Source organism: Onychostruthus taczanowskii, unplaced genomic scaffold (assembly GCF_017590055.1).
Source record: "Onychostruthus taczanowskii isolate IOZ18803 unplaced genomic scaffold, ASM1759005v1 scaffold13, whole genome shotgun sequence".
Taxonomy (NCBI): Eukaryota; Metazoa; Chordata; class Aves; order Passeriformes; family Passeridae; genus Onychostruthus; species Onychostruthus taczanowskii.
The window spans coordinates 10,748,232-10,889,685 of NW_024498462.1; the positions used below are offsets into that span (position 1 = coordinate 10,748,232).

The following is a 141,454-nucleotide window of genomic DNA, read 5'->3' on the forward strand; positions in this document are numbered from 1 at the left end:
AGGTTTTTATCCAGTCAGGTTTTTATACAGTCAAGTTTTTAGGCAGACAGGTTTTTATCCAGTCAGGTTTTTTATCCAGTCAGGGTTTTAGTCACCACCTTTTGCCTCTCTCCCAAAGCTGTGCCAGTTTGTAGCCACATCAATACCCCAAAACTGCCAAGAGCCCCAAAAAGCATCACTCCAACCTCCTCTGGGGCTGGGTGATGGCTCCACCTGCTAAGTCTTGGGAATTTCACCCTCTCCCCTCCCTCTTCTCTCCTCCCTCCATGGAATGTGCTCATGTGAGTTATGGTCTCCCTAAATTTTCCTTAAGGACAAAGAAATTAAAGAAATTAATCCCAATTTCTACTCTCTTCTTTCCTGAGAAGGGGAAAAAAAGCCACAAAGGGGGAAAGAAGGGATTAATTAGTTGCAAAATAAAAGATCTTTGTTTTCTCTACAAAGCAAGCCACGTTTTGTAACCTTTTTCATTAAATCCCTCAAGATGATTGCTGTTGTTATTCAGTTATGAACAGACACCTCCAGGCAGCCCTCCCCTGCCTCATCAGAGGCCACTCTGCTGGTGACAGTGGCAGATGTCAGACCCACACCATGTCCTGCCCCTCTCAGTGCTCTTCTCACTGTCACAGAGCCAACCAGAAATGTCCACACTAGGGAGAAAATTGTCCCCACATTGTCCCCACAGCCAGTGGCCCATTAGGATGGGGCACATTGCCCTCTAAACCCCAGCTCAGGCTCATGGAATCATTTAAGCTGGAATCTGAGATAATGAAGTCCAACCATTCCCTCAGCCAGCCCTGCCCCATGTCCCCAAGTGCCATATGCGCAGCTGTGCCATGCCTGACTAACTTTGTTCATGGAAAAACCAGGGGGAATGAAGGCCAGCCCAGCCCTGCCCCATGTCCCCAAGTGCCACATGCGCAGCTGTGCCATGTCTGACTAACTTTGTTCATGGAAAAAACCAGGGGGAATGAAGGCCAGCCCAGCCCTGTAACAGGGATAATGCCCAATGCTTCCAGAGAATTTGGAGTTTCACCTGCAGAAATCAAAATTAGGGTTTGGAAGGAAATAAAAATGACTGGTTTTAGTCCAGTTATATTTTTTTCTGACTGGTAATTCTTCCTTCCTTTCACAAAAGGAACACAAATGTGTTACCTGTTCATAATCCAGCTTTGGAAAGTTCTGTTTGTTCCTTCCTCCAATCAAATCAGAATTCCCAATCAGACCAACCATAAATTCATCCTTTTTGATCAATCTCCACTCTCAGTCCAGAGCACAGGCCTGGTGCCAACTCCAACCTCATTTAAGCTCCTTCAGCTCCTTCTCCAAGGAAAGTGATGGTGAAAGGGTGTCACAGAAAGATCTTAATTCCCTTTTCCCAGGATAAAATTGGGAAAAGATAAACCCAAGCTGTGGCAAGACCCAACCTTGCTCATCCATTATTATTCTGGTGTAGATTAGGCCTGACCCAAACCACCACGGAGCTCTTGCCCTGCCTGGGGAGGCTTTCAGTGCAAAATTATTTCCCACAACTGGATGTGAAGAAAGAAAAAATCCACTTTTCTCTCCATTTGTCCCATTTGCCTTCCCCAGCCCTGTGGATGTTCCTGGGGAGGGAATGTGCCCTATGCAGGAGGGGCCATCAGGCCTTCCCCTGCTTCATCCAGGCCCATCTAAAGCCTGGTGATGGTTTTAGCCCAGATTTAATACAAAGCACAGCAATAAAACAATTTTTCCCTAATAAATAAAACCTATAATAACCACAGTCCTGCTGCAGAGATTAAATACATAAAATTAAATTAAATTAAATGCTGCTGCTGGTGAGTAAATACATGCCAAGACACTTGGTCCTACTCAATATAAATAAAACTTTATATAATATAAATATTGAGCCCTACTCAATATAAATAAAACAAGTTCCCGAGTCACAAAAATGCTTGTCAAGGCAGGTTTCTCTTTGACACAACTGCTGAAGATGACACATTTCCTTGTCTGCAAGCATTCTCCAAGGAGAAAACTTCAGGCAATGAAAATAGTTTGGCATTTCACCAAGTATTTAAAATATTTAACAATGACCTTGAGAATTAGACAAGGATCCAGTTAAAGCCCTGGTTTAAGGGGAAGAAAAGGACAAAAATATGTTTCCTTGCAGAATGTGGTCCTGATGTGTGTTTACTGCAGAGCTTATCTCAGCTATGCTCTGGACACAATGAAAATGAGCTTAAAAACAAGGGAAAAGGAAACAAGTTTAACTCCTTGTCTTAGGACTACCCTGTGACCCAGGGAATTAATTGAATTTCCAGAATACCTGATCACTTCCTTCCAAACAGTCAAAGAGTCTCTCAGAGCAAGGAGAGGGACTAAATCTTATGTTGATATAGAAATGGGAATTTTTTACTCATGGAAAGGATCTTTGTGGCTCATTGCTGGCCCAGCAAATGAGCCATGGCTCTGCCTTGGGCAGGAGCACTCCAGGCAATCCCAAGGGAATATTCCAAAGGCATCAGCTGTACTTTGTGGATGAGGGCAGATCATGTGGAAGAGCCCAAGGATCAGACCAGAGCTCTCTGGTGAGTGCATTTCTCTGCCATTTATTATTTCCAAACAAAAGTACAACTTCAGCCCATTTTAAGGCTGTGTGACCCAGGGAATTAATTGAATTTCCAGAATACCTGATCACTTCCTTCCAAACAGTCAAAGAGTCTCTCACAGCAAGGAGAGGGACTAAATCTTATGCTGATAATAGAAATGGGAATTTTTTATTCATGGAAAGGATCTTTGTGGCTCATTGCTGGCCCAGCAAATGAGCCATGGCTCTGCCTTGGGCAGGAGCACTCCAGGCAATCCCAAGGGAATATTCCAAAGGCATCAGCTGTACTTTGTGGATGAGGGCAGATCATGTGGAAGAGCCCAAGGATCAGACCAGAGCTCTCTGGTGAGTGCATTTCTCTGCCATTTATTATTTCCAAACAAAAGTACAACTTCAGCCCATTTTAAGGCTGATTTTGCACAAGGAGTGGAACTGAAGAGGTGTGTGCTGACCTGGGTGCTGCTGGGCTGTGTTGTCTTGGCACAACTGTGTCATGGCACAACTGCTCCTTTCCTGTTTTATCAACCTGAAAAACAGCCCCTGGAGCACCAGGTGTTTCTGCTGCCTGGGTTTTGTGGTCCAACAGACAGGAAAAGGGGTTTTTGGTGGGGAGATCCCATTAGTCCTCACACACCTGCGTGTCTCTTTGTACCACGTGTGTGCCCCTTTTGTGCTGAGAAGCTGGGTCACCTCTTCTTCCCATACTAGGGGGTCCTACCAGATTTCCTTGTGTTTCTTAGCAGGTGCATCCCTGGAGGGAGAGCCCCCAGAACACTCCCAGGAGGTGAAGCTGTGCTTGGTTAGACTCCAAAGAAATGGAGATGGAAATGGGGAGTTTCCACAACTCCAAGGTGGAAAGCCCAGAACAGGGAGAGAGGATGGATGTGATGGCCCTGGGTATTCTGTTCTTTAATCTCTGCTACTATTTCAATGCATTATTAACTGACAATTCCTCACTTCTTTCCCAGAAATGCAGGAATTAGAAAGGAAAACAGAACCATTTTGTTTTGCCAGCACATGAACGTTTGCTTCAGTCTCTGCATTTAGGTTTGGCTTTTCACATTGAGAGGATTTTCCTCAGCTCCCAATCACTCTGTGGTGCTCTTCCCATAAATTAATGGATTTAAGAAATTCCCAAAAGCTCCCAGACTTCCAGCCACAAAGAAAGATAAACCAAATAATTTAAGTTATATTATAATTGCCACAAAATGCCCTTTGTGTATTTAGAAGATGTGTGGCACTTGGAGACACTGTTTAGTGGTGGCTTTGGCAGTGCTGGGTTAAAGACAGAAATTAAAGTATTAATTAAAGAAACCCCTAAACCAAACAATATCTTTTTTATTATCTTGTACCTCTTTGGAGGCTGTAGGAAACCACGTCATGGATCAACACTCCAAGTATTATTCAAACAAAGATCAAAACAAGCACTCCAGAGCTAAAGAGCACATCCAAAGTTATGCAAACAAGCCCAAGAAAGTCCAGCCATGCCAGCAGCCCTTCCAGGGGGCTGTTCTTCAGCTGAGAAGGGTTTGGAGCAACCTGGGTCAAAAGAAGGTAGAAAAGGAAAAGGATTGGCAGAACTTAACCAAGATCTGAAACTGTGCGAGATCCACCCAACCTCCCGGCAGGATTCCTCACCATCACCAACAAGGCCAGGTTGGACAGTGCTTGGAGCAACTTGGGATAGTGGAAGGTGTCCCTGCCCATGGCCAGGGGTGGAACAAGATGAGCTTCAAGTTCCCTTCCAACCCAAACCATTCTGTGATTACATGATTCTTAATTTCCTTTAATTTCTGTAAAATAGATGCATGCCCTGCATTTATTTTCACCCATATGTGCATTATTTTTTAGCTCATTGGGTGTGTTAATGGTTACTGTTGTCAATAACAGGGTTTCCAAACAATTTCTGGATGACTTTGTGAACTGGCTGCCAGCTGGACAGAACATGGAGCTGAGCTCCAACTTTCTAGTAAATGTGTGTCAAAGAAAACGAGATTTCTTAACGGACATGGAAAGTTTTTCTAAGGTTTTCATTGATTTTCCCCCTCTATCCTCAATTTTGGCATTTGACATGGATCCACCTGGACTTGCTGATGGGTGGCAGGACATGGAGGGCCACAAGAATGTGCTCAAGACGAATCCCACCTCAGGCATTGCTCAGCAAAGGAGAAGCGACACAAAGACTGCACAGAGCAGGAAAACAGAGCTTATCTTGGTTGTTAAAGCCACACATTTATCACCAGGAGAAAATCAGAAATTCCCTGCTCCAGGGGCATGGGGAGGAGCTGGTGCTCTCCCTGCAGCTGGCAAAGCTGGCCGGTCCAACGTGCCAAACACGTCCCCCTCGTGCTGGGAGATAAAGCTCACGTTGAGGGAGCACAAACAACAAGGAACAGCCGCACGAGGCTCCGTTAATCACTTCCATGTGCCCATTATTAGCTGGGAAGGCTGAAAGGGAGGGAGAGATCAAGCAGAACTAGACTGATTCAGACTTTTCAGCAGCAGCAGCACTATGGATCTTTATTAAATCCGGAGTGCGCGAGCTGGGCTGGCACCTGCTCTGCTGCCGCAGGCGGGATGAGCATCCATGTGCCAGAGGAGGAGCCCTGGAGTACATCCATGGGGAGACACCTGCAGCTACCCAAAATCTGAGAGCTCTCTGCCCCCTGAGGGTTGTTCCTGGTCCCAGCCATGTTGCTGTGTTCTGGCACGGCTCCACCACATCCGTCATTCCTACAGGGACCCAACACCAGGACAACAACAACTGACTGGGAACAGCTCAGTGAGGCCAGAGCACCCCATTGGTGGTTGTCAGTGCAGCTCTGCCCTGAACAGTGACGTGCAAGCACCAGGCAATGCTCCCTTCAAGCTATTCCAGCAATTTATCCCTTAGGACAAATGTATCAGCCGAAAACCACCAGCGCTTGCTGCAGCTGTGGGGCCGGCTCTGGGAAGTGCTTTATGGCTCTGCCCAAATATTTGGGTTTCTTCTCTCTCCATGCTTCCATCAGGTTGCTAATTACCCTGTGAAAAATAGGAATTCCTCCTTTAAGGAGATAAATGAACCCACCCTGAGCAGCTGCAGGGAATCAAACATGGCAAAGACACCCAGGGCTCAGAGGCAGCTGCCCAATGTTCCTGCTTCCCACCAAGGTCTTTCCTCAAGTGAGGCAGAAGAAAAGGCAAATGAAGGTCTAAAGCAATTAGACCTTCATTTGCTGTTTCCTGATCTCATTTAACACAGGCTTGGCACAGTCCAGCTTGTCTGAGGGATTTAGGTGAGCTCCTCACCTTGCACCTTCTCTGCTGGGAAGTGATTGGTTCCCATGTTTCAGGTAAAAATCACCTGTGGCAGCATGGCACATGTGAGGTTATGGAATCATGGAATGGTTTGGATGTGGAGTGACCTGAAAGATTTTTCATTACAAACCCCCTGCCATGGGCAGGAACACCTTCCACTAGCCCAGGTTGCTCCAAGCCCTGTCCAGCCTGGCCTTGGACACTTCCAGGGATCCAGGGGCAGCCACAGCTTCTCTGTGCCAAGGTCTCTCCATCCACAAAGCCAAGAACTTCTTCCCAATATCCCACTTAAATCTCACTTTCTCCATCCTAAAGCCATTTCCCCCATGTCCTGTGCCTCCAGGGAAAGTCCCTCTCCAGCTCTCCTGGAGCCCCTTCAGGCCCAGTAAGGAAGGTTGTTCATAATTCATTTGTTTAGGGGGAGGTAAATCTGTGAGACCAAGATACACATTTGCATTAGAGAAGCCTCCAAGCTAGAATTGCAGGAATAGTTAAAGAGTTGCACAATCACATTGTATGAAAAGCAGGAGAACACATTTGCAGTGACCCTCAGGAGACAGAGTTTGGCAAAGCACTCAGTGCTCTTGGTGAAATAAAACATGCCCTGCAAGCCTTTTTTACTGATGATATCAAGTGTAATATTCAATGGTCTTCAGAGGCTGAAAGCTGTTCTGCTGCTTTTGGATTAAAATGAATTGATTTGACTTTAAATGAACAGCAGATGACTTGTGGGAATGTTTATTTCCATATATTCAGCTTTAGACTATTTGTTGCTCTTTTAAAGTGTTAGAGCTGAAGGCAGCATTCCCTGGAGCTCCAGGTAGTCAACAAAACCCATCATAACTGACACCCAGCTTGGCCAATACATGGCAGCACCACTCCAGTCCCCAAAATTTAAAAGTGCAGGCTTGAAAATAAGCAAATGCTCAATTTCTGCCAAGGGCTGGGTGTGAGTGAGCACGTGCTGGAATGTTTTGCTGACTCTGAGCCCAAGTGCTGCTCTGGCAGAGGACAGCTATTTATAGCACAGGTGAGTCCCACCCCCAGCTGATCCAGCACTTCCCAAAATCCTGGCAGAGCTGGGAGCTGCCAAGAGCAGCAGGAGCTCCTCAGGCTGGGATGAGGGAGCCTGGGCTGTGTCCTGCTCCTCCACACCCTGCTGCAGGTCCCCAGGGCTGGAAGAGACCTTCCAGAGCATTTCGTTCCAGCTCCCTGCTGTGGGCAGGGAAACTTCAACCAGACCAGGTTGATTTAAACCCCTAATCCAGGTCCCCAGGGCTGGAAGAGACCTTCCAGAGCATTTCGTTCCAGCTCCCTGCTGTGGGCAGGGAAACTTCAACCAGACCAGGTTGATTTAAACCCCTAATCCAGGTCCCCAGGGCTGGAAGAGACCTTCCAGAGCATTTCGTTCCAGCTCCCTGCTGTGGGCAGGGAAACTTCAACCAGACCAGGTTGATTTAAACCCCTGATCCATGGCTTGGGTTTTCACTGGAGCAAGGTCAGGGAAGGGCTGTCCCCCACCATTCCATCACTCCTGCCTCAGTCATTCCCAAATTTCCCTGCCAGAGCCCCTCTCAGGCTGCTCTGAATCTCATCCCAGCAGCATCAGGCTTAGGGATGCTCCTGTGGTGCCACAGCTACACCTGGCTCCAGTCCTTCCTTTGCCAAACTCCTGCCTGACCATGTCCAAGGACTGAAATAACCCAGCAGAACCCCTGGCAGCTCTGCAGGGAGGGTTTTACTCTCCTTCCACTGCCTGTTGTGCAAGGTGGAGCTTCTACACTTGCAGGGATGAGTAAGTGACATCTCCCACTGCCCCTGGCCCCAGAGAGCAGGAATTTACTGAGCATCCACATGGCATTGTGGGCCCATTCCAACATTCACAGAATCACTGAGGTTGGAAAAGCCCTCCAGGATCACCGAGGCCAAGCTGTGCCCAATCCCCACCTTGTTACAGCCCAGAGCACTGAGTGCCACATCCAGGACTTCCTTGGACACTAGGGACAGGGACTCCAAACCTCCCTGGGCAGCGCCTTCCAATTCCTGATCACCTTGTCCATTGAGAAATTCCTTCTGAAGTCCAACCTGAATCTCCCCTTTTTCTCAGGCAACAGCAATTGATGGAAATTAAGGCAGGTAGCACTCCTGATCACCTTTTCCATTGAGAAATTCCTTCTGATGTCCAACCTGAATCTCCCCTTTTTCTCAGGCAACAGCAATTCATGGAAATTAAGGCAGGTAGCACCTCTTGTCTCCCCTGTGTCCTGCTCATCCACAGGCTCCAGGCTGCTCCTGGCAGCTCTGAGACACCTGGACACCCCACCAGTAATCCAGGAAAGCCACCAAGGGCTATTTATCATCCCAAAGGAGGCACCTGTGGGCTGTAGGTGGGTGATGACACTGCTGGTTGAGGACAGCAGCACAGCCTGTTCTCTCTCCGGCCATTCCGTGCCTCCCTGCACGGTTTGTGCTCCCTGCCCTCAGCACAGGCTGGAAAAGCAGCCAGAGGAAAGGCAGGAAGAGCTCCTGCTCTCCATGGCAACACCCAACAAACTCTGGGAGCTGGGGAGGCTGCCAGAGCTCTGTGGGCTCCAACGGTTTGCAGGACGTGACTTGGGCTCCTGGGTGAGTTCCAGGGGTGCTCACAGCTTGTCCTGCCTCTGCAGGGACACCTGGGCTGGACAGAGTCCCTCAGAGTGGGAACAGAACAGCCTCCCCTGCTTCGTTACCATCAGTTAATTAGCACAGGATGAGCTGCCTCAGCTCCAGCCGTGGCACTGCCAGGGGACACAGGAACACCTGGCAGGGCCAGGACCTCATCATGGCACTGGGAATATCGGCAGTGTTTATTTCTAACACAAGGCTGTTTGCAAATGCAAACATGCAAATGAACACAAATCTCCCAGGAGCCAGATCATCCAGTCCACCTGTGAATCCAAAACTGCCAATTTGCTACTAAACCACGTCCCAAAGCGACACACCCACACATTTTTTGAACTCTTCCATGGATGGTAACTCCCTGGTCAACATATTCCAATGGTCAACCTATTCCAATTCCAATATTCCAATGCCTGAACACCCTTTCCATGAAGAACTTTCCCAAATATCCAAATTAAATCTTCCCTGATGCAACTTGAGGCCATTCCCTCTCCTCCTGTCCCTGTTCCCTGGGACCAGACCCCGACCCCCCTGGCTGTTGCCTCCTGTCAGGAGCTGTGCAGAGCCACAATGTCCCCCCTGAGCCTCCTTTGCTCCAGGCTGAGCCCCTTCCCCACTCCCTCAGCCCCTCCTGGTGCTCCAGCCCCTTCCCCAGCTCCATTCCCTTCCCTGGACTCGCTCCAGCCCCTCAGTGTCTTCCTCATGAGCAGCCCTGACACTGCTGTGAGCCTGTAAAAATGTGTTCAATTACCTGCCTTCCACTAATATAAAAAGCCAGGAAAAAAGCTCCTGGAGAAGTCTAAGTTTACCTGAAAATCAAGCCAAACAGGTTTTTCTCCCTTTTTCTGTGTGCTGCTGTCACAAAACGAGTTTGAATGCGGAGGTATCAAGTTCGCAGCAGTTTAAATGTTAAACGTGGACTGGAAAAGCAGAGCTTTCTAAAAGCTTTCATTGAGCCTTGTTCTCCCCTGCGCCGTCTCCCCTCTTGTGGCACAGGAGGCCTTCCACAAGTGCTCCATTCATGGGGACCCTGGCCACCAGAGCCCCTAAAATTGTTGGGCCAGCCCCAGTGGCTCGACCTCATTAAAGGGTTTGTGTTTGGGGACGTGCTGTGGGTGCTTTCATCTCCCAGACTCTGCTTGGGTTATTTTTACCCATCAGGTCAGAGGGCTGAGCCTTTGCCCGGCCACTTCTCCATGCCCTGGGTGTTTGTGGAGCTCAGCCCAGAGCCAGAGCAGCCTCAGTGCTCAATATAGCTCCTGAACCCTTCCAGATTAAGGAAAACTCACCCAAATAAACAAACCCAAAGGGGTATGGGCTGAGGGAAAGCCTGGGGACAAAGGGCAGCCACCAGCCCATCTGCTCCTGGTCGTGCCATGGGGAGCTCTGGTGGGCAGAGATTTTGCTGTATTTGTGTTCCATGGCTCATTCTGTAGGGTTTTTGATCTCATTTGTACTGGTTTGTGTAGGATTCCCCTCTGATTCTTCCCCAGGAAATTATCCCTGGGAGAAAACAGAGCAGAAAATTCCTTTCTCCATTCTCAATTTCCAACCTCCCTTCAGAAAACAGGGACACAGGCATTGTCCCCTGTGCTTCTGCCAGGCTGAAGGCAGCTCTGCCTGGAGCTGGGAATTACATCCCACTCCCTCAGAGGCTCCTTTTCCCAGCTCTGCTCCCTGAAGATGCTTTTCCCTGGATTCTGGCCCTGAGGCTATACCAGCTTGGTGCCAGATTTTTTTTTTTTTTTTTTTTTTTTTTTTTTTTTTGCCTGTGGATCTCTGGAACTGAGACAAGCCACGTGCCAGGAACACAGGTTGAGGTTTTCCAGGTGAGGAGTTGGGCTCAACCAGGCTGCTCCCAATGCTTCCCTGGGGCTACAGGGATCCTGAACGTGCTCTTTGTTTTTAATGTGTTCAGATGTCTCCAGGAGTGACACAAACAGTCACTGAAATCAACAGGGAGAGCTGGGACCCACATCTCAAACCTCTTTTTCTCTGCACTCTAAAGGTCACTGATAACAGCTCCCAAATTTCATTCAAAATGTCATTTTCTCAACTTGACCCAAGAATCTGCACTGATGTCACTTGAGGAACCCTTTGACACCTGGCAAGTTATAAAAAGCTCTGAACTGGAGAAACTTTCTTTACAAAGACTTAGCAAGGTTTTCAAGCTCTGTTTCTCATCCTGTGAACCCAAATAGAGTGGCAGCTTGTGGAGAAAACTATATGAAGAAAATATAGAGAAAATACACAGAAAATACATTTTCTGGTGCAAAAATCCAGCAGACAACTGAAACTGTGGCATTTCTGAGCTTTGGAGGGCTCTGTTTGCAGCCTAAATCAATTCTACTGCTCTCTCAGATGCCAGGTAGGACACAAATTATAAATGGCACTGTGTGAACCATTGTCATTGGTAGAAGCAACTTCTACAAGCCAAGAAAATGGCCCCAAATCCTGATTTGTGTCAAGGCAGCTCTGTAATACACAATTATTTTTTATAAAATCTTTCTCATCCTTTTCCAAGGGGGTCCTACCACACCTGAGCTCTTGCCCAGGCTGTGCAAATCCAATAATCGAGGCTCAAACCCCAATTTTTCAGTGTAAGGTGTGTGGGGAACTGTTGGTTTGAGTCCCAAACAGTACAAAGTGTTGCCAGTTGTCCTTACCCAGTGTGGCCAATCCATGGATGTGGGTGTGGATAAAGTGACACCATCCCCTGGAAAGGACAAGAGACACGCAGCAAACCAGGGAGCCTTTGGGAGTTATCCCAAACTTTTGGAAAAAAATGCCCACCTGCCAATGACAAGCTTCAAGCTGTGGTTGTGACAGCTCCAGGATGTGCTCCTTGTGCAAAGCTTTCCCTCAGAATAGAACAAAATTAATCCCAAGGAATAGTCAGATGTCTCACAAGAGAAAATACACACTTTTACAGTCAGGTTTCCCCCTTGTTTTCTCTAATCCAACCCAGAAATCTCCAAGGAAATAAATTTCTCGAAGCAAACATTTCAGAAAAAATAACATAAAATGCCCATCAGTTTTTCCAGGATCACCTGGCATTTTCCACAGCTTCTATTAAGATTTCTGCAAGTCTTTTTCTGGGGGTTGAGTGTGTAAAATGCTGCTTGTACCTGTTCCCCTCAGAGTAAATTTGGTCCAAACAGTAAATTGGGATTCCCTGCTGGATCCCTGGGTGGAGGAGAGGCCTTGTGGGATACCTGGCTACCCGCTGCACGTGGGATGACAAACCCAGCAATGACGTCTGGATTGGGAAAAAGAAAACATCAGGGAATGTCAGAGAGCAGCAGCTGGTAAATCCATACGTAGGAAAACAAACAGGGCCAAGCTTTGATTGTCCAAGTTCACAGCAGAGGTTACTTTACCTTGGCAGAGCCACATCCTCGACTTTCGGCTCGGAATTCCTTCGGCAGAGCTAAGCAAAACCATGTGTTCTCCTGGAACCAGGGGAAAGTTTAACTCCAGAGCTGGGCAAAGGCAGGGCTGGAGAAAAGGAGGCTCAGGGGGGACCTTGTGGCTCTGCACAGCTCCCTGACAGGAGGGGACAGCCAGGGGAGGCTCTGCTCCCAGGGAACAGGGACAGGAGGAGAGGAAACGGCCTCAGGCTGGGCCAGGGTGGGCTCAGGTGGGACAGCAGCAGGAATTTCTCCATGGAAAGGGTTGGGAAACATTGGAAGGGAGGTTTGGAGTCCCCATCCCTGGAGGTGTCCAAGGAACTCCTGAAGGTGTTACTCAGTGCTCTGGGCTGGTGACAAGTGGAGGCACAGGTTGGATTCCATGGCCTTGGAGGGCTTTCCCAACCTCAGTGATTCTGGGAGTTTGTGAGAGGCTCAGTAGGATTTTGGACAATGGCAGGAGGGATGTTTTGGGAAAGCTAAAGAAAACAGAAAGAGGGGAAAGAATGTTTGCAGAAGAGGTGTAACAATGACTTGACAGAGAAGGGAGAGGCTCTGGCAACTCCTGCTGGTCAGAAGAATGTGGCATCAAAGCCGTGTTTAGGGAGGATCTGCTCCTTTACCAAGTGCTCCAAGGGACCCCGCTCAGGGAAGCTGGCAGTGGTGAACTCTCTGACCAGGGACCTGCCATGTGTCCGTGCTATTTAAAGATGTGTCAGGGTTAGGATAAATATAGGACCTGCTCGCAATGGTCCGGAAAGTCATCTTGAGCTCTCATGGGAACACTGATTGTGAGCTACAGCTGAGTGCAGCCACTGCCAGAGCTCCCAAGGGAAAACCTCTCTGTGCCACTGTGGAAAACTGTGGGAAAGCACGGGCTGAGGCTGGAGATGGAGCTGTAGCTGGAGCTTGAGCGGTTGCTGGCCCAGCACCCAGGAACGCCTCAAGCACTGGTCCCAGTTCCTGGCACCTCTCCCAGGGGACACAACACTGGGACAAAGGCCACTCATGGTCCTTTTGCTGGAGATGGGGTGACCACCACAAGGACCTGGACATATTCCAGGCTGTTTTTTTCTGTCTCCCTGAATTCCTCTGGTGCTTCCCTTTGGGTGTGCTGGTTTGTGCTTCCTGTCCTGGATCCCAGAGCAGCCAGAGCTGGGTGCCCCCAGGCATGGAGTGGGAGCTGCTGGAAGGTGCTGCCTTGACTGGGAGCTCATTGGATTCCATCCCTGTGAGGAAACTCCATCTGCAGCTCCTGGGGGGCTCCTGGGCTGGGATCTGCCTTCAGCTCTGCCCTCAGCACTGACAGGACTCAGCACATCCTGGCGGTCTCCACATCCCATCCTGCTCCAAACCCACCTTGAGTCCAACTGGGGACCAGCCATGGCCTCTTGGAGCCCACCAGGCACTTCCCTGACCTTCCCAACCCTCCCCAGGACAGGCAGGCCCAGGGTGGAGAAGTCTGGAATTGGGCCATTTGGCTTTTTGGCTGCATGAGGTCAATCCAAGCCCCTTCCAACAGATCCAGAGTAGCTCCATCAAAGCCTCAGCAAACCTTTGGCCATGGCTGTGTCACTGTCCAGCTGGAAACAGGGACAATCCTCCCAGATTTCTTCTTGCTGAGCAGATCTGTGTCTGTGACAGGGCAGGGATGGGAAAGGGATGGATGGAAGGATCCTCAAGCCCAGAGGACACACTCCAGGGCAGCAGGTCCCATGGAAGTTGGGCTGCAGGTGCTGCTATAAACAAGAAATCATTCTATTATCTCCCATTCCACAGCCAGTTTGGCTTGGGGAGTCCAGCATGATTAATAATTCATGAAATTGCATTGCCAGAAACCAGAAACCAGCAGGAAAGACTTCAATCAGACTCTGTAAAGCTAGAGGGGTTGATTTGCTTCAGTCTATTCACTTCATTCGACACAACCACTATTACATGTTGAGTAAAATCCTTGTTTTAGGTAAATCTTTTCCCAGAGGAAAAGCAAGACAGTGAAGGAGGGAAGACAGGAACCCAGGAGAAAATCCTGTATTGGCTCCAAGTCACAGGAGGTGCAGTTGTCCTTCCCTGGTCACTTAGTGGTGATAAAATGGGAAGCCCATGAATTATGAGAGAGGGTCTCACATTTCATGGAGAGCTGTTCCCCAGAGTAGGGATGTGTGGGAAATAGGAATAAGGATCTTTTTCACTGTTCTTCACCAGAAAGCACTCTGGGAAGGATTCAGCTGTGGGCTGGACAGTCGGCTGATGGTTGCCTTGTGCATTGGTTGGGGTGATGCCTTTTTGGGGCTACCCAAAAGCAGAGGGCAGACAAAATTAAGAGAATAAAAAGCAGTTATATTTATTGAAGGGCCTTCAGGGACATTTCAGGCAGACAAAGTCCCTGAGGGGCTACACCCAAAAATGGATGATGGGTCACAGCTTTTCACACTTTTACAAGTTTGGTCCATGTGCATTTTGGGGGTTAATCTTCCAGTTACAGCTTCAGTTAATGAAGTCATTTACCCCAAGTTTGCTCCCCACAATTAACTTTTGTTTCCATCTCTTGGAGCCTGAGGCAGTGAGGTGTCCTTGACTGCCAGCCTGGAGAGGAATTGTTGTGTCTGCCCAAAATGGGAGGACAGTAGCTAACACTCTATATGGAGTTTAGAGTAATACACTAAAGAATTGCAGGATTACAAATACATGAAAAATATAAAAGCTAAAAACCTGAGGCACCATGGGAGACCTGTGGACACCACAGGAACAGAGATCTGACTGGATAAAGGGACACAAAAACAACACCACCACAGTGGCAGGCAGCCAGTGAGTTTCAGTTAAATTGGGTTAAGTTTGGTTACGTTTGGTTAAGTTTAGGGCATAAAAAGACTCAGTTTGTTTCAAAAAATTATCTTCTTTGGAGCAACCAGGAGGTCTGTGTGTCTTTGCTCCCCATTGCTACAGGGGTGTGACAGGGCAGCCACTCCTTCCCCAGGCTTGGAAGGACATCAGGAGGAAAGGTAAAAGGACAAAAATAGAGGCATTGCCCTGTTGGGGTTGCTTTCCTCTTTAAAGCAAAGCTCTGGTAACAAAGGGAAAGGTTATACAAGGAATTCCATCCTTATCTAGGGAGCTCCTGGACAGGGAGGCCTTTCCCTGGCATGGAGAAGCTCTTCTTCCCTCAGGAGTCAAAATATTTTTAGCAAAGCAGCTTTTATTTGGTTTATCTCCTGGATTTCTTTGGTTGGTGCTCCATTTCCAACGTGGAGGTCCTGAAGAAATACACATCTCCTGTCAGGAGCTCCTGTGGGACACAAGTCAGCCTGGGCAGGAATTTTGGGTCATGAACTACAAGCTTTGGGATGAATCTGAACTTCAGGCTGGACTTCCAGTGGATGCCAAGTGTTTATTACAGGCTGGAGAAGGGAGGGTTGGGAGGAAGAAGGTCAGGTCCTGCTGTACCAGGGTTGGGGGGTGTGAGGACTCCCTGATGGGCACTTTGGAGGCATTTTGGGGCCATTCCCAAGGAAATGCATATCTGTATCTTTCAGGGATATGGAGCAAACCCAGAGCAGACAGCCTTGACTGCTTTGCCAAAAGCTTAATTGCAATTAGTGAGGCTGAGGGGAGGCCAAAGTCCCAGCAACAACTGGAGAGTGGGAGTGAAGCAGTGGTGGCATAACACAAATAAACCTGCTTGGATTTGCATAACACTGGGAGTTTGTGCACCAGCAAAGCTCAGGCTGGGCAAGATTAGCTCTGCTAATGAGCTTTGCTAATCCAAGTCCTACAAGTGAGGCACAATTTGGGCATTTGACCCCAGCTGGGCCCAATCACACAGCTCCCTATGAGCCCTGGGCTGCACACTGCGTCATTTTTGGGGTTAAGAGACAGAATCCCAGACTGGTTTGGGTGGGAAGGACCTGAAAGCTCCTTCAGTCCCAACCCTTGCCATCAGCAGGGACACCTGCCACTGTCCCAGGTTGCTCCAGCCTGGCCTTGGACACTGCCAGGGATGGAGCAGCCACAGCTTCTCTGAGCAATCTGTGCCAGGGCCTCCCCACCTCCCTCCTTCACAAGGATTCTTCAATCTGTGGCTCAAACTTAAAGACATTATTAACACAACAGCAATGCTGTGCTCGCTGAGGACTGACAATCCCCCAGGCCTGTGCTGAAGGATTTCTCTCCATGACATACACACCATGGTTTTGTCTGGTTTTCCATTATTCAGCCCTTGTGGCTTTTACCACTTCCCTTGGGAGCCTCCAGCGAAGCCCAATCTCTGCATTGTTCCAAACATTTCCTGATATTCAGCTGCTTCTTCCTTCTATTCATGCCCAGCAGAATTGTGCTCCTGCCTGGCTGTGCCCTCGATTGTTTGGGGTGCTCCCAGCCCTCTTAAACTGGGAGTTTTTGCTGTCAGAACAGAGGATAAATTCCCAAATTTCTCTTGTCCTTGGGATTTGCTGAAATTTAACCTCCCTCTGTATTTCTGCCTAGGAACAGCAGCCAGCCCTGGGCATGTCCTCTGTTGGTGTCTTCTCCCTTCATTTCTGCCCTGTGGTAGCTCTTCCCACCAGTCTGGTGCTCCACATTTGCCAGGGGTTTTTTGGGTTTTTTTGGTTGTTTTTTGTGAAAAACCCCCCTCATTTTCCTCTAGGAAAACAGCAGCACTTGCTGATGTCATGTTCCAGGCAGAGCCATCCTACAGCATCAGCCCAGGGGAGCTGTGGGGGATGAAATGTGGATATGGGACCTCCTGCTGTCACTGACAGCTTGGCTTGGGAGGGACCCCAAGGATCACCCAGCTCAACCCCTGTGCCACGGGCAGCACCACCTTCCAATCCACTGTCCCTGCCTAAAACCCTGGCTCCACCATATCTGGAATAGGAGCAGTCACCAGGATTCAGAAAAAAACCCAACAAACCAAGTCCACTTCTCCCAGTTTTCATTAAAACCCCACTCTGCAGGAGGGGAAGAACAAGGGAAGTGTTTTGGTGTCCCTTTGGGCACCGTCAGGCAGGAGTGATGTCACAGCCTGGGAATCAGGCTCTGGCCAGCTGGAGCAGGCAGGCTCTGCTGGAAAACACCTGCTCCCTTTGCCAGGGATAAGATTTCGGAGTAGCTGGATCCTCCTGTCAAAACAACAGTGTCCATTCCCACCGGGATCTGTCCCAGCAGAGCTGGGGAAAAGGAGCCAACAAACCCAGATCCCACAGAAAACACAGACGTGGGGAGTTTCTGAACTCATTCTACAGAAGAGAATAACCAGGAATTTCTTTCCTGGATGTGATTTCTGCAGGGAAACACCATGGGCTTGATGTGGTCGCGCTTGAAAATTGCTCTATGTTATGGAAAAGATGAAGAATGAGAGGGAAGTCTGCAAAATGAATCCCTTCTCCATCAACAAGAGGAATTAAAGGCTCTGAAACTACTTAGAGAGCCTTGGAAGAGCCAGATGAAATTCCTGCAGGACATGGAAAGCAAAGGAGCAATCAGTGCTGGAGACAGGGAGAGGACTCCATCTGCAGAGATGACTTTCCTGGCTTATTTGGGATAAAATAAAAACAAAGGCTGAGGACAATATGGGAGGTTTGGAGGGATATTCAAGTCCAGCCCTTGGTGCCACCAGAGGCTTCGATTTACCTGACCCAGCAAACAGCACAAATTTTTATTTTACCTTTTCCCCAATTTCAGCAGCTCATGATCCTGCCTTTGCTTAAGTGCATTAAATACAGAAAGGTCTAAACATTTGGAGAAGAAATATCCTGGCATCTATTGGCAAAAAGTTCTGTTGGATAGGAAAGTAATGGAACGTTAAGTGCTGGTAAATAAACAAACCGAGATTTTTAAATGAGGCCTTTTTAAAATTGCAAGGGGACAGCTTCAAATGAGCACTTCCCTTTTGTTTTTCTTCTCTTCCATCTCTCTACAGCACTTAAAATTATTTAAAAATTCTTCTAAATGCTTATTAAAAAAAAACCCCAAAATTGAAAAGATGATGCTTTGTGCTTCCATTTGATTCCAAAGAGATTTTTGGTTGCTGTGTTATAAAACTTTTCAAAAAAGGTTTCAAATGGAAGCCGTAATAAACCATGGAACATTAGGAATTCTGCAGCGTTAATGAGTTAGAGAATCACAGAATCTTGGAGTGGTTTGGGCTGGAGGGAGCTTAAATCTCACCCAGTCCCACCCGTGCCATGGGAAGGGATGCCTTCCACTATCCCAGGTTGCTCCAAGCCCTGTCCAACCTGGTTCTGTTCAGGAATTTCCTTTAAAATATTTTCCACCACCAACCTTGGTTTCTGTAAAGTGATGGTCTTTTCTCTTTTCCCCCAGAAAAATGCCACTATTACTGATCTTTTCCTTTAGTTTTCCCAGAAAAACCCTCAATGAAACACCCTGTTCAAACACAATTAAACCTGTTGGTTTAATCACCCCAATAATGATCCTTTGGGGTCACCCAGACACTTAACATTATTCTGCAGGAGTTGTGGTCCTAAAGCTGATGCTTTGAAAGCATGAGACCTTTAGAAGCTGTGCCACAGGATGATAGAACGAGACAGGATATCATGAATGCATTGCAGACAGGCAAAAATTTCCAAATACAACAATTTGAGGCACAAAGTTGATGTTTTGGGTTCATGGGGGTACTCCCTTCCCCAGGCAGAGTTCCTAAACCACTCAGATACCACCAAGCCACCCCTGGATGTTCCATTTGTGCCACAGCAGCCTGTTCATGGATTCTGTGGATGCAAGGCTCCATGGAAGCCTCAGGATGAACCAAAGCCATGCAATATTTAAGGCCCAAATGACAAACGAGTTCTGCTGGGGCAGGAAAGAGCAGGAAGGGAAGGAGCAATAAAGGAACAAAATTAATGCCCTGGTCACATACATTCCAGTGGCCTTCAAATGCCAGCTGGATTTGGGTTCTGCTCTTTGGCTCCTGGGAGGGCTCCTAAGTGCCTTGAAGTAGGAAAATTGGCACAAGAAAGCCTCAATTGACTGAAAATACTCAGCAGGTTTGACAGCAGAATAATTAAGTGTTAATCACCGGGAAATGCAATATGCTCCTTTTCCAGGCAAAATTATCCCATAAATTCAGGTGTTCCTGGCTGGCTGAAATCAATGGGAATTGCACATCCCAGTCCCAAAGCCACTCCAGCACTGACACAACCAGAGACAGCCCAGAAGTGTCATTTCCATGGGGTTTCTGTGCACGGGCAGCAAATTCTGCAAAGTGAGGGGGGGGGGTAAAACTTCTGCTTCCAAACATTGTGCCTTCTCAGCAGCCACACTTTACAATAAGATAACAGCCCAGTTTCCCTTGTTTTCCAAAATAACTCCAGATTATTGATGTCCTGCCAATGTTTTAACAAGGAAGGTTCACTAAATCCCACCCTGTCCCAAGTCTAGGACGAACACCATGGGATCAGGGTGGGGACACCAAACGGGTTGTGCAGAGATGAAGAGCCCAGGAGTCTGTTCCTTGTTTTTCCATTTTAAAGCAAACACTCTTCTGTAACTGGAACCAAGAAGAGAGGCAGCCTCCTCCTTTCTTCATGTTTGGCAAATAAACCTCTCTTAAGGGCACTGTGTTGGAAATGTTTGTACTTTATTTATTTAAATAAAAATACACAGAGTGGGTTGATAGCCCAACATTTGGCCTATTTAGGAGGAGAGGGATAAAGGCATCCATGGATTACTTTGAATGCCTTAGAGGGCAGCAGGAATATATTGCTCTGGGGATGTTTTCTTTCTCATCAATACCAAAAATGTTATGTTCCACAGGGAGAAAATTGGAATTTTCGTGTTTTTATGTGATCTCTACAGGTTAGAGAACACCATTATGGCTCAACCTCCAGATTGCACTTTTCCAGCTTCTAGTTCTGGTTGTAGCAGAAAAAAATGCTCCTTATAAAAGAAAAAAAAAAATCCTAAACCAAGTGGTGACTGAATAACCTGCTCACTACAACTTCTGGATTTAATGGCAACCACGGATGGATACAAAGCTGGAATCACTACGGTAGTTTAGAAGGATGAACTTCACAAAGGGCATAAATCCCATTCCCAATCTCCTGTAACATTTTAAAGAGTTGTTCTCCCAGGCCTTCAAGTTCCCAACAGCTGAAGACTTTTTGTCAGGAGAGTTCAATTAAACCAATAACTCCGGAGAGAAAGCAAACATCCCAGCCAGGCACAGCTGCCTGGGTCCGTTCCAGCAGCAGCAAAGTTGGCACAATCACCACATTCTGCCTAAATTCTCTAAGAGGCACAGAAGTTTTGGGTTAAGATTTATGCTGCATTTAATCTTTAAGGGTCCATCACTCTCCTCTCTAATGGGTTTGCCCAGCCCGGGTAGTTTTGAAGCTCAGACTCAAGATGTTAATCTGAGAAAAGGTTTCAGTGAGTTTATCCTAATCTGTGTCAGAGCATCCAGCTCCCGATATCCTTCTTTCCCTAAAAAAAGCTTTCGAATGCTGGTCAATGGGTGCTCTCACTCTCGCATGTGAATGGGTGTCAAAAGCAGCCGCACTTCCCAAGGGATCAGCATTTCCATGCAGCCGCCTGAAAATGCCCACCAGCCACGAAACTGGGTTTCTGTGTAAATTTACTGGTGATACTGGCGGGTTTTCCATCCTGAGCCTTCTGCCACCCCACACTCAGGGACAGCGATGCCTTTGGCCACGCCGCCACCATTCCCCCCCATTTTCCTGCCTCTATTTTTACTAAACAAATAAAAATGGACCTTTGCCCATCGGGAGCAGGAAACATCTGCACCGCCACCCTTCTCGCTCCGAATCCACGCTCCTGTTTTTGCGTTTCGTCGAAGCCGGGGGCTCGCAGAGGCTGAGGCTGAGCAGCCCGGAGCTGCTGGGCTGTTACATGAGATATTCAGGAAGTTATTTGCATGGAGGGATAAAAGCCTGTGGCAGCAGCCGGCTGCGCTGCACAGGCGACTCAGCCACGGTGGCCACCAGCCCAAGGAATTACATCCACCGCAGCTTCACAATGAGTTGTTTACTGGCCTTGGCTGCCTGTGGGAAGAGCCAAGGAGAGCGGAGGAAGAGGAGAGACAAACACAATGCGAGCGAGACGCGTTAGGGGGGAGGCTGGGCTTTAGCAGCAGCCCCGGCATTTCAGCCCTATGGAGGCAGAGAGGGCTGAAAAGGGAATAAAATGAACCATCCGCCGCCTTGCTGCTGCTGCCAGAAGAGCCTCGTCCCTACCTGAAGGGCTGATAGCGAAGGTAAGCGGGGGAAAGAAGCAGTTTTTGGGCAGATTCACCGCGCGGCTCTCGGGGGCAGCTGCCAGGCAGACGCAGCCACGCTTCTCTGAGTATTTGTAATTATGGCCCTGGAGAAGGAAAGCTGACCGGCTTTCCAGCAGGAGCCCAGCGATTCGGGGCAAGGCTCTGTTCCAGTCAGCTCCTCTGAGAAGATTTAAAACAAAACAACAACCCCCAGCCTAACAAACAGCGCCTTTCTAAATCTGCCCAGGGAAATGTTTGCTATTTTATTTCCACGGCCAACTTTGCTCTGCAGCTTCCTAATCTTACCCAGTGCTCTCCCCATTCCCAGCTCCCCCCTCCGCTCCTCACTTTATTTTTTTTAATTGGAAGGCAAAACAATTACGGCCGCGGGAAGGAAAATCCGAGCTTTGAGGAGCTTTTCCCTGCTCGTTCCCATCGGGCACGCTCTCCCAGGCCGGGTCCCCCGGCTAATTGCTCAGGAAATCCGCGCTGCTCATTGTCGGGCTGTCCTTAAGCTGCTAATTCCGAACTGGGAGAGGCTCTGGAAGGGAATCCATGGATAGAGCCCCGCGAGAGGGACCCAGCGGAGAGCCGGGGCGGGGCGGGCTCCGGCGCTAATAACACATCCCTGCCCAATGGAAAGCGTTTCCTATGGAGACCCCCAGGAGTTCCCCCTGCCCACAGCCCCTGCCCAGACATTGGGCCCATTCTTGCGTCCCGTTTTGCCAAGACACGATGGCAGCAGCGCTCGGCAGCCCCGATCCCGCTCGGAACAAAGGCCGGGCAGCTGCCACCCGGCGCGGAGTTTGAGGATGAGCGGCTGAACTTGCACAAAGTGGGATTTCCGCGTGGGAATAACGCGGCTCGTGTGCCAGGGACACAAAGGACTGTCAGGGAGGGATCCCGAGGAAGCCCCGAGCCGTGGGAATGGTGGCGGTGCCGGTAAGTTCCCCCCGTTCCCGAAAAAAAGCGGCCGGATTCCACGGCAGCTCCGGGTGGGGGTCTGGCGGCTCGGGTGGATGTGGGGGATGAATCCCGCCGGGTTTCACTGGAGATCCGCGGTGTTTTCCCTGCGCTGGCGACTCCCCTTCCTCCTGCTCCAGCCCTGCCATGGCTGCTTAAAGGCAGAAAGATGAGCTCCGAGTTTTGGGAAAGTAATTCCCGTGCGAGTTACTCCTGCAGATTGCATGGAAATGGTTCTGACTCCCAGCGGAATTCTCCATTGCCATCGAGATTCTCGTTGTGGCACTGCAGGTGACAAGTTTAGGACTTTTCTGCCCTGTTGTTTGTTGTGTGTTTGTGAAAAGGATCCCTTGGTTACAGCTTCCTTTTGTACTTGAAGTCAGTGTCATAAAGACACTTTAGGCTTGTAATGGGTTGGATAGAAATGTGGCATTCACCTTCGTTTAATGGAGGGCTGGTTCCCACAAACTATATAAAAAAATTAGGAATTAAGTTATAAATATTATACTGAAAACTTTAGAAATTTGATTTTTTGCTTCAGCCTCCATTCATTACTAAAATCTACTCCCTTAAAGCTGCAAAATTCAATGAGAAAAATTCAAATACAGCTCTAAAAAAACCAGGGTGTCTGAAGTAAAATGAACGATGAACAACATCATGTAAAGATACTGCTGTTTGGAAGAGAGAGGATTTAACACAATATAAGCACATGGAAGAAAAATTTGCAGGAAAAGTTTGGAGGTTTTAATGACATTCCCAAATCATTGTTTGAGAGGAGACAATTGTGTGTGGTTTTTGTATTGCTGCCCTATAGGAACAGAACAGCCAAATCCAGAGGATGGGAAGTGCAAAGTTCACAGCTCGGTGATAAGGACATTCCCCCCTTGTAGTACTTTTCCATCTTCTTGCCCTTAGGAGCATTCCCTAAAAACAAAATAGGCAGGAAACCCTGGTACTTTGGGGGGCTCAAAGCCTCTGCATTTTAAAAGAAAGCCCTGAAACACAGAGGAGGCTGAACAAACATTTCACTGGAATCCTTTGAGGCTAAAAATAAGAATCCTCCTCAACTGATAAAAATCAATGTCTTCCAAATTCCAGGGTCAAGAGCTCAGCTCCACACAGACAAACACAAGAAATGCCCCAGTTCTGCACTCAGCTTCATTTAGGGCATTGCAATGAGGCACAAAACTGCAAAGCTGCACCTGGGCTTGCTGAGGAGGAGGGATGGAAACATTCCCTGGGCAGGGAGAGGATGCTCTCCCAGCTGGAAGATGGATCAGTCCTGCAGCAGTGACCTCATGGCTGGAGCACAGGAGCAGGAATTAAAGCAGTTTTATCCAGAGCTTGGGCCAGATCCTGGGGACAGGGTGCCCTGTTGGAGGGGACGTGGCAAAGCAATTTGGGATTCTGTCATTGTGGCACTTGGAGCCATCTGGGTGGACGCCGCGTCCATGATCCATCCGTGCCGCTGCCCCTCGCCCTGCTTACAGCACATTTGGGATTTGGGGCTCTGTTTCCCCATGGCTGGGCTGTGTGGCTGCAGAGGTGCTCCAGGATCCCGAAGGAGCCGGCAGGGAGCCGTCCCCGCGGGCTGGGCAGGGTGGGGATGGCTCCTGGAGCACTCAGCCACCCTCAGTAGGTCTTTCCAGGTCAAGCCTGCGTGCAGAGCCTCACTCTGCTCCTCCACACGTTGCTCCTCCTCCGTAAATAAGGATCCGATTTAGTCCTGGGGAAGGGGAGCCACCACTTTGCACAGAAGGGAAATTCTCTCCCTGAAAAGAGGAGCTCTTTATTCCCAGAGCAGACAGTGGCTCTGCAAGGCTTCCTCCTGCACCAGCTCCCAGTGCAGCCCCATAAAGGGGGTAAAGATCCACCCTGCTCCGGAGCCAGACCAGCCTGAGCTGACCCTGGCTGCAGGAAAATTTGATGGATTATTTGTAATGTGTTTGGTAGGTAGGAAAAGGAAGATCTCTTTATCTTGGCAAGTAAAATTAAGGAACATTCATCAGTCCCTGAGCCCCGAGACAAAGGTGTGTTCTGGCAGCAGAGCAGATCCTTTCTCTGGTCAAAACATGAGCTCATCAGGCTGAGAGACCCTGTGATGCTGCAAAGACACATTCACAACAGACCTCTTCTTTTCCTCTCATAATATTCCCATTTTCCTTTCTTGAACCTGCAGACAACTCACCCTCTTCCTCCCCAGCATGTTTTACAGATGGATATAACCATATTTAGCAGGAAAAGCAGCATCCAGCCCTTGCACGATGCCAAAATGTCATTGCCTTGCCCTCATCTTATAGTTAGAAATGTGATTTCTAAGAAGTTTCACTGCAGAAGCTTTGCTGGCCAGCTGAGATTGGATATTTCTGCATTGTGGAGTAACTTCTTAGTTATTTTACCACTTTACAGAAAAAGCCAGGTTGGACAAGGCTTGGAGGTGGAAGGTGCTCATGGCAGGGATTGAACAGGATGGCCTTTAAGTTCCCTTCCAACCCAAACCTTCCTGGGATTCTACAATCCTCAAAATTTCCCCTTTTTTCCCTCAGGATAAAGCAATTTAAGAGAATAAAGCCCTGTTATATCAACCCCCTGCAGTAAATAAATGCAGGGCACAGATCCCTCAAGGTCCCAAACACGGATTTTGTCCAGACCCATGGACAGACTGGCCCAGCACCCAAAGGGATCCAGCCAGCCCCTCCAGCCAGGCCACCTTGCCAGGGTGAAATTGATGTTTGTGCTGCTGTGCTGGCACCTTCTTGGTGCAAGGCAAGGCAAAAAAAAAGCCCATAATTTCTGGACAATGGGAGGAGAAAGTTCAGCTCTCCCATTTCAGCAAAGGGAGCGAAGAGGATCCAGCCCAAGGGGATGAGGATGGGGTAACAGGAGGGCTCCACGTGGCTCAGAGGAGCTGAGGAAAGGCAACAAGGAGCCAAAAAGCCAAGGAATGGCCGAGGAACCACTGGAAATTGTGTCAGGGAAAGCGAAGAAAGGCAGCTTGTTGGGCAGGCTGCTGACTGGGAACCTTTTGGAACTGTGAGCAAATAAACCCAGGCCTGTTGTTGGAGTCCCCAGTGGCTTAGGGAAACAGGAGTCCCTTATTTTTTATGGGGTTTTTTTCCTTTTTTTTTTTTTTTTTTTTCTTAGCCACACTTTGTAATGAACCAGAGCTACATCAGGGACACGGCAACCTCTACCGCAAACATTATTCCTGGGTGAAAACAACCTGGTCAGACAGGGTAACTTTGCTTTTCAGCACTTCATCAGCTTTTCTTTGCATCTAAATCTTCTCTATTGAAGCCAGCACTGCCATTATCCAGCAATCCCTGGGGCTCCAAACAAGCAGCATTCCAGCACCAAAGGCCGGGCAAAAAGCCGCTCTTACAAGTGTTAAATAATGCAAACTTCGCCGAGAAGTTTGGGGTGAATCCCATCGTTTCCTGGCTGCGGCCCAGCCCCTCTGGGGGCTGCTGGGGATGGGGAAAGGCAGAGCACGCCAAGGGTTAAAGGGTGATGTAAATGGAGAGAGACATTCTCAGTGCAAACAAAAGGAGAGTCATGCCCCGAGGATCAGTGGCTGAATATGGGGTAAGGCAGTTCGCGAATCTCTTCTGAAGGAAACATTTTAATTAGCTCAATCCAAAACAGATACAGCCCAGAGAAGGCACCACGAGCAGGAAATGCTTTGTAAGTCTCAGAGGACAGTGAGGAGACAACGGCGGTGCTGAGCAATTAAAACAGAGAAAAAAAAAAAAAAAGGGAAGAGAAAAGGAGAGCGCCTTTAGGGTTCGGGCTGAGAGGCTCAGGTTTCCTTCCCTGCTCCATCCTGGAGAAGAATTAAGTGGGGGTCCTGCTGCATTCGTGCACAAGAGAAAGGGGCTGCTGAGCTCGGAGGGGTGTGAGGGTCCCCAGGAGCCAAGGCCAGCTCGGAGCAGGGACAGCAGCTCCCGGTGGCTTCCACCCCATCCCTGCGCTCACTCCCGGCTCTGAGACAGGCGATGCCTCCCCAGGCGACCCCACGTTTCGGGTTTTTCTCTGAAAAACCAGCTGCTGAAACCTGACTGAAGCGATCCGCTCCCAAACCCAGCTTCACACAGGTACGGGAGGGGATGCGGCAGCCGCAGCAAGGGCTGGGGACTCTCAGGTCCGGTGACACTGGGCACAATAAGTGTCAAAGCCATGAATAAGAGCCTTCCTGCCCTGTTTTTTAGGCTAATCACCCGCAAACGTCCCCATTCCCCAGGCAAGAATGGCCCTTTGAAGCTCCACAAACCTCCATGGACTTCAAAGTCCCACTTGTGTCTGCTCTTTCCCCACTGTTCTCCAGTACATCACTTAGGATTAGGAAATGAAAGAGATTAAAGCGTTTCTCCTTCCCAGCGCTTCGGATCGTCAATGGAGCTTTGTTTACGGGCAGCTGCTCCGCTTCCCACCCTCTAATCCCGGCCTTCCCTCGCTCCTGCTGCACCGGGGAAGAAAACTGGGAATCTGCCAGGAGCTCCGGGGAGGATGGAGCACTCACAGCACTCAGCGAGCTGAGCCCAACCCCAAAATTGGTGTCCCGAGCTATTTCCCATCCCTACACCTTCCTCTGGAGGAGCCAGATCCAGCATCACCTGCTCCAGCTTTCCATAAACCCACACTGCTGGCGCTGGGAAAGCAGAGGCAGCATCGCTGTGCAGCATCATCTCCTGCCCTGGCAGCCTCCAACAGGGAAAAATCAGCCACCAGATTGCCCCAGACCGGAGGTTTGTCCTTAAAGCTGCTGCCAGTTCACACTCTCAGAGCTCTCCCTGAACAAAACCAACTTTTACTGAAAAAAGAAGGTAGAAGTTAAGTGGAAATTCCACCGCAGGAACTGAGGTGTTCAGTTTTTCAGATAGAAGAAGGTTTTGGTTTTTTAAAAAACATATAACAGTTTGACTTTATCTATTCAAACAATTGCAGTTTAATCTTATTTTATCTATAGTCACCAGTCTAAAAGAACCCAAGTCCTACAGACTTACACAGAATTATCATCTCTTCAAAAATCTGCCAAAACCCCAAACATCTCCACACAAAAAAACTCTTATTTGTACCTTCTGCCTAATTAAAGTGGAACAAAGGAAGGAGATAAATGCCAAGAAGCTGCAGAGCTGAGTTTGTTGTAAAGCTGTAACCCTGGGCTCCGTGGTGGGAGTAAGTTACACATCCCACAGGCGTTGTAGCAAGGGGGTGAGGAGCAGGGAGCTGCAAACCCTGGAGTGAATGGAATTCTTGTCAGGAGAAGGCAGAAATAAAGCTCTTGCTGTGCCCCAGGAAAATCCCGATTTATTTCCATGCCGGGGGCTGAGACCCTATCAAAACACAAGGACTGGTGCCATGACCTGGGAGAAAATCCAGAGAAACCTCCCCAAACCCCACTGTCCTGCAGGTTTTGCCTTCTCTACCTATAAACCTTTGTTTCTCAAGATTTAAGAGATAACCTGAGTACACACCATGACAATCCAGCAGACATCCTTCAGCTCTGGAAGGTTTTCCCATCAGGGCTGTGCCAGACCTCCCAAACCCAGAGTTCAGATGAACACACAGGGTGTCCTTCACGTCCAGACCGATAAAGTTCCACTCATCTGACATCTCACATGACTAAAAGAAAATGTGATGATGCCAAAAATGCCAGCCCCAAACTTCACGCTGGTGTTTTTCTGACCTCAGCTTGCTGCACATGTGGAGAACAGGATCAGTGTGGAGGAGGAAGAATGGGATAATGGAATGACAGGGGCTGGTTTTAAATTTGGTTTTTTTCCCTGCAGTAATTCCTGTTCTAACAAACAGCTCCTCTGGATGGAGCTGCAGTCTGGCAGTTTGGAGGTGTCTTGGGGTGCTGGGAAGAGGAAATACAGGAATTGTAAACAGGATACTCAGGCACCATAGGAAGTAACAACAACTTTTCCTCTCTTTTCAGTCCATGGAGGATGGGATATTTGTACTGTAAAAGAGCAAAGCCTGGAGCTACTCTAGTGAATCTCTCTCTGAATTACAGGGTTTTGTGAGGGATGGCTGCTGGAGGTTTGCTGATACCATCCCTGCTAGGAGAGAGAATATTCTGAATTTTATCACACTAAACAGGGGGTTTATTCCATTACATTCCTCTCCTCCTGGACTGGTCCCCTGTTGAAATATAGGATTTAAAGCTTTGCCCTGCCTGAAATATAAAAAAACCCCCACTACTTTGTCACCCCGTATTTACTAGTTTTTAAAAAATATATTGCTTTATTTTTTCCCAGCAAGGCAACAGCAGTGGTGACTGAGGTGTCCATGAAGAGCATCTCACTGCTTTAATCCATAGTGGAAAGGAAGGAAAGAGAATTTTACACTCGTCCTACAGAATTTAAAGCACATGGCTGGGTTTCAAAGCCACTTGTCAGCTTGTTTAAACACCTCAGGGTTCCATAGGTAAACAAGGCAGGCTGTATTTTAAAGCCCATAAGTTAACTAGACAATTGCTGGCAGGCAATTCCCAGAGATTAGACACTGGAAAAAACGGGATTTGACCTTGGGGCTGTCTGGAGCAGAGCAGGGAGAAAAGAGTCAGCTGATGGAGCATCCTTTTTCCTGTGTGAGGAGTATCTGGGCCAGGCTGCTGGCAGCACTTGGTCAGGAGCAAAGGTGAGAGTTCCAAAGGCACCTTGCAAACCTGGCTCTTGAGGAACTGCCAAAATCCAGGCAGTTTGGCAATCCAATCCAGTGGGAAAGTGGGGTTTCCACTGGGCTCCCGGGCTGAGTGAGGTTCCCAAGGACACACAACCCCTCTGAGATCTCTCCAGCAGGACCCAGAGTGGACCCTGGACCAGGAGAGTGTGGCACACCTGGGGTTCACCCACCCAGGGAGTCACATTCCAGCATGAACACAAACTCCTGATGGAGATAACAGGGAGTGTCTGCACTGGGAGGGAGCTCCAAGCCAAGGACTGAATGCTTGAGGCTGAAGGTTAAGCCAAAGCTCAGCTATTCCTGTTGGAGCTCATGTGAGCTTTCCAATCCAATTTTGTTCTTGTTTAAAGGCATTTGGACTTTCAGGCAAGACCTTTCCTTTTTTCCTTTTACCACAGATCCAGAGAAATTTGATTTTGGTTTTTTAGCTTGTTTCTCAATAAAGCTCATTTAACCATGAATTTTGGAGGAAAAACCTTCTCCACAGGAGAGACCTCCAAGTTCCAGTTCATCTTTTTGGATGTCCAAAGGATGAAGTCATCTGGGAAGGCAGATCTGGGCATCCTCCTTTCTCACTATGCCAGGTGCAAACGTGAGGTGCTGCCTGCTCCCAGGGTCACAGCACCAGATCTTGGGAATCCTGTGGTTCTCCAGGCATTCCCAGGTGAGGAATTTGCCCCTTCCACCCAGCAAAGCCGTGGCTATCCCAGCTTTCCCAACATTTGCCATTTTACCAGCAAGGCTGTCAGCTTGCATGCGAGAACTCCCAGGATGAAAACCTACGGAAAACATCTGATTTTGATCATTTGCATCCCAAATTGCCTCGAAAACATTATTTGTTTTCCATTTTATTTGTTTATATGTTGCCATTGCAACCTTTTAACACAACTCAGTGACAGGTTTGGAGCTGAAACTCCTCTGTCAGGGGTTCACTCTGGAAAGGATCCCACTCTGCACAAGGGTTTTCGCCTCCAAACTACTCCCAGTTGTAGCTCCTAAATTTCTTAGATTACAAGGCGATTCCAAACTAGTCCTTATTTGGTTGGCTGGAGTTTGTAAGGAAAAGGTCTTTCCCTTCATGACCCAACTTTGCTCCCCATTTCCAAGAAGTGCTGAACTCATGATCCAACTCACAAACCCTCCTTGCTCCAGAGGGACTTTCCTCGAGGAGACTTTCCAAGGGATTATTCTCACAGGCGTTACAAATACTTGAAATAGCCAGGAGAGATGATCCAGGGAGTTCAGGAAGCACCTATGTCCAAGTAAAAACATGCTAACTTCACGTGTCTCCAAAGCTTGTTGAGTTGGGACAAAGTGTTATAAGAGCGTAGTCCATGACATTTCCCAAACTTCACATTCCAAACCTCGACAAAGAGTAGGAATGAAAAGCAGCTGTTGGTACAGCTTAGAGAAATTTTTCTTGGGAAAGTTTTACACTTGCAAAAAAATTCCTTTTGGAAGTAATACCCATCTGCAGACATTTTTAAGCAGGGAAAAAAAAAAGGAAACATGGCTTTGGGAAGTGTTTTTGGTAAATATTTCTGAACTACAACAGTTTTCCACTTTGGAAAACATGTGTATGGATGTTCCTATTTTCATTTAGGAAAAAAGGCAAAGCAACTCTTCTTTATCATAGATTTTGGTGGGTTTTTAAAATATTTTTGCATCAAAAAAGGTTGAAAATCCAACCTGCCTTTGTGCACCGAAAAAAAGGCAAAACAGCTCTTCTTTATCATAGATTTTGGATAATATTTTAAAATATTTTTGCATCAAAAAAGGTTGAAAATCCAACCTGCCTTTGTGCACAGTTTAAGCAAACACTACAACTTTCTGCTTTTCTCCTCCTTTACAGGTTTAGGGCAAAATTTCAGATGTTTAATCCTGTTAAATTTCTTTCCAAACATAATGGGCCAATTATATCTCAGATTTTAAAGAAAAACCTTTCCAAGGGGAATGTTTGAATTATCACAGAACTGTTTGTGTTGGAAAGGACCTTAACGCCCTTCTTGTTCCAACCCCTGCCATGGACAGGGACACCTTCCACAGACCTGGCTGCTCAGAACAATCACTTTCCTTCAAACAGGAGGATGAGGGAGGGATGGAAGGAAAGAAAAGACCAGATTCAGTAAATTCCGTCTCCAACTGGGGAAAAAACCCAATAATAATGGAATTTATAAAGACTCGCTTGAAAACTAATTCCTGCTTTTGTTTGCACATCCATTAATTTGGGAATTTCTCTTGCACAGTCACTTTGGTTCAAGACTGATGGCAGTTCTCTCTCACTCTCTCCTTTAGGATGAAAGGATCCATGAGGGAGATGTGGTAGGAAGGAGTCCAGCCGCCTCCTTGGAATGTGTTCCTTCGGGAAGGGACGAGCTCCCTGCCTTATTTTATGGATGTCACTGAAGTAGACTTTGAAGACCTTTGGAAGCCCATCCCAGACTTGGCATGGGAAACCACAGCAACAACCATACCTGCCTGACAGATGATTCCTTCAAGTACAACCTGTACGGAGCCGTGTACAGCGTGGTCTTCATCCTTGGCTTGATCACAAACTGCGCCTCCCTCTTCGTTTTCCTCTTCCGGATGAAGATGCGGAGCGAGACGGCCATTTTCATGACCAACCTGGCGATTTCAGACTTGCTTTTTGTGTTCACTTTGCCCTTCAAGATTTTTTACAACTTCAACAGGCACTGGCCCTTCGGGGACAGCCTGTGCAAGATCTCGGGCACGGCGTTCCTCACCAACATCTACGGGAGCATGTTGTTCCTCACCTGTATCAGCGTGGATCGCTTCCTGGCCATCGTGTATCCCTTCCGCTCCCGCACCATCCGCACCCGGAGGAATTCCGCCATCGTTTGCGCTGGCGTTTGGATCCTGGTCCTCAGCGGCGGAATTTCGGCCTCGCTGTTCTCCACGACCAATGTGTCCAACACCAGCACCACCTGTTTCGAAGGGTTCTCCAAAAGGATCTGGAAAACCTACCTGTCCAAGATCACCATATTTATTGAGGTGGTGGGATTCATCATCCCTCTGCTGCTCAACCTCACATGCTCCTCGCTGGTTCTCCGGACTTTACGGAAGCCGGCCACCCTGTCCCAGATTGGGACGAACAAGGAGAAAGTGCTGAAGATGATCATCGTGCACGTGGCCATTTTTGTTGTGTGCTTTGTCCCCTACAACTCCATCCTGTTCCTGTACGCGCTCGTGCGCTCCCAGGCCATCGCCAACTGCTCCCTGGAGAGGTTTGCCAGGACCATGTATCCCATCACGTTGTGCATCGCCACCCTCAACTGCTGCTTTGACCCCTTCATCTACTACTTCACCTCTGAGTCCTTCCAGAAGTCCTTCAACATCAAAACCCAGATCAAAATGGATTCTCTTTTCAAGACAGAGATGCCGCTCACAAAGACGGCGCTGCCGGCGCCGCAGGATGAGATCAGTGACCAGGCTATCACCAACGGAGGAGATCCCACATCTGAATCCCATTTCTAGGGAGATGTTTACACAGGGAGTCACCCCCCATTAACTCCTGATTAACACCACGTGGCAAAGAGCAGCTCCAGAAAATGGGGGTTCACACGTGGGGTTAATGAAGAAAAGCTGCTGGGGACGACGGATCCTCGCACTGGGATGGTCCCATCATGTTCCACAGGTGAACACAAAGTATGAAAATCCCAATGGATCTCCCTTTGGAGATTATGGATAGGCTACAACACATGCATCAACTCAGGAGGGAACAGAACAGGTTCTTTAACCAGAAGATGCCAACATTTGGCATTTTTCCCCCTCAGCAGTTGACATGGGACCAGTTGGGAAATAGAAAGTTTCATTTTTTTAGAGATTACTGCCAATATTTCTGCCTTCTGCAGGTGCATCCTCATCCTCATATGTTAACTCAGTAACTTCCCACGATATGTATGTTTGCTTACAAAGGCATAATAAAAGCTTGTGGCTTTTCCTTACTCCACTGCCAGAGTGCAGAGCCTGGTTTTCCTAGAGACTGGAATTTATGGAGAGCTTTGAAGTGTAAATAATTTTTTAGCAATTAGGCAAAAGAGTTGCTTGGTGACAGAAAAGATAATAAGAAAAAAAGATAATTATTATTACAGTTTTGAAAGATTAAGTTTCATTTTTATCAGATTAAGCTGTCATTTAATTTATTTGATTACTTTTAATGCCACATCTGGGGAGGAGTAAAGAGCTCATTAATGATCTGTTGCACCTGGGCTTTTATATCCCAGGGGATTAAATGACTATTTCTGGGAAGGGCTGGACTGTAAAGTCAGCTGGAGAAGGGCCTGAAACTCCAGAGTTCTTCCAAGGGCAAAGCTTCTATCCAGAAGCTGAGGCAGCTGAAGCCCAGGAGTGCTGACCCCACTGAAATATGGACAAGTGGTGTCACAGCACCCAATTGAGGGAGGATCTGTGATTGCTTAATGGGTTTTTAGGGCCTCAAGGTAACTCAAAAACCAATTTGCTGCACTCTTTTCTTAGCTGGTTACAGCAATATTGTCTTGTTTTCCAATTAATTTATTACCTTTCTTTTTATAGATTGCAGAAATATATGGAAAATTAATTATTTGTATGTGTTGCATTTTACCACCTGGTTCCTTTCTCCAGCTCTTGGCTCGTGTTTGAAGCTTTACAGCCCTTCCCAGGCTGGTTCATTCTTAAGTGTAAGACACAGAAATGAGGAGAACAATTTCATTTGAAAAAAATATGAAGTTACAACTTGTTAGCTACATTACCATGGCAAAGCTACTTCTAGGGAATTATTGCCAAAAAAAGAGACAAATTATTAATTGAGCAGATGTTTTCCACTCAACTCTATTTTAAGTCTGTCTGATGAAGCCTCATGAGATATCAGAGAAGGACCTCAAATGTGATCATTTAAAGCAACAGAGGTTTAAGTGTGAGAAGAATTCAACTGTAAAATGTTAATGCTTCCAAGGGAATATTTATTTAGCACTGCATTCACTTTGAATAAAGAAGTCAGTGGCTAACCAAGGTTGAGAGACCCCAAAAATGATTCTATTTCAGCCCTAAAATGTCACTTACTGGAGAAAAGCATATGATCAACTCATTATACACAGAGAACATGAGAGCAGCCAAAATATTCTATTTCAGCTCTGAGTTACAGCAACATTTACTGGAAACTTGCACACAGGACTGGCTTGGGAGGCTTTTCTGGAGATTAAATCCACAGACAATTGCACTTTGGAGCAGAAGAATGTGAAAACAGGGAGAGTTAATTGAAAAAAGTTGGTGGAATGAGGTCAGTGTGGCAGGACAAGGGATAGGCTATGGCAGGGAATTTGTCAGCAGCTGGGAAAGGTTCACCTCCAGCCCAGGGGATGAGCTGGGCTTTAGGAAGCAGCAATATTTGCCATTTAACCAGTGCCTTGTCCCTTTTCCTGCCTGTGCCCCTTTTCCTCCTGCATCCAAACTCTCCACAGGGAATTTTAAAATCCATATTTCCTTTGGCTGTTCAGCCCATCTCAAACCTTGCCATGAAATGAGTGCATTTCAGAGAAGTTGTTCCCTTTGGATCAAAAAGGCAAAGAGGGATTTGCCAGGCTTCCCTACAGGCAGGGTTCTCCCTAAGGAGCAAATCCTTCACCCCATGGCAGAGAGGAGGGTTGGGAACCATCAGCAGCTCTGACACACCCCAAACTCTGTGAGAAATGGGGCATCCCATCCCAAACCCTGCCAGGAACTGGACTTAATGAGACACAAGCTGCATTTTTTAGGGATGAGAGAGGGAAGGAAAAAGAGCAAGAAGAATTCATTAACAAACTTAATTTCTAGGGGTGGGAGAGAGAAGGAACGAGAGTGAGAAGGATTCACTAAAAAACTGAGGGTGCATTTAGAACCACAGAACATCCCAAGCTGGAAGTGACCCACAAGGATCATGGAAATCCAACTCCTGGCCCTGCACAGGACAGCCCCAGGAATCTCACCCTGTGCCTAAAAACATCTTCCTCCTTGCAAGGAAATGATTTGGAACATAAGAAAATGCTCTTCTCTGAGGCAAAGCCCTGCTTAATTCAGATTTACAGAGATGAGAAACCTGTTTACACTCAGCTTGCTCTCAGCAGGCAACATCAACTGCCAGCTTGGAAATCTTAATTTAAAGCTGCTGCTTTACACTTGCAAAGCAAGAAGATTCCAGAGGTTGTGGGGTTTGGGAGCTTTGTGGGACAGGGCTGTTCTCATGCCCGGTGGCTGCAGAATCTCTCATTTTCAGAGTCCTGAGATGCCTTCTGCTCTGGGTGTGCTCCACAGGCCTTCCTCTGGTAAAATCCAAGGGAAGAAAGAAAAATCCAGGCTAGAAACCACTGTCTGGGCTTCTGAAGGAAATGGTGGAAGAGAGGAGGGAAAGAACTGCCTGGGACTGGACAAGCTCCAGGCCCCACATCCATGGCCTGCCTGTAATCCCAGCATAATGGGTGTCTTTTTGGGAGCCAAACCAGTGCCAATGCTTACAAATTTCTGTTTGCAGTTTTAAGGGCAAGAGCTGTGGTGGATACTCTCACATAAAATGTAATCCTATCATCCTGTGCCAAAATGTCAACTGAAAAGATCCATTATTTTGTAATTTAAGACCTCATAAATTATATGGAGATCACATAATGACTGACACTCACATCTGCTGGGACAGGTCTTGACTAATCTGTTTTTTTCTAGGTCAGGTACACCGAGTACACACTCCATGGTTTGTGGATAAATAACCAATTATGCATTGAGAGAGAGGAAAAGTCATTTTTCAGATGTCAGCAAAGCCAGGCTGGGAGGAGAGGGTGGCAGAAAAGTGGATTCCCAGCTTTTCTGGCTGAGGGGCAGCTGAGTGTTCCTCCCCCTGACAAAGGGCTGCTGTCAGCAAAGACAACACCACAACTTCTAGTTTAAAAACAAAATCAAATTAATTAAAAGTCACTGCCTTTAGCTGAGGCTGAGACAGGACCCAGAGATCCTAAACAAACATTAATCATGGATTTCCTTGCTCCCAGCCAGCTCCCTGTTCCCGTTCCCCAGTCCTCCCACAACATTCATTCACCAGCTTTGCAACCCATGGCCCAGCTGGAAAAGCTGCAGCTCCAAAAGGCTCCTGGGCCCCCTGCCCAGCCCAAACCCACCCTGGGATTCCCACACCTGTGAAATTCTGTGCCAATCCACAGGGGGAAGCAGGGCTTTGTTCTCCAGTCCCAGGGAAACTCCTCTTGGTGCCACCACAGCCCCTACAATGGGTGAAAGGTGCCAGGTCTTGGGTAAATCTTGTGAAAATCTCCACTGGCTTTACACAATCAGTGCAAACCACCCAGAGCCACATCTGTGAACCACAAGGGCAAAGAGGCAGTACAAATCAGGTATAAAAGTCATGGATTAGCTCTTGGATGAGCCAGAGGGAGGGAAAGTTCTTGTGCTGCACATGCACATCAGCCAGCCAGGCTCTGCTCCTATCCCTGCTCCCTGCATGGATCCAGCCTTGAAATCCCTCTAAAGCTAACCCTGGGAAGTTTTTTCGGTGGTTCTCCCTGAAGTTCTCAGTGGATGAGGGAGGGAGGCTCCACTCCTCACCCAGCAAAAATAAATGGATGAGCCAGAAGGAATTTCCCTGTGCCAGAGAGACACAGCACCTCTGACAGCCTCCTCAGGAGCTGTGGCCCTGCAGAGCTCCCCACAACATTCCATGCCATTCCCAGTGGGATGGTTTGCTGTCCAGGCAGGAAATTGTCCTGTGAAAGTGTCCTTTGGGGCAACCCCAAAGCTTTGCTGTGTCCACAGAGCTCTTGGGGCAGGGTTTGGGGACAGGAACAAAGCAGCCCTCACTTCACTAAGCAGGTTTTGGTGCTCAGCATTAACTGAAGAAAGAGGCAGAGTTGTTCTCCATGGATTAGCAGCCCAAGCCTTGTTTTTGCTGTAATTCCAGGAAAGCTGTAATTTTTATTTCTGAATGTTCCCCCAGGCTGACCCCAGAGCCCAGGCTGGTCTGAGCTGTGTGCACATCCTCTGACACTCCAAGGACCATAAATCACCCCTAGAATCATGGAATTAAGGTTGGAAAGACCTCCAAGATCATCAAGTCCAACCATCAACCTGGCCCTACCATGTTCACCACAAATGTCCCCAAGTGCCACATCCACACATTTTCTGAACACTTCCAGGGATGGACTCTCCACCACTTTGCTGTTTCAATGCTTGACAACCCTTTCTGTGCAAGAATTTTTCCTGATATCCAATCTAAACCTCCCCTGGCACAACTTGGGGCCATTCCCTCTCATCCTGTTGTGACATTTGTACATAACTCCTGCATCTCCCTGAAATTCTGCACCATGGAGATGCCACTTGGAGAAAATCAGGTTTGTGGGAGGTTCAAGCAAGTGAGGAAGATCTACCCAGAACATCTTTGCTTCCCACAAGAGTGCTCAAAGCTCCTTTTCTCTGGGTACAGATTCCAGCCATGGGAATATTCTCCCTTTCCTGTTTGCTGTGTCAGGACCTGCTTGTGTTTAAAGGCTCGTTCTTCCTGGTGTGAAATCCCTGAAGTGTCCAAGGCCAGGCTGGATGGGGCTTGGAGCAACCTGGGATAGTGGCAGGTGTCCCTGCCCATGGTCTTTAAGGCCAATTCCAACCCAAACTGTTCCATGATTTAAGACAGTGATTTTAAGCCCTATAAAATGTTCACATTTCACAACAAAACATGGAGCTGTCCTGTTTTTTCCCCTCTGGAAAACATCACTTCAAACTAACACTTTAACATCACTTAAAACTAACATTTAACACTGCTGGCTGTCCTTGATTTTAATTCTTAAATTTAATTTCCATGCAAAACACCAGGACCTTCACACCCCTAAACCACTAGGACAAGCAAGGAGTGGGGTGGTTTCTTTTTGGGATCACTTGGCATATGTTTTCCAAGAAAACTGTCCAGTTCCTAAGAAAACCCTGGGCTGGCTTTTCCCTGCCTGGGGGATTTGAGCAATGTAAATATTGTATAGAAGTGACCAACGCCCATGTTTTGCACTGTTTGCTCTTTTCTGTATCTCTGTGGATGTGTGTGGATAATGAAAAAGGAAAGTTTTTTTCTGCAAAAACAGAACGTGTGAGTGTTCTCATTTACCCTGACTTACATAAATACATAGTGTTAGCTGGAATAATATTTAAATTTCACTTTCTCTGTAGCCCTCTCAAATCCTGGGTACATCCAGCACACATGGAGATTTTCCTGGAAACCCTCAGCATGGAAACTGGTCTTTCCTTTTACTTGGTTTGTACAAATCCCCCCACTTCTTCCATCATTAACCCAAATCACCTCTGCAGTCATGGAATACTTTCTTGGAACTCATTCCTGAGATCACTTCTAAGACCGCAACACACAGAAAAAAAAAAAAAAAAAAAAAAAAAAACCAAACAAAAAACAAAGCAGTTGCACTGAACCTATTTTAATTTATATTTCACCAATTTCTCATCTTTCCTGCACAGGATGACACACTGTTAGCAGAATAAAATTAACCTTAAAAATATCTTTTGACCACTGGAAGGGCTGTGCTGCTTCCAAAGCTGGCCTTGTGTGTTATCCCTGGAAGTGCCATGGAATAAAAGCCCTCTCAGCACCAGGGAGGGTTGAAATCTCACTCAGGGAGTCTGAGAACCTCATGGATGGCACTGAATTAGCAGCTGATTCCCAAGGGGAGGTGTTATTTTATGTCCTAAATCAATATTAGCTGCATTAGAGAGCTGAGGAGAGTGCTGTGAAAGAGGTGTCTCAGATCTCCTGCTGCACAGATAGAGAGTCTTGGGAGATCATTTACAAATTTTACATAGGTCACACAAAGAAAAAAAAATAACCTGCTTTAGTGGCACTGTGGCACTATTAACATGATGAATTGTGGCTGCTCTGTAACTGCCCATTACACACTGAAAGCTTGGACTAAAGGAAACTCCCCAAAATAATTCCTGGGATAAGCCCAGGCCATAACCCAGCAGGGCCCGGTGTTGACTGTGCAGCTCCAGGGATATTTTATTATTTATAACATGATCAGCACCACTCAGAGCTCCAGGTCACAGTGGAGCTGAGATTTGCTCACACAACTGTGGAGCCATCAGAACCCAAATTTCCAGCAAAGGAGCAAAAAGTCCTCTTAAAACCAGGATTAAGCCTGGCCTGGAACTACCGGACAGGCCCAGGAAGGGATTTGAGACCTCGCCTCATTTTCAGCTTTGGGCAGGAAAAAGGTTCAGGTTTATTAAAGGACAAATTTCAGTCCTAGAGTCCAACAATCACATCCTGGAATACCTGGAGGAGGAATTTTCTCTTTCTGGCTCAGGGATGCTGTTTTCCCCCTGGCACGGGGACAGCTGGAGGCCACAGACAGGGGCCCAGAGGATCCCACTGAAATTCCTGCACTCACCTCCAGATTTTGCATTGCAAATGATTTCATTTGAAAAGCTCCTTCCCTCAGGGTTACTCGGGAGAATAATTTGGCATTTTCCAGCCCCATTCCCACTTGTGAGAGATGACACAGATGATGGAAACATCCTGATCCAAGGGAAAGGAGAATACTGGGGAAATTTGTCATAATTTAGGCATAAAAGTGACTTTTTGGCAGTTCAGATTCCTGTCTTTTTCCATCTATTACCTCATCATTCCAAACTGGCAGAGCAGTGAGGGATCACAGGCAGGATTGAGGATGGGAAGACACCTGTAAAACACTGTTCTGCCACAGCCACTCCTTCCCAAATATTTATCCTCCAATTCCCCCTTTAAACACAACTCCTTCGTTGATACTTTCTAAATCCAGGGCTCACAGGACATCTGCTCTGTTTTTTGAGGAGGGGAGGACAATGACATTGATTTGGGAGGCTGCCTCATTTTCTCCTCTCCGTATTGCCTTGAGCTGTACAACACCTGCTTGGGAGGGCACATTGCCCCCCAGATCTCCGCAAAATAAATTAAAATTAAACAGAATTCTAATTTCCACCACCTCCCCCAGAATTAGGTTTTTTTTTGTATCTTGGATCTATTAACCAGGTTCCTGGGAACAGCTTTATCCCATCCATCCCTGTGCTGGCACAGAGAAGGTGCCCATGGAAGGAGGACAAGGAGAACTTCTAAGCCAATTTTGCAGCCTCACAGAGCTCTTCTCCAGGACAAACACCAGGGAGGTGCTGAAGTTGGACTTTTATTTCCACATTAAGTCCTAAATACAACTCCTGAATATTGAAACTGCCTGGCTGACACCACCAGCCCTTCAAAGCCACCTCATCCTTGGAGACCCGTGGTTTAAATCAGAGTTAAAGGGTGATTCCCATATGATTTTACCCCTTACTCCCATTTTTGTTTCATCAGCTGAACCTGTTTAGGTTTGCACTCCAGCTCTCACAACAGCAGAGTCTTTCCACTAATAGAGCACTGTGCCCTTGGGAAAGAAATGAAAAATACTGCTAAAAACATCCTTTGGTTATTGGGAGCCAGCAGCTGAGGAGGGGCAGTTATCTCTGGATTCCTGGTAGACATAGCAGGGCAGATTGAGGGAATCAGTCACAAGGCAAAAAGGGAAAAAATAATCAGGATAACCCCTGTCCAGCAGTGAGAATAAGTGCCTGAATTCCTGAGAAGTCCTTGACTTGCCACAGCCTTGAGCCAGACTGGGACTGATGTTAAAACTGCAGAGCACTTTGGGTGTTTAGGGATTGAAAAACACACCTGCATTTGTCTGTTCCCAAAACTTCACCAGAAATGCTGTATGGTTTTCCCATCCCTAAGGATGATGGCCTGGAATCACATCCTTGCTGCACCCCAGCCTGTGCTGTGTCCCACACAGTGCTGGAAGAGCCACAAGGGCAGAAAGGGAAGCAGGAAGGAGCCCAGGATAACTCCATGAGCATTTCCAGGAACTAATTCATGGGATTCTAGGAGGAGTAGCTTGTCCTGCGAAGGAGGGTGAGGATTTGGGAGCATGCTTTATGGCCGTGCTGGGTTAATGGTTGGACTCAATCTCAGGTGTCTTTTCCAACCTAAACAATTCCATGATTTGGAAGGATGAAGGCTGAGGGAGAGGAGGGAGGCTGTGTGTCAGAATTAGATCATAAATCTCCCCAAATAACTCACAGACCTGAGTCTTCCACAGGGGTCACCTCCCCTTGCCAAGCTGGCCAGGTGCCCAGCAGCTCACACCTGAACCTGATCCTGCCTCAGCACAGCTCCAGGTTTAATAAATCCAGGATTTCTGGCCAGGGAACAGGGCTGAGCTCACACAGCCCTGTTGTTTCCATTCGGGGCTTGGCTCACACCTGGCCAGCCTCAAGCAGAGCAGCCCCAACATCTGCAGGAGCCCCCAGCCCCAAAACCTCAGGTGCTTTTCAAACACTGCAGCGGGGGTTTGATGACAAACAGGACTTTTTTTTTTTTTCCTTTTTTTAATCAGAAAAAGCTGTGAACGTGTTCTGCAAACAAGTTTTATTGTCTTAAACAGGAGGTTTTATCGTCATCATCTGAGACTGGGGGAGGGAAAAAAAAATCCCAGGCGGTTTGCAAAACCATTCCCCCTCTCCTGTGAGTCACAGGTTTGACCCAGCCTGGTGGGACAGGAGCCATCTGACAACAATGGGAGTCTGGCACTTTGCATCCCAGAGCTCAACGAGCTCACGGGCCCTAAAAATAAACCCTGCTAAGCTGCTGAAGCTGAATTTTCCTACCAAATTTCCTGCTGAGCTGATCCAACCATCGTTTGACCACATGGATAGACCTCCTTGGTTATAGGCAGGGAGGTTTAATTAGGAAGGGAGGAAGCAGGGAATTCCTGTTTGGGTTTTTTTTTTTTTTGGAGGGAAGAACAAATGAGACAAAAAGAATTATGAGCACTGGACATGTGTTCCTGGCATTAGAGTTGCTGCAGAGTAAAGGATGCTGTGAAACCTCTCCTTCCTCCTCAGGGGTCTCTCTCTCCTTCCTTCCCTTCATCCAGCAGAGTTTAAATAAAGAAACATCTGCAGAAACTCCCCAACAGACGAGCCCTAATCAGGGAAAGATAAATCTGAGTATCTGGGATGTGTTTGGAGGTGTGGGATGCCAAGGGGCTTTGTGGGAATTGGGTGCCAAGTCACTTGAGCTGCAGATTAGAGTTGGCAGGGATCCCATGGAGCCTGGCCCCAAGAAATGTGCTGCAGGACAGCCAGCCATGGGAATATCACAGGAAAGGACACACTGAAGTACCACGTCTCAAAAGGGACATCTTGGTACAAGGGGAGTGCTAGGAGTGGATCTAAATTGCAGAGAGATGGAAAAAAATGCTGATTAGGTAGAGAAACCTGTGGTGTGTGGAGTGGGCAAGAGCTGGAATTCCCCTTGAGCTCAGAATCTCATCTCGTGTGTGGGAGCTCTGTGCAACCATCTCTCTGTATTTAGGGAGAATCCAAGAGTTTCCACTCTGACAGGAGCTGTTTGAGAGCTGAGAGCTGCTAAACCCCCAATCCCAGCCAAAGGTGCTCCTGGCTGCTCCCAGGCTGTGGAAGGGGTCTCTGCCCGTGGAACAGGGTGGGCTTTGAGGCCCCCTGAATCCCCTGGGATCCTATAAGGGGAGCACATCCTCTGCCCCATGGGGATGTGCCTAATGCTTCCCTCCAGGGAAGCAGCAGCCTGTGCACTCTCCTGAGTCCTGCAGAGCTCCCTGAGTGCTGCCTCACCCTGAGAGGTGAGAACAGCACCTTTATCTGGTTCCAGAGATCACCCCAGAGCTCTGTCCCTGTCCCAGACAGGAAATCCCAGCCAGCAAACAGGGACTTTGCCAGCAGCAGGATTTTCACACCTCTCCTGGGCTGCTCTTCCCTTTTGCTCTTCTGCTCAGTATTTCAGGGGGGAAATGGATAACACGGGAGATTTAAAGCACTTCCCCATAAAACCAGCTCAGTTTCACAGCTCCAGCAGGAAAATCTCCTCTGCTGAGGCTGAACAGGCACTTGCAGCTGGAGCAGGGGGAGACCAATGGCTTCAACAGGATCTATTTTTCCTGGCTTTGTCTCACTTGACTGCTCCAGAAAGCAGCCCAAGGGCTCTAGGCAAGGAGCAGAGATCAAATTTACTTCCTTTCCTTGCAGGGTTTGAAGTGAAAGATCCTATTCCACAGTGCTCTCTTAGGAAAACATATCAAGCATATTTTTACTCCTTTTTCCACCCCCCACCTTTTTTTTTTTCCTTTTTGCAATAAGCTCTGGATAAAGCCCAGAGCCAGAGCCTGGTGTCTGTCTGGATCAGTGACACGCACTGGATGAGCTGAGCCTGTCCCAGTTTGAAGGATGCATTCCCAGGAAGAATTCAGCTCATTTTTGGGCTCTGGGAGAAGCCTGCAGACACCTCCTGGAGCTGGTGAAAGCTGTGGCTCAGCTTTGTAACACCCTCTAAGCCCCCTAAGGGGGGTTTATCACATCCAGGAAGATTGGGCAGCTCAAGGTCACATCTTGCTCTGCATGGAGCAGCAGAGCCCAGCTGCAGTCTCACACCAGGGAAAAAAAAAAATCCTCCCTCCTTAGTTATTACACTGTTTTTTAAATCATTTTGTTCCTCCCAAACGTCCACCTGCCCAGGTATTTTTGTAACACTGGAGCTCAGCAGCCCAACATTCCACATTGGCTAAAAACAAGTGGGCTCAGAGGCTGCCACTTAATTCCTCAGGGAAAAAAAAAAAAATAAAAAAGCTGGTGGCAAGTGCAGATTTCTGCTCCTGAAAAAGGAAGGAAGCTCCATCCCCACATGAAAATCAAGAATTTAACTAAGGAAACCCAGGATGAATTGAAACACAAAGGGATGCAAATATTTCAGGGGTTGAACTGTGTGTTAGCCAGCAAGCCCCAGTGGTGTTTTGGAGGCCATCCTAAGGAAAAGGCTGTTTATTCCCAGCTCCATAGCGACCAAAAATCACCTCTGTGAGCTCTGCTTGTCCTGCAGCCAGCCTGGGCTCTCCAGCAGGAAATCGGGCAGGAATTTTGATTACAAGTGATCACTGCTGAAGATGTGTATTCAGATAAAAAAGACTTTTCATCCAGTTCCCTTTGTTTCTCGATTCATAGTCAAACTCTAATCCTATGGCAAGTTGGGATTCCCATAGCAACTCTTTTTAAGCAGGAAAAGCTGGCAAAGGGGAAAGGGCATTATTTAAATGCCTGATTACTGACTTCTGCAGCAAAGCTGCTGCCAAACACCCAAGAACAACTTCTTTTTAAGCTTGGGCTAAAAGTAAAAACCCTTCTAAGGTGAAAATCCAATGTGAAAATCCTTCCTTTTGGGAGCTGCAAATTCTTGGTCTGCTCCCACTGCCTGTAGATCCACACATCACTTAGCACTTGTGCTTCCTAATGCAAGAGAAGAAATGGAAACCTTTCTGGTGAAGATGCAGGGCAAGACAGCAAATGATGATTTATTTTCTAGGGAATCTTGCAGAAATACTGTTAATTAATCTTTGCTGCTGTAGTCCCTGATGTTAAAGCAGTTATCTTTTGTAGTCACACTGATGGACAGAGGAAAGGCCAGGGCAGATTGCTGACAAAAACCTGATTTCCCTTTAAATAATCTAGATTTTCTCTGTTAATTGGAGGACTGGAATTTGTACTGCTTGCTTAGAAATACACAGAAAAGAAGAAAACCAACCCACACGGCTGCCCAAATTCATTTGGTTTGAGCACAGCCCAGCAGTGGCCTCAGAGCTGAGCCACAGGACAGATGTGACCCCAGCCCAGCCCCTCCTGAAGCCATCCCCAAATCCAGAGGGATGGAGCAGCCTCGGGGGGTTCTGCTGAGTGGCCCTGAGCTGTCACAAGTGCAGGCTCAGGGCTCCCCCCAGCCCTTCCCCACATTCCAGGTTTCTCCCAAACCATGGAAGTGATCCAGACAATTTTCCTTAAACAACAACAACCCCCAGACACGGAGCTGTACAACCAAAGCAGAACCCCAGAGCCTGCAGATTCCTGCCTTTTGGACACCTGGGGTGCCAAATCCCCCCTGCACCTGCACAGGGGTTCTCAGGGGTTCTCACAGTGGGGACAGTGTTGTTCTTCCCCTCCAAAAACCCAGGGGTGGGAAGGAGGCTGTGAACACCCAGCTGTGCCCTGGGTCACTTTGGGTGGCCTCTGATGCAGCCACAACCTTCAGCCTGCCTGGTCTTGAGATGCCAAACCAGCACTGCCACCTTGGATTTGGTGTTGGAGCTCGAGACAAAAAGCTCTGAAATTATTTCAAAATAGCACAAATTTGATTTCTAGGCACTCTCAGTGTTTCTCTTTGGGCTTTGATGCTCTGGTGCACATTTCAAGAGAGAGCTGAGGTTAAAATGCCTGGTACAGGGCTCAGGGATAACTCAACACACTCCTCCACCTGATGTCCCTGGGATGGCTCAGGAGACACCACAACAAATAGTTCATCAGAAATCTGTGTTTGTGCCCTGGGGACACAGGGATGTCACCCACTCCAGGCAGGGCCTGCTCACAGAGCCCTGGGGCACTTTTAAAGGTATGAGCAGCCCTGGTTCTGCCTTTCCAGCATCCACCTGCCCTGGAAATCCACCTGGATATTGCCTGGCACCTGCTGCTCCCCAAACATCTCCTCAGCCTACCCCGAACATGGTTTTACCAGTTAAATGTGATACCCCACTGGAAAATCAGAGGGTGGGATCAGCTTAGCTGGGCTGAAGGCTTTACCTAATTAAAAAATAAAGGAGACAGTTCAAAGTCCTTCTGTGATCCCAAGGGAATGGAGGATGCAAGGAATAACAGAGAGATGAAAAGAGGATGTGCAGACAACAGGGGAAAGATATGAAGGGTAAAAATAAAGAGATAAATCAAAAGGAAACCTCTAAGAACTAGAGGGAAGGACAGAGCTGGCTAGAAAACAAATATAACAGGGCAGAAGAGGAAGGTGATGTAGGACAGATAGGGAAGAAAAACCCAAAACAAAGCATAAAATGCAAAATAAGTTAAACCAGCGTGAGTCACTTTGCCATAGTCAGCCCATCCACCACAGGCTGAAACTGCCTCTGCCAGGCACCACGCAAAGGGCAGAGGCTGCAGGGCCAGAGTCGCTGACGATGGCACCTCCTACACAGACATTTCTCAGCCCAAAAAGCACCCACACCCCAGCAGCCCATCCTGCTCCCTGCTGCAGAAATGACTGTGCTGGGGTAACGGGGCAGGAATCACAAACACACCAGTGCCTGTGCCAAAACTCAGCAAAGAGCAGCTGCTTTTGGGGGGCTGTGGGGAAGGCAGAAACCTCCCAGCACTGCTTGTCACAGACACAACCCCTAAATAATTGCCAGAGGCAGTGAGAGCCTGGCACAGCTCTCACGAGCAGAACTCTGCTGAACTGCTGCTACTACGAGTTTACAACACCCCTGCTCATGAGACTGATTGAGAGCCCAGACTGCCCAGAGCAGATTGCTGGGGAGGGCAGCTGCTGATTTACTCGAGTTTGAAACTGCTGATTTACTCTCAGCTGCTCTGGAATCGCTCAGGGCCCAGGCAGCATCCCCAGATCCCATTTTCTGCATAATCCTTCTCCTGGAGACTTCCTGGGCCTGCTTGCTGAGCAGCCCCAGAGCTGTCCCAGCTCCAAACTCCTCGGGATCCATCTGGATCTCCTGGATCCACCAGGAGAGCTCTGACAGCCAAGGGTGGGTGAGGGAGCGACTGACACCCCACTCCCACCCAAACTCATCTCCCTGCAGCTCTCTGAGACTCAGCAGCATCCAGGGAGGTGTTTCCAGGGAGAAGGGGCTGCTCCCTCACTCCAGCTCCTGCCAGTTCCCCTCTCCAACGATTTATCCTTGGTTCTGCTCAGAAAAGCTTCAGGAGGTGACAAGTCATAATTCCAGTACTTGGAGATTCTGATTTCCGCCCTCCCACCTCCTGCAGTCTGCAGCTGAGGGGGGCACCACTCCCAGCCCTGGAAAAGCAGGGATTTTTCAGGGATATGTTCTGTGCTTTGCTGCAAACCAAACTCCTGTTCTCCAAAGTGCAGCACGTTTAATTCACAGATGACAGACTGAAATAAGAAATTAACATTAAACCTTAGAAACCAGGACTGTTTGAGACCCCTTTCAGCAATGCCAGAAAGGAGGTTTTGGCGAGTTTCAATCGGTATTTTTTCCCACCAGGGGTCTGGAAGGTGGCCAGGGCTCTGTGGGAGCACTGGGGCTTTGTTTGCCTCAATTCCCAGCAGGCACAAGTGCCTTGTCCCCTGTCCTTCTCCTGCTGCAGGAATTCTGTGTCAATAAACTTCACAGGCTGGGAGGGACTGGGAGCTCTGCCCTCTCTGTCATTAGGACTTGCGTTCATTAATTAACCTTTTCAGGGTGGAAAGTGCTGTGCTGAGACCTGGATTTCAACATCCTGGAGTTTTCAGGATTCTCCCCAAGGCAGGCACAAATCCCTGCTCCCTTTCCCAAAGGACAGCTCTCAAAACCCCACTGAGCTTTCCTTTTTTAAGGCATTTTTTGTAAAAGTCTGACCCCTGAAGGTCCAAAGGATGCTCCTCAATTTTACCCATGTCATGATTTGGGTTCTGAGTACAAGGAGAGCTTTCTCCAGTGATAAATAATTCCATCCACACCATCAGTTCTTCTCTGGGGTTTAGAAAAGCTGGAATATGCTCTTTACAGAGTTTATTTTCCCACTCTTCTCCTGAAAAAAATATTATTTATTCTTAGAAAATCTGGAATAGAAAAACTGAAGAAAAGCTTAGAAAAGCTGAAAAAACTTTACAGAGTTCATTTTCCCACTCTTCTCCTGAAAAAAATATTATTTATTCACACTTAGGTAAAGATGTGCACTCAGGGACAAAAATGTCACTTTTAAGCCTTGAATTTCACAGGTTTTTTGCTTCTCATTTCAGTCACCTTGAAAGGGTAAATCCAAGGTACTCCCAAATTCCTTAATTTGATTGCTTGGCTTTCTGGACTGAAAGCATCATCCCACTCAAGGGAACAGAGTTTTAATTGCTGCATAATTAAAGAAAAGGGCCACTTCTTGTGGGGTTTTTTCCTGTGTGAAGTTCAGTGCATCACAAAAATGTTATATGTATAAAAAAGATGACAGAAATGAAAAAGAAATGTTAAATCAGAAGGAAAGGGGTGCAGAAACTGTGAGACATTTAATGAAGAACACAAATGTAGTTGTAATAAACCACATTTTAGCAAAAAAAGAGATCTGTTATAACAAAACAGTGTCTGCATTAGGGGATGTCCCTTACAGTCCTAAATTATACTTTCAAATGCAGTAACGGCGCGAGAGAAGCAACTTGAAACAAGCCCTCGGTAGCTGCAGGCTATGAAATCCCTATGAAAATGTGCTGAGTGACAGCCTGGGACGTGCTCCGGGTTTAGAGAGCACCAGAGGGCAGCCGTGGAACACAAAAATCTCCTTGGAGCTCACAGGAACCAGGAAAACACAGCAGAGAGAGCTGCCTTCATCCCCTGACAGAAAAAAAAATCAAAACAACAAACCACAACCTGAGGGTATTTTGTAGGAAAAGCATCCACATGAGCCCTGTAAGTAGAGGGAAGATAAGTAAAATAAAATTCATGAGGGCTCTTCAAAACCAGCTCATGCAAAAGCTGCTTATCCAAGGCAGCCTGAGACGCTGCAAATCCTCTGCTATTGATTCACATTTCCCCCTCTCCAGCTGCTTTGAGGGTCCTGCTCCCCTGGGACATCTTCTTTATTCCATACTGACAGATTCCTTTGATGAAAGGTTTGTTATTCCCGTGCCAGGAATGGCTTTTGCCACTGCAGTGCCCTGAGCTGCAGGCAATGTCAGTCACAGCCAGATCTCAGTTATCTGCCAGGGAATCCTGCCCAAATCCCACCGGGATTCAAACAGCCACAGCCCCAGGAGGAAGCTCAGCAGTGTCAGATATAAGGGCACAAATTAATTAAAGGGGGAAAATAAGGGATGGATCGCATTTTTCTAAGGGAAAGGGAGAGATTTACGTACGGGGGAATAAATCCTTGTTTTATCTCTTCCAAGCTACTGCAAGGGAAAGGATTAGAATTAGAGAATCCTGGAATGGTTTGGGATGAAGGGACCTTAAAGCCCATCCAGTCCCACCCCCTGCCATGGCAGGGACACCTTCCCCTATCCCAGGGTGCTCCAAGCCCTGTCCAACCTGGCCTTGGGCATTTCCAGGGATGGGACAGCCACAGCTGCTCTGGGCACCCTGTGCCAGGGCCTTGTTCCCCTCACAGGCAGGAATTCCTTCCCAATATCCCATCCATCCCTGACCTTCTTCAGCTTAGAGCCATTCCCCCTTGTCCTGTCCCTCCATCCTTTGTCCCCAGTCCCTCTCCAGCTCTCCTGGAGCTTTTTCAGGCACTGGAAGGGGCTCTGAGATCTCCCTGGAGTTTCTCTCCTCCAGGCTGGACACACCCAACACCTTCAGCCTGCCAAAGTTTGCTTTCCATTATTCCCACAAAGACCTGGCACAAGCAGTGCTGAGGCACCTGCTGCCATCCCACAGCCAGAGGAAAACGATCCGGGCAAGAAAAGGAACTTCCAAAGCAGCTCCAAGTGAAAACCCCTTCAGCTCATCCTGTACCACCAGCTACTCCCTGGCACAATGTTTGCTGTGGGTTTATTGCCCCAGGCAGCTCTGTTTGTCCAAATAAGCTCTAAAATATCCCTTCATAAAGAAAATTTCCCCCCCCAACAACACTGCTGTACTTTCTCAGGGTGTGGAGCAAACCCTCCCCTCAAATGCCACTGAGAGAATCCACGGGAAGATGGTCAGAACACAAAAAAACACCCAGAGCTACCTTAAATCCAATTATTAACCACTCATATCACACAAACTCCTCTTCTCCTGCTGTCCCCATCTGGTTCTGACCTGAGGATGAGGCTCAGGTGTGGAACAAGCCCCATCTGGGCCCATTTTCCATCCCCCCCTCCCATGAGAAATTGCTCACAGATATCAAATTCTTTCAAATCTGCAATTCAGAGTCACCCCACCGAGACAGCAGAGCCACAATCCCAGAGGCAGAAATTCTGGGAATTAGTGTGAGACCCTAAAAATACAGGTGCTGTTTTTAGTGATTCCCCTCATGAATCCCTTCATCCAGACTGTCCTTGCCCTCAAAGGGAATCCAAATTCCCTTGGTTGTTGTAACAGATTTTTCAAACAATTATAAACAGTTTATGGGCATGAAAAAGCCAAGCTTTTGCTATCTTCATAATTCCACAATAAATCAGGAGCATCCCAGGCAGACACAGCCTGAAAATCATCCCATTTCCCATGGACACTCTGACCTTCAAAGCAGATGCAGCTTTAAAGAAGTGGTTAAAATTACAAAAAAAAAAAAAAAAAAAACTAAACCCAAACCAACACACCAAAAACACCTGTTAAACTGTCAGCCCAAGCAAAGTTATTTCTCCCTTGAGGTTTACAGAACAAAACTCTGTCTCCTCACCACTTTCACACTATTTGGAAAGTTATTTAATTCTAAATTGAAAGCATTGATAATGACATTGGATATTCCAGATAAATTCTGGGAAATTAATTGTGTCATGGACTCTCCTGGGTTGGAAAGCATCCCATTATCTGCACCCATTATCAGCACCCCTCTAAATCTATTTTTAATTGAAGATAAACAAGCAGCTGCAGAGAAGAAGGAAAAAGGGGAAAATGAAGCACTTGCTGAGGGAAGTCTTTACTTAAACCCCCTCAGGTTTGTATTTGCTGCTAAGATAAATTCAGGTTGGATGGAAAAGTGTCAGACCAAAAGTGGTGAAAGTGCTTTGTATCAAAATTTCATCAGGCTCCTTGTTTCAATAAAACATCTTTTCCTCCTCTCAAATCCTCTTAATAACAACTTTTCTTTCCCTACACCTTTTCATCTTGTTTCCATTTCAGCTAGAAAACATTAAAAGTTCATTTAAAACTACTTCAAGCAGAGGGGGGTTTTGTGATTGTTTGGTTGCTTTTGGTATTTTTAGCAATTAACATTTTCTTCTATTTCTTCTCCACCTCCATTTTATTCCCAACTCCACATCCTTAGACTCCTGCATTAAAAACTCAGGACAGAATCCAGATTTTAACAGCACATTTGCAATGTTTTATGTGGATAAATTCCTTCATTTCATTGCTTTTCAGTAGCTGATACCTTCCAGCCTGAGGCAAACAAGGGCTTACAGAAATTTTACTATCTCAAGTGGAACTGAAGCTGATTGTTACAAATAGTCCCATAATGAGGTTAAAAGGTCCATAAATCTTCACAAAGTCAAGTTCCTTCCTGCTCTGAAGGCACATTTTCAGCAAGGGAAAGTCTATTTAGGCAGAGCTTGGAGCTGAAAAATAAACTTAAAACAGCAAGTCAACCCAAGAAGCTAAAAATCATTGTCAGAGAAATTATTTACCCTGGAAATACAATTGTCTGAATTTGGGATGAACTCCAGAGAAGCAAGAAATGGGTGGCAGGGAAGAAGGGAGAGCCACATCATTGCATTATTGGGGGTTTCATGCTTAAAAGGGGGGGAAAAAAAATAGGCTCTGTATTGAAGGAGAAGGGGCCCTGCTTTGACTTTCATGCCAAATGTGCCAGGACAGAGCCTGAAAGGATTTTGGCAGCTCATGGAAAGGGAAATTGAGGAGCTGAAATCTTAAGATATTTTCCTTTTCCCTGGGAACACGTGGGAAGCACCAACACCTTGTCAAGCCCTGCATCCACTCCAAATCCTAAAATTTCCCCCTCTAACACCAGCCTTGGAATCCATTATTTGCTCCAAGCACTTTCTTTGGGAGGCAGCAGCTCCAGGCACCCTCAGGGATTTGGGGGCAGCCTTGGGCTGAGCAGGAGGGTGGCTGATCCCAAAAGAGCAGGAACCTGGGATCCAGGGAAAACCCCAGCCCAGGGAACACCCCCAGCCCTCCCTGAAACCCTCCTGGAGGGGCAGCTCAGCCCCTCAGCAATCCCAGCCAGAGTCCAGCCAGGAATTCCAGAATTAAAGGAAACAGAGCCAGGATTGGAGACAAGGCTACAACAAGATCCCAAAACTTCCCCCAGGAGTCAGGATCAAAACCCAGGCTGGAAATAAATTAAAATGTGCTTCCAAGGGCTCATCCCAGAGGGAAATTACGTGCTGAAAGGTCTGTGCTGGAGGCAGGGTCAGAGCTGAGTGTGCCCAAGGCAAGGAAGGGGACGTGGAGCCGTGAGCAGCTCCAGGAGAGGCTGCTCAGGGCCTTTAAGGGGTGTTGAGGTTGCAAAGGTTTGTATGGAACAGCTGCTGACTATCCCTGTTTGCAGACTGGAGTCTGGGGAGCTCTACAGCTTCCAGAGTTTTCCACAAGAAGAGTCTCTCCCACACAAACTTCCTTCCTTCCAGCAGCCCCCTAAAAATCCTCCCTCCTTTTCCTGCAAACCCATGTCCCATCTGCACAACTGAGGCCTCTTTCTCCTCACCACCACCCTGAGTGCTGATTCCAGGCTGGGAATGTGTCCTGTGGGTCCAGGACTGGTCCTTGACTTCCAGCAGGTCCCAGCTGGGCTCCGCCAAGCCCAGGGCAGGAGGTGCCTGGGGATGGGGCCAGGGACTGAAGTTTGGGAGAGCTCTTGGGATCCATCCCTGCTTCCCTCTCTGGATGGAGCAGAGAACAGATTGAGAACCTGCTGCTGCTCCACTGGGAGGGATTTGGGACTGCTGTGGTCTTCAGGAAGGTTAAAAGACCCTAAAATCCATGAGGACGTTCTGGGGGCTGTGGTCTGGCCCATGGCCTCGGGGAGGGCTCTCATCAGGACAGGCAGCTCCAAAGCAGAGCCAAACCAGCAGTGACAGGGGACAAAGGGACCAAGCCCTACATGAGAAATTAGAATTAAGAAATATCTTAGCCTTTGCTGTTTCTTGGTCCTATCTGTGAAACAGAGCTCAGCCCACAGCCTTTCCGGGCAGGCTGAGCTTGTGAAAGGCCACGAGGTGCTCAGATCATTAATCAGAATCTTTATCTAATGCACAGACACTTCTGTCACAGCTCAGTGGCCCACAGACCGGGGAGCTAATGACAGTTTAGCCACAGCTGCATGAAACCAGAACAGGCTCTGAGCTGCAGAAATGCCCACAAAGCTGCAGAAATGTCCCCACACCTCCTGCTCTGTGTGCTCCTGCAGCTCCTGCTCCGTGCTGAGCACTCTGAGGTTCACAAGGTGCTGCAGCACAGGGATTTGTGGGATTTGGATCCCGTGGGATTAGCCCTTGGGTTCTGGCCAAGGCAGTCACACTCCAGTCAAACACATCAGGATGAGCAGTGGGGAGGAACGGCCAAATTTCTATAAAGGGACAGAATTCCCAGCTTGCCACTCCAAAGGGAGTATTTCCTGAAGGAATGGGAAACCCCAGGGAATACAGGCAGGCCCCTGTGCCAGTCTCAGCAGACTTTTGCCCAAGTTTATTCTCTTGTTTAGAAAAAAGCATTTTCCCCTCCAAGCTGTCTTTGGAGACCTCTATGGGGAATCCTTTGCTGTCTTCCCTGGTAACCTTTCCCTCAGCAAGGACACTCCCAGACACTCAGGCTGAAGATGGAAAAAGGACTTGGGATTCTCAAGGGTGGTTTTGGCAAGAGAAAAAAACAACTTTTCAGCAAATAATGGGCATTTCCTGCCTACAGCTTCCACCTGACTTCACCTGCACCTGACCCTGCGTCTGTCACTGCTCAGGGGCCTTGGTGACACCGTGTCCCTGCTGCCACCTGCCAGCCCAGGACTGCTCAGGACAGGATTATCCCTTTCCTACACCCACGGCAGCATCTTCCAGCACTTCTTGCTTTCTGGGCTGCCTGAGCATCCCCAGCTGGTGCAGCTGCTTATCCTCTGGGGCTCCCTCTGGAATGTCCCTCCTGCCCCGGAGCTGCTGTCCCCAGGGAAGGCACAGCTCCCCTTCCTCCGGGGCATCTGTGAGGCTGCTGACAAAAGGCAGGATATCGTTTTCCTGAAGCCTCCTGTCTCTGGCTCTGCAGAAATCTAATTAATGCATGCTAATGAGGCTAATTCAAAATCCCTGATCCAGCGACTGCCCGGTGTTTCTTCCAGGCTTCAGTTCTCCTTCCAGCAAGAAAGAAAGGAAGAAAAAGGAATTAGCAGAACTGATCTTTGCATCTTGACACTGTTACACAATTTCACTGACGTCTTGACCACAAACCAGCGGTTTCATTTTTTTTTTTTCCTCCTCCACCTGTACAAGAATTCTCAGAATAAAACGATTGCAAAATGAATTTATGAGCTACAGCTCTTCCAGACGAGGTGTTTGGTCAAATGGTGGCTACAAAGGTTTTTTATCCAGACACAAAGTGATGATACACCCTGGAAAAAACAGAGATGGGGCTGATATCGAGGTGGAAGAGGAACCTGAGAGTTACTGACGAGTCTGGGAAACACCTGGGTTCTGCTTATGAAGACAAGACAGGAAAAAACTCAACCCCAAAGTTTTATGTAAACTCAGCAAGCAAAAAAACCAAACCAGACCCAAACAAAAAACCCAAACGCCAATAACTCAGCCTGAAATGAGAAAGGGAAAAGTCCAGTTTTAATTCACAAATCATTATCATTTCCCAGTCAGAGCCCAGTGCTAACTGGGATTACCTATGGCCTGATTTATGAGGGAATCATAGGACTGTTGTGGATTTTTCCACTGATTTCAGGGAGGAAGGGAAAGAAGGAACTTTGCTTTTAGTCTAAAATTAGTTGATTTAAGAAGCCAATTCTGAATGGTTTTTCTCCCTCACTTCTCACTGGGATGTTCTCCGTGTGGAGCCTCCCCTGTGCTCCATTTTCTCGACAGATCTTAAAGGTGGAGGAGTTATCCCAATCCCAAATGCCTCTTCTCAAATTTCCAAATGGATTCTCAGAGGTTCTCATTTAAAAGCAGCAAGATTTGAGAGTTGCAATCCAATGAAAACCCTTTGGAAGTTGGTGGGATATTTGTTTTTTCCAGGGAGGAAGGACTCCAGGGATCTGGTGCCTTGAGGAGGTATCTCATCTAAACTGCAAATTGTTTGTGGGATATGTCTGCAGGAAATGCCCCTAAAAAAAAAAAAAGGGATTTTGCCAGTTAAGGTTTGGATTTTGCCCCAGTAAAGTTGTGGTACTGGTTCAAGGGGAGTGGAACTGGAAGCTGTGCATCCCCTCTCTGACTACAGATGGAATATGGGGGAAAATCAATTCAGACTGACTCAAAGGCAGCAAATATTTCTTCTTCCAACTCCTGAATCTGGAAAAACATGGTTAAAAATATCCATTTAGAGTAAGTTCCTTATAGCAACTGATACCCCCTGTTCAGAAATACTATCCAAGGAAATGGTAGTTTAATGCAATCCACATTATGGATAGAAAATGAAATTAAAAAGCAAAACATTAAGGAAAAACACTGGAGAAACAGGGTGTAGCTTAATGTTGTTTGATCCCAGAATCTGAAGGGTTCTTTCTGCAAGACTGGGATGGTGCAAACACAACTTAGACATGATTGTGCTGCATTTCCTCCCCAGGTGTCAGAGAAAACTGAGGAGTGAAAGACAGATTTGAAAGAGAAAATAGAAACAAGGAGTGAACCTAAACACAGAGCTGCTGGAGAAACCATCAAAACAAGAAGCAAAATCCAACAGGGCCAGTGAATTTTGGCTGCCAAGGAAATCTTGACTCCTCTATCCAAAGGAACTCTGTAAGAGTAAAAGACTTACTCATCCTTTCCAACACTCAGCTGGATTTACATCCTTGTGGGATGTGAGCGAAGGACAGCGCGTTCCAAAATGGGAAGAAGGCTCCAGGAGCTGCTGGCTCCTGCTCTGCTCCTCCCACCAGCTCCAGGAGACAAATGCACCTTGTGGGATGGCACAGCTCCTTCCCAGCTCTCCTTTGCTGTTGCTGAGAACTTGCTGAACTGAAGGTCTTCGGCTGTAGCTCTGGAGGGTAAAAAGCTGGAGTTTGTGACTGGTGGGGCTCAGCTTCAGCAGAATCCAGACCCATCCAGGCACTTGGAGCAGGACTAAGAGCTGACAAAAGAGCTTTATAAGCCAAAAACCCCCAAGCAGATGATGCTGAGCTAATGTTTCTCAGGAAGAGCTAAAATCAAGCTGTTCCATCAACATCTGCACAGATTACTGCACCTCTGCTGTTGGGCAGGGAAATCAAACCAGCTCCAGGACTTTGTCCTGCTTGTTTAGAATCCCGGGAAGCAGAGATAGAGCAAAGCCATCTCGTGGCTTTTCATTATTCCAATCAGCCAGTGAAATCTGGGCCGTAGCTGTTGTGATTTGTACGTGCTGCCAGTCTTTCTAATCTTATTGAAATGATAAAAGGTCTCATGAGGCTGTTTTCCCCAGGAATCATTTTCCTTGGAGTCCTTCCCCAGCCAGGAGCACCCAGAGCAGACCTGAGACACAACTGCTGCTGTTGATTTCTTGCTGTCAGTTGTTGATGGTGCAGAATTAATTTTTTTCTCTGACCAGATTTATACGTTAGACCCAGGCCTAAGCCTGTGTTCATGTTTGTAACACACCCCACACGTGTCCTGCATGGCAATGACTGCTTCCAAATCCAGGCTGGACAGGGATTTGAACAACCTAGTCTAGGTGGACACCTGGAAGATGTCCCTGCTCATGGCAGGAGGTTGGATGAGATGAGATTTAAGGTCTCCTCCAGCCCAAACAGTTCTGTGATTCCATGAAAAACCTGACAAGAATGAGCCCAACCTGGCCCCGGACACCTCCAGGGATGGGGCAGCCACAGCTTCTCTGGGCACCCTGGGCCTGGGCCTCCCCAGCCTCACAGAGAAGGATTTCTCCCCAGTATCTCATCTGAAAGTCTCCTAATTTTAAATGCAAGCAAGTTCTCTGTTTGCTGGAGTCGTTGGCGCTGTTTTCAGACAAAGTGAAAGGGGAAGCAGAGCCTCATGAAGAAAATGTGATGAAGAACATGACTGGGGTTGATCATATTTGTTGGGAGGGGGTTTTCCGGTCTCGGGAATTCCCCACGGAGTTAATTGGGTTTGCCTTCCAGTTCTCATGAAAATTCTCACCCTTCTCTTTGCAGCCTTCCAGTGGGGAGGCTGCACCAGTGTCACAGACAATATCTGGGACACTGGCTTTTGGATCATGGAATCCCAGGATGGTTTGGGATGTGCCAAAGCTCACACCACGACTCTCAGACTTGTCCTGCCTCTACAGAGGGGTGAGTCACCTGTGGGTCAGAGGTGACAGAGTTCCAGGACATACTTCCAGGCTGAGTTGGTTCCCTGAGGCTGATGTTCCAACACCAGTAGCTCTTTTTGCTGGAAGCTCTAAATTCACAAATTATAACCTTTACATTTAGCTGGATCTCACCAGATTGTGCTGATGATTCTCCCCCAGGAAAACGAGATCAATGGCTTTAGCATAAAGCTCCAGAAGGATCACAAACAATGCACTCAATTCCCTGTGCACCTAAGGAAGAGGAATTTCATGTGCCAGCTTATGGCAGCTGCTCCAGGGCAACTCACCACTACAAAGACCCCCTTGGGAACAGAACTTTTGTAAAGAAATTAAACTGGGCAAAGAAATTAAGACTACCATAGGAAAAACTAAGAGTTCTTCTTCCTTCCAGGTCCCTCTCCCTCAAAATGTTCATTTATCCCCTCCAAAAAGGCTGCTGGAATCTGTCTGTCAAGGGATTCTGAGCTGCAAGGGATGAAGGAGAGGTTTCAGCAAAGAAAACTAATGATTATTTTTAGCATCAGCTGCATGGAAAATACTTCTCAGAGGCTCTGGTTGGTTAGAGGGGAAGACACATTTTCTCCTTTTTAGTTTCTGCTAAAAACCCAAATTTAGGAAGTAAATGACTCTGACAAAGAGCAATGGTTCTGATGGGCAAATCCTTGTGGCCAGCACTGGCAAACCTTGGCTCTCCCACTGGAAAAGCTCCTCAGACTCTCCTCCAGCTCCAGGGATTCAAGCTGCTCTGAATAAAACCCAGGGCGACCTTCCAAGGGTTTGGCCACCAGCATTCCAAGATCTCCTTTCTCTTTCTGCTGTCAGGGGGGAATATTTGGTTCCTGTAGAAACCCTTGGTGTGTGTTTTCAGCTCGTTCCTTATCCCCATTCCGAGCGCCCACGGGAGGGAATGGCTGTCGTGGGACACAGGGATGGGCTGAGACACAGCTACCGGGCAGCTCTGTTAGGAAAAGAGCTGGTTTGAATTAAAAATCCATTCCTTTGGAACAGAATCAGCCTCTCTTTTGGACAGGAGGAACGTGTGTGTCTGTACTGGGGGCAGAGGAAATCGTTAACGACGTGGTGCAATTGAAGCTCTGTAACAGCAGAGAGAGGGGCACTAATGAGCAATGATATTTCAGTGGCCAGAAAATGCAGGTAATTAGAAGTTATTTCTCTCAGAACAGCCCGTTCTGACTTTTTCCATGTGCCTCCTGCTCCTCTTTGTTGCAAGAAAAAAAATTATTATCAGTTTAAGGAAAAAAAAAAACAGAAATAGAAGGGAAGAATTTTGAAATGTTTGTCATTCTCTGTTCCTCTTTCTGTTATCTGATATATTAAAGTAAACAGCACTATTATGTAGTTTAACCTCCACATATACATTTCATTCACCTTTAAATAATACTTTATATTCTCTATAGGAAGAATCACTGAATCAGGATGCAATTATTTATTTTCCCCTTATCAGAGTACAGCTTTTGACCAAACTTATATAAATTTCTTGGTGTGATCTTTTGTTGAATGTCTGCTTTTCTACATTCCAAAGGCTTGACTTGACAACAACAACAACAAAAAAAAACTGACATGAAATCTAAATCTTGATGTTATTTATTGGCTGCTCCATCCATTATTATTATCCTTTACTGGATGCCCCATCCTTGGAAGTGTCCAAGGCCAGGCTGAATGGGGCTTGGAGCAACCTGGACTACTGGAAGGTGTTCCTGCCCATGTAAGGGGGTGGAGCTGAATTGACTTTGATGTCACTTCCCATCCAAACATCCTGGGTTTCTGTGATTTTAGAAAAATTTTAATAATTATGCACTATTATGAATATTGCTATATTAATAATACTATACAATGTACTATATTAATGTTTTCTATATACTAAATAATACATTTTCATAAACTGCATACCTATCTCAATAATAATTTAGAAATACAGCTGCTTTTCCTCTGGTTCCCAGTGAAGGGCTGTAATCTGTTTTATGGGAGGGGTTTTTACTTATTTGATTTCTTCCCTTATAGATGTGGAAAACCTCTAAAAAACCAGTTACAGTTCTATGGACTAAACCACAAAAAAGCCACAGAGCAGCCACTTAATTCTGGATTTGGGAAAAAAACTTGGAAAGGAAACAGAAGCGCGGAAAAATCATGGAAACTTCTATTTGGGATTGTTGTACATCAAACCCAGCATCTGCACAGTAGACAGGCAAAGCTGGAGCTATTTTTTTGGGTTAAAAACCATGGTATTGCTCAATTATCTGTCACATGATGGTGGCACTGAAGTCCAGGTGGCCTTGCAGGATCCAAGCTCTCCTTTAATCCAGGTAGTAATGGTAATGAATATTTCTGGGAAGCCATAACCAAGAGGAAGAAGAGCCTTTACGCTGCACAAACCAAAGTTTTACCCTCAGAATAAGGGCAAAGAGCTCTGTAGGGAAATTCCATCGGACCCAACATAACTGTCTGCAAAATCTCCAGGCAGTTCTGGTTTATCAGCAGAAAAAGCCACTTCCTGAGCCCTTGTCTGCAGGATAACTGATAAACCACCCCAGTAAACAGGGCTCAGGTCCTCTGCAACTGTACTTTAAGGAAGAAGAAATTCAGCAGTATATTCTGCAAGTGCAATGAGTTGCACTTTTAAATTTCCTACTTGGTCCTAAAACTCTCATGTAATAACCTGCCCCAAACCAGAGCAATTTATGGCCATGGGGAAAGGCAGGAACAGCAGCTGCATCTTTTCCCTCTCCTTTTTTCACAAGGATTGTGGCTTTTGCTCAGATCAGTCAAGCCTGTCCTAGATGGAGATTCATGCAGAGAAGAGCATCTGCAGAAGTGCTGATAATGAGGGTGGGCAGGCCCTGGCACAGGATCCCAGAGAAGCTCTGGCTGCCCCTGGATCCCTGGAAGTGTCCAAGGCCAGGTTGGACAGGGCTTGGAGCAACCTGGGACAGTGGAAGGTGTCCCTGCCATGGCAGGGGGTGGAACAAGATAAGCTTTAAATTCCTTTCCCTTCCAAACCATGCCATGATTCTGTGATTCTGTGAATGTTTGTTTTCCACAGATGCTGGTGGGGTCAGTCAGGGAACTGCTGTTCCCAAATTCTCAGCTTGCCAGGCTGCAGAGTGTGGTGATTTTATGTGAAAGACAATTTTGTGATTGGATAAATTCCAACAAATATGTTTCCATTGCTGAGGGAAAAAAAATCAGCTAAACAGGATGTGCTGATAAACACTGCAGCACCGGCCAAAACCTCACTATTGCTTTTCACAAGGTCCATATAAATAATTTTAAAATAAACACCTGGCAAGCTCCCAACTTCTACCAACCTCCTTTGACAAGTGACGGAAACGAGACTGTCTAGAAAGCACAGCACCCACTTTAGGGGGTGCTCGTGTGGAATTACCTGAATGAGCCATCAGTTTTGGGTTTCTGAGGTTTCTGAGCTGTCAGACCTCCACACTTCCATTGTCCCCATGTCAGGAAGGAGCTGCTGTGATGTTTGATTTCACACTCTCAGACCACAGCAGAGCAGAGCTCATCTGGTGACAGTTGAGTGCTGAGAGCCAGATCCCAGAGAGGCAAAGCAGGGCAGATTCCTGGTGGCTTTCTGAAAATCCAGTGAGATCCTCTGAGGGGGTAAAGTTGTAGCCCCAGTCATGTATTTATCCCCTGGGATAAGGTGAGGCTGGATCTGTGCCCATTCCTTGAAGCAATGTCAGAAGTGCCACCCTTGGCAGGGAGATCCAGCGAGTGTAAACCGAGCTGGGGACTTATTTAGTTCAGGAGAAATGCCAGGCAAGGCTCACACTGTGCTAAAAAAAGCCATTGGGAAGTCAGATCTCATCTGCAGGAGGACTGAGCTGGAGCAGAGCACCCAGCAGGTCCTCAGCCCCAGGGGCAGGAGGGGACAGCAGGGCTGAGCTGCCAGGCAGGAGCAGGCAGAAACCTCAGGAGCGTTTCCATGGTCTGCTCAGAGCTGTGCTTGGAGAGGAGGAAGAGCTGGAGGGGAGGAAGAGCTGGAGGGGAGGAAGAGTTGGAGGGGAAGAAGAGTTGGAGGGGAGGAAGAGCTGGAGAGGAGGAAGGGGTATCCTGCACCCAACTCCACTTGGAATCTTCCCAGTGGGTGCCGAGCCAACCCAACAGAGGTACAGGACAGAAGACACCTGGGAAGGCACGTAACCCCATTCTGGGGTCATTGTGGGGACAGCTGACCAAGCCAACCCAACAGAGCTACAGGACAGAAGACACCTGGGACAAAGGCACGTAACCCCATTCTGGGGTCATTGTGGGGACAGCTGACCAGGACTGAGCTGGCAGGGCTGGGAGCAGGGCTGGAGCCACAGCCGAGCACTGGCAAAAGCAGCACCTTTTGTGGCACCTCGTGATGTCACCCAGGTCCCCTCGCTGGTGTAAACAGTGGTGCAGGGGACGTTCCACTTCCTCCTGAGCACTCGGCTGTGCTGAGCACGGCTCTGCCTGCCAAGGTAAGGCTGCTCTAAACTTTCTCTTTGAGATCTAGAACTGTGCCTGTGCTGCTTCCTGCAGAAACGTCCCTTTCTTTCCTCAGGCTTTTCCTTAGGGGGTGGCTCTTGCCAGGAGGAGATTTGTGGCACATGGAGCCCTGCAGCAGCAGCAGCAGCCGCTGCTCTCCTTGTGTGCCACTGCTCGGGGTGAACACATGGAGGAGTTCAAACAGCAGCTGCTGCGCCTGCAAAAACAAATGTCAGGCGTGGGCAATTAGCGGTGCTCCAACTGTTCTCCAGTGTCATTATCAGGGATAATTTCTGTCTCTTGCCTGATTCCTCTGGGAATGTATTTTATTTTAAAGCCATATTTGACAGTAAGGGTAAAATGCAAATCTGTTTTTTTCCAATGGTGATTTATATTGCCATAAAATAAAATCCATGTGCTGCCCATCTTTGTGCCATCTGAGGCTCTGTGAGTGAGCAGCAATAGGAGGAAATTGATAATAGTGAGGGCACACAGGATGACAAAAATAGCGGGATTGCTTGGACTTGCATTTGCTAATGAGAATTCTGAGGTGGTTTTAATTCCTAATTCAGGCTGTAGTCTGGATTAAAACTTGACTTTATGGGCTGAAGGTTTTAAACTTCATGGGTTGAAGGTTTTAAACTTCATGGGCTGAAAGTCTTAAACTTAACTTCATGGGCTGAAGGCTGTAAACTTGACTTCATGGGCTGAAGGCTGTAAACTTGACTTCATGGTCTGCAGGTTTCCAGCTGTACTTTGTAAAAGGTGCTTTTCTGCTGGCTTTGCTTTCACTTGCACCAGCAGCTCAGCTCAGCTCAGCTCAGCTCAGCTCAGCTCTGCTGGGAGCCCAGCAAACAGCCTGTGGGGTGCTCACAGACAGGATTTAGAGTGGGTGGCCCCTGAATCCAGGATTTCTGCAGGTGGATCAAGAGGGAATCTCACAGAAGGTGAGTCAGGATGTCGGGATCTGCAGGAGGGGATTCCTCAGCAGGCTGGGGCAGGAGCTGTGCAGGGACAGTGGAGTTCTTTTCAAGGGCATATTTTTGGTGTCAAGTGAAAATGCAGGGACTTTGGCTCCAGTGCCAGCATCATCAGCCGTGGGAATTCCATCCACGAGGGAAGTGCATCCGTGGGACAGCCCTTGCCCAGCCTGGAGCCAGAGCCTCAAGTGGGCTGTTGCTTTCTCTGCTGGAGCTGCAGGAAAGAGTTCCACCAGTGCTGCAAAATGAAAATACAGCAGACAGCCCAGACCTGCTCTTTTTCTGTGAAAGAGAACCCAAAAAAAACACCTTTAACTGTAAAATGTTCCACTCCGAGAGCAGAGGTTTCACTTCAGTGTCACGGCCATGCATTGAGAGCAGAGTGTGGAGATGTTTGTGCCCCAATCCAATCAATTAACCTGGCTCTGATGGGCACCTCAGACAGATCCAGGGCTCTGGAATGACATCCCTGTGCTTCTCAGCCTATCCAGATGAACATCTTTTGCCTAGGAATGCTATGCTTAGTTTCCAAAGCTCCAGTAATAACATGCTCACTTCTTGTATCTTTATTGCAACAGCATCAGGGATGCAGAATCTCACAAAAATATTAAAAAAATAGTGGTTGGATCTCAGTGTGTCTATTTGATACTGTTTTTTTTTAAAAAAATTCATATTCTGAAAGCAATGTTGCAGAGAGAGCCACCCCTCTGCAGGATGTAAATGAGCACTGGTGAAATCCACTGAAGATTTCAGTTTTCTGCAGCCCCTGCTGCACACCCACCGTGCAGTGGAGGACTTTGGAGATGCAATTTTAGGACCCTCAGTGGTATCTCAAGTGTCTGCTTCTGTGCACAAGCGGGAAGAGAAGGGGCTGCTGTGGGATTAAGTCTCAGTCTGAGCCAAAGTGAGAGGAAAGGTGGAAATGCAGTAATTTTGTGGTGCACTATGCATGTCTGGGTGCCTTTTTATTAAAGAGATTATTAACTTAATTATGTTTTTATGGTTTTGCAATGAAACTCTTAATCCTCAGAAAGGCCCTGCTGATGAGCCAGCAGACACCACCCCATGCATATTAATTGTAATAATGTATTGTGTGCACTGCCAGCCAGGTCACCCTGCTCAGACCCTGAGTTCCCTAATGCAGAGAGGGATTTTCTGACTCCAGGGCATCCACCTCCTTTTCCCAATCTCTGAGTTAGATCTGCTGGGATGGTGGGGCTCGGACATCACCTGCAGGATGGGTTTTGGAACGTCCTGGCTCCAAGGTTCACCACAGCTCCATGCTCTCCACCAAACTGCAGCTTTTGAGGATTCTTCTACCTGCAAATTGAATCACAGAATCATTTAGGTTGGAAAAGACCTTTAAAGATCATCAGAAAAGATACCAGCAACCAGGCCCACTCCTGGGAGTATTTTTTTCCCTAATATCAGTTATTCAGCAACACTGGATATTTTCAGTTTGGGTTCTCCTAAATGATGGCAAGGTGGACTCACGAGAGTCCCACTGCTGCCACTCAGATAACACTTGGGGTGAGAAAAATATCTTAGAGAAGCCAAGAAATGAGATTTGGATGAACTCTGACACCTTGTGGACAATTAGCAGAGGGAGGTGATGGATGAGGGGGAAGCTCTCCATGCTCTGGGCAGGGTTTGTCCCACCAGGAAGCCAAGCTGAGCTCTGGGATGGAGTGTGTGCCCTCAGCATCACCCTCGTGTTCCAGGGACACATGCTGGACACAGAGTTTGCCCTAAACCCTCTGGTCAGAGCCCAGTTTGAGTCAGCAGACCTTCACCCCATCACCCCAATTGCTCTTAGTGTCACATGAGACCTAAGTCACAGAATCACAGAATATTCGGGGTTGGAAGGGACTAAATAAGGCCTAGCTGTGTTTAAGAACCTTGACAAGCAAATTGCCTGCTGTCACTCATTGGACTGAAGAACAAAAAATTGCCAAAAAAAAAATTGCTGTCACTCATTGGACTGAAGAACAAGCACACATTGGCCAGCATTTAATTAGATAATCAATTATAAAAGTGTCTTTAAAATACAACACTTTGCAGTTGTACCTAATCCTGTGTGGTTTTAATGGCCACCCACCAGCTGTGTCTGGAGGAGCAGCAGGCCAGACCTTCCAGCTTTGATATCCAAGGAAAAACAGGCACATGAGGACTTGGAAAATGGTTTCTTGGCAAAGGGAGAGGTGACCTGAAGGGACAGAAGGAGCAGTGGGTGTGCTTTTACCAGAGACAAGGCCATGGCCAGCTGGACAGCAGCTGGAAAGGGATGAAACCTCCTGAGCAGCAGAAATTCACAGCTCTCCCAGGAAATGGGGTGTAACCCACATCTCCCACACTGAGGGGAGGAACAGCCCCAGCCCCTGTTCACTCCCTGTCCTGACAACTCCCAGATGGAGAGCAGGAGGCCTCCATTGCTGCTTCTTAGGGGAGGTAAAGCCATGAGCCAGATGAATCTTCTGTGTTTCTGTCACACTTCGAGCCTCTTCCCTCCTCCTGGGCCTGTTTTGGCCTCGTGGCAGGAGCAAGGCTGTGGTGTGCTGGGATGGGGAACAGGGAACAGAGCATCCTGTCCTGGAGCTGTGTGTGGGGAGGGGGACTGGGATGGAGCTGGAGGGACAAAAGCAGCTCTGAGGGCCTGGGATCCAGCATCCTGAAGGAAGGGGATGAGCCAGAGATCTTCCCAAAGGCAGCACTTCCCTGATGCTCGGAGCAGCTGGAGCTGCTGAGGCTGAGGTTTTAGGAGATACACACACAGACCTTGCTTTTTGAGGGATGTGGGAATGTGAGAGAAAAGCTGAGAAAGAAATGCAAGAATCTGTTCAGGGTTCCAAGGCCCTGCTCTCTGCCCGTGTCCCATGTGGGACCTTGCCATGTCTGGGTGTTTTGGGGGCTGAATCCCAACCCTTCCCTGGCAGCCTGGACAGAGTCTGGATGAGCTGCCAAATGTAAGCACCACAATGATTGAGAGGCTGAAAACCCAGCAATTTGTGCTCTGTGTCACTGGGAGCTCTAAACTCAACTCTTTTGGTAACACGAAGGAAAAAGCTTCAGTAACAGAGTAGGAGTTACTAATTTCTACCTACAGAGACAGTTTTTCTGGCAAATGCCTCTCGCAGGAAATGAGTCAGAGGAGTGAATCAGTGTCTGCAGTGCCATATGAAGCTGATTTTCAACCGTTATATTCAACATAGGAGGGAATCACTGTAATGAGAATTATAACCCTGGGAGGAAACCCCCAATAAACCCCAACTCCTGCCTGTGTTGCCTTGCTGAGGAGGAGTTATCAAATTTACTGGTCCTGGTTACAAAAGCTAGCAAGAGAAAAGTGGCCCAACAGCTCAACACGTGGCATTTTGCTGATGGCTGGGAGGCAGAAATTGGCAGTACCTAAAAAGTAAAATTATCTGACGGAAAAAGGAGTCAGACTGAGACTGCCATGGTGATGAGAAATAGAAGTTGGTGGCGTGACCAGGTCTCTGTGTGTTCCATCAGCTTAACTACATTAACAGAACACTTCAGCAGCACTGGCTATGTTCACAACAGTCACATTTTCCAAGTCCGCTCCCTGCTACCCTTCTGCATGTGATTTGTGCCCGTAATGCCAGAGAAAGTGGGTCCATGAGGTCCTCTGAGAGGCTCGAAGGCCTGTCCCCCACATAATGCCAAACACAGCCCAACATATCCCTGGAAGTCTCAAGGCCAGGGTGGATGGGGCTTGGAGCAGCCTGGGATAGTGGAAGGTGTCCCTGCCCATGGCAGGGGGTGGCACTGGATGAGCTTGTAGGTCCTTTCCAACCCAAACCATTCCATGATTCAATGCTTGGCACCCACACTCTGAGCACTGGGCCATGACCATGGTGGAGGCTGGGATATGCTGCTTTCATCCATGTTTTCCTACCTTGCTTCCAGAGACCAAACCACTTGAGACCTTGAAGAGATGGCCAGAGGACGGGCAGCTTCTCCTGCTGCTCTGTGATCAGTGTGGCACAGCTCCACTTGTGCTCCTGGGACTAACACATCAGGAATGGTCTCCCACGCCTGAAGGAGCAGTGGGATCTCTGACAGGGCACTCTGAACACAATTCCAGGATGTTTCATGCAGACAATATTCCCAAACCTCTGCTTTGTGCTGAACAGCCAAATGGGAAATGCAGACTTGAGCACTGACAACTCTTGCAGAGCCTTTGCCTTCACATCCCGTTTTTGTCTCCACAGGAATGACCCATCCACCCTACACCACCACAGCCTCTTCCAGCAGCCCAGTCATGAGCCAGAGCAACCAGAGCTGCTCCCGTCAAGATATCACCTTCAAGAGCAGCCTCTATGCCACCACCTACACCCTCATCTTCATCCCGGGGCTCCTGGCCAACAGCGCTGCCCTGTGGGTCCTGTGCCGCTTCCTCAGCAGGAAGAGCAAAGCCGTCATCTTCATGATCAACCTGGCCGTGGCCGACCTGGCCCACGTCCTCTCACTGCCCCTGCGCATCTACTACTACATCAACCACACCTGGCCTTTTGGGGATGTCCTGTGCTTGCTCTGCTTCTACCTGAAGTACCTCAACATGTACGCCAGCATCTGCTTCCTCACCTGCATCAGCATCCAGCGCTACTTCTTCCTGTACCACCCCTTCCGAGCCAAGGGCTGGAAGCGCCGCTACGACGCGGCCATCAGCGCCCTGGTGTGGCTGGTGGTGGGGGCCCTCTGCGTGCCCTTCCCCATCATGAGGAGCCACGGGCTGGGTGCCAACACCACCAGCTGCTTTGCAGACCTGCAGGTGAAGCCGATCGACAGCAAGGTGGGCACGGTGCTGATGACCGGCGCCGCCGAGCTCCTGGGCTTCGTGGGCCCGCTCGTCATCATCTTATTCTGCACGTGGAAAACAAGAGACTCCATCCGGGGCTTCCATATCCCAGAGGAAAGCAGCGGGGAGAGGAGGAAGGCCCTCAGGATGGTTTCCATGTGTGCCATTGTGTTCTGTGTGTGTTTTGCTCCCTACCACATCAACTTCTTCTTCTACATGTTGGTGAAGGAAAATGTCATCACCGACTGCTTCCTGAGCACCATCACGCTCTACACCCAGCCCTTCTGCCTGAGCCTTGCCAGCTTCGACTGCTGCTTGGATCCCATCATCTATTTCTTCATGACTTCAGAGTTCCAGGAACAGATTTCCAGGCACAGCAGCATGGCCATCCGGAGCCGGCTCATGAGCAAAGAGAGCGCCTCGTCGATGAAGGAATGACAAGGAAGCCACTTGGAAGAAACTAAGCTATTTCATGTGAAATCTGAGACTGGTCTGGGATACTCCATTACCATCTGTGTTGTGGAAGATCTTGCAGCTTTGTCCAAGGGAGTTTTGTGGCAGTGGAATTTTTCAGTGTATAGAAGATAAAACCTTGTCTAAGACTGGTGTGTTGGAAACTGGTGAGTGACCCAATTGATGTGCCTGTCCCCCTCCCTGTGCCACCCCCACCTGACCTCACTGGACTAGAAAACACATAGGAGGGAGTGAAAAAGCTTTTGCTGGGAAATGGAGGAAAAGTCCTGGACTTTTCTTCTATTTTCCCAGCTGCAGGCTCTGTGATCCAGCCAGAGAAAATCCCACATTCATACACTGACATCTGCTGAAGGATCTTTGGGAAAACCACACAAGAACCTAAAACTGGTCAGTAGCAACCAAAGGACATTGTGGTTTGTGCAGTGGGGCTGTGGACAGGTGAAGGTGGTTTCCTTGTGCTCCTGAGTTTGGTGCATCCCACTGGTCACCAGTGATCTCTGTTCCCCCTTTCTGCACTCACCCTCCTGCCCTGCTCCTCCTTTCCCTCCTCACCCACCTTTGTTTGCTCCCTAATTGCTGACACATCCCAGAACTTGCACCTGCAGCTGATGCAAGACCCTCTGCAAGACAAATTCTCCTCAAACATCCAGAGAGTGGCTTTTGCCCTTGCTCCAGGTGACTTTCTTCCCCTCCAAGCTGGCAAGGTGGACATGGGCAGGTGGCTTTTGCCTTTGGACCCCTTGGGGCAGGACCATGTGGTCCTGGGGTCAGTGCAGGTGGGTTTGATGGTGCTGGTGATACCACTCAGGTTCTCACTTCCTTCTGTGTGCAGTCCAGAGGTACCTGAGATGAATCTGCCCCAAAAAAAGCTCAGCTCAACCTGTTCAGTTGATGCATCTTTTAAAAAAGAGAGGAGTCCTTGCCAAGGTGATTTCACTGATAGACCAGAAATTAAAGTCATAAACTATTGTGATTTTTTTTCCACCAGGTCCTGTCGTGATCCTAATGTTTACATTTTTAGGTAGCTATGCAAAGCAGGGACAAGGAATGATTCTTTTTAATTAGTTACAGCTCTTCAGCTGAGTCCATCCACTCTGTAACTTCAAGGGTATCTCGTGATACCTGGGGATGGATTTGGCTGAACAGTCACGAGTTTATTGCCTTTGGAAATCAGTATATTTTCAAAAGAATGTGAACAATTTGTACAGTCTTGCAACAGTTGCTACAAAACCAGAAAAAATACCAGAAACACTTGCTATGTGTATTTTAACTCCAACCATTCAATTCCACTAAGTTAAAATGTTAACTCAGCCAAATGCTTTCTGTATATTGTGTTTTCCCACTTCTCTGTTTTACAAAATAAATTAAAAAAAAAAAAAAAAAACAAAAAAAAAACCCCCAAAAACAAAAAAGGGTGGGGAGGAAAGCCAAGAATGAGGGTTTAAACAACCATTTCCCACTAAAAGGCAAAGCACTGATTAAACACAATAAGCTGTCATAGTTCTCCTCCCAGGTGTGAGAAGATGATTTTGGGCTGAGTAGGATGCACTGGGATGGATGGAAGTGTTCTCTGTGATGTCACTGACACAATAAATGTTTACACACTGCAAGGAGTCCCCTTCCAAAGGGGAGGATGCTCACGGGCAGAGTTGACCTCACACAATTCAATTGTTGTCACTTCAGCAGTCTCTCATAAGCTACACTCTGTACAAAGTTGTCAGAGAAGGAGAGTTCAGTTTCAGTGCTTGTTTTGAGGGTTTTTATAGACCGTGCTCAGCCTCCACGTGACTGGGAGCTGTTTCCTGTCCCTTCACTTTCGCACCCTTCTCCCTTGATCAGCTTGTGAAAACAAGCTGAGGCCACTTATGGGAACTCTGTAGCTCCTTCTGTGGGTTTTATTTCCCAAGAACTGATACTCAAAAAGAAAAAAATAAAGGCTGTTTTGCAAACATCAGCTGAGTTTTGTAGTTATCACTGGTACCTGGAAAACTGCATGGGATCAGCTCCTCCTGGGATCAGGGTTCAAGTGAAGGAACACAACTTTATTATTCTTAAATGGATTTGTTACTTGTTTTCACTCTGAATAGTGGTTATTTATTTAATTTTTGAATCTACCATACTTCTATTAGATTTAGAAGTATTTTGAGGATGGGAAGGTGTCCTAGGTAGTGGAAGATGGACAAGGCATGGGAACACCTGCTCCAGCTGCTGCATGTCCAGGAGTGACAGTGCCTCTCCTTCCCATAACCTTAGCAAGGATTTGGTGTCTCCATCAGGGATAACATTCTCCTTCTCCATGATGGCATCCCCAAGCACCTGAGCTCCCCACATCTTCCTGCCTCACTCACCCTCTGAACTCCCTTAGGTTCCCCAAAGGGGAATATTTTCCATACTGCAGCCCCAACCTGTGAGGAAAAGTCACACACTCAACACTTTCAATCCTGTGGTGTGCAGGGCATCAGATAACTCTGGCTGAAAGCCTCTTCTGGTGTGGGGGAAAGTGCCCTGGTTTTGGCTGGGGTAGAGCTAAACCACCTCAGTGGGGTTCAGCTGCCAGATGGGTTTAAACCAGGCAAAGTCAGTCAGGATGGGCCAGCCTAGAGAGCAACAGCTCAGAGCAGAGATCAGGGAAAACCTGCAGTTTTCTGAAGCCAAGATGATCCATTTGGGGTCCAAAAACCCATGTGTGATATCCAAACCCTTTAGTTCAGGCCTCCAAAACCTCAGTGTGCATCTCACGAGAAGAAAACAGGCATTCCAGTGAGGAGGAGACTATTCCAGCTGCCTTCCCAGCTGGCTGGTGCTGGATCTGACCCAGGACGTGGGCTGCAGGGGCTGCTTTGCCTCACACAATCAGAGGCACAACAAGCCTGGCTCAGGTTCCTGTAATTCACCCCATTTCCTGTGACCAAAAAACATGTTTGTTATTTTGACAAGAGGAAATATAATTTCATGATGTTGCTCCTGGATTATCTCTTGTTCTTGTCCTGCTGCTCAGACTCATGAATAGAAAAATACTTTTCTTCCTTCTTGGGCAGATGCAAAAAATGTGTTTTAACAGACATGCCACAGAAAGGCAGAATTTAACCAAATCAAGAGGTTTGGTACAGCTCCACAGGGGTGTGAAAGATGGATCTGAAGGGCTCCTGGGGCTGGAGATCTCACCCTGAAGGGAGCTGCTCAGGATGGAGATGTGGTGAGGTCTCCAAGCCACCTGCACTGGCCTGTCCCCAAGGCACAGCCCTGGGCAAACACATTTGTTTTCCTCTAGAACATGAGCCGTTCACCTTTTAGCAAAAGCAGATGTGTTCCTCTGCAGTGCCACCCCATCCTAAGCAGAAGATGTCTGGTACCTCCTCTCCTTGAAAGGATCCTCCTGTGCATGAGAACAAACATACATGGAAAAAACTCCTGAGGGATTCAAAGCCTTTCTGCAGCTTCAGATTCTGAACTGCAGAATCTTGCAGTACCTCTTGTTTCCCTTAAATGAAATTACCAGCTCTCTGCCCAGAGAAAAAACAAAATATGCTGGAAATGCAGGATAACAACCCCACAGTTCAAAAACATGAAACCACTTCATGGCACTTAAAAGATTTTGGGGATGACTGGTACATTTTAACCAAAATGCTGGGTTTGTGGATTGGACAAAGGCTTAGCTCAGAAAAGTAAGGGAGGCACTGACAATTATTTGTTGTAAAATGAATCAGAGCTTCCCAAAATGCTGTCCTGCAGAGAACTCTGTCTGACAGAGAGAGGGACAATGAGCTGGGGGCTCACCCAGCCCCGCTCCAAGGGTGAAGCTGCTTTGTGTGAACAAACCTCCTCCTCCCCCTGCTTTTCATACATCCTTCAGGTGCATCCTGTCAGATATTCTCAATGCTGGGTGCTTGAGAGATGCTGATCATCTGCGTTTGGCCCCCTGCCCACAGGATACCAGGCTGCAGGAGAAGAGACCTTTATCTGGAGGCCTTAGATAAAGTCTCACAGTTATTTAAAAAGTTATTTTAAAAGTTCCTTTGTGTCTTCTGCCTTTGAAAGCAGAACGTTGCCAAGTGTGAAAGGCACTTTGGGGATGAGCCAGAGAAACAGAAATGCTAAACAAAGACATGCTCAAGTTGAAAGAAGAATGGAGAGGTTGATCCGTGTGTGTGGAAGGATGAGGACTGAGGTTTGTCAATCCCTCAGCTTTTCATGGCCAGGAATGTTGTGATCCTCTGGAAAAGTTCTCCAAAAAGCCAAGAAGCAGAGGAAGGGCTCAGCTTGGTTACAAAGCCCTTGCTTGGGTCTAACATCCACTGATCTCTCCATCCCCAGCAGCACAGCTGGAAACAAACACCTAAAAATAGGGCTCAGGGATGGCTGGATACGCTGCTGCAGACACAGAAATAGGATGTCCCAGGCAGGATATCCTGATAAAACACCCCTTCACTTTGGGATTAACCTCTGCCCTCTGGAGAGGGACAGGGCACAGTGCCAGCCTCCCTTCTGTGCTCTCTGAAGGCTCCACAAACACATGAGCGCTGCTCCTTCTTCCCAGGATCGGCACCAGCTGCTGGAAGAGATGCACAGGAAGAAAACTGGGAATGACAAAGAGCTCTTGCATCTTCCAAATCCTCTGAGATGAGAACCATGGGGATTTAGAGTGCCCTGAGAAGCTGGAGCTGCCCCATCCCTGGCAGTGTCCAAGGCTGGACAGGGCTTGGAACAGCCTGGTATAGTGGGAGGTGTCCCTGCCCATGGCAGGGGGGTTGGAATCAGAAGGTTTTTAAGGTCCCCAATCCAAATCACTCTCAGATTCTGTGATTTCTGGGCACAAGGAGACCTGGCAGCTGGGTGAGTGGGTGGCAGAGCTCTGTTGCACTCCTGATCCCAGCCCCTGAGCTGCTAACAAATTTATAAGATCTTCCTCCTTTCATTTCTGTTCCTGTTAATTTTGTGAGGTCACAGAACCATTTAAAAAATATAGGGTAAGAATATTTCTATTTTTATGTTACCTCCAGGAAGGGAAAGTTGCCAACAGCCAAATTATCTGTACAAGCCCTGGGCCATGAGCTGTGACCCTGGATATCAGGGAAAACTGCTCAGCTGGAAAAGAGGCAGCTCAGAAGTCACACCATGAAGTTATACCACTTCTTCGGCCATGCAGAAAGGAGATCATGCTCAGCAGGCAGAAAAACAGCTAAAAACTCTACATGTGCATACATATATATATAGGAAGGGAATTAAAGGAATTAAAGAAAAAGATTGGGAATTATGCACATTATGGGGCGTTTAAACAACGGTATTTTGGGGAAATCTCCACCTTAAACCATCACATTATGTCAGGAATAAAGTCCAGACCCTCCAGCTTTAGCCTGCAGCCTTGATAGTCTGAGGCTAACCAAGCTTCCAAGAAAATGAGGGAAAATTACTCCCTTCCAGTAACTTACACTGGCAGAGTACTCGGTTTTCCTTCAGCGAGCACTTATTGGGAGGTTGCTTCTGTATTTTACAGCTTTTCCCGGGCAAAGTGACCGTGGAGAGGAGCAGGAGCAGCCGGAGGGAAGGGCACCATCCCCTCCCACAGCCCCCGTGCCCAGCGGGGACAGAAATCCGAGGTCTCCATCCAGTCCTTTCCAGAGGCTTTAACGTCATTAATTGCACACGTTTGGTGTAGAGAAGAGAAGGAAAATACAGGATTTCCTGTTCTGCAGCCACCGGACCGGGCTGCAGATGCTGGCAGGATTCCAGAGCTCCGAAACCATGTGGAAGTTAAACGAGGAGGCGCTGGGATTGCTGAGAAAATCAGTGGGAAATAAAAGCAGGACGCCGGCTGCTCCTGCTCCCTAGCGCGGCTATGACTCCCCCGGAGCATGGCAAGCACAGCAAGGTGAGTGGCATTTCTGCTCTTTTCTTCGGGACACTGAGACTGGCGCAGTTTTAGCAACTTTATCAGGTTTTTGTAGCTCTTCGAGAGATGGTATCGGGCAGGAGCTGGCGCAACATCCTCAGCCGCTTCTGCTGTGCCCACAAATTGGTCTCCGAGGGTTAGTGAGGGGAGTCGGTGCTTGGGGCAGGCTGTGGTGTGGGGGACGACATGGGGAGAGGCTGTTTTAGCCAAAAAACCACAATTTTGTCCTTACTGACAGAGGCTGCCATCAGCGACCAGCTCTATTTACGCATTTCCTATTAGTGCCTAGATTAAACAAACAAAATTGTTGCTTACAACCCCAGAGCCAGAAAACTCCACTACTTAAACCAAGACCTCATTTTAAGCCATAAGTAGATTTTTTTTAAAATTTATTTTTTATTTGTTTTTAAATTTTTTTCCCCCAAGTCTGCTTTTCCCTCCAGCATCCCAGCGCTGAAGGGAGGCAGCTCTGCCCCCATCCCCTTGCTCGGAGGGCTCTCCCCCGCCATGCCTGGAGTTCAGTTTAGCCTGGCTTGTCCGAGCAGCCCATGGAAAAGATGAGGGCGACTTTGCCAATGGATCGGGGGCAGCAAATGCAGGAACACCCCGGTGGTGTGGGGCTGGGTGGGGCCCGGGCGGATGATTCACAGGAGCCGGGCGGTTTCCAGCACTGACAGCCACAATCGCCTCCAGGAGCACTCCAAAAATCTGCCCCGGGTGCTCTAAGAGCTGCCTTGGCCTCCTAATTAATTGCAGTTATTTGATGTTTAATGAATGGCGGGGCTGCATCCACAGTCGGTGCTCTGACTCCTCGGGCGCTGATCTTGGGCTCCCTTGTGGAATTTCAGCTGATTAAAACTCAGCTTTGCCAAAAAAAACCCACTCCCTGCTCCTGCCTGTGTTTAAATCCATGTGTGGATGAAATGGGAAAATAACCAAAGAACGGCAGGAATATTTTATAGAAGATTTATGAAGGCACTGAACCAAACTCCAGACAGAGCCCACAGGAGCATCTCTGTCCTGACACCCCCAGCAAGGCAGAGGGAGGCTGGAGGGACATGGGGCGAAGGGAAAACTGGAAAACAATAAAAAACGTACAACTCCACCTTCCCAGGAATTGTTGTAGTGAATAAGCCTGGCCTGACCCCCGCCCAGGGTGGGGATCTCTGCTGCTTTCCTGCCAGTGCCCTCCAAAGCTGTGTGGTACCAGGAGTGCCAGCCAGCCCTCCCAGCAGGAACAGGCATCCTGTGCTCCCAGGGAAAGTAAAACACGTGGAGAAAACCAGCAGGGAGGCTCCCCATGGAAGAGGTGCAGGATTTGGGCTGAGCTGTGTGGCAGGGACACCGGGGGCTCTGCCACCCCTTCCGTGAGCCCACACCAAGTGCCACCTCTGTCACTGGACAGCTGTGCCAGGAGCTGGGAACAGCTGCATCCCCCACACTCCCTGGCAGTTTTCCCTCTCTGTTTTCTGCAGGGATGTGAAGACAAGTCCTGCCACCCCTTTCCCTGGGTTAATAGCCTGAGTGCAAAGGGCACAAGTCCCTGCTGGATTTTTTGGGCAGGTGAGGAGCACAGGGATCCTGCAGGGACCAAGGAGCTGTTTCCCAGTATTCCTCAGCACAGATGTCCACTCTCCCCTGCCTTTCCCAACTCAGTGGAGCAATCATGAACCTCTGGCACGGTCGGCAGCTGAGAGGTGCCCTCACTCAGCAGCCCCAGTTCCACTGGAAAAACAAGGAAAAGCAGGAAGGCAGATCGGGAAAGGCTCAGTTTGGAAAGCAGGGTGGGAGCACTGACCCTGCTGACATCAGAGGTGAGGGTGGGGGGCAGCCAGCCGAGAGGCTAGGGCTGTATTTTAGATGCTTATCTGTACATTAAAAAAAAAAAAATCTAAAATTATGATTTCCTGCTGATCCTGAAAACATGGTAACTCCATCAAAGAGCTGCCCAGGTGTGGAGGCACAGGATGGAGGAGACTTCATCCTGTACCTTGAAGGTACACTCCCGGAAACCCATCCCTGTGACAAACACAAGGCTCTGGGAAACAGCACTGTGGCTGCTTCTTAATTAATTACTGCTGATGAGGGGCTGGGTGACAGTGACAGGAGGTGCTGAGGGCTCTGCCAGCCCCAGCTCCAGGCAGGGAAGGGCAGGGCAGGCTGCCCACCTCTCACAGGCTCCATTTCCAAGGGGAAAATGCCACTGTTTGTTACAGACGATGCTGCAGCCCCTGGGTTTGTATCTTGCTGCTGCCAAATCCCCTCTTCCCAACAGAACAGATTCTTTCCCATGGGATCTGCTCATGAATGGCAAAATCCATCACTTCTCCAGAGAGCAGCAGGAGCACCTGAACTCCCCATGACCCTCCAATAAATCCCCTCAGCACCGGGTGAGCTGGGACAGGTAAATGGAGGAGAAGAATTTCTACTTTAACTAGAAAGGAGTTGTATTTATCTCCCTGCATGTCCTGAGCAGTTGCTGAAGGATAACTCCTGCTGCTGAGGGATAATTCCTGCTGCTCCAGCACGATGCCTGCACAATGTGCCAGGAGTGCTGGAATTGAGTTAGCAGGACCAGCAGAGCAACTGGCGTGTGTTCGGCCAGTTATTAACTTATAAATCGAGCTCTAACTCTGGAGCCAGAGCTGATGGATCTGTCTGCAGCTCTCCCCTGGCCTCAGCTGCTTGGGGATGTTAATTATTGCCTTTGCTGCCGATTCACATCAAATCCCTGCATGGATCTGCAAAGACAGTGCCTAAATCCATTTCAAATCCCTATTTATTTACAGTCCAGCTGAAATTGCCTGTAGATGTAGAGCACCAATTTGACAGAGTGTGATGGGAAACTTGATAAAATGGTGGTTCTGGAAAACCTGGGGAGCTGCAGAAGCTCTCTGGCAATCAAGAGACGGATGTTACAGAGCTGAGGGTATTCACTGTAATTGGGGCATCTCACGAGATCCCACAGAGCACCTCTGCAGGGAGAGGGTGGAGGATGCCTGGGAGGGGGATCACCCTTCCCCACACACACACCTGCACACAACTGACTCTTCTGTCCTAAAGCACGCTTACTCCATGGAGAGATTTTGGTTTTACAGCATCTTTTTACCCACTCCAGGACTCCTCCCCCTGCCGTGACCGCCCCATGAGTGAGGAGACCCAGCCAGGATGGAGAGCAACGTGTCCTCTGGGAACTGTTCTGACCCCCAGATGTCCTTCCAGTCCACCCTCTATGCCACCACCTACACCCTCATCTTCATCCCGGGGCTCCTGGCCAACAGCGCTGCCCTGTGGGTCCTGTGCCGCTTCCTCAGCAGGAAGAGCAAAGCCGTCATCTTCATGATCAACCTGGCCGTGGCCGACCTGGCCCACGTCCTCTCACTGCCCCTGCGCACCTACTACTACATCAACCACACCTGGCCCTTCGGGAGCTTCCTGTGCCAGGTGTGCTTCTACCTGAAGTACCTCAACATGTACGCCAGCATCTGCTTCCTCAGCTGCATCAGCATCCAGCGGTACCTGTTCCTGCTGCACCCCTTCCGAGCCAAGGGCTGGAAGCGCCGCTACGACGTGGCCATCAGCGCCCTGGTGTGGCTCTTGGTGGGGGCTGCCTGCCTGCCCCTCATCATCGTCAGGAGCCCAGCCCTGTCCAGCTCCATCAACAGCTGCTTCTCGGACCTGGGCGTGAAGCAGCTCAGCCCCGGGGCCGCCATCACGCTGGTGACGGTGGCCGAGCTCTTTGGCTTCGTCATCCCCTTCGGCACCATCGCCTGGTGCACGTGGAGGATGTGGCATTCCCTGCGGGAGGGCCCCACGGCACTGCAGGACGCCGGCGAGAAGCGGAAGGCCCTGAGGATGGTCCTCATGTGCGCCGCCGTCTTCTTCATCTGCTTCACCCCCTACCACATCAACTTCCCCTTCTTCATGATGGTGATCGAGAACGTCATCCGGGACTGTGCCGTGCACCGGAGCACGCTGCGCTTCCACCCCATCTCCCTGTGCCTGGCCAGCCTCAACTGCTGCCTGGACCCCGTCCTCTACTACTTCATGACCTCCGAGTTCCAGGCGCAGCTGCTGCGCCACGGCTGCGTGGCCCTGAGAGCGCGGCTCCCGCCCCACCGCAGCAGCGCCGCCGGCGCCGACACTGCCCACGACATCCGCGTCAGGAAGAGGAATCTCCCCCGCCTCAAGTTCTGGTCCCTTCCCAAGTTCTTTGGCCAAATAAACAGCATGGACCTTCCCGCTGTGCCGCCCGATGAGCTGCTGCTGGAGTCCATCTCGTGAGAGCCCTGTCCATGCAGGGGCTGCTCAGAGCTGCAGTGAGGACTGCTCTGCTCTCCAAATCCATCTGGAATTGTCCCTGTGTGCTGCAGATGGCAGGGCCTGATCCATGAGGACGCTGTGGTGCCAAAAGATTTGCTGGTTGTGCTGTTGCTGCTGGGGACTGTTGTCTTCCATCCCCTCAAAAGCCATTGTTGATGCCGAAGTTTCCCCTGTGCTGAGCTGCAGTGGGTTCAGGCGCCTCATTTCAGGTGTTTCCGTGCTTCTGCAGATTTGCCATTTTTGGGAGCCCTTCTGAAGCTGTGAGTGAGAGGCCCAGCCTTGGCACAGCTCGGGGATTTCAGCCCTGATCCTGAGTAGCTACAGCCACCATCACCTGGAGCATCCACCATGCTCACACAGGGCTGTGGATCAGGACAGTTCATTATCTCCACCTAGACCGAACCTTTTCCACTACAAAAATCCATCACCTGGGTCCAATCCAGCCTAATCTGGACTGCAAGACTGTAACCAAGCAAAGAGTATTAACCTGTATCACATCAGTGTCGTAAGGGGGGCTCAACAAACTGGTCTCAGCTCACACTGCTGGAAAAGGCACCCAGAGCTGAGCAGAAGGATCCACCTGGCTCCTGGGACCTGCAGCTGCTTGGCTGATTATGGGGGATCAATATTTGGAAGACAAATTACGATAGATATGCCACAAGCAAAGAGGGAGATGTGACATCTCCCAGGGCACATTAACTCACAGAGCTCTGGTGTGAGCTGCAAAAACAGGGACTTGTCATTGGTGTCACTTGTGTTGTCCTTGGGAGTCTTGTGATATTTGTCATGTTGCTGACGTGTGTGGTTGCACATGAAGATGTTATCCAAACTTTCAGTTTTGCTTTGAACACCAAAAAATCATCCCAGCCTTCACCGGGTACTGAGGAAATTTACAAAACTGACTCCAGTATACTCTGAAAGCTTCAAACTCTGAGGAAATAAAATGTGTATTTGAGCTTTAGGAGTATTATTTTAAGTGCTTGGAAATATTCTCATTATGCTCCACATCTGCTCTCAGAGCAGTGACACAATTTGGGGGAGACACCCAAGTCTGGGGCTCAGAGAAGCCTTGAAGAGTGGCCAGTGCAGGGGTTCTGAGTCTCCTCCTCCCAAAAAACCTCAGGGAACTTTTTAAGTAAATGTAGGCAGAGCAGGATTGATAGAAAACAGCTTTTCCCATGATTGGATGCACATTTCCACCCCATGCAGCGTTTCTGGGAAGCACGGAATGGGTGCTGAGGCTGGATGGGGGAGACCAGATGGGAGATCCAGACAAACTGGAGGAATTTGCTTTGGTACTTAAAGTGTGCCAGAGACAGGCAGAAAACTCCGGGAGCAGGCAGAAAAGCCACTGCCCTGGGGCTCATTCTGTCCCAAATCTCCTCCTCCTCTCACAAAAAATATAAATAACAAAAGGCCATGTTTTCCTTGTTTGCTTGGGGTGGGGAGGAGAGCTTTCAGGGCTGGAAAAATGCTGTTTCAGATGGCCCAAACCCAACAGAGTGCGGAGGCAAAACAGGAAACCCAAGAAAACCTCACCGATGCCAGGACTGGCTGAGGGCAGCTCCCACAGACAGGACAAGCCACACCGGCAGGATCTTCACCAGGACTGTGGCTTTTCCCGGGTGTTTTGGGAATGGCACAACCCTGAGGAGCTGGGCTGGACATCTAGGTGGCCCTGAATGACCACGGACAGGTCATTTATAAGCCCCCCTCGAGCAACAGCAAATCCTGGACTGTGGCTCTAACTTTACTGGCAGCACCAGCTCCAGGTTTCCCAGGAGTTCCAGTTCCCACTGGGACTTGGCCAGTTTGTTTTCAGATTGCTTTTCTGACATTTCTGCAACACAGCTTGCCCCTTCCAAACAGAGAACAGGAAAGAGCAAACCCAAAAGTCTCACTAATGTCCCATGGAGACTCAACAGCAAACCCTCCCTCAGGCTGTGCCTGCCTCAGGCACGGGAAATACAGAAAAATCCCTCGCAGGGTGGAACACCCCAGGTAGAAAGGATTTTGCTGTATTTTCTGTAAATCAGTCCCTGAAGAACCATCCTTTTCCAGCACAAACTGGTGCTTCCTGCTCTTCCAATGCCTGCCAGGCTTCTGCTTTATCAGTTTTAGGATTATCATGGAATGGTTTGGGTTGGGAGGGACCTTAAAGCTCATCCCACCTGTGCCATGGGCAGGGACACCTCCCACTAGTCCAGGTTGTTCCAAGCCTGGTCCAGCGTGGGCTTGGACACTTGCAGGGATCCAGGGGCAGTCACAGCTGCTCTGAGCAACCTGTGCCAGGGGCTCCCCACCCTCACAGGGAAGAATTTCTTCTCAAAATCCCATCAAAACCTACACTTACATATCCCTAAAATTATGCAGTACTTGGGAGTATCCAAGCTGTCCCTTGCACAGCACTTTTTAGGGCCCCAAAGGGAGGGAGGGGAGCTGCTTTTCTCCTTGCTAAAAATACCTTTATCCTCCCTCCATGACCACATGCTCCCAGTCCAGCCCCAAAGTGACTTTGCCTCTGGAAAACCACTCAGCCTCTGTGGAGCCCTCACAGTCGAGCCTCTCCTGACTTTTGGCACCACTGCTGGCAAAGGGCAGCTTCTCCACCCACCCACCTCGTGCTGGAGATGGGAAGTGCTGTCCCTGGCAAGGGGACAAACACCAACAGCTCCAACCCTGAGCACAGCTCCCACACACTCCAAGAGAATTTTGCTGCTTCAAACCCAGGCGGGCCAGGGAGGGGTTCTCCAAGCCAGGGAGCTGTTTTACAGACAGCCATGATTTCATCAGACCCCAGTCCAATTTTCTGGTTCGTGTGCTCAGCCAGCAACACCCCGCCAAGCCCAAGTTTGGGGTGTGGTGGGACAGCACCGTGTGACAGCCCCAGGTGTGTCCATCACCCCTCCCATGCTCTGGGGTCCTGTTCAGGGCACGGGGAAGAGGATTTGGGAATTCTGCGTGGATGCCATGGCAGCGCTCAGCACTGGGAGGGCGCTCAGCATTCCAAGAAGCAGCCAAAGCCTCATCCCGGCACAGCCAGCACATCGTCCCCGGCAGACGCTGCCACGCCACCGCCCGGCCCTGCTCCTTTTGCAGGGATTTTTTGTTTTTTAAAGAGAATTCCCTGCTGCAGGCACACAGGACAGGGAAAACCAGCAGTTTTAACTCTCGGCCTGGTGTCAGCAGCACGGCTGCATCCCTGGCTCCATGTGAGCCCTGCTGATGCCGGGAGATGCATCCGTGGAGCTGTGCCTGCTCCCCCTTTCCAGACACATTCCTTTCCCCTGGGACAGCCCCAGCCGTGTGGAGAGCAGACAGGCAACCCCTTCCCAGGAATTATTTCTGTTAAAGACAGGCAGTGCACATCAGAAAGACCTCAGCTCGTTCTCTCTGAGGAGCTCCTCCAGGGTCATGAAGCACAAGCTTAGATAAACTGAGAACTTCCAATTCTTGTAAGATACAAATGCAAGTAAAGAAAAAAATATATTATCAATACAAGAGAAAAATACAATTTAAAAATTTTACTTTATGCTGCAAAATAATTGCTTTGTGATTTGATGCCCAGCTCCAAGACCTCCTGATTTTTGTTGGCCTCACTGCAGCAGGATTGGAAGGTCCAGCCAGGGTTTTCCCTGGGACAGCAGAACTCAGAGACTGGAACTTGCCTGCTGGTAAAGGCACCCTCAATTCCCACCCCATAGCCCAGGAGCACTCCTGGAGTGATGGGAAATGGGATGGATGCCAGTGGCAAAGCACACAGAGCATGGCACCAGCAAAACAGGATTTGGGGGTGCCCTGCAAAGTGGTTTTGAAACAAAACCTGCCTCAGTACCCTACATCCACTGCCTGCCCCGAGCTCAGGCTCTGCCTTCCCCTAAGCAGGCTGACTGCTGTGGAAATGGCAGTGAAGCAGAGAATCCATCACCTGCTGCAGTGGGAAAAGCAAAGGAGCCCATCCCCTGAGGTGCTGCTCAGCCACAAGGGATTGGTGATTCCTGGGACTGGCCTCAATTTTGTTGTCTATTAAAGTCACCTCCAAACCATCCCCCTCAGCCCTCGGGGGAGGCAGGAATGCCAGAGTCACACAGGGAAATGCTGGTGGAGAGCCTGGGGACCCCTGGGTGTCACATCACAGTTTTGGGGAGAGGGAGAGGAAATTAATGAGAGCATGGCAGAGGCAGCTGGTGGGAGGTGCTGGGAAGGTTTCACATCCCAGATCCTGCTGGAATTAGGGAAACACCCCAGGACTGACATGAGCTGAGGCAGCATCCTCCTCTGAGGGCTCAGTGAGACCCCAGCACCACAGAACCCCCTTCAGCACTAAACCCCAACCCCACTGCTGCCAGCCCAAAAACATCCAAAGTCCAAAACCCAGCCCTGTGCCGCAGGCACAACTCTGCAGAGAAGATCCCACAGTGCTGAAAGCTCTGGCTCCCACGTTAATTAAAGCCCATCAAGTCATCAGCAGCTTCAGAATAAAGCTGGAGACTCTAACCAGCAGGAACATCAGCTGCTGGAACAGGCACACAGCTGCATTTTTGGGAGATGTGGTCCACATCTCCCATAATTCACAACTTTGGTGCCAGAGCCTTGGAGAGGGGCTGGGCCACCACAGAGTGACAAACCCTGTGCCCTACGAGGCTGTAAGAGCCATTAATGTCCTGTAAACCACCATAAAAAGGAGTGTAGAGTGCTACAAACCCTAAATTGGCATTGTGATATGAGTAAATCAACGGTGTTTTAAAGGAGCAGGTGTAATTTTATATATATATATATATATATATATATATATATATATATATATATATATGCTGTTCTCCTGGGAAGATGCACAAGAAAAATGAATAAATGCAGATTAAAAAGTCAGAAATCTCTGCAGAACTTCTCTAGAAATGGTTAGCAAAGTCACTTTTTCAAATTAACCAACTGAATCATTGCTCCCTTAACAAGAATTCTTGTTGATGTTCCTTCAGCTGGAGTCCTCCGCTGGATGCGCAGGGAAGTGCTGCCTCTCAAGCTCAAAGCGCAGCCAGCTCTGCCCTCTGCCGATGGCCGGGGACCGCGGTGGCCCGGGGACGTGGCCGTAGGTGACACCACTTCGTGGCACGTTTGGAAAAGAAGAGCCCTTGGCTCTCACCCTGTTTGCTCCGTGGGAGCTGTGGGAATCCCCTGAACGAGATGATAATAACCGCGGAGAACTCGCTGCTTTTGGGGAGCCCAAGTGCGCCCACGATCAGCTTCGGGGGGACCCTAAATCCCCCCAAAATCCCTGGCAGCCGGGACTGCAGGTGCAAACACCCAGGTGAGAGGGAAGGAGCCTTTCCCAGAAAGCTGGGGAAGGAAGAGAACGGCTGAATCCTGGCATTGCCTCCGCCCCGCGCCTGTCCCGGAGGGGCTCTGCCAGCGGCTCCGTGTCCCCGGGAGCTGAGCTGGGGCTCCTGACCGCACCCCGGCAGCACGAACAGCTCCCAGAACACCCCGAGAGCACCAGCACCCTGACAAACACCCGTGAGAACCACGGAAGGAGCAGGGAAGGGGTGACCCCAGGCAGGAGCCGCGGCAGGGACACCCCAAAGCGGTGTCGCCGTGCCCGTGCCGCTCCCCGCCAGTTGCGCTTTTGCTTTGCGCGGCGAGGGAGGGACCGGCCGTGGGCACCGCTGCAGCCCCGCGGGGACACAGCGGGACAGCCTCCGCCACAGACAAGGTAGGGCCGGGAGTCCTCCGTCCCCGTCACCGTCGGGGCACGCCGGGGGGGCTCAGTCGGGCTTTTTTTGGTCGTTGTGCCGTAGATTTGGTGAGGATGCGCCTTGGGAGGGATGAGAGGGGATGGGACAGCTCAGGGACAGCCAGGGGGGGTCCTGGCTTCACCACAGACCTGGTGTGACTCCCAGAGTGAATAGGTAGAAGGGAGGAGATGCAAAGCCCAGCAATATTCTTTTATTGAAGAGAAAATACCTCATTTATTGAAGAGGTCCCATGTGTGCCCATGGGATGCTCTGAGCATCCGAGTGGAGAGCAGGGGGGGATGGCTGAAGCTAAAACACCCAGCCTTTTCAGAAGTTTCAAGCTGTGTTTTCTGCTATCATTGAGCGAGCAGCTGAATTTAAGGATTAACCCCAGCTCCAGCGATTCTCAGCCTCTGCAAACCCAGCAGCACCTGGGAAGGGACTGGTCTGAAAGGGGCCCTTGAGGCCACGCAGCCCCATCCCCCCACAGAGGGATCACTGACCCAGTTCCCACTGCTCCACACTTTCCTTGGGTTTGTCTCTCTCTGTTTGTCCCAAGTGGTCTGCTCCTCACAAGTGGTACCACACTGATTTTCCATGGGCCAATTTCCATTTACTGCAAGAACCAGGGAGGAAGAGGACGGGGTTATCACAGCACAGGAACACGGCTGTGCATCCCTGGGGGCCATGTGCTGATGGTTTGGGGGGATAATTCACAGCTTTGGTGCCAGAAACATCTCTCAGGGATATCAGAGAGTGCCAGGAAGGGAGAAGGAGGGTGGGGGATTAGGCTGACACACAGCACTGCTGCTCCTGGTTATTTTCCCTTCTTAACCAGGATAAATATTAACAAAGGAGGACAAGAGCTTTTGCAAAGGATTAAAAGGCAAAAGCGGAGTATTTCACATGGCATTAAACCAGAGCATTTATTTTTTTTCCCTTCATATTCTTGGAATTTAGCTAGCACAGCAAGGGGGAACATTGCTCTGACAGAGAAAGAGATAAATCCCAAATATCCACCAGGAAACTACTTCAAGGCAGAGAAGGCTCGTCTTCTGTCATTTTGTTAAAAAGAACAAAAAAAAAAAAAAAAAAAAAAAAACAACCCCATACAACATTCAGTTTCTGGTTTTAGCATTTCTATTTTCAGTTCATTCCTTGTAAATTCTGTTTCCTGCCAAGGCAGGCCAGCAGCATTTCAGGTGAGCCAGAGAACAAAGCGGGCACTGGGAGAAGCCCAGGCCACCCCTGGGCCAGCTTTCCCCTCCCCACAGGGCCCCTTTGGAGGGACAGAGACACGCTCACCCTGCCTTCACTCTCACAGGAAACTGAATTTCCATTTGATGTTTCCCCTGTGCATGTTCTGCTTTTATTTTATGTTGTGGAGGAGGAGAAGGAAAAACACAAGAGCGGTGCCAGGCAGAGCCCAGCCCAGCTCCCCCAGGAGGGTAAGTGAGCAGGGGACACCAGGGTGCTGCTGCTGTGCCCCTGCCACCCCCATCACAGGTTTTATGTGTTCTTAAAACACTTCCTCACCCAGAAGATGAGGGGACTGAGCACCCCCAGCTCACCTGGGCCAGCAGCAAGGGCAGGGCTTGGTGGAGGATCCATCCAGGCTGATCCATCCCCTGGCTCTGGGCAGGAGCAGGAGCAGGAGGATCCATCCAGGCTGATCCATCACCTGGCTCTGGGCAGGTGCAGGAGGATCCATGCAGGATGATCATCCCCTGGCTCTGGGCAGGAGCAGGAGGTGGAGGATCCATCCAGGCTGATCCATCACCTGGCTCTGGGCAGGAGCAGGAGGATCCATCCAGGCTGATCCATCACCTGGCTCTGGGCAGGTGCAGGAGGATCCATGCAGGATGATCATCCCCTGGCTCTGGGCAGGAGCAGGAGGTGGAGGATCCATCCAGGCTGATCCATCACCTGGCTCTGGGCAGGAGCAGGAGGATCCATCCAGGCTGATCCATCACCTGGCTCTGGGCAGGAGCCGGAGAATCCATGCAGGCTGATCATCCCCTGGCTCTGGGCAGGAGCAGGAGAATCCATGCAGGCTGATCCATCCCCTGGCTCTGGGCAGGAGCAGGAGGTGTTGGCAGATCCCAGCTCTGAGAGGGCTCCAGGCACAAGGCAGCAGCAGGGAGAGCACCCACAGACCCAGCCCAGCCAGGAGCTGCTCCCAAAGCCTCTTCCCACCCAACTGGGTTTAGGAGCTGCTGTGGGTTAAACCCCCAGGATTTCCTAAGGAGGATTGGACACTTCTAAGCAGCCTCAGGTGAGGAGCCTGAGCACTGCTGAGGGTGATGAGCTCTGCTGAGGCTCAGCTGTGGGGCAGAGCCCAGCTGTGAGCAGGGTAAGGGGCTGCTCCCTCAGCCCCACCCCTGCAGGGGTTCTCATGGAGCACATGGATACCCAGCTGTCCTCCAGCACATGGAAAATGCTTTATCCAGGGTGGACCCAGCTCTAACAAGCTGATTTTAGGCTGGCTGCAACTCTTACCTGCTACTCTGACTCATTAGGCACAAATCTTCATCCAGTGCCCCAGCGTGGCTGATTTGGGGGTACCCATGGAAAAATCAGGGGAAAAGCTGTTCAGGGAGACAAGGAGGCTGAGCCTGCGGAGAGTCTCTCACCCACCCCCTTGCAGTGAGGGGGAAGCAAGCACAGAGCATGCAAACCCAAATTTCCTCTTTCTGGAGATTTTTTTAGCATCCTGCTGGTTTTTTACACAGCACATAGGGCTGAACTCTGTGATGTTGCTGCTTGGGATTTCCAAAGCGCCGTGTCTCACATTGCTGAGTTTTCACACCCCCTCCCCAGCCCTGAGGGTGCCTCTGGGTGCCCTGGCTGAGCCCCCTCGCTGCTCCCCACCTTCAGCTCAGCCCTGGGGACCCCTCGTGTCACAGGGAGAGGCAGAAAGTCCTGCAAGTGCCTCCCTGCCTCAGGGCCAGGCTGGAGGGGCAGGGAATGGAGTTCCAGGAAAGTTGCTGTGTGATGGGGATGGGGAAGGGCAGGAGCTGAAGGGCAGCAGGAAAAATAAGATGTGCAGGTGTGGAAGGGCTGGGGGTGCACTTTGTCCTTCCCTCTGTGTGTCCCAAGGCCCAGAAATGGAGTTAAGGTGGATTTTCCCACCTGGGAATGCAGCCAGGGGAAAAGGAGATGGATTGAGTCTTCCTCAGTGGGTGACAAGAGCCTCTGCCAAGAGGAGAGGAGAAGCAAGCTAGTTTAAACTGATAAGAAAAATTGTTAAAATACAAATATTATTAATTATCACTTCTGGAGCATAACAAGATCATTTCACAAGCCATTTTACCCCACTGCTTGAGTTAGATGCTCCCTCTTTAAAAGGAAGGAAGGAAGATATGTCAGTCTCCTTGGTGAGAGAAAATACAAAAATAGACATTTCCTTTTATGGCAGATTTTCTGCTTCCACCCAAAACTACTTCAAAGTTTCAGTACCATCACACCAGCAAGTGTTGACCATTATTAAACAAGTGTTCACATTTTTTACCTAAGCACTGGAAAAAAAACCAGCAGGGACTGCAGCAAGTGTCATTTAACCTTTAACATTAAAATTTTTAAAAATTAAATTAAAAACATTAAAACATTTTAAATTAAGTAAACGTGCCTTTGATGTCTGGGTTGGCACCTACAAACTTCTCCCACTTAGACCTGCAGGATAATTCTTCATGTGGAAAGGCAGGCAAACCTGAGACAGTTTGGGCAGAGATATGATTTTCCTCTAGATTTATCAGATCTGGCTGAGGTTTTTTGTGTCTGACACATTCAGATAGCATCATGTGTTTGGCCTGTAATTTTAAATAAAATCCACCTCCAGCCTCCTTAGTACCAGCTCTGGTATTACCAACAGCCCCAGATGTGCACGACGGGTAAAGACAGGCTTAGAAGAAGCAGCTGTGAGGAAGTCAGATTGGATCAAATGCAGGTAGTTCTGCAAAGGATGGTTTGTGTCCTATTTTTAAAGGATGAACCTGGTTTTGACCCTGTTTTTAAAAGTTGGCCCTGGGTTGGTGAAGGCCACTGACCTGGGACTGACACCCCGTGGCACAGCAGCGGTGGCTGCACTGGGGGAAAGGTTTGTGTGCACATGGGTTACACCAGGAGCAGATTTCCTTCTGCACCTGCAGCTGGGGAGGGTGGGAATGTTCTGAGGGCTTTCCTGGGAAGCCAGGGGAGTGTTCTCCTCAGGAGTTTTTGGGAGGTGAGAATATCTCCAGGGAGGGAGGCAGGTCTGGCACTGAGGGTGTGCTGAGACGCAGGAAGAGCAACACCCCCAGGTTTGTAGCAGAACATGAACACAATTTCTATTTATTCCTTGGTGGTTCTGCACCTCCACTGGACAGGGCACGGTGCTTGCTGGGCAGCACAAGAGCTGACCAGCACCAAAGCCACACGGGTTTCTGCTGGAGAGATGCTCCAGCTTTTCCCATAACTCTTGCTCTGTTCCTCCCTGTCTCCCAGCAATGCTCCAACTACACCTTTCTGTCTTCCAGCCGCGGGGCCACGTCAGCTGTTGAGCCCTGTGCTGAGAGAAGAGGCTGAAATGCCACCCAAAAGGTGACAGACACACAGCTCGGGTGAGGAATTGCCCACTGGGCACACAGCGATGCTTTTCCCGGTGCGGATCCCTCCTGCCCACCCCTCCTGCAGGTGAGCCCAGCGAGCTCTGACCCATGGGCAGGACACGAGGGCAGGACTGGAATTAACTCCTCCCGTGCCAGAACTCCCCGTGATGAGCCGGTGACCGGAGCCTCCCGCACGGATTCCAGGGCTGGGCTGTTCCCTTTGGATGCCCCTGGCCGCAGGACAGGCGGGATGGACGTGTTATGATGCCGGGGCTGAGCACGGAGCCGGAGCACAACCATGAACAGCAGCTCCAACTGCAGTGAGACAGACCTCAAGCCCTACTACGCCGTCACCTACACGGTGATCCTGATCCCCGGGCTCATCGGGAACACCCTGGCCTTGTGGGTCTTCTATGGCTACATGAGAGAGACTAAAAGGGCCGTGATATTTATGATCAATTTAGCCATTGCTGACTTATCACAGGTGCTGTCCTTGCCCCTGAGGATTTTTTACTACCTGACGGGCACGTGGGAGTTCGGAGGAGGTCTCTGCATGCTCTGCTTCTACCTGAAGTACGTCAACATGTATGCCAGCATCTACTTCTTGGTGTGCATCAGCGTGAGGAGGTACCTGTTCCTCATGCACCCCTTCAAATTCAGTGACTGCAGGCGTGTCTGTGATGTCTACATCAGCATCGTGGGCTGGGTCGTGGTCTGTGTGGGCTGCCTGCCTTTCCCACTCCTCAGGATGCAGCACCAGGAGGATAAAAACGCCTGTTTTGTGGATCTTCCCATCAAGAAACTGGACCTCCCCACCTCCATCACGCTGATGACCATAGGGGAGTTGGTGGGGTTCGTGACCCCCCTGCTCATCATCCTGTACTGCTCCTGGAAGACAATCTTATCACTAAAGGAGAGGCACTCTGCTTCCCGGGACCTGGGCGAGAAGAAGAAGGCTTTAAAGATGATCCTCACCTGCGCCCTGGTGTTCCTGATTTGCTTTGCACCTTACCACATCAGCTTCCCGCTGGATTTCTTTGTGAAAACCGGGCAGATCTGGGAGGGCTGCGTGCAGATCTCAGTGTTCCACGCCGTGGCTTTGTGCCTCGCCAGCCTCAACTCCTGCGTGGACCCCATCATCTACTACTTCACCACGGACGAGTTCAGGAGACGCCTCTCCAGGCAGGATCTGCAGGACAGCATCCAGCTCCAGCACCTCAGCTACGGCAGGAAGCACTCCAGGGATGTGCTTGGGGAGGACACCATGGAATGCTGATCCCCAAACAGCTGCCAGCACTTCCAATGTTCATTACATTTTGGCCTTTGCCACAATTTTTTCCCCTCAGGACACTGAGAACAACAACTGAAACTTCTGCTTTTGCTGAGGGTTGGAATAAACAAACAACCTCCCCCTCAAAAATACCCAAACCTGACCAAAAATGTGTTGGTTTAATACTTCATGTGCACATTTTCACTGAATAGAAATAGGAGCATTTCCATTCCTCAGCTGGGCAGCAGGAGGTCATGGACCCATGGGAGAGGTGACACCATGCTCCTCTGTCACCTGTGGCACCACCCAGCCACGTCCTGGCCAGCAAGAAACAGCAGAGAGTCTGGGGTCTTGCTGTGCAGAAAGAATTTGATCCTAAAAATCACTGGATGCCACAATATTCTCTGTTTCTGAAGCACAAGACAATTCTGATTCTCCAGAGAGTGCCCAGAGCCTGCTCCAGCCATGCTGAGCATGGAGTGAGGAGCAGAAGGTGGCCCCAAAGGACTTCCCATTTGAATAATTAATGAAGCCTCATTTGGGGGTGTAGCAAATGCCATCACCCCAAATCACACAGCCAGGGAAGCTTCCACACACTATTTTTTGCCATCAGTTCCCACTTTCTGGTGCAAAGACCAGGGTTAGAGCTGTGCCTTGCCTTTTGAACCTTGGGTTTGTGCTTGGAGGGTATTTATTCAAGCCAGGTGTCCATCAAGCCTTTCAGGTCCTCTTTTCACCAAAAATGCGGCAAATTATTTCCCTGTCACTGATAACTGACCCACAGCCATCACATCCACTCCCCATTAGCAGCAGCAGGATTCAGAGAATCCAAACCTTTCCAAAGTTTGCTGGAACTCCCTGGAAGCAAAGTCAAAGGTGCCACGAGAGATTTTTTAAGAAAGGCTCAAAGGTGGATGTTGTTTTATTAATATTTGCTTTAAATTCAAAGCACAGAGACTTCAGGCTTGACTTTGGTATTTCATTTGCACCTTCTTGTAAAATGTTATTTTTCTGTGAACATTGCAAATGTTACATTTTGAAGTGCAAAATACTGTGACAGTATCATTTTTCTATTTATGCAAACGTTGTTTTATAATTTATATAAGGGAAATACACATTGTAGGAAAATGATGTGAAGGCCAGAGAGTGTCAGAACACAAGAAGTTTGTTTTCTATTCAGAAGCTTTTTCATATAATAAAAGAAAACTCCACCACCTCTATCCTACAGGAATCTGAGCCAGTGCCTGATGGCTGAGCAAGCACTGATAATTCACGGAAACCACATTCACAGTGACAAAAAAATATTTATTTTTATATTTCCTGTTGTATATAATAAAATAATCATTTCTAAAAATGTTTTTTACATGTAATTCCTGGCTCCTTGTCCCCCCTGCATCACCAATACACATGAACATGTGGCAGCACATGGATTTGATGCCTCTTGAGCACCTGCAGAACATTTTAGATGCTTCCCTGAAATTATTTGACTCTTCTTGTTGCACTGGGGAGGAAAGTCAAGGGTCAGGTTTCCCAGGATAACAGGAATTCCTCCATCTGCAGGAACCCAGCTCATCCCTGTCCATTCTGGGCACCATGGGAGGGGACCAGGGTGGCCCTGTGCAACCCCCCCAGAGTCACTTTTAGCCCCTGAGGGGAAAAGGTTGTTACATAAAGTGGTGTCAGAAGTTAAGAAATTGTTCAGTGACAGAAACCTCAAGCAGCTGAAGTTTTCCACCCAGAAAATCCCGTGGGTGCAGCAGCACCTTCCCCCCTGCCACTTATTCAAATGAGTGTTAATTATCTCTTTTTACAGGAAGTCTGTGCAATGGTCGGGGTTGGTGACACCAGGTGAATTCAGGGGACATCTCCCTGCCCTCCCCCAGGGCACCTCTGCTCCTGGTGGCTTCTGCTGGGGCCACACTGAGGTCTCACAACCCCTGGGGATGCTGCCACCAACAACTGCAGAATGAAGATGCTCCTTAGATTAGCAGCAGGTGGATTTTCATGCCGTGGGTATTTTTGCCATGCCCTGTATTTTTACTGTCTCAGGATCCACAAGCTGGACTCAATGATCCTTAGGAGTCCCTTCCAACTCAGAATATTCTAAAATAATCTGGTCTGCAGCCCTGGAATGGGAGTCTGAATGAGCATGTAATTGAGAACAAAAGCGCCCAAAGCCCAAAATATCCCCTTTATTCTGCAGGAAGGGTTTCCTCTGGTTGCTATCACTGAGCAGCAAAGCACGGAGCTCCCTGCCATGCCCTCACCAGGCTGGCTCTGGGCTGAAGGGACAGCTGGCTTTGGGCACAGAATCAGCTTTAATTCCTCTGGGCCAAAGGAAAGCCACTGCGGCAAGAGTGCAGCCTCGGGGGGGTTTGAGGGATGCCTGAGCTGCTCAGGACGAGCAGAGAGCGTTCTGTGAGCCTCACTCACACACGGCACAAGGCGGGTGAGGCTGCAGAGTTCTGGGTCTGCTCCAAGCCTGCCCCGTTTCCATCGCCTGCCCCGTGCTCCCATCCCTGCCCCGCATCCCCCGGCACTGCCTCTCTCCTGCCACGGGCACCGAGAGAGGGAGAGAGAGCCAGCGGCTGCCTCGGGGCTTCGTCTGTGCCTGCTGGGACCCAGAGCTGCCCTTGCATGTGATAGCTGGCACAGCTTCCCTTCCCTTCCCTTCCCTTCCCTTCCCTTCCCTTCCCTTCCCTTCCCTTCCTCCGCCCCCGAGAGAGGGAGAGAGAGCCAGCGGCTGCCTCGGGGCTTCGTCTGTGCCTGCTGGGACCCAGAGCTGCCCTCGCATGTGACAGCTGGCACAGCCCCCTTCCCTTCCCTTCCCTTCCCTTCCCTTCCCATGGGATCAGAGCCCTCTCCCCTGCCTGCCCACCAGCCCGAGCCCCCAGCATCCCCTGAGGTCTGGTGCAGATGAATTCCCTGGTTTAGCTCCATGTCATTGCTGCTTTGAGCCATGCCATGGTGGCCCCTCCGGGTGTCCCTCCCTCCTGCCCTCTCCTCCTCCTCCTCTGCAGGATTTGTGCCCCAGCCTGGGGGCAGAGCTCAGAGCCCCCAGGCACCTCCTGCCCCTGAGCTGAGAGCAGGGCCGCGTGTCCTCCGACATTCCCAGCGGCCTCCTCATCCTTGGCCACCACCACGAGCCACCCATGGAATCCCAGAGATCTCCTTTTGCCATGAAAAGGGCCGATGTACAGCTTCTCCTACCAAAGCAGAATTTTTGTCCTCTCACACATATTTTCTTTCACCAGCGCTGTTTTATTTGCTGTTTTGTCACATGGTTGCTCAACATCCTGAGCAGAGTCCCCGTTTCTCTGTAACTCGTTAGATTTTCCTGCTGGGGTTAAGGCAGCTTTGACACATTTTACTGCATTTTTTACTTCCTTTTTCACTTTGCTGTTAAAAATGAGCCTCAGCCCCAGCTCATGGGGTGTAAATGCACACACAGAGCACCCCTGGCACTGCTGGACTCTGTTCCTCAGACCTCAATAACTAAAAACAACCTTCAGAGAGTGACCCAAATATGAGCCCACCCCATCCAACAGAAAAATAAAAAGCTAAAATCTTGTCAGAGATGTTTTGATAAACATCATGACCAAAAATAAGCTGGATCCCTCAGGGCAGTGCCAGGTTCATGCTGCCAGTTAAGTCAGGGCAAAGGAGCTGCAGCCTTTGGGGTGATAAACTCTGAGAATTTGATCTGCACCATCTACAGCTGTGGCCAAATATCTGATTTAGAAAAAAGATTTGGTTATGTAATACCATAAGAACAAAATAATAGAGAAAAAAATGCAGTAATGTCATTGCCTCAGAGGGGAAGACATGGTTCTGGTTCCTGCTTGCAGCTCTGTTCCTGTCCTTTAGGTCACACCAACCCTGTCAGGGCCAGAGTTCATTCTGGGCTGCCCAGAGGTGCCACCATGAGGTTACAAGGAGGGGGAGAATGAAGCTCCTTGAAGGTCAGGTACCTCCATGGTCACCACGAGGCTGAGATCCAATCATCAAGATAATAATTTTCTACTCCATTGTGCTAAAGTTTCCTTCTACTCCCATTTTTTCCCCCTGAATTCAGGGAAGAAAATGAAAAGTCCAAGCAGCCAGCAAAGGCAGGATGAACACAACGATGTGACTGGGTGCCAAAAGGTCGTGGCTTTTACCACCAACCATGTCCAGCTTTGCCTCCCCACGAACGATGTGACTGGGTGCCATAAGGAATTGTGACAGTGAACCACTCAACTTATCTCCCATTTTCCCAGGGGCCCAACAGAGCTGTGAAAAGGGAATATCTTAGTGAGGCTGCAGCTCATGGAAGGTCGTGGCTTTTACCACCAACCATGTCCAGCTTTGCCTCCCCACTTGCACTCCCACAAGCCCCAGGGGAAAAAAACTTATTTTAAAGGCTTTAACCCACCCAAGCTCTTGTTTTGGCTGACTCCCTTCCCTCATGTGCCACCAGATCACCAGTCCTGTGACCAGTGCCATCATCTGGGACAAATCCACAGCCACAGGACACTGGATATTCCAGGGCAGAGTAACTCCCTGTGGTCACACAAACCTCTGCACAGCTCCAGAGAAAGTTCTCAAGAGACCTGAGTGAAACAGAAGCTGAAACTCAGAGAGCTGTGAGGTTCTATTTGGATGAGAAGTTTCTTAATTAAGTGAATCAACACAAACCATCAAAGCCCACAGCCCAGCCTGTTCCTGCTGCTTAACAGCCTAAAAGTCCTAAAGCAGCACCATCCCAAACCCAAAAAGAACAGCAGCACTGCCCACTTCGGTGTCATGCTGCTCTTTGAGTTCCTTCACCCCAAATTTCTCCCTCCTGGCTCATCTGCCCCAGCCCAGAGTCTCTAATGGGACTTCAAATCCCTGGTGAGATCTGGTTCAAATCATCACCGTGCTCTGCTGTAGATCCCAGCTCTGCAGGGAGGACACATCTTGTTTTCAAGAAAAAGAGGGTTCTGGTTGGTTTTTTCAAAGAAAATATAAATGAAAACACAAAATCAAATTTTATGGAGAAAGCACAGTGAAGGATTTTGTGGATGGAAAATATCAGCTCCACTGAGAAACAACAAATATTGGGATATATGGGTCTGCAAAAGGATAAATGCACGTGTTATCCAATATATCTGCAAATGGGATTTTTATTGGAGAAACACAAAGTGTTTCTGGTCTAGGGGAAGTGAACTGGCAGGGGGTTGGAATTCAATGGGCTTTATGGTTCCTTCCAAGCTAAACCATTCTGGGATTCTAACCCCTGTGAAGATCTGCAGCTCACTTTTTCCTCAGACAGCCACAAATTTGGTTTTCCCTCAATCAAGGGGGAAAACAGGGCCTGAGAAATGCCCCAGCAGGCAGCAATCCTGGGCAAGCTGTGCTCAGCCACCTCCAGCAGCACATCCTCACCACGGCAAACCCTTGGAGACGGGGGGAAGAGGAGGATCCGTGGCTTTGGAGCACCCTCCAGGGATGCAGCGGTGCCCTGTGACTCCGGAGCAGTGAGGGGAGCAGGAGGGAAGGCAGCTGAGGCACAGATGGATCTGATAAGCACAGAGCCCTTCCTGTGCCCCCGGCTGCTCACGGGAGGGGAGCAGCAGCAGCCCCGCTCACCACGGAAGTGTCGGGCTCAGGGTGTGTGAAAGTCTGATCCTCCCGCCTGTTTGGGGTTTTTTTGGTCACGAGATGAGGAGGCAAAGCTGTAACTGCTTTCAGCTTCAGGCTGGGTGACAATGCACACTGGTAAGGGAAGTGTGGTCTGAAGTGGGGCTTCTACATCACTCTTATTTTTAAAAATGTTAAGGATTAATTAGTGCAAAGGGCTGAGAACGTGAGATGACAGAAGCTACGACCACCAAGGGCAGAGAATCCAAAGGAGTGAATTACTTATCACCAAGTGACCACTGAGATCATCACCCACAGAACCAAACAGCCTCCACAGCCCTTCCTTCCCAAGGGATTTGGGGGCATCAGGTGGAAGGTGTGGGCTAATCCATAGAACCATGGAATGGCTTGGGTGGGAAGGGACCTTTAAGGTGATGTCATTGCACCCCCTCCATGGGCAGGGACACCTTCCACTGTCCCACGGTGCTCCAAGCCTCACCCAACCTGGCCTTGGACACTTCCAGGGATCCAGGGGCAGCCACAGCTTCTCTGGGCACACTCTGCCAGGGCCTGTCCACCCTCACAGCGAAGGATTTCTTCCCAATATCCCATATAAACCTCCTCCATCCATGGATCCATTCCTGACGAATCCCACATGCTGACACTCTCATTCCAGAATAAAAGCATTGGGTTCCACACCAACAAGGGATTAGGTTTGTGGGAAGGAAGTTCCTTGTTCCAGAACCAGGTGTCCACCCATGGATTTAACCCACAACAGCTCCAAACATCAACAAGCCCTAAAATGGAACAGGTCAGGAAAGCACAAACATTTCTGCAAGACACAAACAGCCATCCACAGTGAGAATGAGTCTGCAGACAAGGAACTCACTCTCACATCTGTTAAGGTGGAATTCAGGGCTGTCACAGCACAAAAAGAGAGAAAATACATCCAAGTAAACAGAATAGTTGAACTATAAGAAATAATTTCCTTGGGAGGAGGAGTGAGAGGTGGAGAGCCTCTAATTACTCTCAAGACAGGAAATACACCCATCCTATTGCCTAGGTAATATCACAAATATATACTCATAATGAAGAAATAATGTTAATGCAATAATGTTACTGTAATTATCCATATTGTAATTATTTTGGTGGCAGCCTGGAAGCTTCAATCAGTGCTGGCATTTGGGCACTGTGCCACAGCTGGCAGCAGAGCCATCCCCCACCCAGCCTGGAATTAGGACAGGCAAAGCAGCTTTAATCCTTCCAAGCCTGACCTCGAGCTCAGCCCTCCCAGGGGGGTGATTCAACCACAAAGTGGAGGTTTTGGGGGCTGCACCCCACTTATCTGGTCCTACACAGGTCTGCTGTGATCCCACCGGCAGTGCTGTGTCCAGTGCTGGTGTCCCCAACATCAGAAGGACATGGAGATGTTGGAATGAGCCCAGAGGAGGCCAAGCTGTTAAGGGGCTGCAGCACCTCCCCTGTGCAGACAGGCTGGGAGAGATGGGGACGTTCTGCCTGGAGAAGGTTCTGGAAGAAGAGACCTTTCAGTGTCTGAAGGGACTACAAAGAAGCTGGAGAGGGAATGTTCATCAGGAAGTACAGTGACAGGACAAGGGGGATTGGGTTCACAATGAAAGATGGGAAATTTGGATATACAGAAGAAATTCTCCCCTGGCACAGGGTGCCCAGAGAAGCTGTGGCTGCCCCTGGATCCCTGGAAGTGCCCAAGGCCAGGCTGGATGGTGCTTGGAGCAACCTGGGATAGTGGAAGGAGTCCCTACCCATGGCAGGGGATGGAATGGATGAGTTTTAAGGTCCCTTCCAACGCAAACATCCCGGGATTCTGGGACACGGTTCCTCTTCAGGTCCAGGGTGCTCAGTGCTGAGATTTCAGCCATGGCTCACCCCAGACTCTGCTGAGCACAGCCAGATTTTGGGGAGTTTTCCAAGAACTAACAAAGTCCAGAGGAGCCAGCCCAGAGTCCCAGCAGGCTCTTTGTCCCCCAGCCCTGCACAGACCCTGGCAGTGCTGCTGGGGCTGGGAGGTGACAGTCTCTCAGTGCCACATCCAGCACAGCTGCTCTGCAGCAGGCCCTGCACAGAGCTGAGCTTATTGCCAGAAAAGCCAGGCTTAGACAAGCAGTTTATCAAGTCTGAGGTCCTAAAGCTTCTTTTCATGCCAGCCTGAGGCCTCAGGGTGTCTCCACACTATCCCTATTTTTTTTTTCCCCAGATCTTCATCTCAAGATATTTATATGTGCAAAGAAGTTCAATTTTTATAGATTTTTATGAACAGTAAGCCTGGAGGAGAATGAAGCTCTAATTTAGACCATTACATACTGTAATGGAAGAGTCTGTCACCACAGCCACCCACACATCAGCAGTCACACTCAGCAGGCTCTGCAAAGGGCAACAGCATCTCCTCTGAGAACCAAAATCAACTGTGTTCTTCATAATTGTTTCTCTCATGTTTTTCTGATTAAAAAAAAAAACCCCAAAATAACTCACATGTAATGCTGGAAGAGGAAATATCCAAAGCGCTGCATTGCCAGCTTTACATTGAAAAAGGTATTTAAAATTTATATCTAATTTTGAATTTATTTAGTCAGAAAATGAACCTGCCAGCTCCCCCAAGGAAGCTGCCCAAAGTCCCTGCAGAGATCTTGCTGATTGTCCCGTGCCCACAGGATGCTTTTGCAGTAAACACAGATGTAAATGAAGTTCTTACAGTAATTGAGATTACATTTGCATCCTGGCAGAGTCACCCTCTCAGTCCCCACACCCATGTCTGTAGTACAGTTCTACTCAGATATTAACAGGGTTTTGCACAGGTTAGTTCTAGTATTAAAATGTTCCTTACTATAGATAAAAACGAAGCAAAGACACTGAGCACCAGCTGGATGAAGATTTGATCAAACATTTTTAGGGTTTTTTTAGTAAAATAGCTGAAAAACCGTGTTGGGTGAACACAGCAAGTTTTTACCAGTCACACACAGTTTACACCCAAGTGTTTGCTGCCTGTGCCATCTACTGGTGCAAAGGACTCCTCCAACTCATGCTCCTTCCTGCTTCTATAGCCCAGCTGAATACAGGAGCTGCTCAAAGCCAAACACAGCATTAGAAGATCCCAGGAAAACCTTCAAATTCCAGTATTTTGGCTCGGACACCCAGCTGCAACCTAAAACACTTAGGGATAGATCACAAGGCCAGCAGAGCACACGTGGGACCAAACCCAGCTCACCTGAGAGCAGGTGAGAACAATCTGTTCCTCCTGTCCCTGGCTCCCTGCCTGGAACATCCAAAAACATCTTAAAGAATTGCCTTCACTTTGTTCCAAAGGCACAGAAAAGTGTTCCAGCCCATGTGGAAGCAGGTCCAGTATTCCTGCCTGGAGGTGCATCCACTGCAGGAACATTCTGAGCTGGGGAAAGAACAATTCCTGGGTTTTATTTTCCATAAAAATCAGACCTCAGTGCTACAAGCAGGTGCTTCTTCCTCTCTACAAACCACACATGTCCAAGTCCTTCCACTGAAGGCTTTAAAAGAACCCATCCTGGTTATCCCTGCAGCCAATCCAGAGGAGCAGGAAATCCCCCTCTGTCCACGGACACAAACCTGGAGTTAAAACTTCCCAAAGCAGCTGCTTCTCCCAGAAACACCTGAGAGTGAAGGGAACCTGGCTCACAGTGACAGGAATTTGAGCTTTCTACAGCATTTTATTTCACTACATACTTCAGTTCACTGAAACTCTCCTACACACCCTATTTTAGAGCCAAAGCTCTGGTTTTGGGACACATCTTTGGGGAAGAGCTGTCTTAGTTTCTGTGCTAAAATTCCTGTGTTCTCCTTTCTCCTGCAAGCATGACAGAGCAGCACCTCCTACAGACACGTCTCCCTCCCCCATTCTCTGTGCAGGAATCCTCTTTTCCTTCCAGCTGCACAATCCCAGGCACTTTCCAGGAAAGCCACAAGGGTTCAGCAACACTTTAGCTCTGAGCCCCAGCACTTCCAGGGCAGGACTCTCCTGCCTGAGCTTCCAGCAAAGCTCAGGGTCAGAGCTGAGGGTTCATTAACCTCTGCACAGCCCCTCATTAACACCCAGGAACACTCTGGGACAAGCAAACCTTCAATCACAGCCTCATCACCAGCAATATTCAAATGAATTGTAAATACACCCTGTCCTTGCAGTGAACACTCCCAGAGCTGCCCCTGGGGATCCTGTTTGGAGAGAGCTGTGTGCTCTTCCCTCTGTTCCTCGAGCTTCTCGGGCACCACAAAGCATTTCCACAGCAGCAGCAGAAGAAATTCAGCTTCACAAGCTCAAAAAGAATTAAGAGGGGTAAGAGAAGAGCAATACACCCTGCCCCAGAACCACAGCATCACCCCCTCACCTCTGAGCACCAAACACAACACAAACACCAAAGTTTTAGAGAAACATTTATTATAGGGTTGCAGAATTTATGCCAATATAAAGTCCCTTAATAAAACTCTCAAGTTTATCAACTGCAGGACACTAACTCTTCATTCTTTTTAGACTGCAGCTTTCCAAAAAAAGGGAACAATGCTTTGACTGCAGCAGTAATGCTACTTGCTCATAAAAAGTTGATCTAAAAAGTTTTATATAAGCCCAAGTAGTTTAAGTTTACAACTACAGTCACGTTCACAAGTGAGCTATACCAGAACAGACCCTGGAAATAGGAAGTTACAGGATAAACCAAGTCATAAACAAAAATACTGACAAGCTTTAAGAGCAACTCTATCAGAATCTAACAACTAAATGCCACAAAACCAAACTAAGGGAGAAGAACTCAACATAAGCTCAGGGAAGGTTCCAAATATACATACGAATTCAATACAGTAATTGCACAAAAAGAAACAGGGTAGTGTTAAAGGTTTCTGATCACTGAGCTTGGATTTTACATGCTGCACACATGGTCGTTAAAATAAACCTTTAATGAGCCAGATCAGGAAGGTTTTTGAGCCAGGATACGGAGTGCAGAGCTATTCTACAGAACTACACAAGATGTGCAAACCACAGATTATTAATATTAATCATTCTGTGAAAGTTAAGGTGAACATAACTGGTTCCAGCCAAGGAACTGGTTAACATTTTTATATATATATATTTTTCTGCCATTCCCAGATTACACTAAATCAAACACATTCAACAGATAAACTGATATTAGCCTTCTAAAAAAACCTTACTCAAATTTAAGTTTTACATGAGACAACTAAAAAGTTATACCAAGGATCAACAAAAGCTGAAATGGTGACTTTGTCTTCTGAAATACAAGCAATACACAGAAAATGCATAAGGCTTTTGATTATCACTGCACGGTTTCATTGCAGAAGTCGATGTCTGACGCTGACTTCTCCGAGAAGGTGTGACCTGGTCACCTCCCATCTGTCACCTTTCACTGCTGACAGATCTTTGTCTCAACCACGAAAGAGTTTTCAAAGTGTCTGATTGAGTGACAGTTCTCCGCTGCCCGTTTCTGCACACCTGGGGACGAGAGAGGACAGGAGGCTGAGTGAAGGGACCACAGAGCACTGCCAGCCTTCCAACACTGCAAGACAAAACCATTCAGTGCACGGAGTTTCTCCAGCCAGGATCTGCCATCAGGGCCTGCTCTGGGGTTGTTTTGCATCCCAAATCCCTCACCCAGTGTGCATTTGCAGAGCACTTCACCTCAGGAGGATTTACCTCACTCTTGTTCTTCCTAACACTATTACAGTGATTTTTTTTCTATTTTGGGACATGCCAGCACTGGGTCTGACCCAGGCAGTTTACCTGTATCAGTAGTGGCTCAGTAAGAGACAGGAACACAGCAGTCCTGCCATCAAAGAGCTGCTCTCCTCAATCAGTTCCATTTGCAGTAATTCAGAAGGATTTAGTTTGTTTAATAAGCAGATAATTGTTCAGATGAAGCAAGAGAAGTACCAGCTCTTAACCCAACCCCAGCAGAGCACTGCTTTGGTTTATAAACACCTAAAATCCAGGCTGTCCCTCAATTCCAAGGCATCAGGATGGAGGTTAAGTTTCCAGAGCCCACTTAACAGCCTGACCTGGGTTTCTCCCATGCCTCCAAGTTACAACTCCAGGGAACTGACACAGCACCCGAGGTCTCAGTTTGATCTAAGTGAAGAACACACAAACTCCACAAAAGCTGAGAGCCAGGCAGCACTAGCTAAGTGAGAATAAATGAAAAGACTTTTTCAGAGAAGTTCCAGGAGTTCATCCATTGCAGTCTCATTTCTGTGACACAGCTCGTACACTGTGTGCTACAAATGAGATGAGAAAGGCAAGGCAAGACTTGCCCCTGAACAATTTTCTCCTCAGTTGGATCAGATTTCCCACCCTCTCCCCTCCACAGGAAAACAAGGAGAGTTACAGCACAGCAGCTGTACCAGGAAACGTTTTCCATTTACCAGAATCCTTTTGCTCCTGTTCTCTGCAGGAATCTTTTACTCTGCAGCAAAGATGTCAACAACATGTTAGAGCAGGATGATTTCAGGGAACATCATAAACACTCTTCACAGGGCTGTCTATAGACTCAGCAGCTGTCAATTTAGCCTTGTTCCCAAAATCATTCTCACAGCAGCACAGTCACACGCCTCTGCCTCCCATGAGGGCAGGGTGTTTAGTGTTCCTCCATGTGCCCTGCACAGAACCCCTCTGCTGCTCCCACAGAGGGAGCCTTGCTCCCATCCACAACAGGATGTTGTCTGCAGCAAGCAGCAGATGTGGCTCCTGATGCTGCAACTGGGCTGAGGAAACTCTTGCCTAAGAGCTTGGCAGCCAAACCAGAGCACAGAGTCCTGACAAACCAAACATTTGCATTCTGAAAGGCTCTAACTGACGAAGGGTTAGCTCACTGTGTTTGGTGGGAGCAGCAAATATGAAATGCTTTAAGCTACACTGAAACAAAATTCATAACGTCAGATTTCTGCCCCCCAGGCCTTGTCCCAGTAGTTAGAGCAGACACCTCAGCTTAGTCCCTGGCAGGGGGTGGCAGGAGCACACAGGCAATACAGAACCAGAGCTCAGCAGTTCCTCTGGAGTGTTCTTCCTCTTTCAGAGAGGAAGTCTGGGATGTCCGGAGCTCACTGTTCAATTACTTTTTTTTCAGAGCAAGTAAAGCAGAAAAAACGATTTTTATTTGGTGCTCCTGTAACCCAGTTTCAGATAGGACAAGGACAGAATAAGCTGTGCCTACAGAGACTGGCATTACCTGATGAATTATATGAATTTTAGGGTCAAACTAACTTATAATTTCAACCAAAAATTAGAACAGAAACAGACTTAAATTTGGTTTGGGCATGTAACCTGTAATTGTGTAACTGAAACTTTCTCAGCATGTTCAAAAGACAGTTCACATTCAGACAAGAAGGGACGGGAAATACCCAGCAGGGCCAGGAGTAGCCTCAGCTTCTGCTGAACACTCAGGTTCCCCAGATTAAAAACTCCCCGGGTTTAAGCATTTATCCCTTCCCTAGTTGAACAATACACTTGCTTTCTCCTGAGGGGAACTTACCCGTGACTTGGTCCCTGCGCTGCAGCCGGAAGGTCTCTTTCCCCACACAGAGCTGGTAGATGAAGATGCCCAGGTCAGACACGTTATCGATCTCCTCTGTGACCACCATCTCCTCGCGCACCAGGTACGTCTGGGGCAGGTAAGAGCCAGTCTGCAAGAGACAAAGCCTGAAGGTACACACTGCTGCTAACAAGGCACAAACCACTACATTTCACTCTCTGCTTGGGAAGGGATTCAAGCAGCAGAGTTTTAACACCAAGATACACTGAGCTCAACCAGCCTCATACCAGGGAAGTTAAAAACTGACAGAGGCCATTTCCAACAGCTGCAGTTACATTCAAACAAAGCACAATTAACCTCAACTCTGCAAGCCTCATGTGAGGCAAATGTAAATAGAACCTGGTCAGGCTTATCTGTACACAAAGTTTGCAGCTAAAAGAGAAACAAAATATTGTGAAAGACTCCAGGTTTGAGGTAATGTAATTCTGATATAAAAAATGCAAGGCTATCCACAAAAGGCTTCACCAGATGCTCCCAGCACTACTGAAACAGCTTCCTACCTCCTCAACTCCTAAAAACAGGAGCAGGGACATACACTTAAAACTTGTCTTCATGGAGCTATAAAAAAGAATGCAACAAGCAAAACTAGACCAGTGGCCTCTAGAATCAGGTGTAAGAGAGCCAATTGTTTTTTTTTTTTTGAAGTCCATTTGATGCATGATAGCCAAGTATTGCATTTAACTGGGAGGCAGCAGCCAGCTCTATCAACTTGACCCATAAATCATCTTGGAAAAGCACCAGTTTTAGTCACTGAAGAGTCAAATGCTTGTGGTGATCTCATAACTGCAGTGCCAACAACTGGGGAACAAGTTCACATTGTTCTTTTCAGCAAAAGCCTCACGGGGTGAGCGAGCTTGCCGGGAGTAACTCTCAGGTTTAGGCTTTCAATCATATTTGGAGCTTTATCAAATTCCTTTCTAACAGCTAAATTTAACCTTATCTGCTGGTTGCTTTCAGCTCTCATAAAGCCAGGTATTAATAAGAGCATTAGGCATGAATCTACTCAACATAATATACACTGACAGCTGGCCTTAACTTCAGTGCAGTGACTGAGCCGGGGGATTATGGACTTTGATGGAGGGAGGACTGTTCTAGCAAGGGCCTGGAGTTCAGGAGCAGCAGCCAGCACTCTGCAAAGGCAGTCTGTCAGCAGAACCCAGCAGCAAAGCTCCCACATACCGCCAGCTTGGCGAAGAGATCCATCAGATTCCTTGGAGGCATGACTATGGAAGTGTTCAGCGGGATCACGTAGCAGTTCCCCAGCTGCAGGTCGAGATACGCTGTCAAAAGCTGTTTTAAAAACAAGTTTTTAATTAGTCAGGGGCCTTTGATTAGGAGAACACAATTCCACCAGGAGCAAGGCAACCTAAAAAGCTGGAGATCACTCACAGCTATTAGAACAGTGATGCATTCAGGAACTGCCCAGTGTAAGAACTGAACTGTTACCACTTTGGCAAACAGCAATAGTTTAAAAAACTTTCCTAGCTAAGAGAAAGCTGAATATAAAAGCAGCTTCTGCCATAATTGTAAAGGAGTACAGGTTGTACTAACACAGAGGAAGTATTTGGGAGTATGATCTCATAACTGAAAAGGTCTAATTAAGCACAGTGCAAACAAAAGGTATCCAGCTGCTGATAAACAATGATTCCCTTTAAGTACTTCTTCAGGAAAAGTGTTAGTCCCTACAAAAATCTCGTCAACATTGCCACTAAGCACAAGAACTGCAGCAACTAGAATTATCTGTTTATTCTATCTGCATTGCCAAGGCTGGATTTACAACCAACCTCCAAGAGCTTTTACAGCTGACTGAGGATAATGTTAACACTATCAACACAACTTTGATAAAAAAGTCAAATGAAAGCCACCCTCTCCTCTTTGCCTTGCAGAAACTCCATGCAACTGCCACAGCACTGTCAGGTTCTAGGTTTCAGCTGCTTGAAGTGATTTTTCAATGCCCTTCTCCAAGGCTGACACCTGTTTGCAATTTTACATTTTGCTGTGACGTTGTGCTGAGTCCTCAGTCCCTTAACTCGCATTTATGATGTTCTCCATTTACATGGCATTCTTTATCCAACAGCAAGTGGCACTTTCAGATATCCCATGGCCAACAACGGAGCTGCACAGCACGGAAATGCATTTTTCTGGGAAACAACTCAGAGCTCCTACCCACAGTGACTGCACCACCAGTGCAGAGTTAATCCCTCTGTTGCAGAGTTCACAGGGTGAGCTCTGCCACGCTTAAACCCAAGGAGCAGCCTGTGCTGGCAGCGAGCTTCCCAGCCCCGGAGCCAGCCCCGGAGCTCGGTGCCCCCGGCACTGACCCTGTCGAAGTCGTGCACGATGGCGGCGGGGTCGCTGTCGGAGAACTTGGGCACGGGCACGTCGATGATGGCGATGTTGTCGTCCTCGCGGATGTCGGCCTCCTCGGCGATGGGCAGGAAGTACGGCTCCGCCGCGCGCTCCCGGCCCTCGTTCTCAAAGTAGCACATCTCCCCGCGGTACACCTTGTGCTGGGACACGAGCAAGGGCAGGGAATGCACAAAGCAGCTTTAACACCGCGCTGCTGTCTGCTGAGACCAAGCACGGCTCCGTCACAGCCAAAGGACACACGCTCGGCGTGTCCTCATAATCTTTATTTCCCCCTCCTCTTTCCAGTCTAGTGATAATCCATTTATACTTTTTTTAACCGATGCCGTTTAAATAAAAAAGAACTCTCGGATTACCTTTGGCATGAAGTACTTGTAGATGCAGGCTCCACCCACAACAACCCCTGCCAAGATGAACGCCAGGCCCAGCAGAGTCAAGAGACATCTTCCAGATGAGTTTTCAGCCCTGTGTGTGGCAACTTCTGGGTCCTTTAAATAAAGAAGGGGAGAACTGAGAAAGGGCAGCTGCTCCAAATTTAAAGAAAGTTGTTATCAACTGTTTCACTTTGATCCACTGTCTCCTATTTCTTCTAGGTGTGGGAATTACAAGTCAGCATCATAAAATAAAACACTCACATAAAATGTTATTGCATCAGATTAAGATCAGTTTTCAAACAGCACCAAGAGTATTTTCTGAGTTAGAGGATGTTTTCTAGACAAACCTTTGTCCAGAAACTGAGATGCACAAAACTTAAACAACTGCAACAAAAGATCCTGTGCTGCAGCCACACTGTAGTACAAAAAGCAGGATTTGTACATCAAGGTCATTAAAGGCACACAGTGTCTTCAGGCCTCTTCCCAAAAGCCTCTTCCCCTCCTCCTCCTCTTGCTATCACATGCATTAACATCACTTTTCCTCCCAAAGCTGGATTAACAGAAGAAGCCAAGATGCAACTTTGTCTCTTGGCTGGGGAACAGACAACTGCCACGAGTCACCAGGTTTTGGAACTTTTAATATGCACAAGCAAAGTCCATTATAAAAGAAAACGACTCATCAGCTTAAACACAGCTTCCAATTATGCCAAATAAAAATAAGTCCCTGTGGCATATCCTACCTTGCGGCCCCAAAATAACTTTTCTCCTACCCAAATCTCAGGAAGTTTTGTTTCTAACAGCCTGAAACTTCTCCCTGTAGCTCAGCAGCTTGTTTTCCCCCACCCAATGTTCTCTCAAACAAAGATGACTGCACCCAAAGGAAACTACTCTCCAGTGCTGGTGAGTTGTGCAATCCTCACTGCAAAGGCAGAGGTGGTGTCTAAAGGAAAATTTAACCTTCCAGAGTTCCTGCAGGACCTTCCCAGACTTCCAGCTGCAAGCCAAGCGAAGAGAACAGCAAAAGTGCTGTCAAATAAAAACAATCAGAAGAGACATTCCCTCCTGGAATCACACACACTGGGCTTGAGTCTTTAAAAGGAAAAAACAAAATATAAAAACAACCACCAAACCCAAAATGTTTAGATAACCCCTATATTTGGTCAAGAATGTCCCTTTAATGATTCCTGACTCCAGGATTTAATAGCTTGCTTTCAAGATCTGCTCTTTGTCCCAGCCAGGAAGGAAGAAAATCGGATTTCACAGTAAAAGATCTTTTCCTTTGAGGTGTTCCCAGAATCAGTGGCTGGGCTGGGCACAGCAGCTTCCACGGCCTTTCTTAATTTGGGTCCTGCAGAACACAACACATTTAGTGACCTGTGCTCCCAACAAGCGCCAGCATTATCACCAGGGCTGCAATATTTCCATGCTCAGCAAGATGCAGCAGCATAAAAGTCAAAGCCATCAGTTATGCAAGCGCTGAAACAAACCCCAAGCTGTTTTGTGAAAGTCAATACTCCCACATTCCGCTCGCGCATCCTCCAAACACAAAAATGTTGGTTCAGCAGGACACAAGCTGCTACAATTGGCATGTGAAGCATTTGTTAAAAAAGAAACCAACTACAAAACCGAAGCCAAACCCTGGTTTCAAGTCAGAACGATGCCACATTTCTGTGGCACTGTGTGAAAATCTCTTTTCAGGGTTAAGCAGCTGTAAGATGGAGATTAATTCTGTTCTCTCCACGTTCTCCCACCCTCACCTCCACCTTGGAGCACCTTACTCATCCAGCCTGTCCCTACTTGAACACACCTGTCTGCACCAGTTTTGGCACTGCAGCCATCCCAGCGCAGGGCTGATGTCGACATCTAATTAGCTACACTTGCACTACACCTATTTCAAACAAAGCAAAGGTACTTGAGCATATTAAGCAGCAATGTGGGCAGCTGAACCTGAGAGAGAAGAGTTGACAGAGTTGCTAAGAGAAGACAATAGCAAGATTTTGCTCGAGCAGGTTACAAAACCTCTGCACAAAAGTAACAGGTAAAAGTCGTCAAAAACCTACAAAGAAAATGCAGCTCTAAGCTGTAACAAGCAAAGCAAACGAGGGATAAGAGACAAGGAGAAAAATCACTTGTTTTAACACTGCTGACAGCCCCAAAGAACCTGCAGGGAGAATATTCTGCAAGCTCAAGGGTTTTCTGCAGATACTCCAGGGGACTTTTATTGTGCTGTTTCAGCCAACATTAACCTTTAAGCTTGTTTGCTCTGCACAAATATTCCAGCTAAAGAAGACATTAACAACCACTCCAACAAGTTTGTCTTGGAGTAAAATTATGAACTTGATGTTTATATGCAACTCCAAGCCCTGAAGTCAGAGTGAAGAGTTGTTAAAATCCCACGTACGTGTGTGCAAACACACAGAATATTCCAAATTGAGAGGAGCAGCTCTCATGAGAACAGAAAAAAGGGGTGTGTTTATCAGAACTATTCCAGTCAGAATCTTCACAGTACAGGGCTAGTAAATATATGTATAAGCCTCAGGAAGAGCTGAGGAGTTTGTCCTCAAGAAACTGGCCAAGCTAATGACATCTTCAAATTTTAAATACTTTATCTACCTTGTTTTCCCACTTTCTCTCCTTTTGATCCTGTAATTGAGTGCTACTGTATTAAATGCGCACACATGAAACTGACAGCTCAGAAGAGTGCACTGAGCAAGAGAATCACTCTGCATCCCTTCTCCTTCCACAGGAAGGCTATTTCAGGTGAGGCTGTGTAGGCTGGTAGGGAAGCTGCTTTCCTGATTACAGCTTAGAAGAAGGGAAGAAAAAAAGAAAAAATAGAACTACAGTCCAACTCCACAATTTTGTTGTTTTTAAAATTTTCTTACTCTCCTATTACAAATAAACTCATGCCATCTTCCCTGTCCAGAACCACTAAAGTATTTGCCTACAGGCTGAGCTTCTCCATCTCCCTAAAAACGCAGGACACCTTCAAAACAAATTTCCCACAAATTGGGAAAGTTCCACTCAAGCCAGCGACGCGCAGCTCGCTGGGAAGGAAAAGCCAACCACAGGGTGCTCGCCTGGGTTTCTATTTAAAACCCTTTATGGCAGGTTTCTTAATTTAAGTGCGACACCGACGCCTCACCGCAGCTGCCGGGAGGCTCCGAGCGCCGCCGGGAGCAGAGGACGAGCCTCAGCCCGCTTTGTTTGCCCGGGAGGCGCCGGCCGGGGGGGCTCTCCCCGCGCTTCCCCGGCCGGCCCAGGGCCGAGCTGGGAGCTTTAAAGCGCCGTCAGGAAACGCGGCGCTGGCGCGGGCCCAGCTCGACATAAACACCCGGTGCCGGCGCTGGCCCGGGGGTGTCACGGGACATCGCACCGCGACAGGGCGGCCGAGCGGGACAGCACCGCGGCACCAGAGCCCCGCGGGCTCTCGAGGCTGAGGGGAGTCGGTCCCTCAGCCCCGGGCAGAGCGCGGCGGGGCGGCCGCCACACGAGCGAGAGCCCCGCGGCCGCCGCCGCCTCCCCCGGCCGCGAGAAAATGGCGGCGGCTCCGTCTCCTCGCGCCCCCCCTCACACCGCCCCGCTCCTCCCGCCGCCGCCGCCGGCCGGGACACCCCTGTGCCCGCACCTTGTCGGCCACAAGCGCCTCGGCCGCCTCCTTTTTGGGCTCATCCTTGAGGGCGAAGGGCGAGTTGAAGGCGATCTTCACCATGGCGCCAGCGCTGCTGCCGCGTCCCGGAGCGGCAGCGGGGACAGCGCGGAGGGCGGGGCGGGGTCTGCGGTGGCCACGCCCCCAGCCCCGCCCGCGGGCACCACCGGGAGCGCCCCCTGTCGGCCGCGCCCTCACACGGCTCCATTCCCCCGCAGCTCGCCTCAGGCGCTGGGAACGGGTCCGGGCATGGAGAGTCGGGATTAGGGAGGCTGGGAAAGGCTTCCGAGACCATCGAGTCCAGCCTGTGACCGATCCCCACCTTGTCTCCAGCCCAGAGCACTGAGTGCCACCTCCAGTCCTTCCTTGGATCCCCCCAGGGATGAGGAATCCACCACTTCCCTGGGCAGCCCCTTCCAAGGCATGACCGCCCTTTCCATGGAGAAATTCCTGCTGCTCTCCACCCTGAACCTCCCCTGGCCCAGCCTGAGGCCCTTCCCTCTCCTGTCCCTGTTCCTGGGAGCACAGCCCGACCCCCCGACTGTCCACTCCTGGCAGGGAGTTGTGCAGAGCCAGAAAATCTCCCCTGAGCCTCCTTTTCTCCAGGCTGAGCCCCCTCAGCTCCCTCAGCCGCTCCTGGGGCTCCCTGGGCACGTTTGCCCTGCCCCTGCCATGGAAAGAATTTCTTCCTCATGTTGAGGTGGAACTTCTTGTGGTTTAGTTGATAGCTGTTGCTCCTTGTCCTGTCGCTGGCACCCCTGAGCAGAGCCTGGCAGCATCCTCGGGTATGGATTGATGAGATCCCTCGCAGTCTTCCCTTCTCCAGACTAACCAAGCCCAGCTCCCACGGTCTCTCCTCATCAGAAAGATGCTCCAGATCCCTCCTCATCTTTGTGGCCTCTGCTGGGCCCTCTCCAGCAGCTCCTTGTCTTTTTTGTCCTCAAGAAACCCAGACCTGGGCACAGCCCTCCAGAAGTGCCTCAGAAGGGAGAATGAAACACTTCATGCATTAGACTGTCTGAAACAATCTGCTCCTTCATATGGATGGAAATCTGTGTCCGTCTCTCTAGAATTTGACTTTACAGCTCTACAAAGAAATCTGGTTTGAATCTGGTGCCCACACCATGGAACCCTCCCTCACAGACAGCTGTAATTAAACAGAGCTGAACACTTATGCAAATATTGCAATAAGTAATTATTCTAAGTGTAAACAACATGCAGTGTGTATTCCAGCATTCAAAGCATGTTCCTGTTATTCCACAGATGGAATACACTGTGTTTCCTTTCAAGATCATAGGTTTGATATTGCTGCCTTTCATGTCCATAAGAGTTTTGACTTTGACTTCAATCAGGGAGGAACAAACTGTTTTATTTAGCCTGACTTGGTCTAGTAACAGAAAACACTTTAACCTCATTTTACCAAGAAACCAGTGAAAAATCAATTTTCATATTTCCAGCTTTAGCATGTTGGGAATAAGTCAAGCTCTACTCTCAAAGTCCCTGGAACACAGATTTAGGGCAGATTAGGAAGTTTCCTGTATGGCCAATGCAATACCTCTACTCTCCAAACTGGCGGTTGATAAGTGCTGTGAATAATTTTTGGTATCTTAATCTAATGTAATTCCTTCATGCTTAAACAAATTGGCTTTACCTTCCAATTACCCAACACCTTCATTTGAAAAAGAAGGCAGAAATAAAACTAGAATAGAACAGAAATAGACCTCCTGTTTTTTATCAAGGCCGATATCTGTACACCCCAGCTGCCTCACTGTCCATGTTCTGTTGAAAGGGGTGGACACACATGGAAATATTGTGCTCAGAGAAAAAAAAAAGGTTAAAGAATAAATGTAAGGAATAGAAGGATTTTTTTTTTGTTTTCTTTTTTTTTTGGGGGGGGGGGATTTGTTTGTTTTTGTTTTAGTTTTTTTACATTTGTTTGCACTCCAATTTGCAAAACTGGAACTTTCGTATGATTTGTTGTGGATTTTTTTTTTTTAATGTGCATTTCTGTAGTGTATGTGACAATAATTTATCTTAACATGTTCAAAACTTATTTAAAGTGTGCAGTATGTGGGAGAAAGTCATCCCAGCATCATCAAACAGTTTTACACAGCTGATACTCTCAGTTCAGTCAGCACCAACTCCTTCCACACACATCTCCTCCTACAATAATCTGAGTGTGTTTTGTAGAACACGAGGTTGGGAAGACATAAGAAAACTCAGATTTTATTTTTTTCCCTTCTAGAAATCATCAGGCTGTTTGACAGAATAAATACTAGAGAACCCCATGGGTGACTCCCCCACTTCACCCCTAAAATGCTATTTTCATCTTAGTCCTGGCCCAGTTTTCATTCAGACTTTTGCCATATATTGATTGCAGTTAGGCCTGGAAATCCCAGGCCATCTAAAGAAGTCATATCACTTCTTCTTTTGAATTCTGCAACATTTCTGCTTTTCTTTACTATTAAAATACCCCGGGGTTAATTTCCTGACATTTATTCTGAGGTTGTCTTTATAACCTTGGCAGGGAAGAGATTATCCCCCAATGCTTCATTATCTTTTCAATCCTTCTGGTGTCTGCGAAGTTAAAGCAACACTCCTTTAAAAAAATAACAAATACATGGAGCAAGTTGTTTTAGAGACTGGAGAAATTTGGCCAGAGGAAATGAGAACTGGAATGCTGTGGTGGCTGTCATGCTGTTACCTTTACTCCCAGAGAAGAGAACTGTATTTCTTGGAAGTGCCACTAAACCCCAACGCCTCCCTTTTAGCAGCAGCGATGACATAAGGAGCCCAGACAGTCTAAGAATATTAAAGACCAGGCTTTGGAAGGTGAGGTTGTACCTTGTATTGCACCAGGCAGTGACTCAGCAGATAATCCCACTGGAAGCTCCTTTTTGAGCAATCCTGAATTAATTTTTAACGTGTAGGAGGTTTTTTAGCTCTTTTAGTACACTTTTTAAAAACTCCAGCCATAAGATGTGTTCACATTTGTTCTATCTCCTCTTTTTTTTTTTTTTTTATGCCAGGAGAACCCTTCCTTACTTTCTGAGAACAATGGGGTGTTCTATTTATCCTAGTTTTTGAAGTATTCTCACACTTTGAAGTAAAAGGTGCTGTGTATGTGCATAATTCTGACTCGTGTATCTTGTCCTGGCTCAAACAGAGGTGGGAGGAGGAGGCTGCGGGCTGGCAGGACATGTGAGCACATGTTCTGCATTTCAGTGGTCACTCACAGCTCCTTAAACCTGAATAATGTTTTGTTAGACCTAAATCCATGCACAGAGTTCAGCACTGAAGTGCAAATTCACTCAGCTGAGCCTCACACCTTCACTGGTACTGCAGAGCTCACGGGGACAACGACTCTCAGAGCCCCAACCCGGACTCAGGGTGTTAAGAAACAGCAATTAATACAAGTAATAATTAACAGTTTTAAATATATACTATATCCAGCAGTTGGGTTTTTTATGAGCAGTGTAATTACTGGCAGAAATGCCATTAAAGCAAACAAGTATGTCATGCAGGGCTGTTAAAAATTAAAGCGAAACTACAAACTCTCTCCTTTCCAAAAGACCTTCTCCCAGTTTGACATTTTATATTTATCCAGATGTCTAAAGTTCTTTTTGCCTGCAGTCCTTTCCCAACTCTCTTGCAAAGCATTCTTCCCTCAACACCTCCTCCTGTTTTTCCTCACTCTCCAGCTCTGATATTCCATCTCCATTCCTTCCCTAATCAGTGACCTGGGACCTCTTTCACCTTTCTACCTGTTCCTAAGGCTATTGATACTGAATCCATCCAAAACTGCAAAACTCAGAGCTGCCTCTTTAAACTTTTGTGTAGGGAAGTTTTTCCCACTAAATTTGGGCCCTTGAGTGAGGATCTGTGTGTCTGGAGAGGAAATGTTGTTTGCTCCACTGCCTTCCCCTACTGCCTGGCAGGCTTCTCTCCACTGCAGCAGTGTTAGATTAGGATCTGTGGCAAGGAAAACACACATTACTCACTTCTACTGATGCCTTGTTGCAAAACACTACAACAGGAATGTTGGCTACATGGAAAGTTGCCTATTTCCATGCAGGGAGAAGCCAGGAGTCCCTTTTCTCTGCGGAGTCCAGCTGTGGGAGGAATGAGAAGAGGGAGCCTGAAGGACCCAGAGATCCTGTTGATGTGGTCAGGTCAGTGTTGAAGAGACCTCGCTGCCCACACAGCCATTGCCTCACAGAGCAGAATTCCATAAGAAATTCCAGTCCTCTGGAACATCTGCCAAGTGAGCAGCGCGCCCAGGGTGATCAGCAGCCCCAAAGGATGGAAGGGCCAAATGTGCCTGTGGTGTAACTGCAGTGAGGCAAGCAGAGATCTGTCAGGAACCCGGAGTCCTGGCAGGTCTGTAAGAGCATTGCCACACTCTGCTGCTGGAGGAAACCCAACAATGGCTCAGAGCTCAGAGTGTCTTCTGCTGAACCGGCCAAATAGACATTTTTGGACAGAGATTCCTGTTTGCCTTGGCACTGAGGGGTGGCATCCGGGATTCCCCCTCTTTCCTTTCAGGCACGCTTTCCCTCAAACCCACTCCAAGAGTTCTCCCTCTGGCCAGGTGGGCTGGCAGAGGCTCGGCTCTTCCAGGGGCTGCTGTAGGGGAGGAGCCCCAGGCTGGCTTTGTTTTTGTTGGAATGGGGGCTGTTACTTTTTGGACACCCTAAATGGAAAAGTGCTGAAGAAAAGCCACCACTTCATCTGCATCATTCTCCCTGTGTGCTGATCCCTGCTCGAGCAGGAACTTTAGTGGCTCTGCTGTCCTGCTGGAATGCTGCACATCAGGAGAGCTCACACCTACACATGCAGGTGTTGCTGCAAGGGGCAGCCTCTTCTCAACCAGCCCAGGTTTGATCCTACTGTGACCAAGTCATGTTTGAGCTGAGTTTACCATGAGTGTGGACATGGGAATGACCCGTTTGGCTGTGCTGTCCAAAACTCAATGCTGTCCCTGCCTGGGCCGGGTGAGGACATTCCCAGATGCACAGGGCTGTGCTGGCAGAGGCCCCCAGTGTCCTGGTAGAGCTCTGCAGTGGGTGGTGAAGCTCGTTTGACTTGTTCCCTGTGGGATTGCTCTGTGCCTGTCAATAGGGCTGTGCACACAGGGACAGCTCTTTCCTACCTTAATGGAAGCAGTACCCACAGAGCTGGTGCTCCTGGACTCAGGAAGGATTGCTGGGAGCTCACACCATCAATTGAACATCCATTAAGTCTTCCAGTGAGTCACAGAATCATTAAGGTTGGGAAGACCTCCAAGATCATCAAGTCCAACCTTTGACCAAACACCATCATGTCAAATAAACAATAGCATTGAGTGCCACGTGCAGTCGTTTCTTTGAAGACCTCCAGGGATGGGGACTCCACCACCTCTCTGGACAGCCCCTTCCAATGCTTCACCACCCTTTCCATGAAGAAATTCCTCCTGATGTCCAACCTGGCACAGCTTGAGGCCATTTCCTCTTGTCCTATCCATGTTCCCTGGGAGAAGAGCACAACTTTCACCTGATTGCCCCTCCTTTCAGGGAGTTGTGCAGAGCCAGAAGGTTCCCTCCTCAGCCTCCCTTTCTCCAGGCTGAGCCCTCCCAGTTCCCTCAGCCACTCCTGGAGATCCAGCTCCTGGCCCAGGTCTGTCACCCAAAGATGCAGCTCTGGAAACAACCAAGGAAACGCGAGCCCTGCCTTGGTCTGTTTACATCCGTGTGTGTTCCATGCATACCACCTGCACAGGAACAGCTCCATCTGTTCATATGACATTAAAGAAGGATTTATGGCCACACCACATTCCAGCTGGAGGATTTTCTTATGTACAAGATGCTGTATTTAGGCATCTCTAAGAGACTGTTGAAGGTTTTGGAGCAAGGGTGAAAAGTCACAGGTGAATCTTTCAAGGGCTTTAACAGAGCTCTGTGCATCATCCAGAGCTGGATCCAAACTGGAAGTGGGAATATCCAGAGATTAAAAAAGGCATTACTCAATTACAGACACTCCTTTTCTACAAATTTCATTAACACTAACAGAAATCAGCCCTGAACTGTGAATAAGTTACCAATTTTTGTAGCCAGCTTTTACCAGAAGAAATGATACAAACTTTAAAAATAAAAATTACTGATGGAAAATGAACCTGCCTTCACCCTCATCTACTCCTGTAGGTGCTTTTTTTTAGAATACAGGTGTCCCTTTTCATCTGTGCGAAGCCTGTCAAAAATAGCAATCCCACAGAACACCTGTGCTAACAGAGCCGGAGTACAAATCTTGTCAGTTAAAGAGATTTATGGGGCTTTTTGTGAAGTTGTGCAGGTTTTCTGTTGAGCAGCAGAAGTGGCAGTGGTCTCCTGTGCTGATGTTTATCTGTGAGCCGAGGTCTGCCAGCTCTGAGAGGCAAAGCCTCAGCAGAGTGTGGTGTCTGCTGCTGGGGACGGTGCCAGCTGGAGGGTGACAGTGCCAAGCCTGGCCTGTGCTTCCTCTTCTCCACGCAGAGAGCAGGAAGCCTCTGATGTGAGCCACGAGTTTCCTCTGCAGCACAGGCAGGAACAAACGTGGTCACACACACGCACAGGCACGGCCTCGAAAAACCACGGTTACTCCATGTATGAAAAAGTCTGTTGAAACAGACCTTAAGAAACTGGTTAAGTTTTTATGTCCTACTTTGGAGAAGATGCCTTTTGATTTGAAGCAAAAGTAAATCTACTGCCCACACCATTTTCACAGAGCACAGGTTTCAGTGCAGGAGGTGTTTTTGTTTGTAGCACAGATATCACAGCATGATACGGGAAATAACTTGTGGTTCCTTCTTTTCCTGTTCCAAAAAATCTCTTCATAGTGAGGAGACACCTGGTGATGTTACAAGGCTTTGATGGGACCTGTGCTGCTGTATTTGAACGTGTTGACTCTCCAGCAGACAGCAGAGTGAACAACATTTGTGTTTTGAAGGATTGGAATTAAGAAATCCCCCAAAAATCAGTGGCTTTCTTCTACTGCATTTTAGTATGAAAGCTCCCAGTTCAAAAGAATGTTTAAGGAAAGCAATTTGGGGCATATTGAAATCTCCCCAAGTTAACATGAAAGACATTCATTGGCCTGAATTTAAGATCACAGAAACATGGGAATGTTTGTTGGTAGAGAATTCTTTTGGTTTTTAGCCCAACCTCCCACTCAAAGCAGAACTATCACCAACACTGGATTTGGTTTTGTGCAGCTGAATCTTGGAAAACACCAAGGATGGAGGGTCCCCAGCCTCCCTGGGTAACGTTCTGCAGCACTACACTCCCTTCCTACTGTTTTTATTTTCCTTGAGGTCCAACCTGTGTCTCCCAAGCCACAGTTTGAGGCCATATTCATCCTTTGGCCGTCACTTCCTCGGGGAACAGTGGTTAAATAAAAATGTTGAGTCTCTGCTCCATATAATTAATATTTAAAAATTAAAAATCAACTGTATTATGGACTGATGGGAATATTCACACCCACAGCCCTGTGTTGGGATGCTGGGAGGATGCAGCTCTTGGGCACAGCTCTGGGGATGAGTGGGAACAGCTCTGGGACACAGATGCAGGATGGCTGCTCCAGTGCCAGCCCTGAAGAGGGGCAGTGAGGGCTCTGCTCTGTGACACCATTTCCATTCCTTAAGAACCTTCCAGTCTCTAACGTAGTGGAGAAAATCACGTTCCCACTGCCTCATTTCTAACCCCTGGCTGCTCCCCTACCACTCAGCTGAGGGTACAGGATGAAGGGCTCCCATCAATGTGACCTTTTGGCCAAGTAAACAAATCCCTATTTTCTGCAATTTAGAAATTTCTTTAAAATTTGGCATCTCTTTCTAAGTGTCCATTGTGTCCATGCTTGGAGCTGTTTCTTTGAGGTGGCAACACAGTCATCCCAAAGGAAGAACCTTGCCAAGAGGCAGGAGGAAGTGTTTACTTCCACTTCTCCAAGGATTGCATCCCACAGAAATACAGTTCTGCTGCAATGTTTCGTGTCCTGGTAATGCTTGGATAAACCAAAACTGAATTATGACCCCGCTTTGATAACCTTGAATGGCCCATGTGACAATAATCTCAGAATCCTTGTGTTGGGAATTCCCACAGGATCATTATCCCTGGAGGTGCTTTACAGACTCTCCTCTTGGGATTTCTGATATTTCCAAAGAAATGAGAACTGCTTCCACTGCTGCTGTGTGAAGTGTGTTCCTCATCCTTGTCAGGCTCAGCCGGAAAATGAGTTCAGTCTCAGCACTGCTTGCGTGCCCCCTGGGGCTGCCAGGGGAACAGTGACCTTATTTCTGGGTTATTTTCTCCTCCTTCTTCCCAAGGGGATATTCCCATTAGTGAAGGATGTGACCTCCCCTCCTGTGGCCCCCTTACTCGATGTCACGCTGGAGGCCTGGAGATGATGCCACCTTGACCCCAAATTTAACCATTCTCCTAAAATTCACCTGCTTGCATTCAGCAGAGTTGGAAAGTGTTTTCTGATAGGAAAAGATGCCGCTGAAATTGATACAGCATTGGAAATTCTTCCACTCATGTGCTGTATTACAACAGAGATTAATAAATACACAGTGTAGAAGATATATCCTTGCAATTGCCTGCTTCAGTTTCTTGGATGAGCTGCTTTTTCACCTTAATTAGAACAGCTGGATCTGGTTTCTTTCAAGACTTATTGAAAATTAATCTCAGCTGAGGCAGTTACTCTTCAATTCCTGCATTAGAGGCCAAGGTTCATCCCCAGTCCTGGTTTCCATCATGGAGATGTTAGAATTGGTCTTTCCACTATGCTGTTCCCTCCTAATGAAGTGTCTCCCTGGGTTTTAATTAGTCTGGGCAATGAGATAGGAAGGCACGAGATCGAGCTGGGGAGACCAGGAAAGCACCTGGCACGAGAGGGAAAGTGATGCAGGGCAGTGCTGGGAAAAGCCAGAAGGAAGTATTGCCATAATTTAAAATCCAGTGTTCCTTAGAAGCATTCTTCTCTTCAGAGTACTCTGGAGAGCTCAGAGCCCCTTTCAGTGCCTAAAGGGGCTCAGGGAGAGCTGGAGAGGGACTTGGGACAAGGGATGGAGGGACAGGACACAGGGAATGGCTTCCCTTAGATGGGGTACTGGGAAAGAAGTCTTCCCTGTGAGGGTGGGGAGGCCCTGGCACAGGGTACCAGAGAAGTTCTGTCTGCCCCATCCCTGGAAATGTCCAAGGCCAGGCTGGGTGGGGTTTTGAGCAACCATTCCATGATTCAGAGATCCATTCTGGGCAAGTCACTGCAGCCATGTGGGAGCCCTGGTCTGAGGGCAATTCTACAGCTCTGTTTATTCTCAGGAATTGTATCCCCAAGCTGAGCACATCTCTGTCTCCTTGCACTGCTCTCTCTCTGAGGAACACTGACATTTTCACTTAGAAAACAGAAAAAAGGAGCAAAATCCTTTGCCCTGCCTGGAAGTGAAAGTTTGGGCACAGCAGAGTCACGATTTACAACTTTTTTGTTGTTGTTGTTTTTTAAAAGGAGCTGGTACAAGAAAGCACACAAAAGGGTGTTGGCCTTTTATCTGGAAAAGGCAAAGACCTCTCCAAGGGTGGGGTTCCCAAGAGAGGGATTGCTCAGCCCTGGAGCTGCCGAGGGCTGGAGAGGCCGCAGGAAGCCTGCCCGATCCTGCCTGTCCATGTGCTTCCCAGCCTCCACAGGCTCCTGGACTTGTGCTCTTGGCTGGGGATGGGCAGGGACTGGGGAATATTCCACACAAAATCCTGGCCAGGAAGGCAGCAGCAGTCGGGCTGCTGGAAGGATGTGGCAGCTTCGGAGGGCTGGAAGCTCGGAGTGCTGACATCCAGGTCAGGCTGACCCTGGCAATGGATGTGCTGATCCAGCCCCTCCTTCTCTCTGCTCACGCTGGATTTCAAGCCTTTGCTTCTCCCCTCTGGGCTAAAAATAATCCCAGACTGGTTTGGATTCAAGGGGACCTTACAGAACCTTTCATCCAACCTGGGCAGGGACACCTTCCACTAGCCCAGGCTGCTCCAAGTCCTGTCCAGCCTGGCCTTGGACACTTCCAGGGATTCAGGGGCAGCCACAGCTTCTCTGGGCACCCTGTGCCAGGGCCTCAACACCTTCACAGGGAACAATTTCCTCCTAATATTTAATTTTATGTGATGCCAAGGGTGAAATTCTGCAGGGACACTCTTGATCACTGAGCAGGATCATTCCTGTGCGATCCATGACCCAGAGGAGACAGAAGGCCAGAGGGATGGGGATGCCAAGAAGTCTTCTTGCAGGAATGACACCTAAATACACACATTTGTGCATTTTGTTCTTGTAAACCCCCTTTTAGAGAATTCTCTAGAGGAGAATTCTCTAGAGCTCAAATGCCCTCATCAAAAAATCCAAACCTCACTTGTTTTCCCAGTTTTCCTAGAATAATTTCAACTAGAAAATTAAAACTACCCACCAGGAAAGTACTGTGTGAAACAAAAAGGCCAAAGGGAAGTGAAATTAAAAGAGAGATGAAATTTGTGCACTCAGGCTTTATATTTTGGGGAAGTGCTTGTTGGCGAGGGGCAGGGAGGAGGATCTTGCTGTGAGGGGTGACACAAATTCAGCTGCTGATATCAAACCCTAGAACTCAGCACAACATTTACATGGATCATTACCCACTGCACCTCAGAAATAACTGTGGGATACAAAATTAGGGGATTTTGCAGAAGTAAACGTGATCCAGGAGGTGAATAAGAAGAAAAAGAGGCTATGGCTTCCCAAATACCCTTCTTTTGCCCCCATTCATGCCTCAGCTTCCCCACAAAGTGCCCTTTCTTCTCCATCTCCTCCCTCCCAGTAATATCACCTGGTTTGGAGCACGAATTCTTGTTACAGAAGAAAAGCTGCATTGTTCAATATCTTCCTCCTCTGAGTTATGCCAGTGGCACCTATTTTGACAGTCTTCATAGTTCCTCATATCTGACTAATTAGAGATGATGAAAGCCATGATTCATTAAAAAAACACAGATTATCATCTGAGCAAATCCAACCTCCATCTTCAAATGGGGCGGAATTTTCTTAAACACCTATCAAACCTCAAACAAATGATTTAATCTCAAGGCTCCATCTTGTGGCAAAGTAAAGCAAAGTCACTGATTGAGAAATTAATATTTGTTCTTCCTTAATTTCCCCTGCTTCTTCTTTAATAACCTCATGGATGTGTTTACTCATGTCCAGGGAAAGTTTAATTTAATACCCTTGAAAACCTAGGGCAGTACTCAGAGCTGTGGTAATTCTGAAATATCCTGAGATTCCCAAATTTCTTATGTCCATGTCCAATATAATCGTGCTTGAGTGTATTTGTGTGAAAAAATTCTTGTAAAACTGTAGGATCTGGCATTATTTTTGGCTGGAAACTCTCATGGAGCTTCTTTAACTCCTTCATTTTGAATTGTACCAACAGTGCAAAACAGAGAAAAGGTTTTGTCATTACCGAAAAGGATTTTTCATCAGGTAGAGATTCTGATTAAAAAGATAGTTTACAAGGGACAAATTGGTTACCTGGTGTTTGATCAGGTAATTAAAAATCATAGAATCATTAAGGTCTGAAAAAACCTCCAAGATCATTGAAGTCCAACCTTCAATCAAATCCCACCACTAAACCCCATCACCAAGGGCCACATCTGTTTGGTTTTTGAACAATTCCAGGGTGGAGACTCCACCACCTCCCTGGGCAGCCCTTCCAGTGCCTGACCACCCTTCCAGGGATAAATTCTTCCTGATGACCAACCTGAGCCTCCTCTGCTGCAACTTGAGGCTGTTCCCTCTCCTCCTGTCCCTGTTCCCTGGAGCACAGCCTGACCCCCTGCCGCTGTCCCCTCCTGGCAGGAGTTGTGCAGAGCCGCAAGGTCCCCCCTGAGCCTCCTTTGCTCCAGGCTGAGCCCCTTTCCAGCTCCCTCAGCCTCTCCTGGTGCTCCAGCCCCTTCCCAGCTCTGTTCCCTTCTCTGAACACGCTCCTGCCCCTGAAACCCTCTGTCCCCAAAGCCGTGTCCCTGGCCCTGGAGGGGACAGGCAGCGTGGCCTGGCCAGATAAAGCCCGGGGGGGCCGGGCAGGAAGGGGAGCAGCTGCTCCTTATCTGCCTTCCTGCAGCTCCCCCAGCACGGCAGCTTTTTTTTTTTTTTTCCTTTTGCCAATAATAAAGCTGGGTTTTAGCAAGCAGGAGCTGTCAGACTTCCAGGAGGGTGTCCTGGGCAGCAGAGATAGCACCCATGGGTGCTCCCTGCCTGCTCAGCCACCTACTCCAGCCATGGGTCTCCAGGAGCTCTGGGCACAGGGAGCAGCTCCTGGGCTGGGCTGTTCCAGCTGGTACTTTTATCCTGGCAGTTTTATTCTGGTAGTTTTGTCCTGGTAGTTTTCTCCTGGTACTTTTATTCTGGTAGTTTTGTCCTGGTATATTTTTACAAGGGCAAGGACAGGACAGGACAGGAGGGATGGCTTCACACTGACAAGGTTCAGGGTTAGGTGGGATATTGGGAAGGAATCCTTCCCTGTGAGGGTGGGGAGACCCTGGCACAGGCTGCCCAGAGAAGCTGTGGCTGCCCCTGGAAGCATCCAAGACCAGGTTGGACAGGGCTTGGAGCAACCTGGGATAGTGGCAAGTGTGGAATGAGATGATATTTGAGGTCACTCCCAGCCCAAACCCTCCTATGATTCCTTGATTCTATGAAAATTATTATTTCTCCTTAGTGTCACAGAGAGCAAGGCATCCTCTCCCAAGTAATTTCCCTGATCCCCATGTTGGATATCTCACTGATAACAGCTCCCAGGCTGCTTCTCAAGCAGAGCACCACCATTCCTGCCTTCTGTGCCCACCTGAACTTGTGTCTGTGAGAACTTTTGCATTTGCTAAACACATGGAGAACAATTGCCATTTGAGGGGGGGGTAGTTGGAGTGATCCAGAAGCATTTAACAATTGGAATATAATTCTGCTCCATGGCTTTTTATTTTTTCCTGTTCCAGCTACAATGTCATTCACTAATGAATGCAGCATGGGCTGGGATTAGGTTTAAAGCAGTATTTTCCTGTTGCTGTTCCCTACATGTTGGTCGCACCCTTAATGATCTTCCTAGGAAATATTTACTTTGAGGAGTTTGCTTCTAAGTCCTCCAAGTGATCAAAACCAGGCAAGGCATGGCTTGCTCTCCTATGACTTCAGTTTTTCCTGGAAAGAAACAGGAACAAAGAAAAATTCCTACTTCCAAAATTAATGCAAATCAGCTTGAAAATCATCTTGTCCCAATAAATGAACACTCCGTTCTTTCTCAGGCAGGCTAATATTGGCTTTTAAGGAAAGCGAAACTCTGGGAAGAATCAGCACTCGTTGGCAGGATGGGCCTTCTGTGAGTGGCCCCTGTGAGAAATCCCAGCCAGGGGTGCCAGGATCGCTCTGGAGCTGAAGTTTGGGAAGCAGTTTGGGCAAATCAGCAGCCCAGTGGCTGCTGACCAGGAGGCTGCCACGTCCACTCCTTCCTTGTCACCTCCACCACGTCCCTGGGCAGCCCCTTGCAATGCCTGGCCACCCTTTCCATGGAGAAATTCCTGCTGATGTTCCAGAGGATGCTGCACTGAGCCTTCCAAGAGACCCCTCTGCTCTTTGCAATACATTTGCAGTTGAATTTTGTCTGATTGTCAGTAAACCCACAGGACATAATTACACCCCAAAATTCCCCAGACTTGAAAGCCTGACCATCCCTCCCTTGTTCTCCACGAGCTGTAACTCAATGCAAACCCCTCTGTCTCTCTCCATTTTCCAGTTCTTTCATTCATTCCTGTTGAGTAATTAAAAATGGCTTCTAAATAAACAGCGGGGATGATTTCCGAAATGTTCTGTATTTCCTTGCAGGGCTGGGACTTCTGTCATTGGCCCACTTAAGTGGTTTTGAAAGATTGTATACAGGTTCCTTTTACAATGTATTTGAAGTTTGTAATCCTGCTTAAACGCACAAAAATAGGAAGGATTAACAAACTGCCACGCTGAGGCCAAAAGAAGACAGAGCTAAAAGCAATCAAGGAGCAACCTATCAGATTCATGAAATAAATTGGGGGAAAAGTGGAAAACTGTCAACAAAAATAATATGTTATGGATCCTCAAGCCTTTGTGTTTATGCTAGAGGAAGCCTAAAATAATCTGTGGTTTCTGATGCTTGATTTAGTTTTCCACAAGCCTAATTAACACCAGATTAAGTTTGCTGCCACTATAGGTTATTGCTTAGACTGACAAATCCTGGCTGTTTATTTGTTTCCTAAAAAAATGACTGGAGGCAATAACAGCATGACACAGTCAATAAGGGTGAAAACAATGCTGTAATATTCATTTTTAGAAACTTCATCTTCAGGAGAAACCCCCTTGACTTTCTGTATTAAATTCTGGCCTCAGAGTCTTTACAAAGGGAAAAATCCCATTGATTGATTGTCCCTTTGATTTAAGATGCAGCCCTGTGAATTTAAACTAAAAATTTCAGATTTGCTGCAGTAGATGGGTTTCCCCAGATGTTTCAAGCAGCCCAGTGCTCAGAGGCTTGGCCAGGTGTGGGCCAGGGGCTCATGGAATGGAGCTGAACAGGGCAGAGACTTCCAGAGAGAAAATCCCTCATGCTGGCATCGACCCCTAATGTGGATTATTTATAGGGAAAATGCCCCAGAGGGGCATCAGCCGTTCTGTGACTCTGTCAGTGCAAATGTCACCACATCAGGACTGAGCCTGACACCCAGAAACAGGGAAAGGACACAGGGAATGGCTTCCCACAACCAGAGGGCCGGGTGAGATGGGATTCCGGGGAGGATTTCCTGCCTGGGAGGATGGGCAGGGCCTGGCACAGGGTGCCCAGAGAAGCTGTGGCTGCCCCAGCCCTGGAATTGTCCAAGGCCAGGCTGGAGAACTTGGGGCAACCTGGTCTGGTGGCCCTGTGGTGCTTTTGGGGGCTCCTGGCAGACCCTCAGTCCCCAAAGAAATCGTCCAGGTGGAGGGAACAGATTCTCCTGGAATGACTGAAATGTGGGCATAGACATGGATGAACAAATCAAATATGGATTTTCCTGCAAGGCAGAGCCACCACAGTCACCAAGTTTTCATCCTTGAGTATTCATCTCCCTCTGAAGAAAAGCCCCAAATCCTTGTCTTGGTGCTGACCTGAACCCAGATTATTTCTGGGAAGGCTGAACAGAGGATGTGCCTGCACGAGGGCACAGCTGGGAGAGAAACAGAAATCCCAAAGCCAGCCCAAATGTCTGATAATAAGGCACAAATATCAGCATTTAGTGGCTTCCTGCTCTTTTCTGCTCTGTCCTAAATCCCTGACAGCAGCAGCTCATGGAGTGTGATCCTGGCTGAGAGGAGCCCAGCCATGGGACAGCTCCCACCAGGAGATGTGGAGGTGGCACCTTGGATCATCCAAGGATTGTCAGGGACTCAAGGTCCTGCCTGATGACTGCTGAGAGAATTTCAGAGTTAGTGCTGTGTCTGAATTCACCTTTTAGAGGATTTTTTTGCAGCACACCCCCCCTATATTTCAATGCCAAACTGATTTGTGCCCAGGGCAGCCCCAGGCTCACTCTGGTGCCACCATCCTGCCCCAGCCACCTCAGCAGAAAGGGACAGGACTTGCAGGAATCCCACCAAATGGAAGAAAAATTATGAAAACCTCTCTTTTCTTCTAACATTTATCTAAAAACCTCCCTGAAAAAGCTCTTGCTGTGTTTAAGGTGCACTTGGGGAGCAGTTTTCCAGGGCTGCAGTTCATCATGCCCCGCAGTATTGTTAATTTTGGTGTTTAGTGAGTCCGGCAGGCCCGGCTGTGGAGCCATTTGGATTCAATCACTCACTTCCATCTCTCCTTAGCCCGGATTCCTCAACCAACTGCTCCAGGATTTATCGTTTGTGAGCTGTAAGTGAATTACTCGGGGTAACCCAATCCCTGGAGATCCTGGCAGGAATGATCCAGGGCTGGGGCTGTGTCCACAGGTGCCTCCCTTTCCTGGGGTTTTAAATCACGCTCAATGCAGCTCCCGTTAAAAGAGGAGGGCGATTATTTAGGAATGGCTTTCCGAAGGAAATGCCCGATGCCCTAAGCAGATGCTGCGGAGCTTTTCCCTCAAAGATCTATCCTTGGAAGCTGCGTTTTCCTGCTCTTTGCCCTCCCCCTTGGCTCCTTAAGCCGCTCTCCGTGGCCTCATCCCGGCAATTCCCTCCTCTCCAGCTGCTGCCTCCCAGCCGGGAGCACGGCTCCTCCTGCCTCCCGTGCCAGGAGATGTGAGGCTGGGGCAGCCCTGACACGGCTCGGGGGACACAGCAGGATCCAAATCCCACGAAAATGTGTGTTTTGGAAAGCCCGGCTCCTCCGGCTGCCTCTGCTCGAGCAGGGAATATTTTGGTTCAGCTGAGCCACAGAGCCAAGTCAGAGGGGGTTCCCTGGATGTAGCCGTGCCTTGTAAATCCCATCCCATCTGTCACAGAGGACAGGGCTGCTCGGGGCAGGGGCAATCCCCATTTCCCCATTTTCTTTCATCTCTACCCTCCTCCTTTCCTTTTTCCTAATTTCTCTTTCCCCATTTTGCTTTTCACACTTCCTTTCTTTTTCTTCAACCCACTTTTCCCTTTCCCAATTTCCTTTATTTTCCTCTGCTTCTCTTTCCCTACTCCCTTCTTCCCTGCTTCCCTTTCCTCATGTCCCTTCTTTTCCCATTGCTTCCCTTTCCCTGATTTCTTCCTTTCTCCCTCCTTTCCTTTCCTTTCCTTTCCTTTCCTTTCCTTTCCTTTCCTTTCCTTTCCTTTCCTTTCCTTTCCTTTCCTTTCCTTTCCTTTCCTTTCCTTTTTTTTCTCCATTTTCCTCTGTCCACTTCCTTTCTTTTTCCCCCTTTCCCTGTCCCCATTCCCTTTCTTTTCCCTGCTATTTCCCTTTCCCCACTTCCCTCTGGGGGCTGGAGCAGCTGATCCCAGGGTGGTCCCTTCCGCGTGGCCGAGGTCGGGATGTGCCCCCGGGCTCGTCCCATCCCCGTGCCTGTCACTTGTGCCAGGGCTCTGCCACGAGGTGGCTTTAAGGTAAAGGGGATTTGGGATTCAGCTAAATCCTAAATCCAGGTCAAAGTTCCTTCTTCTGCTAATCCCTCTCAGTCTTATCCCCAGATCACGGCGCCTTAGAGCGGGATTCAGGTGCTCGTGAGCATCAGGAGGTCAGCGATGCCTCAGGTAAAAACTGTTCCAGGGTGGAGGATTTTATGGGAAAACATCCCACAGAGACCATTCCTACAGCTCGCCCAACCCAGTGTCACTTGTTCCCTGCCACCCTTCCCACAGAATGATCCTTGTGCTCAGCCTTCCTCCGTTAATTGCCATGGAAATTCGATAATTTCATCCTAAAGCAGAGCTGAGGAAAACTCAGGAAGAGCTCCGATTACTGAAAACTGGAAAAAATTAATCTTGATTAAAGCACTTCCCTCAGGAAAATCGGGACCTCCTGAACTCGGCTGAGGGCTGATTGCTCTCCAAGCTGATGTGCCCACTTTGTCCCAAACACCTTGGATAAAGGAGCAAAATTCCCTCCAGAGGTGGAATTTAGTGGGCTCTTGGCTTCATCCCACTCAGGGAAAGTGCCAAAAGAGGGATTTTCCCTCCCAAAGTGTGAGGGGATGGTCCTGTCGGTACCCACCGGCCCCACCAGGAGGGAAAATCAGGATGGGGCAGTGCCAACAGAAAGAGCAAAAGAGGAAATGCACCCTGTTTTTTGGCATTGTTGAGAAGAGGAGGGAAAAGTCCTTTTCCAAACCCAGCATGGGGAATTTGGTGTGTTCTGGCAGGTTGATCTGATGAGTGAAAGGAGGACTGGGATAGGAAGGGCTAAACATGCAATTAGGATTGAAGACCAAACTGCTTCTTTTATTTTCTTCTTATTTTCTCTTACTTCAATCTCTTTTAATTTAATAAAATTTTTCATTTTTATTTTCATTCTAATTTTTATTTCATTTGTTGGCTAATTACTTTTCCTTTGAATTCCTTTTAATTTTTTTTTATTCAATCCATTTTGATTTTTAATTTATTCAGTAACCTCTCTGTGTGAATTTTAATACTCAACACCACAACCTGAACAGGTTGAAAAGAGCAGATAAAGCCCAACTGCTGCCTGTCCCAGGCAGTTCCTGTTATCCAGCTCACCCAGCACCTCTCCAGCTTGGATCCCTCTGGACCATTTCTGGTGGAGCCAGGAGGGATTTAAGGCCATGCAGAGGTGTCACTTGGAGATGTGGATTAGTGGTGGCCTTGGCAGTGCTGGGGGACAGCTGGTGGCACCACCACTGCCCTGGAGCCTGTGCCAGGGCAGGACAATCCTTTGAGTGGAGAAATTTTCCTCATATCCAGCCAAAGTCCCCTGGGGCAACTTGAGGCCGTTTCCTCCTGTCTTTAACATTACCTGGGAGAAGAGGCCAACACCCAGCTGGAGGTTGTGGAGATCCCAGAATCCCAGAACCACTGAGGCTGGAAAAGACCTCCAAGACTGAGTCCAACCCCCAAGCAGCCCAGAGCCCTGAGTGCCACATCCAGAAGATAAAATCCATCCCTCTTCACGTCCATGACGTGGCTGATGCTCCACACTTGTCCCTCGAGCTGTCCCATCCCTCTGGCACCTTCCCACCCTCATCCCACCGCTCCCACTCACCCCAAAGCGCTCCGGGGGGGCCACGGCCGCTCCCCTGGACCTCATTATCCCATTGACAGCAGTCCATATCTCCCTGGCCAGGAATGTATTTACTCCTGGGCACATAAGAAATTCATTTCCCAAATTGAATTATCTGCCTCGGGAGATCGGGGGTTTTGATTGTGTCGCTGCACTTCGGAAAGCGACTGAAAATTGATAAAAGCCAGATGGGAAGCGGAAACAGTCATTTCATGACTCCTTAAACGTTTCACTTGGTTAACCCTTGGATTGCACCGGGCTTGGAGTTGGCTGGAGTGTGGAAGCAATTTGTTGGGGAGTTCTCGAGGTGCAGAGCGGGCTGGAAGTGCTCACCAGGGAAAGGAGCCCTGCAAGGGAGAAAAAAAGCCTTAGGACAGAGATGTTTCACTGTGGGAGTTGTTCAGCCAGAAGGATTCTGACAGAACAGGACAATATCCCAGCTGAAGGGTGTTTGGGTGCAGGGAATGTTCCTGAAGGTGTGGGATGAGCAGTGAATCCCTCAGGCAGCTCTGGATGTGGGGAAGGCAAAGCCCAGAGTGCAAATTCCCAGCAGAGGCCAGGAACGGGAGTTTCTTTTCTTTGGGTATGTTTCAATCAGCAGGAAATCGGGGAAGAGGGGAAACACATGAGGGAGGAATGGTTTTCCAGGCTGCTGGTCCTGGTGAACACAAGTCTGGCACTGTGGGTTATGCTGAGAAGAATTCCCAGCACCTGTGAATGGAGAAAACCCAGAGACTCACTTTATTCCACTGTTCTGTCCTTTAAATTAACCTTCTATAGGATTTCTACGGGATTATTTTCCACTGGAGTGCATTCCCTGTGCTCCCATGGACCACACATGGCACAAATTCCCAGCTCAGCCCAGCAGGACTCGGCCTTAAACCCAAACCTTTCCAAAATATCTGCCAGCGCAATTAAAACCCTCAAATTCCCTAATAATTAGGGAAGAAGACGACACGAGCAGCCCATCTTTGGGATCTGCAGCTGGAGCAGGGAGTGGATTCCGGGGCACATCTGCATCGAATCCCGGCTCCGGCTCTGGGAGCAATAACCTCGCAGGTGCTGGGGCTGGGACGTCTCCCTGCATCCCAAATCTTCACCAGATCCCTTCCCTCCGTGAGAAGCCTCTGAAATTAAATTGCCTTTAATTGGTTTAGGGTTCTGCTTCTGCCACAGTCGCATCTTGGAAGCTGCAAAAGGCTCCAGCCCGGAATTCCTTACGATCTCAGTTTCCATTTTGTTAATATTTTCCAAGTTGGTTTCCTGTTTTCCTGTTGCCAAAAACACATTTAGGCAAAGAGGAAAATTATTTCACATTCCAAGTGTTGGAAGCCTTTGTGTCAGCCCAGAAATTTGGGAAAAGCTGATACTTTTTATCAGCAGACCCTGCGGTGATCCTTGTTTTCCCAGAAGGTGGATTTTTATCCCCAGTTATTGGCACAAGGAGGGAGCCCACGCTCGTGTTCCTCCCTGGATTTTGGGTCCAGAACTCAAATATCTGTTATTTTTTAGATCACACAAAAGCAGGGTTTTTATTCTTATCAGCTCCAAAATAATTTATCATAGAGCAAAACGAACAGGGAAGCTGGAAAAGGGCAGGGAAAGGACTCTGGGATTGGAAAATCTCACTCTGTCTGGAGCTGTTCCTTCCAGGGCTCAGTTCAGGAGAAAAAAATCTGTGGTGTTCGGAAAGGCCATGAAAGAAAAAAACCTTTTTACTGGGGCAGGAAGCCAAGGGAGCTCCTCCAGTTCCACATCTCCCATCCTGACCATTTTCCATGTTTTTGTGCCGTTATCCTGCCCATGCCTGGATCATTCCTGCTCCACAGTCCCAGAGATGTAAATGTGGGAGTGAAGAGCTTGAAATTCCCAAAAGCTGCTGCTTCAAACTCAGAGGGATAGTCTGAGTTGGAATATTGGAATATTGGAATATTGGAATAGTCCAATTTTGGGATTATTTTCCTTGGGGAGATGCTGCTGGAGCATCCCTGGCCAGCAGATGTGTCAGATCCCTGGAAAATAAAGAATAAAAAATGGATCTCCAGACTCCTCCAGGTCAGGCTGGGTCAGGTCAGGGATTGGATAAAAACAATGTTTTATTTTAGTTTATGGGTTTTTTTAATATAGGAACAAAAGGGAAATAATTTCAATTTTCTCAGGAACAGCCACAAACTGTCATTGGAAGGAAAAGCTGGGAAAGAGGAAGGGGAGATTTTACAGGAGTATTTCACATGGGAATATTTCACAGGAATATTTTACTCAGCTGGGGCTGTTTGGGAGAGGGCAGAGGGAGATCCCCGTTCTCCTGCCCTTCAGAGCAGGGATTTGGATCCATGAGAAAAACAAAAAGGAGGAAATCAGAGGTTTCCAAAGCTGTGTCCCTCAGATCTCCTGGCTCCGAGCAGCTCCAGGAGGCTGGGAAGTGGTTTTGCAGTGGATGAAGCAATTCCTGCCAGGACAGGGGAAGAATCAGCTGCAGAGTAAGGGAAAAAATAAAATAAAATAAAATAAAATAAAATAAAATAAAATAAAATAAAATGTAAAATAAAATACAATAAAATAAAAAAATATGCAAAGGAAAATAGAAGGGAAAACACAAGAAAATAAAATAATGAAAATAAAAGAGTAAAATAAAAATAAATTAAGTAGATTAGATTAGTCTAAAATAACATAAAATAAATGCAATTTATTATTGAATCAAGGAGTAATAAATATGTTTTGCTGGTCACAGATCCTAAAAATGTAATATTAAAATTTAGGGCAGATTTGGGTCAGGTCTAACCCAAAACTTAAGCTTGTTTCCCTCCTCCAGTCTATTGCAATGATCAGCTTCAATTCTGATCAGAAAAATAGTCAATAAAATAATCAGAAAAATAATAATCAAAATTTCGAGGAAATGTAGAGGAAAAGACAGAGAAAGCCCAGGGTGACCCCAGGGTGTTTCTGGGGTAATTTTTGTCTGAGTGATTTTATTTAATGGAGTTAATTCAGATTCACACTGGGAAGCTCAGGAAGAAAAAGACATAAAATAAAGATGGGGAGAGGGAGAAAAGTGTAATGATTTTAATTAAAAAGACAAGAATTATCCAGAAAAGCTCATATAATATGGAATCATTTTAGGAAAAATCCAGGAAGTAACAATTACCATTTTTGTCCCAGGATACTCCTGCCAATTACTGCTAAAGGAATTGGATGAAAAAGCCATTTTATGTAAATATTGTGACTTAACATAAAACCAATGAAAATTAATGTTTAAAAATTTCCCAGGTGATTAAAAAATAATTATTTTATTTAATTTTGATTGAGGGAAGGAGGGGGAAGGGGAGAACTGAGCTCTCCCAGCCGCATCCGAGCTCCCTTGGCTGCTGTGGCTTCACTCATCCCCCGGGATCATCGTTCCCTGGATGCTGCCCCATCCCTGTGACTGCAAAACTGCTGAACCACTCACTTGGGAATTAAATCAGAATATTTCCCTTCCCTTTGATTTTCTATTACACGGCTTCAAATACATAATTAAAGAGCGGGATAATATTATTGATGATTTTCTAAAATGTGAATTAAATAATAACCAGAGTTAAATAAACCCTGGGAGTCAGCAGCTCTTCGAGGTGAACTTTTCTCCTTCATACTCCAGGAAAATTATTAATTTTCTACATTTTTCAATAAAACACAGCACAGAAACTGGGAAGGAGCCCGAGGTCTGTCCCTGCTTTTTGTCACTGTGAGAGGAGCTGGCAGCTCCAGTCCCATCCCAATCCCAATGCCAGTGATGCCATTGGCACTGCTGGGAATAATTTAGTTTAAGATTAGAATTTACAGGTCTATTTTGTATAAAATATTTTCTTATAGGAAAAGAGAGAGAAAATATACCCCCTTCACCCTGCTGGAGTTTCAGAGGAAATTCCATGTTCCCACTGGAGAGCATCCACACGAGAAAGCAGAAAGGGAGAAATCCTTGTTTCCGATCATAAAAATAATCCCAAAGCGGTGTTGCCTGCCCTCGGGTGAGCGGGATGGGATGGGATGGGATGGGATGGGATGGGATGGGATGGGCTGCACATGCTGCCTTTGGGATTCGCTGGAAAATTGTATTTACTCCAAAACCAGAGGATTTTATATTTCCATCGAGCATACCAAAAAACCGAGAACGAACCGAGAGCCAGACCCAGGGAATTGTGTGGGATTCTGCAGGGAGTTAAATCGGCTTTTGGCAGGATGGGAGGCTGAGGAAAAGCGGGGAGTCGCCTGCAGATGGCAGGAGGGAGGCTTGGATCGGCCGCGGGCTGCGCGGAAAACTCCGCGCTCCCAAAATGTGCGCGGGGCTGGCGCCACCCGATAGCCGGGGGTCAGCGCCCCCAGGGTTAATATCACCCAAATCCCAGGGTTAAAATCCCCCAAATCCCAGAGTCAGCACCCCCAAATTCCAGAGTTAAAATCACCCAAATCCCAGTGCTATTATCCTCCAAACCTGTGTTACCATCCCAGTGTTAAAATCCCCCAAATCCCAGAGTCAGCATCACAAATTCCAATGTTAAAATCTCCCAAATTCCAGTGTTAAAATCACCCAAATCCCAGTGTAAATATCCTCCAAATCTGCATTACCACCCCCAAATCCCAGTGTCAGCATCCCCAAATCCCAGAGCTATCACCCTCAAATCCCTGAATCACCATGCCCCAACCCCCAGTGTCACCACCTCAAAATCCCAGTGTTAGCACCCCAAAGTTCCTGTATTACCATCCCCAAATCCCAGCAGCCACAGCCTGGAAAAGCCCCCTGAGATCTCCAGAGTCCAACCACTCCCAGCACTGCCAGGGCCACCACTGACCCATGTCCCCAAGTGCCACATCCACAAGGATTTTAAATCCCTCCAGAGACGGGGACTCCACAACTTTTTTCCTGAAGAAATTTCTCTTAACCTCTATTCTAGAGCTCTGTCCCCTTCTAAGGAAGCAGGACCTGGATGCTGATGTTGAATAGCAAGCCGTGAGAGGAAGAAATTAATGAATTTTTGGAAGTGAATGAATTAATAACCCCTTTATTAACCCTTAAAAGCCTCTTTCACCCAGCCCCTGATGCCAAATGAAGGAGATGAAGCTGCTTTTTGTGGAGTGGCTCATGCAGGAAGCTGAACTTGAATTTAAATTGGCAAAGGTTGGGTTTAGACAGGATATTGGGATATTGGGAAGATATTTAGATGGGAAATTGGGATATTGGGAAGAAATTCCTGCCTGTGAGGGAGGGGAGGCCCTGGCACAGGGTACCCAGAGAAGCTGCAGCTGCCCCATCCCTGGAATTGTGTAAGGCTGGGTTGGATGGGGCTTGGAGCACCCTGGGATAGTGGAAGCTGTCCAGAATTTGGAACTGGATGGGATTTACAGTCATTCCCAGCCCAAAACATCCTGGGATTCTATCTGGGAGCAGATTCTGGTGTCCAGGCAAAATGGAATCACATTTACACAACCGTTTGCCGAGGAAGCAAATTGCACATGACAAGGATTCAGTTCCAGTTTATAACTGAGGGGGAAAAAAGACAAAATAAACACATCCTGCACGGGAAGGGTTCACTTCAAATCTGGGAAACTCCAAGCTGAGCAGCCTGATGAACATTGGCTTCCCGGTGTTGAAAATCCCAGCGCTGAACCCTCCAGGGGTGGATTTGACCATGAAGGATGGAGGAATTGCTGATCCCCACTCATCCCACATCCTCTCCCATTTGAAGGCCTGGCCTGGGAGTGTTGTCTCATTTGTTATTAATAACATCCATGGTGTGCACTCGAGCTGAGCCTCGTTCCATGTGTCCGGTGTTTGGGCATCGTGTGCCACGGCCCATCTGGGCCTCGTTTGAAGCCCCTCGCAGTCGCAGGGGTCCATGTGCAACTGATAAAGGCCAATTTGGGGTGGCTGCGAGGGGGAGGCACCTCTCTCCAGGCCAATCCAAGAAGGACGCCCTATATGTTTTGGAAGTGCTAAACCCCAGGGAAATTACTTCATCCAAAGCCGCTCCAGACCCCAGTAATGAAGGCTGTGATGTAGCCAGTGTTCACCCATGTTGACTTTACAGTACTGGAATTAATCCATGTGCATTGCAGCTCGGTGAAATCACTTCCAGCCCGTAGCAGCTCCGGGGCTGACTTCATCCTTGCAGCCCCAGATGCAGATCCTCGGAGTCGGGGAAATCAGGGAGAGGATGGAAGGCTGCTCCCCGTGCATGCCGACGGCTCCGTGGGGATGGCAGATTGTCCTGGGACCATCCAGATCTCCCAGCTCCAGGATGCTTCTCTGTGCTCTGCTCCTCTGCTCACGTGGCTCTGCTTCCTGCAGGGCTGGAGACAGGGATTTGCTGCTCCCTCCATGAGATTATTCCATTTTAACCCCTACAAAAATCCCAGTAATCTCGCCGTGACCGCGGCTTGTCCAGAGTGCAAATTCCAGCCGATGCGATGGGCCGTGCCCAGAGCTTCCTTGGGAAGGGGTGTGCAAGCACAGGGCTTTCCTCACTGCCATAAACCCCACTGCCCTCCTCCTGGCAATCTTTGTGTCCTTTAAAGATGGACACTCTGGGTATTCTTGCGCTGTTTCAACCACAGAAATTCAAGTGGTGGGGTGGCCTGGCTGTGAGTGCCCTCCTGGGAGCTCAGCCCAGCTCCAGGGTGGGGGCTCAGAGGAACTAAGGAAAACACAGATTCCCCCCAGATCTGCATGTGCAACCCCCTGCCCAGCCCTGCTTCCCTTCCTTTCCCTTCATCCCTATTTTTAAGGGCCATTTTCTCAGTAAAAATGCAGCTGCCTTTTCCTGGGCAGTGCTCGCTCTTTTATCTAAGTGAGAATAAAGAGCTCCTGCAACGTCAGCACCACCCCAAAACCCTCAATCCCATAAAGCTGCAATCCCATGGGGATGGATCCTGCCTGTCCAAGCTCTCCCTGCCTGGAGGACGCAGGGGGATGCTCTGGGGACCCCCAGTAGCTCCCACAGCAGGAGATTCCCCAAGTCAGGCAGATCTGATGCTCTGCTCAAGTCGCTTCAGCACAAGGAAAATAATTCATGGATCCTCAGCTTCCTGAGGAACTTCCTGGGCTGTTTAAAATCTCTGGGACAGCAGGATTTTCAAACATCTCTGAGGGTAATTCCTTAAGTAAGGGAGAAGGCTCTGGACACTGCTGTGGGCATTCCAGGAAGCCCCTTGGAATACTACAGGGTGTAGGGAAAGTGCAAAACGTGAGTATCCAAAAGGATTTATCAATTCTTGTATTTTTGCAGGGCTGTTTGCTGTCTTACCTAACCCCTGTCTGTAATTTAATTACGTTTGTTTAATTTATTTCTTAAAAAAAAAATGCATCTGGGACTGGTAAACTTAATTAAAAAGAAACATTGTTAAGCAGCCTGATACAGCTATAATTTGATTTAAAGTACTGGATGATACCAACATTATAAATGTAAAGTGATATGGCTTTTTTTGGGGAAAAAAAACGGACCTAAATGAACTTAAAATCCTTCTTCATTTGAGCCAGGGTTAATTGTGAAGGCTTTCTTCCTCCTGTTTTGTGGCTGTAGGGCTTTTCCAAATTGGGGAAGAAATATTCCCTCCTCAAACAAAAGATTGCAGGATCATTTGTGCTCTGCAACCAAGCCAGGTTTCAGTACCTTTGTTCATGGAATGCAAAATCCTGAGTGCCCCAAAATCAGTGCCAGAGCTCCCATGGATTTCAAAGGTACCAGAACACTGGGGGTCATTTAGATCTGTTGGTAGAAAAATTTCCTGGATTTCAGGCAATCTTCCACGGAGCACAAGTCAGAGGGGTAGAAGTTGCCATCAGAACCTGTTTATTGTAAACATATTATGTGTGATCCAGTGGGATTTAACACAATATTCCATAGGATTGATGCTTTTCCTGATTGAAATCCAATAGCAAAATGATTTTGTAGGAGCTGCTGGGTTTAAGTGTTCCCAGAATTATTTGCAGGAATATCCCAGACAGGCCAGGAGGCGACTGGAGTAGGGGGATCCCAAATTTCCATCCCTGACCTCGGGGAATCCCCTCCCACAAGGGTGCAAAATCCCTGGGATGGGTTTTGCCGGCCAGAGCTGAACAAATCCCTGGGTGCTGGGGTTCTGCCAGTGCAAATTTGGCACAAATCAAAGCCAGAATTGAACAAAAAAATGACAAATAATGAATAAATGATGAACAATGGGATCTTCACTAATTATATTTTTAGTTTGGTTTCTTTAACTGTGTGTGGAACTGTTTTGATGACATGAGGAAGTGGACTCATGGACAGACTTAATTCCACTTTGTTTAGTTTTCAAATTAATACATATAGAAATCTTAATTGGAAAATCTTAACTGAAATTCTTGACAAATTAAACCTAAATTAAAAAATCTAAATTTCACTTTTACATTACCCTTTCCCCTTGATTTTTTTTCCCTCAGTTCCCTTTGGCTTTAATAAGAATCAACCATCCTGTTTCCCCCTCCTCCAGGGAAGGAGGACCCGGCTGACAGATGCAAAGCTCGGATACACGAGAAGGAAAACACTAAAAATTTTTAAAAATATCATTTTCCCTTCAACCCCACTCGATTACAGCGATCTGAGCTCCAATTGGAGGCACAGACCCCGAGCTGGAAAGCGTAACAGGTTTGAATTTAACTTTCTCTCTTTAGACTTTAAATTTTATGGAACTTTATGACTTAGAAAGTGCCCGAGAGCTCCCGGAGCGGCTCCGGCACAGGCGGGATCCCAGCAGGAGCTTTGCAGGTGTCCCGGTAGGAGAAGGGATTCCATGTTATTTGTTGAGTGGAAACCTTGATAAATTAAAGCTTTTCTCTTTTTTTTTTGTCTTGCAAATTATTCTCAATGTGTTCTTGATTTGGGGGAAGGTAAACAAACAGAGAGTTTTCAAACACGGGGTTGTTCGCACATACAACAACTCCAGGGATCTGGGGGAGGGTTTGTGGGAGCTTGGGAAGGAAAACCCACGGATCCAGGGAACCCCTTTTTCTGTCACTCGAGTCTATTTGCCACCCGTGGACACAGGAGTTTTTTAATTATTAATTTTTTTACTAATTCTCTTGGTTGCATTTTAATCCTCTTATATATTACAGAGAAAAAAAAAAAATCCAGGGCTATGTTTTGTGTATTCCCTATGACTTAGAGGAGAGCAGATCCATTCCTTATCTCCCAAAATCCTGGGATCATTCAGGTTGAAAAAGAGCTCTTTAAATCATCAAATCCAACTGTCAACCCAGCCCCACCATCCTGCTCTTAGCTGAAATGTAACAATTTGAGGAAAACCCATTTTTCAGTGCTCTTTCCTCCACTGTGAGCTGCCCAAACAGGGGAACACAAAACACCTCGGGCCAGGGAGGGAGGGAGGGAGGGATGCTCCTTCAGATGGAGAAAGGATCACCCTGAGCCAACTGGGATCCATCAGGCACTGCCCACTGGGCCCTGCTGGCTTTTTCCAGCAGGCAAGGAGCTCTGGCAGCAGCTCCTGACCCATCTCTGGGTGGGAAGCTCCAGCTCTGAGCAGCACTGACCCCTGAGATGCTGGGAGAACAGCCCTGGTCCTGCTGCTTCCCAACCTCTCCCCATCCCACAGCTCCGCTCTGCCCCAGCGCGGAGTGTGAGCCATGCCAACAAAATCCCTCAGGAAAGCCATGCCAACAAAATCCCTCAGGAAAGCCATGCAAACAAAATCCCTCAGGAAAGCACATCCAGGAAAAGCCTGGAGTCCTTCCCTGCCCTCCAGCAGCAAGGCAGATCTGCAGCTGGAGCTTTCAGACTCCTCAGTGATTCCCTGAGTTTGCTGTTGCTGGGATTGGGAATTGGAGGATGTGTGGAGCAGGAGCCTTTGGCATCCTCGGGACTGAGTTTTGTTGTGTTTTGCAGTGAACTGGAGGAATTCTGTGCAGTATGGAAGTGTTTTAAGTTTGTGGAACATAGGACAATAACTCTGAGCAGATGCACAAATATAAGCAGAAATCCAGGGAAAAGCAGAGTTCATTTCCCTGCAGTTTATGGGAACTCCCTTTGCCCTACTTGGGCTCTGGGCTCTGCTGTCCCAGGAGAAAGGGGAAGGAGAGGGAAGAGTGAAGTCCAAGTGGGATCTTTTAAATCCAGACAACTTCTCCTGGCAGCATTGGAGTCATCCACCCTCCTGCCTTTGGTGGCACTGCTGGAGGAGAAGCCAAACCTGCCCTGGTGCTTGGTTTAATGCTGAGCTCATCCTAAACCTTCACCCACAGGAACACTAATGAATTACTAATTCTATTCCAAACAATGTCCACCGAGTTTCCCATAGGGAAAGGGACGATTTACCCAGGAACTGAAGGGGCACAGCCAGACTTGAGCAGCACTGAAAGGCAACATCCCCCTGAATACAACCAGATGTGCAAGGAACACACGACTTTCCATGGGTAAAACCTGCTGCAGAGCCCAAATTAGACTCAGCTGCTACTTCCAGGTCTTGAAGGTTAGGAAAAAGCAATTTTTTTGTGGGTGAGCCATAACCATGGCTCAGCCTTCTGGCCATGGCTGGCAGGGCAGAGTATTTATTGGTGAGGGCAGATGCTCTCCATTGGAGATATTAAATCCATATTCCTGATCTTTAATTGCAGCTTAGCTAAAAACTCACACAAGGCAAGGAACTGAGATCAGTGTATTCCACACAGCAAGGAAAATGGTTTTGTGCCCTCTGAACCTCCCCACTGTGGGCTCACAGTTCCCAGTGGAGGATTTCACGTTTCACACGGGGATCTCTCCTCAAACACCCACACTCTGTAATCCTGGAGACCCTGGATGGGAAACCACAGCTGGCAGCACTGCTCCATGTCCACAGTGACTCTGTGACCCCCAAAACTGCACATGGCATCCTGGAGCTGGGACAGAGCATCCTGATGGATGGAGAAACACCAAGGGAACAGAGCTGGGTGAGCTAGTGGATGCCAAGGAGGGGCCTGGGGAGCTCAGCCATGGATGGGACACCAAGAGTCAAAGAGGAGATGCTCCTGCAGAGCCCCTTTCCCTGCTGAAAGCCAAGGGATGCTTGCCTGGAGCTGGCTCCCTCCTGGAGCCAAAGCTCTCCCAAGGTCTTCCCAGCTCACCTTGTTTTCCCATTACTCGAGGACTCAGCTCGTTTCTCTGAGCAAATCCCCTGCTAAGGTTGCTGGGATTTGAATTTACGGCCACAGGAGGTGTTGAGCCACCAGGCCAGATGGTTATGTGCTAATTTCCATGGGTTGGAGTGGTTTGGGGATCTCAGCACAACTGTCCACATTCCCAAACAAGAGAAAGCCGTAGCTTGAGCTGTTTCCTACATTAAATCACTGCATGGTTTTCTTCTCCCTTATTACAGAAGAGGGTTTGATTTGGGCTGTGTAATTTACACTCCATAGCCTGTGACCCAGTGCAGCCAGGAGGAAACATTGGAAGGGGAGATAATACCATGAAGGCAGATTTTCCTCTTCCCTGAGCTGAAATTCCACATGAAGCTGAATTTTGTTGACCAGTTCAGCTAATTCTGATTTTTTTCTGCTCCAGCAACACCAGCCACTGACAGACTTAATTGACAGACTTTATCCTTATTTTGCACAACTCAGTGCTATTGGGTGGCAAGTCAATTACCTTTATTTATGAATTTAAAATTAAAACCAGAAAATAATACCCATCCTCCCTAAGGGGGTGCCTGAAAAAGCAGAGTCTCACCCAGCTTTGCGCAGGGAGTTCATGCGGCTTTAATTTCCAACACAAAGAATATCTCGCTGGGCTGGGGGCTGACATCACCCTGCTCCCAAAACTTCATGTGGTTCTCTTCCTTGCCTTTAAAGCTATTATTTTACATCTCTGCCGACAGATATTTGTGTTGGCACATCTCATGGAATATTAAGATTGTATCTTTTCTGTTTAATTTCAAAAGGCGCTTCCTAACCCGAGTGCAAGCTCACAACTCCAAACCATGAAGATGAGTGAAAGCTTCCTTGCAAACCTCTTAATTTATTGTCCTTCTCCCCAGTGCCTCAGCCCTTCCAAGCTTTCATTCCCATCCATCTATATTTGCATTTAGAACCATAATTAGCTGCATTAACCGAGGATAGAATAGCAAAACAAAGAGGAGCGTTCTGTCGGTCTCACCCAGGTGTGGGCTTGGTTTGAGGACAGAGTTTGGGTTTATCTCTGTACACAGGGAAGGATGGAAAAGCCTTCAGCATGTCCTGGGGCCAAAAAAGAGCTGCTGGGGCAGAGACAGCAGCAATGGAGAGAAATGAGTGGAAACAAAGCCCTTGGAAAAGCACTTTTCACCAGAGTTAGCAGGATTGGGATAAATCAGCACACCGTGTTTGGACTCACCTGCCCTTACCCCAGGGAAGGGGGAGCAAAGCTTAGTGCAGGTGTGGGGATTTGTGTGGTGGAAGAACAAGCCCCAGAAACCTGCAATTCCAGCAGGAAAAAACCTGCCCATCCCTGGCTTTTTCTGCACTCAAAAAGTGGTTAATCTTTGGAAGAGGCACCCCAGGGAAGTGGAGGTGTTCAAAAACCACGTGAACTTGGCACCTCATGATGTGGTGTGGGCGTGGGAGTGCTCACTCAAAAGCTGGGCTTGATGATCTTGGAAATCTCCAGCCACAATGATTCTGTGATTATTTTTTTAAGCCAAACTCCAAAACAGGCTCTTGTCCACCCTGTGGAAGGCACCAACCAAGAGCAGAGGACGCCCCAGTGCCCCTGTCCTGCCACACGTCCTGGCCATGGAGCTGCCTCCTCTGGGTCTTCTCTTCCTGCTGGAGTGAGGACACAGCCCCACAGGGGGTTTGGCAGCTGGAACCTGGGCACCAGGGCTGGAATGTCTGGAATGTTGTCATCACAGGGCTGGTGAGGGAGAGACCCCAGGAGAAGGACCTGGAGCACAGAGCCCGGCACCAGTGACCATTTGTCCAGGTGGGCTTGGCAAGCTGGCCCTGTTTGGGACATTTGGGGTGGGTGTTGGTGCTGTGAATCCTCATCCTCCTCACCCCAAATCTGGGTGATCATGAGAGAATTGACACATTTATTCCTCTCAGAGCAGATGATGTAACTAAGGCCATCGAATCACCAAGGGGGTGTCTCCACATAACCAGTAACTGTTTAAGGATCCCAGGCTGGATTTGGTAAAAATAACATCCCTCCTCTCTACAAAGGCTTTTTGGCCTCAGATTTCTCTCTCTGAGAGGGCTCCTGGGGCTCAGGTCCCATCTGGGGTTCCCAGACCTCGGGAGCATGGGAAGGGGGCCCCAGCTGTGCCCAGCTCTTGCCCAGGAATATGGAATAACTCAGTATCAGCTTCCCCATAAGTATTTTAATTTCACTTCTCCTGTGTGCTTTTCCTGGCAGCTAAACTGAGAACTCCAGCTTTTCCTTCCCCATATTCCAGCAGTGAGGAGAGCAGGAATGACCCTGGGGACAAGGGGGGCCTGGGGCTTACCTGGGGTCACCCCATCTCCCTCTCTGGAGCCCTTCCCTGAGGTAAAGGCAGACAATTTTAAAGGTTTTCTACT

General features: G+C 48.3%; 5 protein-coding genes across 9 annotated transcripts; 4 read left to right on the forward strand and 1 right to left on the reverse strand.

Moving 5' to 3' along the window:
• Positions 1 to 20,775: 20,775 nt before the first annotated feature.
• On the forward strand, positions 20,776 to 37,941 carry LPAR4 (lysophosphatidic acid receptor 4). 2 transcript variants are annotated; one of them, XM_041396305.1, is made up of 3 exons: positions 20,776 to 21,187; positions 21,560 to 22,132; positions 31,139 to 37,941. In XM_041396305.1, exon 3 carries the CDS (start codon positions 31,292 to 31,294, stop codon positions 32,336 to 32,338), a length of 1,047 nt encoding a protein of 348 aa, XP_041252239.1. In that variant the 5' UTR covers positions 20,776 to 21,187; positions 21,560 to 22,132; positions 31,139 to 31,291; the 3' UTR covers positions 32,339 to 37,941. The 2 variants fall into 2 exon arrangements, with proteins under 2 accessions (XP_041252239.1, XP_041252238.1); XM_041396304.1 differs by lacking the exon at positions 21,560 to 22,132.
• Positions 37,942 to 60,894: 22,953 nt separating this feature from the next.
• On the forward strand, positions 60,895 to 69,760 carry LOC121331866 (putative P2Y purinoceptor 10). 2 transcript variants are annotated; one of them, XM_041396660.1, is made up of 3 exons: positions 60,895 to 61,202; positions 61,288 to 61,541; positions 66,761 to 69,760. In XM_041396660.1, exon 3 carries the CDS (start codon positions 66,763 to 66,765, stop codon positions 67,783 to 67,785), a length of 1,023 nt encoding a protein of 340 aa, XP_041252594.1. In that variant the 5' UTR covers positions 60,895 to 61,202; positions 61,288 to 61,541; positions 66,761 to 66,762; the 3' UTR covers positions 67,786 to 69,760. The 2 variants fall into 2 exon arrangements, with proteins under 2 accessions (XP_041252594.1, XP_041252595.1); XM_041396661.1 differs by lacking the exon at positions 60,895 to 61,202 and having other exon boundaries at positions 61,275 to 61,541.
• A 3,795-nt stretch (positions 69,761 to 73,555) lies between these two features.
• On the forward strand, positions 73,556 to 78,960 carry LOC121331777 (putative P2Y purinoceptor 10). Of its 3 annotated transcripts, none has more exons than XM_041396513.1 (2): positions 73,556 to 73,690; positions 76,830 to 78,960. In XM_041396513.1, exon 2 carries the CDS (start codon positions 76,880 to 76,882, stop codon positions 77,993 to 77,995), a length of 1,116 nt encoding a protein of 371 aa, XP_041252447.1. In that variant the 5' UTR covers positions 73,556 to 73,690; positions 76,830 to 76,879; the 3' UTR covers positions 77,996 to 78,960. The 3 variants fall into 3 exon arrangements, with proteins under 3 accessions (XP_041252447.1, XP_041252448.1, XP_041252449.1); XM_041396514.1 differs by having other exon boundaries at positions 73,578 to 73,690; positions 76,810 to 78,960; XM_041396515.1 differs by lacking the exon at positions 73,556 to 73,690 and adding an exon at positions 76,010 to 76,115.
• A 4,672-nt stretch (positions 78,961 to 83,632) lies between these two features.
• On the forward strand, positions 83,633 to 89,999 carry GPR174 (G protein-coupled receptor 174). Its single transcript, XM_041396581.1, has 2 exons — positions 83,633 to 83,741; positions 88,278 to 89,999. Exon 2 carries the CDS (start codon positions 88,648 to 88,650, stop codon positions 89,623 to 89,625), a length of 978 nt encoding a protein of 325 aa, XP_041252515.1. The 5' UTR covers positions 83,633 to 83,741; positions 88,278 to 88,647; the 3' UTR covers positions 89,626 to 89,999.
• A 9,651-nt stretch (positions 90,000 to 99,650) lies between these two features.
• On the reverse strand, positions 99,651 to 109,346 carry ITM2A (integral membrane protein 2A). The gene is made up of 6 exons (XM_041396390.1): positions 109,191 to 109,346; positions 105,545 to 105,676; positions 105,143 to 105,331; positions 104,001 to 104,111; positions 102,762 to 102,912; positions 99,651 to 100,729 (listed from the first exon to the last, which is right to left on the reverse strand). The coding sequence occupies exons 1-6, from the start codon at positions 109,272 to 109,274 to the stop codon at positions 100,641 to 100,643; spliced, it is 756 nt and encodes a 251-aa protein (XP_041252324.1). The 5' UTR covers positions 109,275 to 109,346; the 3' UTR covers positions 99,651 to 100,640.
• Positions 109,347 to 141,454: the final 32,108 nt, after the last annotated feature.

Coding starts and splice junctions, on each gene's coding strand:
- LPAR4 (XM_041396305.1), top strand. CDS start 31,292: ATGGGAAACCACAGCAACAACCATACCTGCCTGACAGATGATTCCTTC.
- LOC121331866 (XM_041396660.1), top strand. CDS start 66,763: ATGACCCATCCACCCTACACCACCACAGCCTCTTCCAGCAGCCCAGTC.
- LOC121331777 (XM_041396513.1), top strand. CDS start 76,880: ATGGAGAGCAACGTGTCCTCTGGGAACTGTTCTGACCCCCAGATGTCC.
- GPR174 (XM_041396581.1), top strand. CDS start 88,648: ATGAACAGCAGCTCCAACTGCAGTGAGACAGACCTCAAGCCCTACTAC.
- ITM2A (XM_041396390.1), bottom strand. CDS start 109,274: ATGGTGAAGATCGCCTTCAACTCGCCCTTCGCCCTCAAGGATGAGCCC. Junction 102,913..104,000: donor ATCTCTTCGCCAAGCTGGCG/GTATGTGGGAGC, acceptor TGTCTCTTGCAG/ACTGGCTCTTACCTGCCCCA. Junction 100,730..102,761: donor GCGCAGGGACCAAGTCACGG/GTAAGTTCCCCT, acceptor TCTCGTCCCCAG/GTGTGCAGAAACGGGCAGCG.